Raw genomic sequence first — 144,179 nt, forward strand, 5'->3', positions numbered from 1 at the left:
GTCCTTCTAGGACTCGTCAGTGATGCTACATCGTACTGCTGATTCTACATCATACACCTATTTCGTCCTTCTAGGACTCGTCACTAATGCTACATCATACAGCTGTTTCGTCCTTCTAAGCTATTTCGTCCTTCTAGGACTCGTCAGTGATGCTACGTCATACAGCTATTTCGTCCTTCTAGGACTCGTCAGTGATGCTTCATACAGCTGTTTCGTCCTTCTAGGACTCGTCAGTGATGCTACATCATACAGCTGTTTCGTCCTTCTAGGACTCGTCAGTGATGCAGTGATGCAGTCATACAGCTGTTTGTCCTTCTAGGACTCGTCAGTGATGCTACGTCATACAGCTGTTTCGTCCTTCTAGGACTCGTCAGTGATGCTACGTCATACAGCTGTTTCGTCCTTCTAGGACTCGTCAGTGATGCTACGTCATACAGCTGTTTCATCCTTCTAGGACTCGTCAGTGATGCTACGTCATACAGCTGTTTCGTCCTTCTAGGACTCGTCAGTGATGCTACATCATACAGCTGTTTCGTCCTTGTAGGACTCGTCAGTGATGCTAGGACTCGTCAGTGATGTCATACAGCTGTTTCGTCCTTCTAGGACTCGTCAGTGATGCTACATCATACAGCTGTTTCGTCCTTCTAGGACTCGTCAGTGATGCTACATCATACAGCTGTTCCGTCCTTTTAGGACTCGTCAGTGATGCTACGTCATACAGCTGTTTCGTCCTTCTAAGGCTCGTCAGTGATGCTACGTCATACAGCTGTTTCGTCCTTCTTCAGTGATGCTACGTCATACAGCTGTTTCTTCCTTCTAGGACTCGTCAGTGATGCTACGTCATACAGCTGTTTCGTCTTTTTAGGACTCGTCAGTGATGAGACTGGCATTAATGTTAATCAACAGCTAATAAAAAAGTGAACTTTAGACAGGAAAGTGCACTAGAAACAAAACGTATATTGCTTATATTGATATATTTATTCATTTTTTATTGGGGGTGGGGGGAGAGAGGTTTGTGTGTGTTTTGTTTCTCATTTATTTGTCAGATTGAATTCACCGCAACAAATTTACATATTTCATTGTGAAATTGACATGCTAAATATTAGAAAGACAAATCGGGAACAAAATGAGTACAAAAATATTTTATTGTTATTCTAAAATGTAAAAGAATCGTATTGTTCCATTGATGAATATTTACAGTATACAGAAATAAAGTTTACTCATGGCTTCCAGTCACTGTCACACAAAGCGAGAACACAAACCATACACTAACGAAGTCGATTGTAATTCGTAAGTCCGAGAAACAGGGCCATAACATATATATTATTTAAACCCAGTTGTATGTCAAACGTAATAAAATGAACAATCTACTTCAACTATAGTTCTGCTATAATACAATAAACGTGAATATATCTAGTATTTTGAATAAGAGAATATTGAATAATTTAAAACATGTATTTTCGATATGATATATAGGGCTATTGTCTCCCAAACAGTAACGAGAAACCTTGTTTACTTCCCTGGATTCGCAACAAACGGGTACCATTTCTGACGCCGCCAAACCGGATCTAGTTTTTTGGCGTCACATGTTGTGAGGTTCATTCCGAGTTGACAGCTTCTGTGGTTTAATTAGTATGACCGTTAAATGCATGCTGCATTCTTGTTTACCATATTACATGTATCAATAGAGTTTTAAAAAAAATCCTATAACATAGACGTTTTTCAGAAAGAAAAAATAATGCATTAGAATACCTAATAATTTATTTAGAAAAAAAACCCCAAATAATAATAATAATAAAAAACCACACATAAAAAACCCAACAAATAAAATAAATAAAAAACAAACAAAATAAGTAATGTATAAACTAAATATTTTTTTAAGATAAGAATTAAGATGTAAAACGACATAATACAAGCATGCTGTTGAGATCGCATTCTCATGTTGGCTATTTCGGTATCCTATTGACAGCTGGTATGTCATTTTTAGGGATCTTATATGCTACCAAGACGGTAATTATTCATAGGAATTATCATCCCTTCCAGGTTTGAGAATCCTTTTTATATGAGTGACCTTCCTGGCGTTGAGCTTTGTATGCTGAGTATGTCAACTTCAATTTCACAGAAGATTGATGCAATTGACGAGTATAAGTCTTTACCAATTTACCGACCTTCTCTGCCGCTTCATCAATCTAATATGTAAAGAATGCAGCGTGTAATCCTGTTTAACATAACAAGGGTTTTCAAGTATTCGAGGAAACAGCATGTTGGCTTCAGATGGAATGATATATACATATATACACAGCTTTTCCCGAGCAGTTGATTACAAACATGTCTTTTAGGATTTACATCGTCAGTAACAATACGCAAACAGATGATCAAAAACAGTATTCGTAAGAGTGATATGATTTGCACCGCGATTACATGTTTTCCATTTGTAAAGGATTAATTGACAACAACTGATAATATGTTGACGATAAAACTGGTGTTCAGTTAATCTGATATAAAATGAAGAAAGTATCAAAACAAACATCATGAATTGATTTATTATAAAGAATAAAGTTAAGACTATTTGCAAAATTAATCTCTTGATGCACATGAAAAACATACTTTTTAATTTGGATTTTATAAAGTTTTGTTTATCGATAAAACAAATTTATCATTTATCGATTCCATAAATGAAATATTACGCATTCATCTGCAAAGGACTTCAATTAGTTACATAATTCCGATTTGAGTACATACTCACTGTAGACGTGCTAATTATGTACATATACAATGATATGCTAAATGCCAATTGTCAATGCAGATATCGGAAAATTCCACATTTAAAGCATACTGCAATATATTCCACACAAAGACCATATTTACAACAGGAATTTTTTATAGATCATTACGTACTTGAACCAAATATATTACTAATCACCTTGAATTTATAGATGTTAACGAAAAGGAAAAATATACTGTTTTTAGGGACACTTTCATATGGCGATTCCTGGTGCACCGACCACATATACAAATAAAGGTAGCCAATGGTTTCCGAGGGTAGATATACACACCAGCCTATGTCTAACTCAATACAAACTTTATCATTGGCAACGTATTTCAAATAAAAAATGTTTTCTTCTTAAAGAATACCACAGTCACTCCAACAATCATTGCTCATGTGTACGTAAATAAATCACGTAGTCGGATTTTACAAAACGGTTATTCAACAGATCATTAGGAAAATGTATGTTGTGAAAATGTTATGATACCTTTGTTTTCAGCATTAACAATCGTAATGTTGTCATGTCGAAACGAAAGGATTTTCAGTGTAATAGGCTGTAGAATGGCAATGCTCTGCAGAAACTTATGGCATCGTTCCTACAAAGTGTAACAATTTATTTACTATAATTAAGCTATATCGGATGGATTACAAGCACATGATCCACACTTATCTCGCATATCGTCAGACTGGTCATCTTCGCAAAGTCTTACATACATTTCTATATACTTGTAAACATATACACCTACATACGCACACCCGTCGTTCTCCCCATTCTTAGATCAAATTATACAACAAGTCTTTTCCACCAAAACAATCCTTCCAGAAAAAATAGCATTCAATAACGGTAAGAGAAAGTATGATAAGATACATCATAAGTTAAGTTTAGGTTTTGTGAAATCTTTTGAAAAAGAAATTTAGTAAAAGATACAAACACATTCTCTGATTCAAGATTAACACACATCAAAATATAGGAAGTGTTAAATATCAAATATATTCTCAATTCCTTTACAATAAAAATGGTTACTCTTTCTAAGAACTAATATATCCTATACATTTAACACAATGGTCCCTCCTCAACAGACAGATGATTGGAGTATGTAATGAACCTGCACTTATAATCGAAAGTCAACATCGAATGTAATTGCTAAAGATAGCATGCTTTACCACAAAAACATATTTAACGTAAGGTCTCAAGATGACCAAAATAGATTTGTCTTATTAGAGTGTCGTTGATGTTTCATATATCAAATACTCTCCTGTTTTAATTAAATCGAACTGAAATAAGCACAAAAAATATCCGTTGGATTCCGAATGATTTAGCGTCTGTACATTAAAATAATGCTTCAAAACAGCATGTAAATTCAACTTTCTCTGCGGATTAACTATGATATAATCATTTCAATTCATTTATGTAATACATATCATACATGAAAAGCACATTGAATTCAGCATTTTAGGAAGCAATGTGGAATAAAACATAATAAATATAGCCTTCGGCAAACCGAAAGTCATTGAGCGACTTATGACAAAGAATAATCTATATCTATATATGTATTCCTGGCTGAAGTAATAATGGTACAGTGAGATATTACAAAAATGGAATGCTTGATAACAAAAAATGATTTCCCATAATTTCTTCGTAGGATAATAATCCTTAACCTCATGTACTTCCGCTTTGGTCCAAGAATATGTTTGAGAGCTGTGTAGCTTTTTAAATCAGGAATAACGCAGTTTATGCACGCATGTGTTTATCACTTACATAAGAAACTAAGGGTACCATGTGGAAACAATCCTCTTGTTAAGATCTCTTTATCCTTGTCTTAAACAAAAAGAAGCTGAAAAGACAATTGCCTTCCGTTATCCCAGCTGTTGATCCTACTGTTTTGGGGATGACGAATGTTTGGCACATATGATACCATGCTACTTGCACCGAAAGGATTTCGAAACTTTATGTCTTTGCCAAGTGGTACAACTTCATCAGTATACAAGTCATAAGCATAGTCAATAACTGTCTGCACATTAACGGTATCCCGAATAAGATACAGTACACCACAGACAATGATGCCGTTTCCGTAACTACCAGGAGCGATGTTGATTGTCCATATTCGTATTGCCTCCATTGTGTTGGTATTTAGCTTCACGACAAAGATATTTTTGTCGTCCGAGAGTTTACTATAAATTACCCAAAGACCATTCTCGTCATACTCTATGTCAAAGTAAGTCGTCCCATTTTTGTAGAGGTATCTGCTGGTATTGTGTGAAGCGCCATCTATTTCCGCCGCACTCGATACAATCGCCTCTTTGAGGTCGTATTTCACAACAATATTTCTCCCAGCCCACTGGAAGTAAAAAGACCCATGTCGGATCACGTGGTCGTAACCATGGTAGTGGAAAAAGGAGAGATCATACGTATTGTCTACTCGGTTCTCCTTAAATGTAGTCTCGGATCGGTACTCATACAGTATATTAGCATACTCGTTATTCGACACCCAGCGTTTTGGCGAACTATCCGGGTCAGTCATCCAGGCCCCGGATGCAGGTCCCGCTTGACGCAAGAGTAGGGGAATCCCAATCATTTTTATCCTGCATTCTGGTTGAGGGAAACAAAAGTAATAGACTTATCACTAAACTTATTATTTGAACATATATTAATATTCATTTATATATGCTAAATGATGAAACGTAAAAGTATTATTTTGCATATTCTGCAAGAAGAAAATTGATTCGATATTCACATTTGTACACTTCAAGTATATAAATCGGATCTTAAAGTTGATATCAACCAATTTGTCAATCAATTTGTTTTCATTGCCAAAAATAAACCGTTTCATTATATCATCTACAGATTAAGATAAATTTATCAAACACAAAAAAGAAATAGTACTCAGATTAATATGAAGGCATGCGTGAAGCTGGGTAGCTATTGACATGCATGGCCGTATGCACATGTGTAAAGTCGAACACCTTCAGTATATTTGTCTTTATCATATTTATGAAATGTTATTTTAAAATTTGGAATTGTAGAAGTTAGTAAAGAAAACTCGACTTAACAGGTGAATTTGATGAACTAACGTCACTAATTATAGTTCAAGTTATTTTAGTGTCCTTGAGCTTTTCAGCTCATCATCCTCAAAAATACAACCATTTAAAATTTGCCATAGTTCTACAGTTCTAGTGTTAATTTACACATACTGCTGGTTACGATCAGATGATAGTTTTAAGACTAGAAAAAAAAATAGAAAGACAGTTTTTTTTACGTGATCTTAGCTTTACCAGTTCTAGCTAGGTACAATTCACTTTTTCAAGTTGAGTCACTTAGATTGGGTAATTTGTTTCACTTTTATCTTGTTAGAAATTTTGGATCACTATGCAAGAAATCAGCGATAAACGCAATATTCGATCTTTAATAAAGAAGAATGGTAGCCTGAGATTACGAATTGCTTAGATTTGTGCTATGGATAAAGTTATTGGCTGGCCTTGTCTTGTCCTGACAAGCATACTTACGCTGAATAACGACTCTAAATCCCAGCTCAGGCACTTTTTACTCTTTAGCTTAGTTTTCAACTAATATCATTGCGAATTGATTTTGCATTTGTTTGTAGTTAATTATGCTAAAAGAATTTCATGTTTAAATATCCTTGCATAAATTTCAATTACACTTCCGAAGGGAAATCTTCTCCGTGCATATTGTATTCAGACGAAGGAAAATGGACGCCTGAGGGATAACAAAATGCATTGCAAATACGAAATTAACCAAACAAATCTACATAAATATAACAAAACGAAAAGGGAGAACAAACAGTGTAAAATATCCAGCATTAACATAGTATGTTAATTCAAGTAACGTTTAGTGGAATGTTGTGGCGAGTGACCCAGGTTTTGAACATTAAAACAAAGAGCCATTCTTATATGCCATGTTTGATATAACTGGCCCATCTTCAACAACTATTACTATATATAATGATAAATCAAGTATCATATTTGTCATATTTTGATTACTGGTGTTCACACATGCGGGTCCATGCTTTAATAGACAATAACAAGGCAGTGTCTTAAAGAAAATTCTACATAGCAATCTAACAATATATGTATATTGGTGAGACCGAGTAGGTCATTATGCCTTCTAAGAGTCTATTTGACCTAATCTACACTATCCTCTATATGTTCCAACACATGCTGTTTTGTTTAACGAATTCACTATGGCTATGCATTGTCATTGTTTATAAAATCAATGTCTGTCTCCGTAATTTTCATCTTTGAAGATGTATTATTTATAAACGAGCATTTATACAATGTATTCAAATCTTAAACACAGTCAGGAATTGCAAATCAGTCAATCATCGTATGAGTTTTAAATTATGCCATGAATTATTTCTCTTTTGCGCACTACGCCATATTTTGTTTATCACTTAGATTCGATATTAAATGTTATAAAAATTGAATATAGGTAAAGTTATCTTTAAAAACACTTCCATGAATGAACTTAAAGTTATCAAAATATAGGATAAACATGACCTAACTCAGGAGAGATACGACATTGATTTGTAACGGGACTGGAGGCGACTAACACATAACGCGATATGTACGTTCTAACATGGTGAGGACATGTACAGAAAATCATCATGATAAAGGAAACGTAAGCAAGACTGACAAGCATCAACAAGAAATGTTCCAAACATGCATTACTTGGATCCAAGCCTGTATTTTTTAATGAAATTATTTATTTCTATTTAGTTTGATGCAAACTTTTGTAGCCTGAATAAAAAACGACTATATTGGTAAACGCATTGAAAAATAATGTGAAAAATTAGAAGCAAAGAAGCAATAAAATAAAATAAAAAAAAATGATGGAATCCAGAAATAAGTTTTACTTCAACACAATTTCACAACATTAAACAATTTTATTATAAAATATTTCTAACATACAATGGGCAATCGTCATTAGAAGACTGACGATAAGCATCACCAAAGACAAAAACGTCACTTCCGGTGATGACGTCATGTGGAAGGCAGATGAGTTGGCACCGGTTTGACTCCATGGGGAGCCTGCAGTGGATTAGGAAGAAGAAATAACATTCAATTGTTAACAATTAGTATGTATGATTCCAATATTTGATTATAGGATATGAAACTAGGCGTTACAATGACGTAGCATTTTAAAGCACGCAGTACTATACAAAGATATGGCATATATTTTCCCTCCTGCATGTTGATTAAGCTTGGGTTCTCATCTTAAATAAGATTTTTTCAGTATGTAGTTTGGTCGAATGTTCAGATTGTTTGAAGACTGGTTTAAATGAAACATCAAAACCAACACCTATTTCAAATCATATTTACGTATTTCTCTAAGATTCAGAGTGTGTTATTTTTTAAAATTCGTTTGTCTGTATTTTGCGTGTACAAATGCTACGTTATCATTTCTACATGTGTCATAACAGTTACTTTTCCACATGCATTTGGAGGGCAGTACAATGCTTGTTTATTATACCACCTCGTCGTCTGGGCGCCAGAGTGGGCGGTGCCATTGTTGTCGTGGTGGGGGGCGTGGTTGTTGTGGGTGTAGTCATTGTAGTGGGCGTGGTCGTAGTACTAGTTGTGGACGTCATCATTTCTACCATACGTAACAATGTAACAGTAACGACATCATTATATCATTGTAGTCTGACTTATAATATGACAATGGTACTCCTATGGTACATGTAACCGTTTGACAATGTCTGTTGCTTGCTGACTAAATGTATTGATGAGATATGCCGTTAATCGGATATACGGCAAATTAACTAAATTTATTCTGGAAAGAATGGATGTATACAATGTCCATTTTTCTATCCGTTATCTAGACACAAGATAAAAAAGAGATAACAAAGAAGTAACCGTCGCATGTAAATGCCGAAGAAGAAATCTTAAATTTGATTTCCCTCAAGTCTATTTCTCCTGAAAACATAAATACAATTTTATCAAACGTATGGGATATGTATGTCTCTTTCAAACCATACAAAAGAATGATCACCTAGAAAAAATGGTTTAATATTCAATTAGTAAGGCCACTCTACCGATACCTTGCTGAACGAAACAAGGATTTACTATGACAAGTATAGAACGGAACTAGTTACCGGGCCCATTTAACAATAAAACTGCATGTATTTATCTTTAAATCAAAAGTTATTTAGATGACATTTCTTTTTTTTTTCATAGATAAATCAAAATAATTGATCTACACTTTCTTCGGACTAAAAGTTTAATAGAATATGATATCTTTATAGAATATATGTTGTTTGATATATAATTGTCTAACGCAGAAGAACCTTTAAAAGCAAATTTATGATAACACCATTAGCTAATACTATGTTTTGGGATAAAATTTGTCTTTGCCTGCAACTCTCATTGACAATGACAAATAATTCTGAAGGTTCAAACTGATCACAATCACGCACGCGTTACAAAAACTAATCAATTTTATGAAATTATATAGGAACCATTTAATGGTATCATACATATGACTAATGGAATTGTGAATATTAATTTCTCCCTTACGGTATCCAGTTGTCCAATCTCATTTTCGAAAGAACTTTTTCAAATGATGTAATTGAATATGTTCCGTATGTGATACCATAAATAAATCTATTTTTATTTTCTCTGTCAAAAATAGTTATTAATTTCTAAGTATACAAAACGGAAGTTCGTGTAAGCATGTGGTGAAGCTTGCATGGTTTTCAACATAAAAAACATGGTTACTCTGCATTGCTGAAAGTCACAGTGACCTTATGCCGTAAAAATATACAGGAAGACTGAACGCGAGCAGCCGTGTGATATGACGACAGATGATGCAGTGATAAAACATGAACAACGTGGATCTGTAGGAAGTTCAATGGTACTCGCTTAAGAAGCAGGTTACAAATGATGCGACACATGCACTCTATTCAGTTTCAGAAATAGATTGCTTCTTTCTTTAATTCGCTTTCTGTTATATTTAAGAAGACGTTAATTAGGCAGTATAAAGTGATTACGAGAAGTGGTGTTTTAGGCTGTCTACTCAGAAAGAATGGCAGTAATTCATTATCGCAGTAGATCTGGCGAGTTTGAATACAACAGAATCGTGTTTAAAAAACGAAAGAATGATTAGCTGAAATACTTGCACTTTTCAGGCACTGATTCGTATCACTTACCATACAGTTCAAACATGTACTGCTAAGACAATCCTGTTAGGTCAAACCTATCAAATCATATCTCGAAAGGTACAACAAGGATACAATAGACAGGAATGAAATTTACTAATCATTGCATGCTACCTTCACTCCATTCACGTTTTTCACGTTGATGATTACGATATCATTGGTGTCCATCTATTCGATATATTAGAATACAGAATATATACACCTTTTGTGATCGTTCATCCACTCGCCAAATCCGTCTAAAAGAATTTAGGTGTGTGGATGAATGTAACACTATTCTTAGAGAACGCCGAGACAATATACCCGTTTGATATATTGAACAGATTAATAAAGACTTCATAAAAAGCATAGCCATTGCAATGCAGAACTGGTGTTATGTCACAAGAAGTATACCAATTCTTTAGATTACAATGTATATTTTATTGCCTATTATGTGAGAGACAACTGATCTTGAAGACTTGACATCTATAACACATCTTATTGTTTACAGTATCAATATGTGATACTGTATCTTGAAGGGAGCCTAAAGTAAGAAATTTCAACAGGAGCGTTATTTTTATAAACTAGACATAACATTTTGTCTTTCCGATACAAATATATGACATAGAAATAAATCGGAATACAATTTACTATAATTTCTTGTATGTCCCATGAATTGCTATAAAAAACGACCCTCGAACATGTGATAGGCGTTAACTGATACTGCGATGACTAGAACTAACGATAGACTAAATGCAACATTACCTTTAGTTGAAGATGGGGTTCTCTCTGGAAAGAAAACAACAGCAATGAGTTTTAACTTTCTTAAATTCATATATTTAACAACAATAAAAATAGATTATGAGCAAAGTACTTCCTGTAAAACATATCTCTACTATTCCCTAAAACTACAGTCAATGGTTAAAGCAAGGTTTCCAGGGGTGAAAGGGATGATCAATCTTTTATAAATCAGACCGAAGTGTGCAGAGATCATGTGAATTCATCCCCGAAACCTCTAAGATGTAGTTATTCTACTCTTCTATCAGGATTGCGTTCTGATTAACTTCGAAGGTTACAAAATGAACCTTTTACCACTAAACTTTAACCGCCAAAATATCATCAAAGACTTTAAAAAAGACACAGAAACAGGAGTTTCCCTCAGCATCACTGGCGAGTCCAAAATGGACGAAACAACTGTATGATGTAGCATCACTGGCGAGTCCAAAATGGACGAAACAACTGTATGATGTAGCATCACTGGCGAGTCTAAAAATGACGAAACAACTGTATGATGTAGCATCACTGGCGAGTCCAAAAATGACGAAACAACTGTATGATGTAGCATCACTGGCGAGTCCAATAAGGACAAAACAACCGTATGATGGAATTTAATTCATTAATGTAAAATTGTAATTAAGACAGTATTCACTTGTGTGTCTTTTATGCGCAATATTTCATTATTATATCATTTCAACAGTACACAAGTACGTGTGTATATTTTAAACCGTACCACTATTATGAAATTAAGACGTGGCACGGAGAATAATGCAAATGTAGAGCGAACATGGAATAATGTTGCTATAGTGAAAAAGAAGTGATAAAATGACGGATTTGATAACATGTACATGAAACTTTACATAAGAAATTACGAACTTTCGTTGTTTTCAATTTACTACTAAAAGATGAACAACACATTTCGTGCAATACTCTTTCACCATCAAAGACACTTGACTCTTAAGCTGCCTTACACTTTATTCCAGGAGCGTTTGCGAAAACACCCGACACTAAAGCCGCTTACGCTATACTCCAGCAGCGTTTGGGAAAGACACCTGAAACTTAAGCTGCTTACACTATTCTCCAGCAGCGTTTGAGAAAGTAACCTGACACTAAAGCCGGTTACACTATACTCCAGCAGCGTTTGAGAAAGTAATCTGACACTAAAGCCGGTTACACTATACTCCAGCAGCGTTTGAGAAAGTAACCTGACACTAAAGCCGGTTACACTATACTCCAGCAGCGTTTGAGAAAGTAATCTGACACTAAAGCCGGTTACACTATACTCCAGCAGCGTTTGGGAAAGACGCCAGATTCTAAACCTGCTTACACTATACTCCAGCAGCGTTTGAGAAAGACGCCAGATTCTAAACCTGCTTACACTATACTCCAGCAGCGTTTGGGAAAGACACCTGACTCTAAAGCTGCTTACACTATACTCATGCAGCGTTTGGGAAAGACGTTTCAGCGTTCAATTCCATCAAACTACTCCTTTAACTTTAACTACTGAAATATAGACATGTATTGATGAACAACGTTAAACACTTAACTAATTGTATACATATACAAATCGGAAAGTATAGACATACATTGTACATACATCTTGTACAATTGTTTGCTTAAATAAGTTGCTCACCTCCTCTATAAGTCACAGAGGGCACTGCAGTAGCCATCCGCCAGTTGTCCATGGCTACGGAAGAGAATACTGCAAAAAGTTTGAAATGTGAAAAACTGGTGCTGCTCTTTATAAATATCATATGTTGATAAAACCGTTATACAAATTTATTACAAACACAATGAAAAATAATTAATACCTTTATGAAATCAATCTATAAAAACGTTGGCGATACATCTGTATCGAAATTGTCACACGCCATGCCAATCATTATAAATTATAATACGTCTGTTATGGAGAAGACTACAACAATAATTTTCTAAGTTAACACCCTTCACTGGTTTAAACAATCCGAAAAACTTTCCGAATTTCTACTGCTTACGATTTGTTTGAAACTCACCGTCTCCTTTCTCACCCTTCTCGCCTCTTTCTCCCTTTGGACCCGGAATACCTTGAAAACCGGGAAACCCCCTCTCCCCATAACCTACAAGATGACAAAAGTTCATGAATGTTTTTCTAATTATTGACATATATAAAGTTATTTTCTTGATGAATATCTACAATGCATAAATGTTATGGTACTGTAAATATACCCCATACCATTAAGACGAAAACAATTGTTATATATGGATACATGCATTAATAATTAATTCACAAAAAAATCCTCTGCTATTTTGTTAAATGAGTGAGAGAATGCATTAATTGCATTTTGTAATATTTACCTTTAAATAAATTGAAAACAAATAAAGACTAACTAGATGAAAATGCATCATTCAACCAATATATATTTTCCTTTTTCTTTGACATCAGTTTTAGTAATATTTAATTAATTACCACACTGAAATATCTTAAAAGTGAAAAATGGACGTAGGTTATGTGCACCATGAGTTGTTAAATGTATAAACCTGAATATGATTTATTAACCGATAAAGCAGTTTGAATGTCTCACGGATTGTGATCAGCTTGATACCTTCAGACAAAGAAGTCTACAGAAAGGATATAACACCAATAACTAATGAAAGATAGTCTTTCTAACATCCTTGTTATAGAATCTTCCCAGGACATTTTTAATGTACTCATTTACTATAATCGGTCTATCGAGATCTGAAACTGTTAACTTTGATTTTGGGGTTTTCATGAAGACATGATATCCGAACATTTAACAAATTACGCTTTTTAAACAAGTTAGTCACGAACTCTGTCAGACGTGTTAAAACTATGAGACAGTAGTCTACTCACTCAGTGTTGAATACGCTTTCAGGACATATACAATTTTGTTCAATTTAGCGCTGGTATATTTAGACTAAGAATGTGTTCCGCATACAACTTCCAGATAATGCGGCGCCGTATGTTCATTTCATGTCAGCATAATCATAATCCTAACTCAAATTCAATGAATAATAGATACTAACAAAGGAAAGACTGACACGGAGGCTAATGAACAAGTACAAGAAGAATATGACCACGTGTTCCGGAAGAGAAGTGTCTTCCGTTACATCGACGACATAAGCTATGTCTACATTTATGTAAACGTAAATCTTGGTCAATCCAAGTAAGTAATGTCACATTCTCAAATGAGAACATGTTATACAACAACGCAACCAATAGGCAAACTAACGAGCATCAAACATGCCCAGCTTTAAATATTCAAATCACACAAAGAAGTAGTAGAATATTTGTAAATGCGATCACTCCCCTAGAAAACTCACGTAACATACCATGAAAATTCTGGATGAAAAAACATTGCTGATATAGCCTACCTTTATTTCCCTTGTTCCCGTGGTCGCCTGAAGTAAATAGTAAAAATAACTCATTATATCATTTTACATGTAACAGACAGTGAGACTTTTAAGAATTTAATTTCTAAGGGACTTCCAAATAATGATCAGATTATCAAGGAGTAGGGATTGAATGTTGATATATTGTTTTAAAGTTTCATATTCGACATAAATCAATAAAGTTTAATAGAGTTTCTGTAGTATTAACTTCTGACAAATTAAATCGCGGGTCGATTTCAGAAGCAGGAATGAGAAAATTAGAAGATTTGTAAACAAAAACCTAATGTTGAATTATAGAATATAAAGCAAAATCCTTTACATAACACAATGAAAAATACAATGAAAATCGATATCAAGAAACAAAGAAAACGCATATCACCATTCCTACATAGCCTAATGTAACTTAATTGATCTGCATCGATCTTTGGGAATCTCAATCAGTTTATCATATTATTATGTAATATAAATGAATCCCAAAATAAGATTTTTGATTGAAAATTTTATGATGAAATATTTAATCTAGGCTATTGAAAAGAACCAGCTTACCAGTCGAGATGCACGTAACCAAACTACACACGTTATGTGTTCTATAACAGTATTTGTTATACGTAAAGTTTAAAGAAAGGAAACTTAATGTAACTACATTATATATGTATCTACATAGTTGTAAACACATTTTGCGAGAGTTTGGTTTGTGATATTGTCATCTATCATCTGTCAAAGTAGAAATGATAGAATGACACAATAATTATATATTACCTTTGTCACCCTTGTAACCAGTAAAACCAATTAGGCCCCGCACACCTTTGTCACCTTTGTCACCTTTCGGACCTGCAATATGTATGGGTATTCAACTATGTCAAACAAACTCGGGAAAGATATTTTACAGAGAATGATTTTCTTTCCTGTCATTTATTCAATTTTGTCCATCTGTATATATTTTTTTTTCTATAGAATGTGTTATGCTTTTGTTTTGTTTGAGTACCCTCCGCTGCTGATACGTTTTCTCTTATAAGGCTTTAAAACTTTCTGATGTATGAAAATTACGAAATTATCTAATTAAAGGGATGCTGCGCCTTCCAACTAAAATTTTGACTTTTCTCTTGATAACTTTTATTTTTCTTAGTTGCTTTAAATCTTCTACCCTAAGTTTCACTGACGAGTCATAGAAGGACGAAACATCTGTATGATGCAGTTTAATTCATTGTTTGACTCAACTGTATCTAACTCTAAATTATGAAATGTTGCAATTCACTTGTGTGTCTTTAGTACAACCTTTTTACCGTTCAGATGGTATCCTCGCCAGTGAAGTTCAACGTTATGATACATTTTGACTTGTTTTAAAATTTATGTTAGTATATATTGAAATTGTATATTTATTACAACGTTCCTATTATTTCAATAATTCCTTAAACTAATAATAAATATTGTTGTATCAGTCTGTTTGTTCTACTTCACAAACATAATTAGATATCAAGGAACGTTATTTGGTGACCCAGTTTTAAAAAGCATTAATAAGGAAGAACATTTTCGTATAAATAATTGATTTCGGTGCTTTGATGACGTACATTCTATATAGTATTTTTTTCATTGTAGGTAATTTCCATTTAGTCTTATATACTCATCAACTCAGGAGGTTAATAAAATTGAAAACTGTACTCCAAATAGATAATTGTGAAACACATCATACGAGAAACACAGACTTAAACGATAATATATTTACATGTACATGAAATTAAATGATTATGACAGATGAATAATTAAACTTTATGTTTACATACATGAGCAGTTGCTACCGTTGCCCTGAAAACCTCTATCGCCCCTTTCTCCTTTCTGTCCATTCTTTCCCGGTAACCCGGGACTACCGTGCCGCCCCTGTAGCCCAATCTTGCCAGTCATTCCCCGTGCTCCTTTTCTGCCTCTTCTGCCTTCATCTCCTTTGCTTCCTGGTAATCCTGAGAAATGAGATACAAAGAAATGAATCGTCAATAGCTTAATACCACCAATGAACACACTATAGTAAAACCCAATTATTCTACATATGTTCTGTCATAACATATAGTCTACCTGAATCTGACTCCAGATGTAACACGGCATATAATTGGACAATGAAAATATTTTTCGGCAATACACCTTCCGGTCCTTCTCGTTTTCATAGAACAATAATTGCAATTGCCCGAAATGACCATATGTATGAACCGTCACACCAGTAATGTAATCTATTTCAGATGAAAGGACCATATGAATGAATCGTCACACCACCATTTCATTTCCATACAACAGATTATCTATGTGCTTGAAAGCCTTTCATTATTCTTACAAAGTGTCAAGATTTTTACACAACAAAACAGATATTGGGTAGTCATTTTTGATATAGTTATGAACGCTGTATGTCGCCGCCCTGTACAACTGTAGCTTTGTATTTTACTAGGTAATGATATACATCTTGTTTGAAATATATGGTTGTGAACTATACGGACGAGCATTTCGTGAAAAATAAAACCAAATATAGAAAGATCTATTTAGAAGACGAAAATACAAAAATTGAACACTTGTCCTAGTACTTTTTAACACCGCAAAGATGCAGGTTGGTGATAGTTATAGGTCAGTTTTACAGTTGTCACAATGATTTCATTGAGAATATTTCATTTCTTTGTGTTGGTTCCATTGTTATATGCCTTGTTCTCATTTGGGGATGTGACATATTTGGATCGACCAAGATGTACATGGCAGATGCCGTTGATGATGCAGAAGACGCTTACTCATCCGAAACCTGTGAGTTTATTATTTTTGTACTTTTTCAGGAGTGTCTGTATGAATATCTATTTTTTTCATATTTTTCCTAGTTTTATTGAATTTAAATTTGGATTGTGATTCTGTTTACACTTTGATTTTTGTTTGGTGTTTCTGAGACATATATGAAATTTACATCAATATTTATTGAAATACATTTAAATTCCTTGACAGTTACATGTTTTGAGGAAAAATCTCAGTAAATATTCGGTAACAAACCTTTGTGTCCTGGAGGCCCCATTGGACCTAAATGTCCTTTGGGTCCTAACTCTCCTTTTTCACCCTTAACTCCAGCGTCCCCTGTAAGTTGAAATATAATTTCAAGGGTTAGCTTTCTTAAAAAAGAAAATCATTTCAATCATTTAAAAAGGTATCTGCAGTTTTTAAGTAAAGGATGTAAAAAGGCTTAAAATCCAATTAGCTTCTGTTAATTTTGATTGAAGATCTTGCCTTGATAACAAAATTATCATAATTGTCGAGAAATGAATAAGTCGCCTCGAGATTGTTGAAGCAATTTCGAAGAAATTGATAGTGGTGTTCCGAATTACTTGTTGATTTTTCATTAATCTGTCACGTTGAGAATATTTTATGATTTTCTCTAAGAGCATGCATTGTATGTGACGTTGAAATGAGAACCTGTAATGTGTGACAGTCAGTGGGCGAGAGAAAATTGCAGCGATATCAGGTTTAGGATATTAACTGTTGAAATCTTTGATTATTAATTGCCCTAGGAGAAGAAAAAAAGAAAAAAGAAAGAAAGAAAGAAAGAAAGAAAGAAAGAAGGAAGGAAGGAAGGAAGGAAGGAAGGAAAAAGAAGAACATCAACAATAACAACAATGATAATAACGACAACAACAATAAAAACGGACGATCGGACACATCACTACAATCATAATTCAAAACAATGGACCGAAATAAAAGAGGTTTATGATTTTAAAAGCAAAATATCACTATTGAATTAATAGGTATTCTGCTGTTTATTCACGAGATTTTAACAATCAAGAAACTAAGGGCCGTTTCAAAATATTATAATCAATATCTTTAAATGATTCTAATCACAAGAATTTCATCACACGACTTCAACGGTTGGACATCACAAAAAAACAAGAACAGAAAAATTCGTATAAATAGCAATATCTTTTCGTGGTTTACTGTTTGTAGTCATCATACGATGAACCTTATCTACAAGGATAAAAAATCAATCATCAAAGTAAACAGCTGTTATCAATGTTGTACAGGCAACGTCGATGTCTATATCATTGATATGTACAACATAGACAACAACAAAAGGAAAATAAAATATAAAGTACAACTCGTGCATAAACGCGACTTCAACTAAAATGTTACATCGACTAACTCAACTAACTCAACTAAAATGTTACATCGACTAACTCAACTTAAATGTTACATCGACTAACTCAACTAAAATTTTACATCGACTAACTCAACTAACTCAACTAAAATGTTACATCGACTAACTCAACTTAAATGTTACATCGACTAACTCAACTAAAATGTTTCATCGACTAACCCAACTAAAATGTTACATCGACAAACTCAACTAAAATGTTAATCGACTAACTCAACTAAAATGTTACATCGACTAACTCAACTTAAATGTTACAGCGACTAACTCGACTTAAATGTTACATCGAATAACTCAACTTAAATGTTACATCGGCTAACTCAACTTAAATGTACATCGACTAACTCAACTTAAATGTTACATCGACTAACTCAACTTAAATGTTACATCGACTAACTCAACTAAAATGTACATCGACGAACTCAACTAAAATGTTACATCGACTAACTCAACTTAAATGTTACATCGACTAACTCAACTAAAATGTACATCGACTAACTCAACTAAAATGTTACATCGACTAACTCAACTAAAATGTTACATCGACTAACTCAACTTAAATGTTACATCGACTAACTCAACTAAAATGTTACATCGACTAACTCAACTTAAATGTTACATCGGCTAACTCAACTTAAATGTTACATCGACTAACTCAACTAAAATGTACATCGACTAACTCAACTTAAATGTTACATCGACTAACTCAACTTAAATGTTACATCGACTAACTCAACTAAAATGTTACATCGACTAACTCAACTTAAATGTTACATCGACTAACTCAACTAAAATGTTACATCGACTAACTCAACTTAAATGTTTTATCGGCTGACTAAACATTCATATCAGATAACTCAAATAAACATTCATATAAGATAACACCACACTTCCCTCAGATAACACCACACTTCCCTCAGATAACACCACACTTCCCACAGATAACACCACACTTCCCTCAGATAACACCACACTTCCCACAGATAACACCACACTTCCCACAGATAACACCACACTTCCATCAGATAACACCACACTTCCTCAGATAACACCACACTTCCCTCATATAACACCACACTTCCCACAGATAACACCACACTTCCACACTTCCTCAGATAACACCACATTTCTCTCAGATAACACCACACTTCCCTCAGATAACACCACACTTCCCTCATATAACACCACACTTCCCTCAGATAACACCACACTTCCCTCAGATAACACCACACTTCCTCAGATAACACCACATTTCCCTCAGATAACACCACACTTCCCTCAGATAACACCACACTTCCCTCATATAACACCACACTTCTCTCAAATAACACCACACTTCCTCAGATAACACCACACTTCCCTCAGATAACACCACACTTCCCTCAGATAACACCACACTTTCCCCTCATATAACACCACACTTCCCTCAGATAACACCACACTTCCTCAGATAACACCACATTTCCCTCAGATAACACCACACTTCCCTCAGATAACACCACACTTCCCTCATATAACACCACACTTCTCTCAAATAACACCACACTTCCTCAGATAACACCACACTTCCCTCAGATAACACCACACTTTCCCCTCATATAACACCACACTTCCCTCAGATAACACCACACTTCCCCCAGATAACACCACACTTCCCTCAGATAACACCACACTTCCTCAGTTAACACCACACTTCCCTCAGATAACACCACACTTCCCTCAGATAACACCACACTTCCTCAGATAACACCACAGGATAACACCACACTTCCCTCAGATAACACCACACTATAACACCACACTTCCCTCAGATAACACCACATAATAACACCACACCAGATAACACCACACTTCCCTCAGATAACACCACACTTCCCTCATATAACACCACACTTCTCTCAAATAACACCACACTTCCTCAGATAACACCACACTTCCCTCAGATAACACCACACTTTCCCCTCATATAACACCACACTTCCCTCAGATAACACCACACTTTCCCCTCATATAACACCACACTTCCCTCAGATAACACCACACTTTCCCCTCATATAACACCACACTTCCCTCAGATAACACCACACTTCAGATAACCAAATTACAAACTTAAATCTGCTAACTATACCAAAAAGGAACACTAGCTAACTCAACTTAAACATAATCATATAATCAACCAACAAGTTACATCAGATAACTTAACCAACAAGTTACATCAGATAACTTAACCAACAAGTTACATCAGATAACTTAACCAACAAGTTACATCAGATAACTTAACCAACATGTTACATCAGATAACGTAACCAACAAGTTACATCAAATAACTTAACCAACATGTTACATCAGATAACTTAACCAACAAGTTACATCAGATAACTTAACCACCAAGTTACATCAGATAACTTAACCAACATGTTACATCAGATAACGTAACCAACATGTTACATCAGATAACTTAACCACCAAGTTACATCAGATAACTTAACCAACATGTTACATCAGATAACGTAACCAACAAGTTACATCAAATAACTTAACCAACATGTTACATCAGATAACTTAACCAACAAGTTACATCAGATAACGTAACCAACAAGTTACATCAGATAACTTAACCACCAAGTTACATCAGATAACTTAACCAACATGTTACATCAGATAACGTAACCAACATGTTACATCAGATAACGTAACCAACATGTTACATCAGATAACTTAACCACCAAGTTACATCAGATAATAACTTAACCACCAACATGTTACATCAGATAACTTAACCAACAAGTTACATCAGATAACGTAACCAACAAGTTACATCAGATAACTTAACCACCAAGTTACATCAGATAACTTAACCAACATGTTACATCAGATAACTTAACCAACATGTTACATCAGATAACGTAACCAACATGTTACATCAGATAACTTAACCACCAAGTTACATCAGATAACTTAACCAACATGTTACATCAGATAACGTAACCAACAAGTTACATCAAATAACTTAACCAACATGTTACATCAGTTAACTTAACCAACAAGTTACATCAGATAACGTAACCAACATGTTACATCAGATAACTTAACCACCAAGTTACATCAGATAACTTAACCACCAAGTTACATCAGATAACTTAACCAACAAGTTACATCAGATAACTTAACCAACAAGTTACATCAGATAACTAAACCACCAAGTTACATCAGATAACTTAACTAACATGTTATATCAGATAACTTAACCACCAAGTTACATCAGATAACTTAACCAACAAGTTACATCAGATAACTTAACCAACAAGTTACATCAGATAACTTAACCAACAAGTTACATCAGATAACTTAACCAACAAGTTACATCAGATAACTTAACCACCAAGTTACATCAGATAACTTAACCAACATGTTACATCAGATAACTTAACCAACATGTTACATCAGACTTAACAAGTTACATCAGATAACTTAACCAACAAGTTACATCAGATAACTTAACCAACAAGTTACATCAAATAACTTAACCAACAAGTTACATCAGATAACTTAACCAACAAGTTACATCAGATAACTTAACCAACAAGTTACATCAGATAACTTAACCAACAAGTTACATCAGATAACTTAACCACCAAGTTACATCAGATAACTTAACCAACAAGTTACATCAGATAACTTAACCAACAAGTTACATCAGATAACTTAACCAACAAGTTACATCAGATAACTTAACCAACAAGTTACATCAGATAACTTAACCAACAAGTTACATCAGATAACTTAACCACCAAGTTACATCAGATAACTTAACCACCAAGTTACATCAGATAACTAAACCACCAAGTTACATCAAATAACTTAACCAACACGTTACATCAGATAACTTAACAAACATGTTACATCAGATAACTTAACCACCAAGTTACATCAGATACCTTAACCAACAAGTTACATCAGATAACTAAACCACCAAGTTACATCAAATAACTTAACCAACAAGTTACATCAGATAACTTAACCAACAAGTTACATCAGATAACTTAACCACCAAGTTACATCAGATAACTTAACCAACAAGTTACATCAGATAACTTAACCAACAAGTTACATCAGATAACTTAACCAACAAGTTACATCAGATAACTTAACCACCAAGTTACATCAGATCATTTAACCAACAAGTTACATCAGATAACGTAACAAACAAGTTACATCAGCAAATTCAGATAAAACCAAGGCAACTAAGGAAAGTACAACACTAAACCACGACAGATTTCACCTCTATTGCCCTTGTATCCAGGGAAACCTAAGAGACCCATTGGTCCCTCCGCTCCGTCCTCTCCCTTGTCCCCTCTTGGCCCTGTAGAAATGCAGATGAATGTACATATACAGTTTCATGTCGATCAAACCATAGATTACACTTCACTTATGGCCTTTCCGCAAAGCATCAAGTAATTTAATTCCACCAATGTGTGGAGCTCTGTATATGATAATTAATTGCTTTATTTGCCTAACATTTGAACCTTTATGCATTTTATGACAAGGGTCATCTTCCTATCTTATTGAAACATCTAATTTTTAATATTTCAACCATTCCATTGGCTGTGGTTCAGACGGACTGGTTTCAGTGAGGAGCATAAATCTGGCACAATATACAGTCAAAATATTACATTGTTATAAATGAAATAAAACCATATGGTTTTGTCACTGACAAGTAACATCAGAGGATCTCGTAGCTACAAATAAAAATCACATCTTAAAACTATACATGGGGATGTCACACAGACCCTATATTCTGATTAAAACTATACATGGGGATGTCACACAGACCCTGTATTCTGATTAAAACTATACATGGGGATGTCACACAGATCCTATATTCTGATTAAAACTATACATGGGGATGTCACACAGACCCTATATTCTGATTAAAACTATACATGGAGATGTCGCACAGACCATATATTCTGATTAAAACTATACATGGGGATGTCACACAGATCCTATATTCTGATTAAAACTATACATGGAGATGTCACACAGACCCTATATTCTGATTAAAACTATACATGGGGATGTCACACAGACCCTATATTCTGATTAAAACTATACATGGGGATGTCACACAGACCCTATATTCTGATTAAAACTATACATGGAGATGTCACACAGATCCATACATGGGGATGTCACACAGACCCTATATTCTGATTAAAACTATACATGGAGATGTCACACAGACCCTGTATTCTGATTAAAACTATACATGGAGATGTCACACAGACCCTATATTCTGATTAAAACTATACATGGAGATGTCACACAGACCCTATATTCTGATTAAAACTATACATGGAGATGTCACACAGACCCTGTATTCTGATTAAAACTATACATGGAGATGTCACACAGACCCTATATTCTGATTAAACCAATTCTATATGCAGTATGTACCATCCAGCTTGCTCACTTGACATTTGTCAGTACATTAAATACAGTTAGATAAACGAAGCCACAAAATAGCATTATATTTGTATAAATATATCGTTTGATTTTTCATATTTTTGTAAAGAATGTTACTAAATTGATGTGTTATTTTTTACTCCCGTTCCTCGGATCCTTGGAGTATGAAGTATGGCTGTTGTTGAACCAGCAGGGGGAAGAAATGACGTTATAGTTTATCGTCAATGATAGATAGACAATAATCTATTGTTATAATGTATGAAGTGAACCTTAACCTTTAACCCGATGTGTTCCCTGGCATTTTTATTTCTTCGTTAAGGTGATGTTTTTACGAAGTGGTATTTAATACAGATAAATATGGGAGGATTGCGCAGCGCACCGTGCTGTTATATTCAATTTCGTTAGTATAACTTTATCTCTGGGATAATGTGGACTTAACTGAAATGTGATCTGACGGACGTATATCATAGGTTTTCATCATAATAAATATTCACAAAGTAAACAATCGCCATCGATATTTGTGATTAAATTAAACAATTCACATGGATTAGGATAATTTCTATGGAGAATTAAAGTCTTATAAAAACGTTTCCATGTATAATGTGATCATTTCTAGTTTGATATACTGACTACATGTGAATTCTCCCGACACGAGTAACAGCACAGACATTATTCTCTGAATTATGACGTATGTATGGACGTAGTATTTAAACAAAACGACGAACATTGAGCTATCAGACAGAAAAACAAATCCTTTTTAGAATGATAATAGTAATATCAATAATCACGTGTTCATTTGGTGATATCATCCCGACTACCGCCGACATTTAATACTGGTTCTGAAACACGACAGTTTGGGGTAACCTAGGACAACAGCACGTACTTACCTGGAGTTCCCGCGGGTCCAGTTTTACCAGGGGGTCCTCTGTGGCCTGGAATACCTATTTCCCCTTTAGGTCCCATGGGTCCCATTGGTCCTCGATGTCCCATGTCCCCTTTAAAATAAGCAAAGTAACAATGATCTGACTATTCCATAAGTGTCTGTATCATATATACGCCATACTTATGTGCAATGCTACTTCAACTGTCTCAGCGTTCCAGGTATTATCTGTATATTCTACACACTTTTAAATTACTTAATCTGTTGACGTACACTTAGCCAGTAAAGAGTTGCCTTGATTTTGTGTCAGGAGTGTTATAAATGTCACGTGATCAGCAGAAAAGGCTTTTTTTAAAAAATAAACATCGGCAATGCTTTCGACGTAATTTGGAGAATTCCAAAAATAATCATGACTGTTGCAGTGCAAATAGTTGTTTTCCTCAGAATATGCCGTGAACATATTCCCTTCATCCTTGTGTGAGTTAACGAAGCATTGAACTGTCATGTTATGATGTTATAATGAAAACAGGGAGTTTATCTTCCACCTCAAATGTTTCCTTCTTGTGAGTTATTGTATTTTAGTGAAAACTGAAGGATTTATCTCCCTTGTCAAAATGCTTCCTTCGTCCTGGTGTGAGCTATTGAAGCGCTGAACTGTCGTGATATAGTGTTTATGATCCTTATAAATGACAAACATTTGCAAGGAATAAACCATATTGTGCATATAAATCACATACCAAGACAATTGCATGCTTTAATGAACTTTCTCTATTAAATACTACTAGATAATTTAAAAGTAAACGATTAATTATCGACATTTGAATCTGTCAAATGGAACAGCCATTTTGACGGTGAGCAGTCGTCGTTTCCATGCCTAGAATAATGACGTTGTAAAAGTAACGTGCTGGGTGTAATTTGTCATATCTAAACAACTTCCTGTTCTGTTATCTTCATATTATGGTTCTTCCATGTGAAGGAAAATGAGTATATTTTCATACGCGAAAATCGTAAATATTCTCAGTTAATCACGTGCACAAACGTGCACAAACATAACATCACGTGCAAAACTATGTTAAAATCGTGAAATTTGTATCTTAATAAGGATGGTGTCGATTACTTTTAAATAGCGTATGTAACGAAGAGAGGCAATGACGATCGAGTGTAATGCGCTAAGGCAATCTGTGTGTTCTACGTAATTATTGTCGTACAGGATATCGCCGAGCGCTTTCAGGTATATTATAGTACATGCTACCAACAAACTACACATATGTTGAACGTAAGTGTCTCTAAAACTTAAATTACCCACAATCCACTTAACGCAGCGCGCAATGAAAACTGTCGACTCATTGATTGGATTAAAATATCTTTTAAGCTTTCACGTGGAAACAAAATAACACTTAAAGCCTTGAAAAAACAAACAAACAAACTATCATGCAGGTTAACTGTGTTAATAGTCTGGTCCCCGGTTTACTTGAAATGCGGTTTAAACCTCGGGAACCTTTGTCACTTTCCATAAGCGAAGCGCATCGTCTCTTACACAGAACCTCCAACACCCCCCCCCCCCCCCCACCCCTACCCCTACGATTTTTGTGTGAAACCTGCTTCCACTATGGAATATGTACAAATTGTGTGAAGCAAACACCTGTATGGCAAATTGCTTAAATCTTCAGAAGTTTTGTTTTGTTCTGTTTGAGAAAATTGTTGGTGACATTGTTAAGGATTTAAATACAAACTCAATATTTTGTTCTAACGAATTAATTCACAAATATTAAATAAGTATTCTGAAATGCAGTAGAATAGTCACAGCAGGCAAGAAATGTTTGCAAAATTACATCAGGGAGCATGTTCTTCTGTTTTTGAGTACAGATTCTGCACATGAAACAGAGTCTGTACACAAGTCACGATATGTTTACATTTACAGGCAAATATATATATTACCTACAGTACGTAATGATTACATACAGTATTTCTAAAACAACACTTTTTATAACACCAGTTGCTATATATGTTCATCGTGCACAAGCTGCACATTTTTTCTAATAGCACAGCTACCAGCCTCAACCTTTTTTTACCCCTCCTCTTGGATTTCCCCCCCTTCAAGTTGAGAGGTTTAATATGTAGGGTTTACCATTTAAAATCATATTCCGAATGAAATATCGTTATGAACGGATGGTGGATGAAATATTTATAAACATTGAAAATGTGCGTCTCCTTGATCAAACTGTGCTCGTTTTGATGCAGTGCCTTTTTTTATATGATTCTTTGTAAGGGAGATAAAACGTGTAATTAAGGGAGGTTTTTTGATGTTAGTTAATGGGAATACAGAAATGTAACTAGAATAGTTAAAGTATCAGTGTAGTTAATGGAGATATCAGTGTAATGAAGAGAGATAACCAGTGTAGTTAATGGAGATATCAGTGTAATGAAGGGAGATAACCTGTGTAGTTAACGTAAATATCAGATATTACCGTAATTAAGGGAGATAACCAGTGTAATCAAGGGAGATAACCAGTGTAATTAAGGGAGACATCTAGTGTAATTAAAAGAGTTAATCAGTGCAGTTAATAGAGATATCAGTGTAATGAAGGGAGATAACCAGTGTAATGAAGGGAGATAACTAGTATAATTAAAAGAGATAATCATTGTAGTTAATGGAGATAACCAGTGTAATTAAGGGAGATAACCAGTGTAATTAAGGATGATACTCCGTGTATGTAGTGGAGATATCAGTGTAATGAAGGGAGATAACCAGTGTAATGAAGGGAGATAACTAGTATATTAAAAGAGATAATCATTGTAATTAATGGAAATTACAGTGTAATTAAGGGAGATAACCAGTGTAATTAAGGATGATACTCCGTGTATGTAATGGGGATATCAGTGTAAAGAAGGCAGTTAATCAGTGTAGCTTATCGAGATAATCAGTGTTATTAAGGGAGAAAAGCCGTGTAATTAAGGGTGAACATCGTGTAGTTAACAGAGATATCAGTGTAATTAAGGGAGATAATAAGTGTAGTTAATGGAGATACCAGTGTAATTAATGGAGATACCAGTGTAATTAAGGGAGATAATCAGTGTAGTTTATGGAGATATCAGTGTAATGCAGGGAGATAAACAGTGTAGTTAATGGAGATCTCAGATATGACTATAATTAACGGAGATAACCAGTGAAATTAAGGGAAACAACTAGTGTAATTAAAAGAGATAATCAGTGTAGTTAATGGAGATATCAGTGTAATTACGGGAGATAAACAGTGTAATTAATGGAGATTATCGTGTAGATAACGGATATACCAGTGTAATTAAGGGAGATATCACTGTAATTAAGGGAGATAATTAGTGTTGTTAATGGAGATACAGATATATAGGCAGTGTACGTAAGGGAGTTACCCAGTGTAGAAATTGGAGATAACCATTGAAGCTGGTGATATATTCAATATGTAGTTAAGGGAGATAATCGGTATAGTTATTGTCATAAGCAACCAATGGTTATGGGACCATTCTGTTGACGGAGGCCTCTGTAGATGGCAGTAAACCAACTTCAAAACTTTATTGAATTGCTGACTATATTTATTATTTTATATGTGGTGCTTCAGAGAATTTTAAGTAAGGGTTAAGTCTCCTTTGGAATAAGTCCGTGATTGAAGGAGCAAGGAGGAGACAGAATATCCCGTATTCGTCTGTAACACAACACCTATCAAACCTTGCATAAACAGCGAAATTATAGATTTACATACAGAACGTCATCAATCATGCAAAATTAGCTTTGAATAACCATATTACAAAACCGGAGAGGATGAAGACATTGCGAACAGTCATGACGGATCCGTGTATCGCAACATGAACATGCTTCCGACAGTCTTACAATGGCTTACTCCTCAATACACCTACAATGCACGGCTACCATTTTGTTAAAGAAAACGGAGAGAACTACAAAGAAACCCTAAATTCAAACTATAAAATATTCACATTCAAAAAGAGGGGTAGTACTGATTGAAATAAAAACTGAAAAAAGACTGTAATATCAAAGCAAGATTGCCGGTGCTCTTGTCTTGAATCTTGACATGCTTAGATTGGAGACATATTATTAGTTGATAGATGTTGGTCTACACTGTCACATACAATGATGTCTCCTAACGTATGAATGATAGGCATAAGAACAGGAGCGTCAATTTTCTTCAAATTACTAGAACTACTATCATAATAAAATGAAATCACATCAGTTTATTTGGAAAATGTACAAAAACTTGAAGTTGAAATAAACAGAGAATTTACAATCAATATAAGATGTCTTTTTCAAGAATTTGGCACACGTTAAGACAATCGCACGCGAAGATATTCGAATGTGATGGCTGCCGTCCGTCGAGCGAGACTGCGTTATACAAGATCTCTCCCGCATAGAAACGAAAAGATGTCCTTCCGCCAGACTCTGTCGCGGAAATGTGTTTATATACTTTCTGATCAGTGAACAAAAAATACGTTTCCTATCTAAGGGCCAGATTTGTCATAATGAAGAACACACTATGAAGGAAACAAGACCTGTGAGAGAGGCTATGGTAATCAACTTCGACTTCTGGACAAAAAGTTCCTACACATACATTGTTAAATAAACCTACCACTGTCTGTAGTACGACACCGTTAAAGCTATGGAAACGTTAGTCATCGAACTGCGTCGTCACAATACGTAGTATTAATGATTTACATAAATTGTACTGCTTTGATGGTGAACGTTATATTGTTTATGATTTTATAATTTGATGTTGTTAAGTGTTCTGTATATTTACATGTAATTATTTATTGTCGTTGTGTGTTGTTTAATTATTTATTGTCGTTGTGTGTTGTTTAATTATTTATTGTCGTTGTGTGTTGTTTAATTATTTATTGTCGTTGTGTTGTTTAATTATTTATTGTCGTTGTGTGTTGTTTAATTATTTATTGTCGTTGTGTGTTTAATTATTTATTGTCGTTGTGTGTTTAATTATTTATTGTCGTTGTGTGTTTAATTATTTATTGTCGTTGTGTGTTTAATTATTTATTGTCGTTGTGTGTTTAATTATTTATTGTCGTTGTGTGTTGTTTAATTATTTATTGTCGTTGTGTGTTGTTTAATTATTTATTGTCGTTGTGTGTTTAATTATTGATTGTCGTTGTGTGTTGTTTAATTATTTATTGTCGTTGTGTGTTTAATTATTTATTGTTGTGTGTTTGATTATTTCTTGTCGTTGTGTGTGTTTAATTATTTATTGTCGTTGTGTTGTTTAATTATTTATTGTCGTTGTGTGTTTAATTATTTATTGTTGTGTGTTTGATTATTTCTTGTCGTTTAATTATTTATTGTGTGTTGTTTAATTGTCGTTGTGTGTGTTTAATAATTTATTGTCGTTTTGTGTTGTTTAATTATTTATTGTCGTTGTGTTGTTTAATTATTTATTGTCGTTGTGTGTTTAATTATTTAATGTCGTTGTGTGTTTAATTATTCATTGTCGTTGCGTGTTTAATTATTTATTGTCGTTGTGTGTTTAATCATTTATTGTCGTTGTGTGTTGTTTAATTATTTATTGTCGTTGTGTGTTTAATTATTCATTGTCGTTGCGTGTTTAATTATTTATTGTCGTTGTGTGTTGTTTAATTATTTATTGTCGTTGTGTGTTGTTTAATTATTTATTGTCGTTGTGTGTTGTTTAATTATTTATTGTCGTTGTGTGTTGTTTAATTATTTATTGTTTAATTGTTGTGTGTTTAAATTATTGTTGTGTATTGTTGTGTGTTTAATTATTTATTGTGTGTTGTTTAATTATTTATTGTCGTTGTGTGTTGTTTAATTATTTATTGTCATTGTGTGTTTAATTATTTATTGTCGTTGTGTGTTTAATTATTGATTGTGTTTGTGTGTTGTTTAATTATTGATTGTCGTTGTCTGTTTAATTATTGATTGTCGTTGTGTGTTTAATCATTTATTGTCTTTGTGTGTTTGATTATTTCTTGTCGTTGTGTGTGTTTAATTATTTATTGTCGTTGTGTTGTTTAATTATTTATTGTCGTTGTGTGTTTAATTATTTATTGTCGTTGTGTGTTGTTTAATTATTTATTGAAGTTGTGTGTTTAATTATTTATTGTCGTTGTGTGTTGTTTAATTATTAATTGTCGTTGTGTGTTTAATCATTATGTGTGTCGTTGTGTGTTGTGTGTTTAATTATATATTGTCGTTGTGTGTTTAATAATTTATTGTCGTTGTGTGTTGTTTAATTATTTATTGTCGTTGTGTTGTTTAATTATTTATTGTCGTTGTGTGTTTAATTATTTATTGTCGTTGTGTGTTTAATTATTTATTGTTGTGTGTTTAATTATTTATTGTCGTTGTGTGTGTTTAATTATTTATTGTCGTTGTGTTGTTTAATTATTTATTGTCGTTGTGTGTTGTTTTATTATTTATTGTCGTTGTGTGTTTAATTATTTATTGTCGTTGTGTGTTTAATCATTTATTGTCGTTGTGTGTTTAATTATTTATTGTCGTTGTGTGTGTTTAATTATTTATTGTCGTTGTGTGTTTAATTATCAATTGTCGTTGTGTGTTTAATCATTTATTGTCGTTGTGTGTTTAATTATTTATTGTCGTTGTGTGTTTAATTATTTATTGTCGTTGTGTGTGTTTAATTATTTATTGTCGTTGTGTTGTTTGATTATTTATTGTAGTTGTGTGTTTAATTATTTATTGTCGTTGTGTGTTGTTTAAATTTTTTGTCTTAGTTGTTTAAATTTTTTGTCCTAGTGTGTGATTTAATATTTTGCCAATGTGTATTAATTAACTTGATATGACACATGTACTAGTATTCCCCCATTAACAAGGTAGTGAATAGCGATAACAGATTTAAAAACAGCTAGCAATATTATTGTGTAAAGTATTTCAGATAAATTGTAGGCAATGAGTGCATTATTTTTCTACAAAGTGAAATCCAGTGTTAGTACAGACAACGTTACCATTAACATTGCATGGCTTAACATATGAATCTGCTAACGGTTTATTTACTAAACTGTAAACGTAACGACTCTAAACGAAAATGATGTGAACTTAATTACAAAACGCCAGTTTATATCAATCGATATACTCCTTTTAGCTACATCTGATGTCAATTGGTTTAAATTTTGGATATTAATTGACATGCAACATTCTGAAAGTCCTTAGTTATGGAGTGCAAACATGCTACAAAACAAAAAAAGCATACTGTTAGTGTAATTAGGTGCTGATTTGATTGGATTTAAACTAATCAATTATGCATTACTTCTGAATTTCTTCATTAATATTTATCTAAACTGACACTTGTTCAAGGTAAAATGTATCGTGCTTTCTGGTGGCTGTGCTAATTAAGTCTACACAAAACGTGGAGCATTATATACAACAGAACGAATATAAAATTGTCTGTGTCAGGTGTACTTACAATAAGACAATATGTTACACCTGATATTTCTTTTAACTCGATATAACATGATTTCTTTACACTGCTGAATATATAATATATAAGTAATACCTATATAAAGAACCCCTTTCTTTCTGGTATTTGAAGAATGAAAAAAAAAAATAATAAAAAAAAAAACAGAAAAAATACCACAAACAAAAAAAGATTCGTGCCCCGATCTCTGGTCTCAATAGTTCAAATAAACTGAACAACATACATGATATTGAAGGCAAGTTGCCAAAACCCTGATCACATAACAAATCCTTCTTCGTGCTTAAAACTATAACAGATATACCTAAGAAGATAATTACCCGTCTGTGTCCCCAGTCTACCATTGTAAAACAATGAGGTCCCAGAAGGGGACGTCAGTTTTCTTCAAGTATGGCTTATTCTTGCTTATCATGTCAGCGTTGCTATTGTTCTTGTTCATCATAATTAAATTTGATTCTTAAAATTTAACTGTTATTCTTTACATATTATACCTTCATTGATCTCGTCAAAAGCCAAGAAAATGAACTAAATTTGAAGATAACAAATCCGGATTTTAAACTCGGTCGACTATTTATACAAACTTCCGGGATTTTTTATCAAAACTTCCGTTCAAACCACACGCATTAATTAACCAACTTAGAGACTTAAGGCGCTTGTGTTCAATGAATTTTCACATTGTATATATTAATCTATCTATTTGTGAATTTCTTAAGCATGAATTGTTTAGAGAATTCTTAATAAAATAGACAATTAGCAAAAAAGGTGGAACGCAGTAACGGTTGTTGTAATTTCACACTTGGAACTAACGCTCGTGTGATTATTTGAATTTAATTCTATTTGACTGTTTCCTGACATTTCCTCTAAGCTGTGGGTATATCTCTAGGGTAAAAAGAAGAAGCAAGCAGTTAAGATGATATACAGGCATATGCGTGGCAACAGTTTTTGCATTGATCAATGACGACGTCACAAAAATCGTTAAACTATAAACTTAATCTTACTACAGGGTAACATAAAACTTGATTTATTCTCTTCTTATTCTCATCCCACATCTATCACTTCTAGCCATTGTGATCACACTGAAGATCTGCATCTAACGTCAAATGTGCAAATACTGACGATCAAAATTTGCACCGCTTTCATCGGGATGCCTGTAAGATTTTTGTATGACTTGTAGGAAATGGATATGTGTGATGTAGAGGTCGTCATATTGCGCTTTCTATTAGACAAAGCCTGTTTCATGTAAAATTTGTAAAATAGCACAACAAATTCGCTTCCCGAAATTGTTTGCCTTTGGAATAATGTCCATAAGTCAGGATAAAACCCTAAGCATTTTATATTAGATTGGGAATAGTTTTGTTCGCTGTATTTCAGGAAAAGTAACCAACGACAACTCGACATGATATATCGTAATGTTTTTAGTCATTTAACAAAACTATACGCAATCGATAGGAAACGAAATTTACAGAACCGGAAGTGCTGTATCACTGTATCATTTTTAAAAGACGTGTTCCAAAAGGAATCCCCAATGTCAAGACAAAAAATGACTCTAACTCTCTCTTAATAACGTAATAACATATACGTCATCAAATCACCTAGAAATGCTACTTGATCAAGAAGATTGACTTATCAACGAGTTCTTTTGAGTATGAAATTGTCAATATCGGGTATAGTCACCACGCTTCTGGTACAAATCTTGTGGCCTTTTCGTCTTATATTGACCAGACGCCGAAGCCTGTTTTGAAGAAACTTTCAGCCACTTCAGAATCAATGTAGCCAGTAATTCTCCCATTGTTTGGTTTTTTAGTATATTGCACATTGACTTTTTATCGAAAGATATTACAACACATTCTCAGTAAGGATCATGTCTGATAACAATGCAGGTCATGGGAGTCTCGCTATCATTTCTTGTTGAAGTCTTGCCCTAGACGGGCTTTGTGTGGTTTGGTAGTGTAATCCTATACGATAGGCCGATCTTACAATGGATGGGTGGTAAAGGTCAAAGGGTACGGTCATGGTACTTCAGTTCATCAAGGAAATGCAAGCGAAGCTTAATGTTCAGAGAAAAGCGTCCCAAAACTAAACTAATGGTGTTGTGTCTACAATGTTATTTAGCTGAATGTCATTTTTCTTGGTCTCCAAACAGGGATCCTACCGTCTGCCGGATTAAGTAAAAAGCGTATTCGCCAAGACCAAATGTTCCATGTCCATTGATCACGTGCTTAATGCAGTCTTGTTTTAACGTACCCTCTAATAAACGTATAATTGGCTGTCTATTGGTCAAACGTCTGTTGACGTCACGCTGCCTAACGCGGACATTGGCGTTCCGTTGTCCTCTGAGTCTGTTGGCAGTAGTGAATGGAGCTCGCCTTGCCTATTTATACAGAATTCTATTTTCTTTATTTGCAGTCTCTCTAGGTCTGCTAGACCAGGGATAACCGTCAGCACGCCAGATGTTGATATACAAACGTGCAGCTAATTCCGTATATGTCATGTCATATTAAACCATTCCAGAAAATTGTCTTTCAGCATTTACAAATTTTAACTCAAGCCATTTTTAAATACAGAATGAATGAACATATATGATTTGAAAATGATTCACGGGTAAGCTTTGGACTTTACCCTCTGTAGCTGCATGTAAGTGTATTTACATTTGGCGTATGGATTTATCTTATAAGACCTACTGTGACGTCATGAAATAATAATAAAACTATGTCACATAATCTCAGATAGCAAGACGTCACCATGAGATTTCTGCAATATTTGCAACAATATATAATGAAACGGATATTAAATTAATTTCGTATGTTGCCAAAGAAACGCTGTCACAAAACTTTCATTTACCTCGCAAAACTTTCACATCATAAATCAGATATGAAATGTAATGTGTTTCCGTAGTGTTAACAAGACAATGAGATCGACATTGTTCACACAAATACGCAAACGAAATCCCTGGTGATATAACACACATGAAATAGAATCACTTTTCACGAGAACATGTCTTACTGTATGCTGATGTAATATTGATGCAATATAGAATGTCATGCTATGGGACAAGCAATGTATATTTGTACAACTGAAGACGAAACATTTACAAAACCAACGACTACTCTGGTTTGGAAAAATGCTATATACCGCTAGACACCCACCCACATGTTTGCTCTGAAAATGATGTAGAATTAGTATGTGCCAACAAGCATCGGTATTCAAATAATATACGTAAAAAATAAAAACAAAATACTAAGATGAAATTGAGTAATTCACAAAGAGCGTTTTGATGTTACCTGATAATTTAATTCAAATTTTATTATTCCCAAGATGAACACTAGAATTAAGGTGTGTTGCCTTAGTTCCAACACCTCATGTAGATAGAGAAGAGGTGGACCTATTAAATAAGTTACAACACCTCGTGAAGATTGTTGAGAAAGTGGATATATTAAATGGCTTTCAATCTCTCGTGCAGATTGTTCAGAAAGAGTGCCTTTCAAATCGCTTACAACCTCCCGTGGAGTGTCTAGAAAGTGGGCCTTTCAAATCGCTTACAACCCCTCGTGTAGATTACCTAGATGGTGGACATAGTAAATAGCTTATGTGCTGTAAGATGTGGCGCGACGTGGCGTGCTGTATCATTTATCGCGACATGACGTGATATATGATGTGTCGCGAAATGATGTGCTGTATGATGTGTCGCGACATGACGTGCTGTATGATGTGTTACGACATGATGTGCTGTATGATGTGTCGCGATATGACGTGCTGCATGATGTGTCGCGACATGACGTGCTGAATGATGTGTCGCGATATGACGTGCTGTATGATGTGTCGCGACATGAAGTGCTGTATGATGTGTCGCGACATGACATGCTGTATAATGTGTCGCGAAATGACGTGCTGTAGGATGTGTCGCGACATGACGTGATATATGATGTGTCGCGACATGATGTGCTGTATGATGTGTCGCGACATGACGTGCTGTATGATGTGTTACGACATGATGTGCTGTATGATGTGTCGCGACATGACGTGCTGCATGATGTGTCGCGACATGACGTGATATATGATGTGTCGCGACATGATGTGCTGCATGATGTGTCGCGACATGATGTGTTGTATGATGTGTTGCGACATGACGTGCTGTATGATGTTTTGCGACATGACATGTTGTATGTGTCGCGACATGACGTGCTGTATCATTTATCGCGATATGACGTGATATATGATGTGAGGTTTTGTATGATGTGGCGAGACGTGGCGTGCTGTATGATGTTTCGCGACAAGATGTGCTGTATGATGTGTCGCGACATGAAGTGTTGTTTGATGTGTCGCAACAAAACGTGTTGTATGATGTGTCGCGACAAGAGGCGTTGTATGATGTGTCGCGACATGACGTGCTGTATGACGTGGGGCGACATGACCAGATATATGATGTGTCGCGACCTGATGTGTTGTAAGATGGGTTACGACATGACGTGCTGTGGGATGTGTCGCGACATGACGTGCTGTATGATGTGTTGCGACATGACGTGCTGTATGATGTTTCGCGAAAAGAGGTGTTGCATGATGTGTCGCGACATGACGTGCTGTATGATGTGTCGAGATGCGATATGACCTGATGTATGATGTGTCGCGACATGACGTGCTGTATGATGCGTCGCAACATGACGTGATGTATTATGTGTCGAGATGTATGACTCGCATTATGACAACGCGATATGACGTGCTGTATGATGCGTCGCGACATGAAGTGATGTATGATGTGTCGCGACATGGCGTGCTGTATGATGTGTCGAGATATATGAGTCGCATTATGACAACGCGATATGACGTGCTGTATGATGTGTCGCGACATGACGTACTGAATGATGTGTCGCGACATGACGTGCTGTATAATGTGTCGCGACATGACGTGATGTATCATTTATCGCGATATGACGTAATATATGATGTGAGGTTTTGTATGATGGGGCGAGACGTGGCGTGTTGTATGATGTTTCGCGACAAGAGGTGTTATCTGATTGTCGCGACATGAAGTGTTGTTTAATGTGTCGCAACAAAACGTGTTGTATGATGTGTCGCGACAAGAGGCGTTGTATGATTGTCACGCCATGAAGTGTTGTTTGATGTGTCGCGACAAAACGTGTTGTATGATGTGTCGCGACAAGAGGCGTTGCATGATGTGTCGCGACATGACGTATTGTATGATGTGTTGCGACATGACATGCTTTATGATGTGTCGCGAAATGACCTGCTGTATGATGTGTCGCGACATGATGTGTTGTTTGATGTGTCGCGACAAAAGGTGTCGTATGATGGGTCGCGACATGACGTGCTGTATAATGTTTCGCAACAAGAGGTGTTGTATGATTTGTCGCGATATGACGTGCTGTATGATGTGTCGAGATGCGATATGACGTGCTGTATGATGTGTCGCGACATGACGTGCTGTATGATGTGTCGAGATGTATGACTTACATTATGACAACGCGATATGATGTGCTGTGTTTTACGTCGGAACATTACGAGGTGTGAACAGAAACTCTATTTTTGGATACATTTTTTTGCAAGTGGTTGTTTATGGACAACAAGATATTTCGATTGTCTCCCTTCGCATGATGAAAGGGCAATTTTGTCCCCATACTATCGTACAGCTGGGAATATTGTAGCTGATTGGAATTGTTAAAATGTGATTACGTGTAGCGAATTCACTACAGAGACCTTTAAATTTTTTGTCGTTCACACATACCGTTTGTGTAATTCACATATTCCTGAAAAAATATCTCACATTTTAGTAGTATTTTGCAACCATTTCCTTAGTAAGGGTTTGTTCATCCTTTCCATTGGGATATTGTAGGTATTTAATGCCATTTTTATATAACACAAAATGTGTTGATTTCGTCCTTCTTTCATAACGGGTAGTTTTCCAATATTTTATCATACTCTGATGTCTATTACTCTCGTACTTCTCTGTAGATAATGTTTTGGGGTATGACCAAGCAGCACTCCGCTATTTCAAATTTACTTGGTATTATTTTTATGATAAACTATTTCCACAGCAAAAACCAAGCTTATTCTTGTCAATAGATAGACAAAAGTTGTGCCCCTGATTACACATGGACTTTCATACCTTTTAATCCCGACAGGCCGTTTCTCCCAGGAATCCCGTTAGTACCCGGGCGTCCGTCAGTACCTCTCTCGCCTTTCGAACCCGGCGATCCGAGCATACCTGGAGTACCTGTAATATACAAACCGGATCCGGAAATGAACATCTGATATGCTATTCATGTAATCATTGACAAGTATTTTCAAAATTCTCGTGATAGGCAATACTGTTTCTTTAAACCTTTTACAAAATGTTGTTTGAGTAATTCGAGACACAGACTGTACGTACAAGGAAGTAAGAAGTGCTTTGTCGTGGATTTAGTGCTTTACGGCACGTAGGCACGTCTCGTAGGATTTTAAGCTACGCTAACTGTGTAGATAGATCCTAGTTACAGGTAGTGGTTTCCATACAATAAATACGTTAATCCATGAAAGCGAGAGCAATGGTTTGGAGACATGACGATTTCAATCACTCGGTTTCAACAACTCATTTTCTCGTATCAACAGTCTTTGTTACTCTATACCTTAATACATATACAGCCTTGTTATGCTGTTCCGGAATTATTAAAAAAGTGCAAAAACGAGCATTACTATGATGCGGAAATAGTGTTTCGAGTTTAACAGGAGAGAAAATACTATTCGTCAAAAAAGAGGCTTTTCAAAACCTGACTGAATAATAGACCCCTAATATTAACTATTTGTTTATATATATCTCGACGGGAACATCTTACGTCACCGGAAGTGATACCAAGAGCACTAGTATTGCTCAAAATTTATGAAAGGTAGCACTACACAGTTTCCCGGTATGGTCATGGGTTACATTTTTGTTCATTATATTACCACATAACAAAGGGTTTCATTAAAACCGTAAATATTCACTGTAATCGGTTAATTACAATGGACAATATTGGGATTTCTATTTTTTTCAACATAACAAGTAACAGTTTTGTACTGGGTGTGATATATGTATTTACATAGCCTCGAATCTGTTTTCTACACACCAAAAACAAGCTTTAAAAGAAGTGAAATTTCACTAGTTTTATTACATGTTGTGAAGCTGTTCCAAGGTGGGATTCGCTGTGCAGTATATAATTTTGGATTGAAATAAGATATATTTTAGTATTTGTTGCATTTTTTACATATTATTTATTTCTCTGTTGCTTTTTTGTAATATATCAATATATATATATACAGGTGTATTTTTCAATCTGCTATACCTGTATATTTCAAATTTGTCTTGCAATTATAAGCAAATGCAATGTACCTGTTTCCTGATAGCATATGTGTCAATGACAGGGTGTCGCTAAAGGGGTCACAACATGCAACTCAACTAGTCTCAATCGGTCGGGGTATCAAAGATAGGGCCGAGCCTGTGGTGTATCATCTTTTGATGGCCATCCCACTCATTATTTCGGTTTTCCATTTTCAGGAAATCAAAACAGAGAAGAATAAGTTCACCTATCGCGATTGTAAGAGTGTCGATAGCGGTAACATTCCAGGAAATCATCTAAGGAAATAAATATTGAATTTATCATCATAAGTCACAAAAGTTAAATACGTAGAAATACGTCACAAGTACATCACTGTAGACCGGTATAAGGTAAGATATTGTGTGAACTTCATATCTATGTTGAAAATAAAAAAAAACAAACAATTTAAAAGCCGTACGAAATTGATAAAAAAGTTATACATGTACGAAAGAGTTGGAAAAAGTCTCGCGTCTGGCAATGTCACAGAGATGAGAACATTAATAACAGATAAGAATCTTACCAACAGGCGCAAAAAAAAACCCACATGAATCACTGCAATTCAAAATCTCAGTCACATAGATAAAACCAACAATCATTGGAATCATGCTTTTAATCACAGGGAAAAAAGACACTAAATCACTGACTATAAGAATCTTCGTCGCGGCGGACAAGAACCTTCATCCTCTTGAATTTTAATCCATAGGAAAAAATAACCTTTCACATTTAAGAAGAATATTAATCATGGACACAGAAAGCACCTTAATCACCGGGAAGTATATCTTAATCACGGGGAAAAGAGTCTTAATCACCGGGATGTATATCTTAATCACGGGGAAAAGAGTCTTAATCACCGGGATGTATATCTTAACCACAGGGAAAAGAGTCTTAATCACCGGGAGTCTATCTTAATCACGGGAAAAGAGTCTTAATCACCGGGATGTATATCTTAATCACGGGGAAAAGAGTCTTAATCACCGGTCAGTATATCTTAATCACGGGGAAAAGAGTCTTAATCACCGGGAGTATATCTTAACCACAGGGAAAAGAGTCTTAATCACCGGGAGTCTATCTTAATCACGGGAAAAGAGTCTTAATCACCGGGATGTATATCTTAATCACGTGGAAATAGTCTTTTTCACCGGGAAGTATATCTTTATCACGGGAAAAGAGTCTTAATCACTGCGATGTATATCTTAATCATGTGGAAAAGAATCTTAATCACCGGGAAGTATATCTTAATCATGTAGAAAGGAGTCTTAATTACCGGGATGTATATCTTAATCACGGGAATTGGGATCTTAATCATAGGGAATAAGAATAGCAGTCGCATGAATAGAAATAATTTTAAAAATCGAGAAACAGAATGGTAGACTAGAAAAAAAAATCATTATTTTATAAGATATTAGAATTTTAGTCATAGTGAAATTAACCTTAATCACCGGAAACTTGAATCTTGGTGGCAGCAAAGTAGAATCTTTTGTCTTCAAAGCGATCCAGAACTTTTGCAATTTGGTACTAAAACCTTAGTCATCGAGAATTTGAACATTAATTTTAGTCAGCGGGAATAAAAGCAAAACTCACTTGCAATCAATTTTTGTGAAAGTACTCCACAGAAATCGAAAAAGAAGAAAACTTTCGTGAATGCAAACAATTGAAATGAGCACGAGTATTTCTATCCTTTATGAGGATGCGGGTATAAAAAGCAGATCTCGTTGCTCGAAGAGGAAATAAAAGTGTAGTTGAGATGCTACTCGAACGTTGTGATAGTACCCAAGAGATCGCCTTGCAGTTAATACTGCCTGTCTGGGAGATATTGCCACATAAAAACATACTGAAAAGTCGGTGAGAGAAATACAAGTCATGCTATGAGCATTTTAACACATGAATGATACTGTGGAAAGCACTTTTTAGTTTTTATTATTTTTCGGACTTAGATGTGTCTGTTAACTGCCTCTATATCGCAATGAATTAAGCGGACTTTGCTCAATTCGACATTATGTTGTTGAATATATTTGTTCCAAATCTGGGCTTTCATCGGTAGATTGGTTTTGTATATATCTGTAGGGGAGATGAAAAAATACGGCGTTAACGACGTCGGGCCCAGGAAGGTATCCTTGTAAGATTACAATGCTCAATTCAAAATAATAATTCACTTGATTTGCTGTTTGCCAGATTTATCGCCCCGTAAACAGTCGGATCATTTTGTTGCGAGGTCTACTTATAGTAGGTGTCGGCTACCTCACAGAAAAACCTACGGAAGGTTCATCGCATGCCGTCCACAGCAATTAAGGGAAATTGTATTGTCCAAGACATTACAACATCAGGCTGCTCCATTTCTGTTCTCAACTTCGCGAGAAACAAAAAAATACCACAATAAAGAACAGAACTTAGAAACATAGACACGACGCTGTAGTGAAATGGGCTCTACCTATATTTTTTGCATATCAAATATATAAGATTGATCCCATTTGTCACCAACTCACAAAAATTACAGTTTTTTAGAAAGGTAAAATATATGTATTTGATTAATTTTTTATCTTAATGAAAAATTTCTTTTTTATGAATTTCAATTCTTCAACATTTGCCATACTTTCTATGAGGGTTGGTGTATTACAAGCTTTTTTCCCTCATCACTCGATGTTTTTTTCTATTATAACCGGCTGCCTCTTCATTATTTTTATGAGAACTGGTCTACTCCAAGGTTGTGTGCCTGGTTCTTCATTATTTTTATCAGAACTGGTCTACTCCAAGGTTGTGTGCCCGGTTCTTCGTTATTTTTATCAGAACTGTTCCACTTCAAGGTTGTGTGCCTGGTTCTTCATTATTTTTATCAGAACTTGTCAACTTCAAGGTTGTGTGCCTGGTTCCTTTATTATGTTTCATCAGAACTAGTGTGACCCACGGTAGTGTACATGATTATTCACTACTTCAGTTCTCCCAGTTTAAATGTTGAAATAATCAATTGAAATCTTAAATCAATTAACATTCTTCATGTCACGACAGAGTGACAGCTCGATCGGCGGTTTCGAAGTATTCGCCCATGCTAAAATGAGGCTTGCAAGATGACTTGACATTAACCGCTGCACCCGGGGAAAAAACCCACGTCTGGACATGAAATCGAATCCCGGTCGTCATTGCATAATGAATAACGGGTAATCACTGTGTCACATGACCCATTAATGTTCCTTTCGTAGTAGTAGACAATGAACGTAGCAGTATTAGTAATACAATATCTGAGGGCGATGAAGTTATGTTATATAAGGAACTTGACCACTTGTACAAAAGGACAGGAAAAAAATTGATCATTAACGCTCGAAGGACGCACTCGAAATCAATTTGCAACTTATAGGATGAGTTGATTATTGAATTATCGTTTAAATCAAAATCAATATTTAAAAAGACCAAAGATATTCAGGTAGCAATACACAGTTTCTCGGTGTGGCCATGGGTGATTTTTGTTCATTAGATTTCCCAATTATAAAGGCTTTAATTAAAATTTAAAAAAAAAATCTTGCTAAAATTGGTCTTGTCATCTTAAAGTGGACAATATGTGGTTTCGGGTTTTTCGGAATAATATTTAAAGAGCCAGACCCACTCCTCGACCGATATTATTTTATACAAAAAACAAAAAAAAAAAAAAAAATCATGATTTTCTATTTTTCTCGAGTAGCAAAAGTTCTGACTAATCCTGTAATACCACAATTTTAAAGGAAATCGCTACCAATCTAACGTAATAAATAGTTTAAAAAAATAATTCCAAACGACTCAGTGCTGATTCATTATTATGCGGGAAGTACTGCCCTCTGACGTATGCGCAAAGAACTTTAAATAAATCTGCCGTCTTCCAACATGGCAGAAAGCGTGCGTGGGAAGCAGGGAAGAAAACGTGTTTTGACGGACTCTGAGGCGAAAAGAAGGAAGATGGCTCTCTGTTAGGCTCTCTCGTGTAGTATCACTCTAAAATCATATTCATAAATACTCTTATCATCGACTATTCGCTTTAGACAGATCCATTTCGCGATATTCTATATGTTCGTTACCGTATCGTAGCCCCCATTTGAGGGCCTCTTTGCAATTAATCGTAGATTTTCTCGTAATCTGCACGTTTTTGTGTCATATCTAAGCATTGAAAGATGTGATCAATACATATGTTAGATGATTTCCATACAGGATATATTGAGTATTGATTGTATTTATCGGTAAAATCTTTTTACAAGCGATGTCACATGGACGTACTATTCACCTCTTCCTCCATTTTTGTTTTGGTTCTGAACGTATCACGGGACTTCTCATCAGTATTCATATCCTAGTGTTAATTAACGAGACTAATTCCGGCACCGATATCTCTGGTACCCTTTCAATTTCAAGTTCGAAACTTTTTATCATATATTATAACCAATCTGATATACCTGTATATCTCAAACATGACCAATAATTTCAGGAAAAATGCAAATTATCTGTTCCTGCTTCCTTAGTGTGGCAGTTTACTACGTAACATTTTTTTTAGTGATAATCAATGAATACATCACACAAAAATATTCACTTCAAGGTTTGAAATTTTCACCAAGATGAACAAACAAAAAAAAAGAGGATAATTATATCAATATCTGTAGTTATAAAAAACGAAGAATGAGATGACGATTCGGAAGGTTTTAAGGTATTACGATAAAGACTAGGTGAGAGAAAATGTCATTACTCCGCCATAAACGGGACCATACGACTTATTTGACGTAGTCAGATATTCACACGGACGCTGAAATAGGCAAATAAACATCGATTTGCTTTACTGCGATATTTCTAACTGAAACAGAGAAACACTTTGTAAATGTTCATGGTTAATTATTCATAAATCAAGCATACATCGTGTTGAGTTAAGCGTAAATATTCGGCAGTTCGCAATGCTCCTGTGGTTACTTTGTCACAAGGGCTATGTTGTGTGACATGGTGTACATATGGGTTAGGACATCGATAAACCACTTACCATTTTACCCTGGTATAATGAGGCCAATTATTTATAATTCTAACATTTTAACATTTCGCTATTAGCAAAACTAAGGAAGGAAGCCCATTCTCATGAAAATTAAACATCTGCCTGATTTCCTCCTATGTTGCCATATGACATATTTATTTGGTCTAAATGGAAGATGTTTTATAGAGTTGTTATCGTTCAATTGTTATCTATGGAAAACTCTGTAAAGTTGTAAGCAATGTCACTGAAATAGCATACTGATATATTCTATTTTACAGAACCAGATCAACACTTCTTAATGTATTTTATTTTTAATTTAGATATGTTTTTATACAATGAGTATAAAAGATTCTACATGAGACTTATCTGTCTGTAAAGTTCGTTGTTTGACTATGATGATATCTATTTCGTACGATATGTATAAATACCGACACTATTTTCAGGATAAGCAGTGTGCATTCAGAAAAAAAAAAAAAAAAAAAAAAAAAAAAAAACAAACCTATTACATTACATAAGTATATTTATAGTAAAAGTACAGTGTATTCAGAAACAGAAATCACATTATCTTCATAGTAATTTAAAGAATTAGATTAAAAAAAACGTGTTCCCTGAATTTGGTTACCTATTGCAAGTGAATAGTTATGGAATGTTCTCATCAGACAACAATAATACCACAGTTTACAGTAGGACCCCACTAAGATGCAGCACTGAACACAACAGCTCGGAGGTTACAAATGGCTTTATTTTTAGACGTAAAATAGGTAAGAGTGAGGAACATACCCTGACCTCTGATGTGACCTTTCGCTTGCTCTCTAGCTGGACATGCTACTAATGATGACCAAAGAGAAATGTCCACTAGTCGGGAAAAGTAAGTGGATCTGTTTTCTCAAATAACAACCACGACACAAGCTTTTTAACGTCAAGGAAAAATCTCACCCTTCTATCTCCTATCCAAGTAGTGTGCATTGACACCAACACTGCCCTTATGACCTAGTGACCTTTCGCCCTTATTTATAAACGGGAAGAGGTGCATTGTACTTTCCGCAACATAAACTACCCACACATATTTGAAAAGAACAATGCAAACAGTATAGATGATAAAAACATGACTAGAAATAGTGTTAATGAAAATTATGAGGTGCCTCTAATTAAGAGTAGTTATACTCTACAGCTGTATAGCGTAATTTTCTGGAAACGTATACTAAACGGACTAACACATGACATAAATCAGGTATCTGGGAATTGTTTCTGGAATTAGTTAGACTTAATTAGTAATAAAAGTCCCAATCACCATTCACAAAAGATAATGTTACAGGTTTGTACGTGGTGTATGTTTCCATTGAGATATATGACATAGTAAGACCCTACAGTAAGGTAGCATAAACTGTAGTGTTAAAACTGATCAGCCGACAAATCAGCCTCGTTCTGAATATTATTCGGTACTTACCTCTATTTCCCTTCTCTCCTGGTGGGCCTGGCTCCCCTGTCGAAGTAGAGGTAAAAATTCATCATTATGATACACAGGGTTGAAAGCAAAGTCAATGTAAATCACATATAACAACATACCACTACATAGTCAAAAAATTGTAAAACCGTTTTTTTATTCGCTCGTGTGAGAAACATTGAAACTGTCACACCATATTACGGTTGTATTATGTGTATATCGCTATGTCAAGCACGTGTTTAGCGTGGAGAGAAGGCAAATGTCTTTTGTCCCGATGATACTGTGAAGGGGAGGGGAAGGACGACGTAGTAAGTAATGGCTGTATAGAGGGACGACTTGGTTAGCAGTGAATGGATAGTGCGACGACTTTGTAAGTAGTGGATGTAAAGAGGGACGACTTGGTAAGTAGTGACTGTAAAAAGGAACGACTTGGTAAGCAGTGGATTATAGAGGGACGACTTGGTAAATAGGGACTGTATAGAGGGAAGACTTGGTTGTTAGTAATGAATGGATAGTGGGATGACTTTGTAAGTGATGACAAGATAGTGGGGCAACTTAATAAGTTTGAGTGGATAAAGGTCGACTTGGTAAGTGTAACTGGATATTTTTTGATGTCTTAGTAAGTGGTCAGACGTTGTAATATATCAAAATATAAAAAGATAGAGAATCAAACGATTAGTGTTGGCTAAATTGGGGAATCTTGTTGTGTACAGAATCTGACGGATTAGTGGTGGCTAAGTACAGAATCTGACAGGTACAGAATCTAACGGATTAGTGGAGGCTTGGTACAGAATCTGACGGATTAGTGGTGGCTAAGTACAGAATCTGACAGGTACAGAATCTAACGGATTAGTGGAGGCTTGGTACAGAATCTGACGGATTAGTGGTGGCTAGGTACAAAATCTAACGGATTAGTGGAGGCTAGGTACAGTATCTGACGGATTAGTGGTGGCTAGGTACAGAATCTGACGGATTAGTGGTGGCCAGGTACAGAATCTGACGGATTAGTGGTTGCTAGGTACATAATCTGATGGATTAGTGATGGCTAGGTACAGAATCTGACGGATTACTGGTGCCTAGGTACAGAATCTAACGGACTAATGGTGGTTAGGTACAGAATCTGACGGACTAATGGTGGTTAGGTACAGAATCTGACGGACTAATGGTGGTTAGGTACAGAATCTGACGGATTACTGGTGGTTAGGTACAGAATCTGACGGACTAATGGTGGTTAGGTACAGAATCTGACGGATTACTGGTGGATAGGTACAGAATCTGACGGATTACTGGTGGATAGGTAGATTACAGATTAGATTAGTGGTGTTAGATAGAAAATCGGTCAGTTTCTCATTTCAATGTGCAACAACCTTAATCCTATGTAAGCCACCGCCCTTAAAAAACCAAACGGATGAGTATTAGTAATAGTTAATGGATAAGACCTGAATGTTCGTTAGATAAATGATGTATATAGCCGAAAATAATGCGCCATTATTCCGATTAATTACGACGATCACAGTAGTCATATTGAGGTTATAACTGCCTAACTGCCCTTTATTGTACAAATTAAATGCCAAATGAATCTCAAGGCGCTTGCTTAACTAAACTTCACGTAATCCGGAACAAAATTAAAACAAATATTTAATTAATGATTAAATTCTTAATTAACATTTCCAAATAAAAAGATGTTTTGTGGAAGGCAGATTGAATGTTACGTAGAAAATTGGAGTTAGAAATAACAAAAGGATCAGCTGTAATGTATCAATATTAAGGTGAGAAATCATGCTTCATTTAAATGTTGAAAAATATTTATTGACATATTTTAAACTATGCTGTATTTGCCTGTTATTTTTGTTCTAAAAATAACCTAAACATTGATGTTAAATATTTACAATTTTCAAAAGCAACACACCTACTAACAGGTAATCGGTAGATGTGGTAAGAAGCATCTTAAGTTAAGAGTATAATACAATGCTATACCTGTAAAATACAATGTTCATCACGCTCTTGTCATCAATTATATGTTAAAGTTTTGTACTCACCCTAGACAATGTTTGATACTCACTCTATACAATGTTCGATACTCACCCTATACAATGTTTGATAGACACGCTATACAATGTTTGATACTCACCCTATACAATGTTTGATACCCACCCTATACAATGTTTGATACCCACCCTATACAATGTTTGATACTCACTCTATACAATGTTTGATACCCACCCTATACAATGTTTGATACTCATCCCGTACAATGTTTGATACTCACCCTATACAATGTTTGATAGACACTCTATACACTGTTTGATACCCACCCTATACAATGTTTGATACACACTCTATACAATGTTTGATACTCACCCTATACAATGTTTGATAGACACTCTATACACTGTTTGATACCCACCCTATACAATGTTTGATACACACTCTATACAATGTTTGATACCCACTCTATACAATGTTTGATACCCACTCTATACAATGTTTGATACTCATCCCGTACAATGTTTGATATCCACCCTATACAATGTTTGATACTCACCCTATACATTGTTTGATACTCACCCTTGTTTTTGACGTTACAATGATCATATAGTGCCGTACAATACTCCACGAACTCCGCACTCTACAAAACAAAAAGAGATCATTGCATGAATAATTTACTATAAAACCTCAAGTCAATATAAATTCTTCAGAAAATTGTCTCTCTGCTTGAAGACCAATAATGGCCACACTAAAATTTCAACGATAATAAGTTCTTTGTCATTAACCTATACATGAAACACTTAACAATCTTCCAAAAAATAAAATCATAAGAGTATTCGCACTCGTCTATGGTGTCTTGAGATCCAAAAAAAGATGGACAAAATTACAACATAGAAAATATTGAAATGTCAACCTAAACTTAGTTCAATCTCAGTTTAAATAAACCAGGACAAGCTGTGAATAAAAGACATAGTTCTACGGAAATCCCTGCAAGAATACAAAAGTGCAAGATCATGTGCCCCGGAAGGGTAGATCGACGACACCCGACATATAAATCTTTATTAGTGAAAAGTAAGTAATCCCGCATTTTCAGGTGAGAACAAGGTTATAAGCAATGGAGTTACCAGACGTACAAATAGATTCAATGGCGTCCAAATTCCCTTCGCGCAATGAAATAGATTATTCCTAACTGAAATAAATATGACGGGTACAAACCGTCCCAATAAACTACATCACCGAGCATTTCTCTTGTAATTCTATGCTGTGAGATTGTTTGCCAGTCGTAGATAATTGCACGAAAAATCGTATCACTTGAACAAATCCCTGTGTATTTCGCATTAACACCAACACGTAAAACCTAGGTTTGGGAAGCGAGATGTAACTATCTAGAAATATGAAGTTAGCAACAGGACAAAAATAACGCTTATCATACATACAACTTGGTAGAAAGAGTCCCTGCTAATTTCGTAACAGATCATAATTATGATAAGTGAATAAAGAGATAATTTAGGACGAAGATGGGGGAATAGAAGTACCAAAAAGCAATGCCAATTTCTGTAATATCTAAAGGAAATCGATTTAAATCCCGATATTACATTGCTCGCCTTTATGATCACGAAAAAAGCTTATAATACAATTTCCTTTCCCACGTTCTACATTGACTGTAAATAATAGATTTTGTTCTACTATAAAGTCTTCGTTATTGCTACGAAGAGCATCCTTTGCAGACGCCATTGTTGCTGTTGTTGTACTTTTGCTAAGGTCAGATGTAGAATTAAAGAAATGCAATCAAAATTTGTTGCCAGTCATGGCATTTAGTAGAATAAAGGAACGGTTTAACAGCGACCAGGATAATGATGATTACAGGTTTCGTGAACCTTACTGGAAGTTATCGTTTTTTATGATAGATATCTTGTACTGTCATGGCAATGCCATAGACCTGTTGATACCACAAGCTGTAAACTGTTACGTCATCCTGTTGTAGAGTTCCCGAATACCTAGAATGTGATGTCTGGAGATAACGTAAGAGGCTATAGGTTCAACACCACTTGTGTTCAACAAGTCTTTTAATGTATGGTAAGGATTGTACAAAAGACACAAGTGAATTCCAACTTTCAAAGTAGAGCCAAACAATACATTAAACTGAATCACACAACTGTTTATTACTTTAGGACTTGCTAGACACACAAGTGAATTGCACCTTTCAAAGAAGAGCCAAATAAAATTTTGAAATGCATCACACCGCTGTTTGTTCTTCTAAGACTCGTCAGACACACAACTTTCAATACAATCTCAGGATTAGATATACTACCGCCATACACAATGTAATGAATTAAACTACATCACACAGCTGCTTCTTTCTTCCGGAACTCGTCACTTATTCCTTTCGGACGAAGTGAACTTTGCTTTAGTTTTTTTTAAATATTGTAAAACATCGTAGGATTCCTGATTATCAAGAGTTCATTTAAATACCTAAATCATGTCTTATTACTCTTGGGCTACCCAAGACCAAGATTGGTGAAGTCATGAGAAAAAAAACTTAAATCAGCATTGATATATATATATATACCTTGTCGTTAAAACAATCCATATATAACCATTCTATATATAGCTATATATTTACTTTTACACTAAACAGTGGTATCTACATGAATGCTTTTAATGAAGCGAGATTTTCTTGTCATTCTGTGGAACGTGATGGGAATTCTCCTATCAGTACAATGGCATGACGTCACAACAACAATTCAACAACGCCAAGCATTAAAATAAAAAAAAAAGAACGAATATATAAGCCCAAAGAGATACAGTTACTCCCTTCAGGGCGAGATGGAGTGATCTCAACTCTAGTGGAAAAATATTATGTTGGGAAACCTCATCTTTAATAATCTTTCCCCTCGGATTGAGACCACCTTATCTTACCCCAGCGGTGAACGATCCTATACATCGCTCTATGGCTACCAATACCCACATGTACCCAAGTGATATATAGATTGTAGTCCAGGCTTCTGTCTCTATAATATCTCGGGACTACACATGGATAACGTTGTTAAATGAATTATATTCATTCTATCGCCCTGGTAATTTTCATTCTACACAATTTACGCCATGTTTTCAAAAAAATCTGAAGTGATGAATCACGTGTCTCATTATTGCTGGAGATATTTTTATGAACAGAAATGTCCACGTGACGTCTTGTACCTGAGAGATTCAAGTTTTAAACCTAGTGTTGAGAAGACCAGAACTTTAACAAATACATAGAGACAATTCACAGATTAGTTATCTGACCTAGAATGTTCAACTATCATGCACTTTGCATGGTGAGATAATCTTTAACACATATATATTTGTATAACTTGGTGAAAAAAGGAAGTAATATAAGACTCAAGTGTTTCCTTGTATCAATAGTTTTTGTTTTATGATATTCATAAAAAACATTTAAACTTAAAATTGTCAACGCTTTAAACTCTGATATACAAGCTAATTCATTACAAAACTGCATTAAAACACATTGGCCTTGGTGAAACAGTTGCTATCGTTGAAATAGCAAAGTGTGTGTATGAAAAAAAAAAAAAAAAGTTAAAACTCTTGGTGTATAGAGTAATAAGATTATCTTTAGGTTTGTTAAAGAAAAAGAAACGATGAGTGAAATATTATTTTTATGAATAATTGTATCATATAAACGATAATTCATGCTTCCATTCATAAATACCTTACAATTCTCTCTGTTGAAATCACCAAAGCATTAACAGCACGGAAGTCTTTAACTAAACAAAACATATGACGAAGTGAAGTATTTTTTGTTGCCGTTTTATCTATGCGTATCATCTCCAGGATTAATGTCGGTGTTGAAGGTGAATGAGTACACACGAATCTGTAAACTTGATTCACCGAGTAAGGACACGTCAGCACCGAGTATTGTATTGCGTATCTCTGACAACACGCAATAATGCTTAATTCTGGCTATCATTTAATGAAACGTTACATGTCATGTGATCAAACCGCGGGGCTGTAATCCATTCAGTCTGGCGGAAGTGATAGACATATCAACATCCGTCGCATGAAGGTCTGAATTTGTCGCCAAAGATTTGCTAGACTACCCAGATGCCAAGGCCAAGCTATCTAGATGTATAGGTGATTAGTTTGTATATCTGTGGGTAAATAAACATATTGAAGGCCACAAGGTAAATGAGACAAGTTACTATAAACTAAATGAAATTATTACATGAATTTAGAAATTTCAAGAGCCACTGAAGCGTAATAGTGCTTCACAATCACATCCACTCATCGCATACTGTTTATAGGTGCATGAAGAACCACCACGATAACAATACAGATAAAAAACACGTGTTTTCTTCTGTAGCGCACTATTGTCGATTTTAAGTGTGACTATTTTTTTAACAGACTAAACCTTATCATTTCTAGCTGCTTTTACAGAATATTACATCGCAAAAACTGCTCTCAATCATTTCCTCTATCACGAGTCATATTGAAATCTTGGCTTCAGAAGCTGTTCCCACGGTAACCGATCCCGGACAATTACTGTCTTGTATGGCTTTAAGTGAAGATAATTAAAGGAATTCATCCACTTGGCAACGTCATTAAACACCATGTTACAAATATACTGGCAAATATGGCTATAAATAACACAGAACTGTGTTATCTCCAGATCATCTTAATTCTGTGTAACGTTTCATTACAAAATGCATTATAAAAATCTCCAACGGCATCAACAGAACGTTGACGGAATCCAAGACTTGTTTCAGAAATGATTTTTCTTTCTTGGAATAAACAAAATAAATGTGAATAGAAACACCAGTCAACGTGGAGTATCCTTCACGTTGTTTATGTTAGATAAGAACAATGGCCAAAGCCACAAGCCGTCGATTTCACCCAAAGAAAAAATCTCAATTTGTTCTCAAGTATAAAATAAGTGAGATTTCAAATCCTTTCCATCAGAACACTCATCAGCAAAGTACAACGTTATCGATGTTTTTATTCAGTTCGTATGTAGGGACAAGTCTCTTTCGATAATGTCGCGTCACTGTTTGTTTTCACATGTAGCTGGATTCAATGAATGTTTATCCCAGAAATGTTAGTTTTAGGCGTTTCCAAAATAAAACACGTTGCACTTAGATCTTCAGCAACAATGTCAAAACATTAATTATATCCCTTTTATGGGATTAATGTATCTCCTCATTTATATTTTTATAATTCTCTCCATCAATTTTAATTTAACAATCGCCTCCTGGGTTTCAAAATTTAAGCCTTAGTATCATTGACGAGTCCTAGAATAACGAAACAGCTGTAGGATGCAGTTTTATTTGCTATTTGTTTCTGCTGTATTTTATCAAAAATTTGTATAGAAAAGAAAAGTGCTAATAACTTGTGTGTCTTTTTTCATGTTCAATTGCCAAACCATTTATGATAAACACAGCGTGGACAATAGTGTCGATAACCAGGAGACAACGTGTACAGTTTGAAGGCGAATGAAATTTGTCTGTGCTTTGTTAAATTTTTAAAATTTATATTTTCTATAGATATCAAAAGTCCTGGTTTGGTTATGATGTACATTGTGTGTTAATATATCAGGGTTCGTCCATTGATCGCGTAGATAATGCAAAAATATTAAAACAATACAAATTGTTTTACATTAATAATCTGTGTCAGTCGGTTTATCTTAGACAGTTATCAACACTAAGGGGCGATTCGGTCTTGTTTATGGCGTTTATAGTGAACTTGCTTGCGAATCTTTGTCCTTGCCATCTTTTTAGGTGCGATAACAAAACAGTTCAGTGCTTGTATAGATATACAATAAGTGTACATGTGACTAAATAAATTATGCATTACCGGCATTTCGTCAACTTGGTAATGCAACACACACACAACCAGTCCGACAATGCATTGTTGTCGTTACTATGACAACGATACTAATGTCATAATGGTCACGCATGGTTTTATTTAAGGAACGTCTACTTCCTTCGGTTTGTATTACATTTTTATGCAACTAACTGCTGTTGTAAAGGTGTACAAATATATGAACCACTCATTGACTTTTTCAATAAAGAAATGGCTTCCCAATGAAGGAGTACTTGTCAATGCTCGTAAGGCTGTGTGTCCATTCTCCTGCACATAATTTGCTGATAATAAGATTTTTCGTTTAACATCATAAGTATAGTATTTCAGGGAATTTGTTGTCAATATTACATAACTTCACGTTTAACTAGTTTCTTTCCGAAATATTTCTCTTTTATCTGCTGGTGGAAAATGATCCTGAACAGCGGCACGTGATTAAGCGATGTACCGATGTTCTTACCAATAATCACGGAAAATGAATTTTGGATAAGAAATTGACCAGTGACCACTTGGATCGATCGGCTATTCCTTGGAGACAAGTATACACAGATACCTTTATTGTTAGCAACTCATGTATAACTGATCTCTACAGTAGTAGGGTAATGGACTAACTCCTCTACAAGATCATTTCCCAAGTGCGAGTTCGAGGTCACTAAACATCAGTGGTTATAGCCGTAAAACGGCGGACCGAGGTCGCACGTCAAACAGCGCCCTCTGGGAACGAGAAGTAGAAGGAGAAATGCCGATGTCCAGTAGCGTTAAAACGCGATTTCGTTGATGTCTACAGCTCAATATCACGGATATATCGATAACCAGCGAGGCTTTCTTTTTGTGACCACTGTTAAAAAGGACAATGAATTATTATAACGTCGTCATGACAACCGCAAGTATGAACCATGAATGTCGCAAACGTTTAATAAACTCCGAGTCGGTCGTGAGATTTATTTAGTTATTGGGCAAGGTTCCAGGAGACAAGATGATAGGTGTCTCCCTTGATAGCTGAGATAGGGTTTCAATGGAGTGTGGGTTCAGTTTTCCATTGAAATAAATGAATGTCCCCCCACTTCTACATATAGAAAAATCTTGAGGGAATTCATCATTTATGAGTTATATTACATAGAGTTAAAATGCGAGTGAGAATGAAACGTTCAGTTGTTGCTATAATTCAAGACCAAAAAAGAAGACAATATCTAGAAGCAAAGGTGGACTGGAAAAATCCATAATTTGGTTTATCGCTTTTTATCGTTGAAATATAGGCGCACATCTAGGGTCAAACTATGAGACTGGAATATAGAAATGTCAGATGCCGGTATCTTATTATGTTTTCTCAACAGTAACGGTACGAATATGTCAGATTTATACAATATTGAACGATATGAATTATGTAAAATACTGCATTGTATCTTAACCCAGAGTAAAGATAATCAGATATAACTCCTTATAAACACAAGTTAATACCTCTATAACACTGTGGTCGAGAGTACTGGGAAATCTTTACTGTATACCTCTATAACACTGTGATCGGTAGTACTGGGAAATCTTTACGTTATACCTCTATAACACTGTGGTCGGGAGTACTGGGAAATCTTTACTGCATACCTCTATAACACTGTGATCGGGAGTACTGGGAAATCTGTACTGTATACCTCTATAACACTGTGATCGGGAGTACTGGGAAATCTTTACTGTATACCTCTATAACACTGTGGTCGGAGTACTGGGAAATCTGTACTGTATACCTCTATAACACTGTGATCGGGAGTACTGGGAAATCTGTACTGTATACCTCTATAACACTGTGATCGGGAGTACTGGGAAATCTTTACTGTATACCTCTATAACACTGTGGTCGGAGTACTGGGAAATCTTTACTGTATACCTCTATAACACTGTGATCGGGAGTACTGGGAAATCTGTACTGTATACCTCTATAACACTGTGATCGGGAGTACTGGGAAATCTGTACTGTATACCTCTATAACACTGTGATCGGTAGTACTGGGAAATCTGTACTGTATACCTCTATAACACTGTGATCGGTAGTACTGGGAAATCTTTACTGTATACCTCTATAACACTGTGATCGGTAGTACTGGGAAATCTTTACTTTATACCTCTATAACACTGTGGTCGGAGTACTGGGGAATCTTTACTGTATACCTCTATAACACTGTGATCGGTAGTACTGGGAAATCTTTACTTTATACCTCTATAACACTGTGATCGGTAGTACTGGGAAATCTTTACTGTATACCTCTATAACACTGTGATCGGTAGTACTGGGAAATCTGTACTGTATACCTCTATAACACTGTGATCGGGAGTACTGGAAAATCTTTACTGTATACCTCTATAACACTGTGATCGGTAGTACTGGGAAATCTTTACTGTATACCTCTATAACACTGTGGTCGGGAGTACTGGGAAATCTGTACTGTATACCTCTATAACACTGTGATCGGGAGTACTGGGAAATCTGTACTGTATACCTCTATAACACTGTGGTCGGAGTACTGGGAAATCTTTACTGTATACCTCTATAACACTGTGATCGGTAGTACTGGGAAATCTTTACTGTATACCTCTATAACACTGTGATCGGGAGTACTGGAAAATCTTTACTGTATACCTCTATAACACTGTGGTCGGTAGTACTGGGAAATCTTTACTGTATACCTCTATAACACTGTGGTCGGAGTACTGGGAAATCTTTACTGTATACCTCTATAACACTGTGGTCGGAGTACTGGGAAATCTTTACTGTATACCTCTATAACACTGTGGTCGGAGTACTGGGAAATCTTTACTGTATACCTCTATAACACTGTGGTCGGTAGTACTGGGAAATCTGTACTGTATACCTCTATAACACTGTGATCGGTAGTACTGGGAAATCTTATGTTAGCAACTATTTGGCTGTTTTCCCGAGTTTCGTTTGAAATTAATTCAATGTGTTAGTGAGAAAATGATAATATCCTCTTTTTATCCGGAATGAGCCCGATAAAGTACATTGTATACTACTCTTTAGCAGAACTTTACAACGCCAGTATTTAAATGACGCTCTTCATTGGTCCGTGAAAATGTCTCGACGATTTCCATAGGTAGAAAATAACATGCAACGACGTTTTTTATTGGTTATCATTTAGTTATAATTTGACTAATGACAATGTATACAGACAACGATATAACTGTGTACAGTTATATATTGAGATTGAAAGCCTATTAATTCCTTGTTGGACATGAAAAAAAATCTTTTGTGATTTCTCGTGGAAAAGAAGCACAACGGAACAACATAAGCACATCTAGGCCGACGAGCACTTTGCGCACAATACAATCAATGAAGTATGAATCGGGATAATTTAGAGATGTTTGACCTTGGATTTTATTACAGAAATTATCATCTCCATTTTTTATAATTTACTGATCTGATGCTATATGAATCAACACTGTTTGTTTTAAATGTTAGATAGCTCATCCAAGCGAGTAGGATATCTTGTTGTGAAACAATTTGTAAATGAGAGAGACACGACAATTTTGAAAACAATGATTTTTATCATATAAACGGTGGTGTAACCATCACATTGTTCAAGTTATTGATATGACATGCGATTTTATAAAAAGAGTAAAAACAGGATGGAAAAAAATCATATTCTGATTTTGATGATTGTCATAGTGTTAGAGAGGGTCACATAACACTACAGTGCACGCTGTCTAGGGAGTAATACTGTACACGAATGGCTTGTCTTCTATATAGTTCGGGTCATGCTGTTTAAAACGGAATGTTATACCGTCAATGTGTTTTCTTTGTTATACTTGTCTGAATTAAATGAAACATCTATTTAAAACAATTATGTAAAATCTGTATATTTTCACAAATATCGACATGAACTATATTTCAGTTTTAATATCAATTTAACAGAAACACATTTGCATATATTAGAGTAAACAGTACATATATCAGTACAAAAACAAACAAACATACATGTGAATATACCTCCCCATATCTCAAAATATCACACACATAAAACTATCTTATACAATTTAGCAGCTTTGCCCACGTTTAATGTGAACAGGTTTTATGTTTTGAACAAGGCATCTACAAAATCTTCGATAACAATCCTTTGTATGATCGGGGTTTGTCTGCTGATGTCTATCTCAGTGAAATATATGCATGTACCTATGGAAACGTGACGCACAGTGAATAGTATGTCACGTGGTGTCTGCAGATGTTTTTCAAATTGATCACCATCCTTTCCTAGATTTTATTTTTGTTGACCTATAGTAAAAAAGTTAACATCTGAATACATCTTTTTATTACTTAGAACCTTGTTAAACTAGAATACCTAATGTTAGATATGTTTATTACGTTTCCCTAGAAAGTCAACAGTAACTTTAGCATTAACAGTGAATATACAGTTACCGATATAACTTTGCTTCGTTTCTACATGTTCCAAAACCAATAGAATTTGATAGAGATACGAATAAAAAATAACCTTCTGAATTATTTCCATGTCTGATCGAGGATAGGGACTAAACAGTATCCTAGCATTATCCTCCAATCGAACAAATTTCTTTTCAAAAATGTCTTTTTTTGCACTTTGAACCATTAAATCACCCCTTCAGGAGTAAGAACGTTAAATTATCCCTTCTGGAATACGAACACCAAAACAGTCGTCAGGAATCGGAACATCAAATGATTCCTCTAGGTGTACGAACATCAAATTAGTAGTCGGGAATCAGAACATCAATTCACCATGTATATAGGCATGTCAACTCCCCAAAATACTAAGTAAATGATATTCACAATGAAATTCCAATTGCTTGAATCGCAAGAGCGTTCATGAGAGAATACCAATGTGTCCACAAAATCATATCCCAAACTCGAATCAAATAAAAATAGGGCAAGCTTCGAAGAAAGTGAACAAAAGAAAGATTTACACGGGGATTCTAGCAAAGTATAAGGAGAATAAGAGTAAGCGTCATCTACTTCACAGACGGCACTCGTCAGGTAAATCTCGGCCAATCCTAGTAAGTAAAGCAATGTATAGACTTCCAAATGACAACATGATAAAAACAGCCACTGAACCAAAAGATATAGTAATGAGCATCATAAACGTCTATCTTTATATCGCATAAAGAAGTAGAATATTTCCCCATGGTATCATTTTTACTACAGTAAACCTTGTCATTTCCATCACCGACATCTCTGTCTGTTGCCGACATCTTGCATGACACGCGTGATATTGAAATGAAAACAAATCCCTTTAAACGAATCAACTGCGACATGTTAACACCACAGGTTGGGGATGCGGGGATGTTGCTCTCAAGAAATATCAAATTTATCACAGGGAAACGGAAATCATCACTCGTATTATACAGCTGGGTAAAAAATTATACCCCTGTTGATTTTGTTATTGGAAATGATCGAGGAAAGCGGTTGATGTAAAAGAAGAGTTTGTCGTGTCCTTCATGTCCAATTTAAGTGTTATGTATGATGGAAAGAGTCAATATTTGTTTTTGTTCTTTAAAGATATCTGAAAGTATAATTGAAGAACTTCGCAATTTTGATAACATCTTCGATGAATTCAGCGTCGCATGAAAACAAAACCATGTCAGCCAAGGGAGGGACGGTTTGTTACGATATGTATTCAAAAAGTCAGCCAGGAATTTCTTTGTCTGTATATTTCTTATTAAAATGTACGCTTCAGTATATTCACAACCACATACCTGTGCTGCCGTTCATATTTCTTTGACCGTGTATATGATGTATAACGGGAAACCATTAAATTTTCGTTTTATTACATTTTAAACACAAAAATAGGAAAAAGCCGTTTAGATAGTGTGACGTCACAGTTGACAATATGATGATGTAATTTTTGAACGGTCTGTTTTACGTTGTATTCTACCTTTTAATCTGAGATTCGTTTACAAAACTGTTATAGATGTACACACGAATCATACGATTGAATTTAAACTTATTCAATCTTCGCTTCATTTGCGTCCAAACAAATTTACGGAAGTTATATCATCACTGGAGAAGTGTTCGACCATCGCTGCAGTTTTTTTTATCCAATTGATAAATTTCCATATTTCACTGGTAAAATGTTATGACATCTAGTCACAGTATATCTACATCGTTTCTATTGATCAGATTTGAAAAAAAAATGTCTGACACTGGTTGCATAGACAATATATGATATGTCAGTTTACAAAAGGTCAGAATTAACTCGCTCCGTTGGATATATGAATGTATGGCTAGTAGCCAAGTAGAATCGCCTCAATTCAATATGAAATATGACTCTATCAGACATTCTTCAATTGTATCTGTCAGTGACGCGACAGGTGTAAAATGTCAAGTTTACCCCAGGAGGGCAGAAAAGGGTAAAACGTTAAGGAAGAAAATTGGTGACATGATATACAATCTCACAAAGATTTATTACTTCTGATAATGGTAAACATTTCACAGTGACTGTTGTTGTCTCAGACTGTGTAGACATTGGGAATGCGATACGTGACTAAGAGTAATTACAGAAGAGCACCAAAGACATATTTATATTCCGGACCTTGAAACTAATATTTGTAGCAGGGATAAAAAAACTGCTCTAGGCCAAATCTCTCAATAAGGTACACTCTTCAAATTCGGGTCCAATATAAGTTTTTAGGAATCTGGAAATGAAAATATCAAAATTTGTTCGGAACAATACTTAAAGAGTCATAATGTAATGATAAAAGTCACAGACAATATTCTACCTGTTTATAAAGCAGAACATTTAAAGAAAATGCTGTCTTGCTTTTATTCTCTAGGGAACAGACAGGGTGGAGTGTAGACAGGGTGAGAAGGTGAGGAGGAGTATGGATAGAGATGGGTCTGACAGAAGTACCACAGTCTGCGACTAACTCTATTACTTGACGAACAAAATGCGTTAAACAGCTTTGTTGGAGAGAGACAAAAGGATATCCGAAAACGACGTTATTGTCCTTGGGCAATAGTCGGTCTGGTAAACTTCGACCGTCGGAGATAAGATGGCAGAACTGGTACAGGTACCATCATATTCTGTCCTTCTATCTTCACCCTTATAATGATAACTTGGTTTGGCTCATTTACAATTAACTCGTCCCTGTCATTATCTCATATATAGCCGCTCAGCATGACTTTTCATCGCCCCTTGTGAACGATTTATACTCGGTGTTGTTGAGAGCTCGACCTTGAGTTTATCGTGAGAACGATCTACAGATATGCTTTACTATGTCTCGCACAAGTAAATACTTTCAACGCAATGTGTACGTCCTTGGATAGGGTGATTATATGTAACCGACAATCAAATCAGCTATGGAGAGATATTGACGGTTCAATACCATATCAAGGCGAAGACACTGATCTATGGTTTCTAACAAAAATTCTCCAAGTTGTCATTCTGTAGGTAGGACCCCGCTTTCTCAAACATTGAAATGCCGATGTAAACCCGTCAGTGTTTTCAATTTTATTCGACATTTCGGTATTACATGATTCCGGTGTCGATTCATGTCATGTCGGTAAAGATATATTGCTGAATGTCTATCTGATGGTCCACACCAGTTGTCATACCATCCACCTCAAGACCTATATAACTTAACATTTATTTTACCTTTATTGTACCTGGTCGATTTTAACTGGCTGAGCTGGAATTGAATTCTGACATTATTTCTTCCCTCAATCTGCTATAGTCAGTTTCGATTCTGTTTATTGTATGTTGCACGTCACATGTTGTTACCTGGACGTAAATTAAAACGAATCTAAAGGTGTACATGTTATGATACAAATGTACATCTTCCTGCATCGACAAGTACATATTAACACTAATTACTGCCCTGAGATATCACAGTCTAAACCGGAAATGAAACATCGTTAATCGTACCTGAAACCGGAAGTTTAGTGCAATTATCACTGCCAATGAACTGAATTGCTGTCTTTCTCCCTTTATTTCTATTAAACAGTTGTTGTATAAGTACGAAAACATGATTTTCAGGAGAGAAGCAGGAAATTGAAAATGAGCATTTTGAAAAATAACGGTGAAATATAATAAGTCTGACCATACTATCTCGTTTTCGAACTTCAATGAGTTTTCAAGTTAGGATTCAAAGTAGGATGCATTTTGTATTTGAATTGTTTCAGGCTAAGTGTCATTTACCTTGTTTTTGTGTACATTAGAAATTATCCTTCAAGGTTATGAAAATTTGAAAAAAAGTATGAATATTGATTTTGCACTATGAACATCGATTTTAACTTCACGGCAGCTTATATAATACATTTTATATAAGTGTACATATATGAATATCTAGCTTTGTAAAACTAATGCCGTTTGATCAGGCCAGGCACCATTCCCTGCTCCTGGATAACATGAAGCAGTAATTAGGTCTGGTGCCATGATGCCGTTTGAGTTTGTCGAGATATGGAGTCAGGATAAGTATCCTTCCCGCTCGGTGAAGCTATCGAGTCGAGATAAATGTTTCATTTCGATGCAATCTAATTAGCACGTGATCTAACAACTGTATTCCTGTTTGCACCAAAGCCATCCCAAGGGCATTCAATGATAACGATAAATCTTTAATCTCCATGTCAGATTCAAAAAGTCAAACCATCAGATGGTTTCCGTCAATTTGCACGTAATAAACATGATGGAGAGTACCCAATATAAGACATTAACCCGTAATGTCATAAAAACCACGAGATCAAATTCAATGCACATTAAAGTAAAAGTAATTTTTACGTTACTCATGATGAACATTCCATTTTTTACAAATCGTTTGCAGTGACTCTGATGAAATCAACATGTCTTGTCCATCTACCACTGATGAAAAAAAAAGAAATGTTGTGAATGGAAATAGCTGCCCTCAAACGAACGAAATACAGTACATTCGTATGCATTTTTGATCGCGTGGTTGTCGCTTAATTCAGTGACTTTACTTCTGAAATATTTATGGACATAAACAATATACATGTACAATGTAATATAGGTATTGTGACGTCAGGACTAAATAACGAAATGACGTCATGCATTCGGAGATCAATAAAGTAGACCAATATCTGCCAGAGTTGTCGTTCTTTAACAGTCACTAACACCTCCGTGGACGTCGTGCAAAACTATGACGGCTTCGCTGACAACAACAGCGAAGGACACAGCTGTATACTGTTTTAAATGCTATTGGTCAGTGTAAAAAAGGAGGTTATTTGCCAATATCGTAGTCAAATAAATTTATCACTAATATCATAAAGCTTATGAACAAGTCTCGCGAGAGTAAGTACAAAATGTAAATAAGACGGTTGGTGACTGTTTACTTAAAATAATCTTCCACGATACAATCCGCAAAGTTTATAACCATATAAACGAATGTAATCATTTTCCAGATAATCAAACATCTATTTTCAAAATAATGATATAAATAATAATTCAGATAAATAATGAAATGCTATATTTTTGACACAAATAAGCTTTACAAAAATCTTGAAATTGCGAGAGACGTTTACAGAGGAATTAGTGGGGTATGGCAATGCACTTTATGAGAAACTGAGAGTTGAGAGGGCTTAAAATTAAACATTAACAAGTATGTGATTGATAATATTAGAAAAAAATCTAATATTCATTTGCATGTCACGGGATTTGTAAAACTTCATTTTATAAAGCCAAAGATTCGCTCTAATGAAAATAGAAATGATAAAATCGTTTTTTTAATTGCATATGAAATAGAAATCCCTACACTGAGCATTTTATGTTGGTAGATGTATATTTACATATTTAGATGTCATTGAAACAGACACAAAGACACGGAAAACGTGTTTCTATCATCCAACCTGTGAATTTTTGTTTTGTATCCTCGGGAGAATTTTAGACATACAGGGTCAGAAAGACAAACTACATGTATTAATTATCCTGCCGTATGACAGCGAACATTTCCCGGCTACATATATTACATTGCGTTTCCATGTTATCGCGTGTCGGATTCGGCCCCTAGAGACAATTTGTATTACTGTCCATGTGCAGGTTCAGCCCAAACAAATGATCCTAATAACACAACAGCCCGGTATTTCCTTCCCTTTTCAGCGTTTTCGCTTATTAAATCGATTTGATTGCCACCTTGGAGATATGGATATATCTGTCCAGACCATGCAAAATGAAAGCAAGTTGCACGAGCTCCACCGGAAACGGAAGGGTGGCACAGTTGTTTATCAATACAGACAAGTTAATGTGCTTGTGAAAAAATTCGTAATAAGAGAAAAATAATACACTCTTGGCATGTAATTGTCTACTTAGTTATAGAATTTCATCAATTATATCCCACGCATCTTTATTTGGATTACAATTATACATATAAAAATATATGTTTCCCTTTGAAACTTCAATTTTAGGTTATGAAAAGTTGGGGAAAGTCGATAAGACATAGAAAACGGATACGTTATATCAATACCAGGTACATAATTTCATATGTAGTCCCTAGTTACTACATAATGTAAAGAAAATGAGATCTTATTTATGTAATTCAACAGTAATACAAGTCTTCAAGTTAACACAGCAACTCAAACCTGTCATAGATGAATTCGTTGAGTAGTACACAGATTTAGATATACAGCTTCCTTAAGCACATTACACAGCCCATAATTACTGTGGTGTAGACATAATAGCAGAAAAATACAGCATACACAATCTCTACATCATATCGTCTGATTGCGGCCGACTAATAAAGTATATCTGTTCGGCCGACTAATAAATTATGTCCGTTCGGCCGACTAATAAAGCATGTCTGTTCGGCCGACTTATAACGTATGTCTGTTCGACCGACTAATAAAGTATGCCTGTCCGGCCGACTAATAAAGTATGTCTGTTCGGCCGACTAATAAAGTATGTCTGTTCGGCCGACTAATAAAGTATGCCTGTCCGGCCGACTAATAAGTATGTCTGTTCGGCCGACTAATAACGTACATCAGCGTTTTCACACACCATAAGACAATTAACAGCATTTCTATTCATGGTCAAATCGCGTGAAACAGTTCAACATAACATGTATTCATAGCTAAGACGCCAGGAAACATAACAGGTGTTTAAACTAAGACGCCTAGAAATATGACATGTGTTTACAGCTAAGAAGCCTGGAAACATGACAGATGTTTATAACTAGGACGCAAGGAAACATGACAGGTGTTTATAACTAAGACGCCTAGAAATATTACAGGTGTTTATAGCTAAAACGACAGGAAACATGACAGGTGTGTATAGCTAAGACACCAGGAAACATGACAGGTGTTTTTAACTAAAACGCCTAGAAACATGACATATGTTTATAACTAAGATGCCAGGAAATATAACAGATGTTTATAGCTAAGACGCCTAGAAATATTACAGGTGTTTATAGCTAAAACGACAGGAAACATGACAGGTGTGTGTAGCTAAGACACCAGGAAACATGACAGGTGTTTTTAACTAAGACGCCTAGAAACATGACATATGTTTATAACTAAGAAGTCAGGAAATATGACAGATGTTTATAGCTAAGACGCCTAGAAATATTACAGGTCTTAATAGCTAAGACGCCAAGAAACATGACAGGTGATTATAGCTAAGACTCCAGGAAACATGACAGGTGTTTTTAACTAAGACGCCTAGATATACTACAGGTGTTTATAGCTAAAACGACAGGAAACATAACAGGTGTTCATAGCTAAGACGCCAGGAAACATGACAAGTGTTTATAGCTAAGACGCCAGGAAACATGACAAGTGTTTATAGCTAAGACGCCTAGATATATGACAGGTGTTTATAGCTAAGACGCCAGGAAACATGACAGGTCTTAATAGCTAAGACGCGAAGGAAACATGACATATGTTTATAGCGAAGACGCCTAGATATATGACAGGTCTTAATAGCTAAGACGCGAAGGAAACATGACAAGTGTTTATAGCTAAGACGCCTAGATATATGACAGGTCTTAATAGCTAAGACGCGAAGGAAACATTACAGGTAATTATAGCTAAAACGCTAGGATAAACGACAGGTTTTTATAGCTACGACTTGAATCTCCAGTTTGTTAATGGACTGTCCCTTTTACATCCTCTCCATCAATGAGTAGATAATGAATAAAAAAAGTACAAGAAAACAAAACAACGTCAGTGAACTCTTATAGAAAATCTCATTACTTTTTTTAATATTTGAACAAATCATCAATTTTTATATTGGATAGTAAACAATTCGCTCCTTAGGCTCCGTAGTTGGCGTTCCCTCTCATACGTAGACCATCCATCTATTAACAATCTTCTCTAACATATAAATATGTAATCATATTCGGGAAGAAATTGATTGGTGACCACGTCATGTTCCTTGTACCAGCTGGTCTTGACTTACCTATATTGAATTAACCAATCCATCGGTAGCCGCTAGCACTTGTGAACCATTACAAACACTGAAAAGATGAAGACTAATGTCAAATTTATGACATTAGTTTCGTCTTATTAAATTGGTTCAGTTAGTTTAGGTATACACAGTTTCATGTTTCCAAGAAACACGTAACACGTAACACGTTTCGTTGAGGTTATGGTCAAAAGTTTCCTATCGCGATTGACACAGCTTATCAACAACCTAAGGAAATATTGTGACGAAACATGTATCTAAGTCCGTGGTTTCACCATAAAAATCTCAAAGCTTGGAACTTGTGACTTATAAACGATACTTGTATCGTTTTACATACACCATTTAGTTTTAAAGGCATCTAACATTTTGCACGTGATGAGTGTGTAAACTTGATGGTATATGATTGAAAGGGTTGCCTGTCGTTTCTCCTAAATTCCATCAGGCTTTGGTCTAAAAATCCTGGAAATATGATATATCCAAGATGGCAATATGGTGGACAGAAATTATATAAATGCAGGTAACACGCTACATAGACTGGACAGGACGAATCCATCAACTGGCAAGCGTACAGTCGTGATCACCTACAATCTGTCTGTGTATTTATCTATTGGAAGAGACGTACATGATGAAAACGTCGTGACGGAATTGTCTGCAACACGAAAAAGACTGGATATCATCAACCTGTAGAGAGGTGAGGTACAGACTTTAAATACCGCAGTGGGGAGGAAGGAGGGAGGGGGTGGGGAAGGTGGATTTGAGCCTAGTGGGACCTACGGATCATAGAATGACCAGAAACACACCTAAAATCAAAATGCCAAACTGCCGGGCGCATGGAAATCAACTTCAACCATGAAAATCAAACTGCCGGGCGCATGGAAATCAACTTCAACCATGAAAATCAAATCGCCGGGCGCATGGAAGTCAACTATATATATAAAAGTCACACCGCTACGCACTATGTTTTCTCGGTGATATGTTTGTAAACATAACCAACCTGTGTATTTAGCTGATTTCTATAATATAATTAATACCGTGTATCTTACAAAGTGTATATAATATTTCCCGGATGCGTTACACTTTTTGTATGTTGTGATAATATCCATGTATATCATACGAAAAAACCTCGCAAGGAATACCTATAGTATTCCGTATCGGAAATCTATTAGTAATTACCGAAACGGGGCATGGTATAGTGTATAATTATCTTATGGCCAAAACTTGTAATGAAACGTTGATTAGTTCCAAGGTATACATGGAATGAACATGTACCAGTGCGTTTGAATTGCCAAAACATTTAAACCATGACCAACAGGAATCGTTACCTTATATACTATATCTTCGTTCTATTTAGCATGAACCGTCAATTCATCATATATTCATCACCAACGGTACAGTGTAGTATATTCTTGTACCTGAATAAAAGTGTAGTCTTATATCACAGAGAGAGGTCGCAACATATCATTTTATTTATTAATTACATAAACATGGACTTAAGGTCACACCATTACAAAGTTTGTTTATTCAAGGGAGATAACTCTCATTGCAACACCTCATTGCCTCCCGTTGGCGCAGTTACACTAATTCTTGATTTCCGTTTCATTTTTTATGAATTTAAAATGTTATTAAACATTATAAACATTTAATAGTTATGTAGCATTAATAGGTTATACGTTTTGTTCCTCGACTTGAGAATAATGTAAGATGACAAATATTTAAAGGGAAGTAATTCTGTTCTTTGCTCGTCTTAGTTCACACTACTTACAATCAAATAACTTCATTCAAGCAATGCAATGGTCTGAAGCTAAAATATGAATTATGCCAATTAGCAAAGTACAATGTGATGGGGTTTACATGGGTTTGTTTATGTTTTGATGTATACGGGGTTGTGTTCACGTTGCAACATCTTGTGTAGCATTTGCATTGTCTGTGCATCGTCGGAGCGATGAGGGCAGACATGTTATACTGTATCGACCGAGTCCCATCTGACAACACTTCTCTACAAGCTGACTGTCTGAACCGAATGGACAGAGGCGGAAATCGATAATAACACGCCAAACACACGCCAGGCCTGACTGTCTCCTTCACAGTTACCTCCCCTTCATTTGGTCAGATCATATATCTTAAACATGTCACTACAATTTGAGCGGTGTGTTTTAATCTTGATTTTAATTTTTTTTAAATGTGTCGGTCAACTTGTCCGGATTTAAGTCAAAACTAAAACCAGCAAATATCCGGAATGGGCATTAATATATATGATATGTAAATACGTTTCAGTAACCAGGAAACAGATAAGTATAATAGTTGTGTTTACAAGGTAAAATATAATACTATGTAATATACTTTAACAATAAACAAACCTTTGAAAAGTGCATTTGTATTAAGTAATGAGTTAAAGACATATTTAAGTGAAGTTCATTGACCTGATCCGAAATATACTTGTACCACCGGATGCGAATGTACTTATATTATATAAAACACAGCAGTTGTATTGATACACCTGGTAGCCAAAACTGCCTGCAGAACTATCTCATATTGCAAGTAGATAGTTATGTTTCATTCTGTTGGCATATTTAGGTTGCGTGTTCCTGAAAAAATACACGAAAAACCTATCGCTTATATTTGAAAACAACCAAAATTGTCCGAATGAAAGTGATTTAAGTAGGAGTTATGTCCCCCTGGGCAGTGTGTAATAATCAATATCAACTAGAAAGCAAAGAAATAATTGCCGTGCATTCGATTAAGATGTACTTGTACATCTGTATAGGAAGTCAGTGTGAAGACTACTGCAGAGCAATTTGTGTGTTCGTAGCACATAAGTACTTGCTGGCAATGTACAATTTACAGCAGTTATGTAACCGAAAGCCATGAGGTTACACGCGATTTTAACAAATTGCTTTAATATTATTTATTCATTTATTCATTTTTAAAATCCTTCCCTACAAATGCACGCTACTGATGTCAAATAATTTTAACCTCATATGGTTAAAATACATTGTATTGTAGCAGATTTACATAGTACTATACTACATGTCTTTAACTGTTTGCACTTTTAACCGTCTATTATCACATATTTCCGTAACATTGAGAGGAAGCGGTTTCAAAGCTGTATAACATGTGTCTTTTATCCTTTTAGGTTATGATAAAACATGTTTAAAGTCAGTTTTTAAAAGACTGAATGTGATCTATGTATCTATTAAGTCTGATACCTGTTATCAATGTGATTCATTGTAACGTATATAGCGCCTAAACCAGACATATATTAATCAACAACAACTTCATGGCGTCATGATGTGCATTGCGACATATTCAAAGAAAGATATAGCGTCAGTTTTTTTTCATAAACAACACTTTCAAAGATATTGACAGTATCAGTTATATGAGGAAACAATATGACATTTCTAGGTAACTAGTCACGAATTCTTGCTTTTGGCTCAGTTCATAATTCTTCCATAGAGGAAACACATCTACCATACATCATACCCCAAAATATCTAGAGAAATATATAAGTGTCCAGATTTGATATCTTATCTTCCCGACAAAAATCCTGTTCCGCGTTGAGATCGACCGTCAAATTGAGTTGATCGAGGCCGAAAATACACCATAGAATCCGAAAGATCGAGGTCAAAACTGCATATGCGCTCGATATATTCGTACAAGTCATGTAAGAATTTTGTTTTTCAACTGATTTAGTGGTTTGTCCAGTTGTTGCATTTCAATATGTCGGCCCTGTAAATGGCCGCTTGCGTGCTCTGTCTGCTCGTCACGTGTTCTTATTCTTTCGAGACGTGCGCGCGCTAATCAGTAACAACACGCGCGACGTGCTGATAAATACCTCCCTCCACTTATTTCCTAACGAAACAATAAACAAGAGATGTAAACACATGATAAACCAGTATTACAACTCACAAACACTGTTTTACTCCAGAGGGCGTGCCATGTTTCACAAAACCACGACACTTGCCGTTTAATATATGAGCGCCATCTCTCGGGCATAATAACACGGAACAGTATTATACAACGTCATTACCGAGTTCATCTGATAACAATTTATGTAGTGTTGATTGACAAGGGGGGTACACCTCTTTACTATTGCACAGGGACTTGGTATACAACCAGTTTCATCACCATTAATTTTTGTAAGCATTGTTTTTAGACTACAACTCGTTGATTAAAATTAAAGACTACGGAGATTTATTTTTGTCATAATATTAATTACAAAATGTAAATCAATTTATTTTGTCGACAAACTCCACAAGTTCAATTAGACTCAGCACGTACAATTGATTTGTTTAAAGTTCTGATCATTAATTTCCGGGTTCATATTTCAAACTAAATTGGTCCCCTGTCCATCCTTATCGGAACAGCACGTCTAGCTGTTCCGGAAAGTGGACAAAAAGTGGGGCCAGAATCACAAGGATAACATAATAACATCAATATCGGCTTAAGAACACTCCATAAATTACAGCAAAAATATTTTCAAACATGGTGAATAATTATGTTTAGAAATAAAACAAAAATCGTTTCCTGATTATACAGATTCTCATGGATGGTATAGTATATGTACATTATCTTAATTAAAAATGGTAACTATAAAGTATTGGACTGCTTCAAGTTGGCTTTCATTGGCTATGAATGCCAACTGAATGCATTTGAATGCTTAAATAAACGGTATAAATAACGCGATAAAAGTAATAAATCTGCTGTTGTCGAGATCGTCATCTCGTCATCAGTGTGACAGCAACATTTGCGACAATAAATGCAAGTGTTAAAATCGCTCAAGTGACAGCAATTCTCAGATAAATTGGTCTGAATATTGATAACGTTTGATATTTATGAATGATAAGATCATCACTGATCTATATCATTTCAATTCAAATTGGAGTTGGGGGAGGGGGATGCTGGACTACTTTCTGATGTGCTATGAACAACTCCATGCTGAAAGTGTAACATTGGATATACAAATGCACGAATGCCAAAGGCGAACTTCCTTGTAAGCTGGTATTATTATCCCTTATTTTGAAGCGGGGTATCAGTGAAGTTGATGTCTATCTCACTGAACAAAATACGAGAGGTTTGTCGCATGCTATCCAGAACAATAAGGGTAAAATGGCTTACTCAAAGAAAAAGCTATGTCAGCACACACTGGTACGTTCTTTCAGTTTCCTGAGAAACACACGCTGTCCCGGATAATCAAAAGTAAATGTATATATGGCTACATGATGGATATATTATGTGTGTTTCTGTTTGTCGCTCGATTTTACTTTCATCGAATTGAATTTTTCAATTTTGTTTGCAAGTGGCTCATAAAATGGTAGAAAACTTATAACAGATCCTGTTCTGTAACAATACTAGAAAAAAAACTTAAATTACACGGCGGTACAAGTTTAATAGGAACCCATGAAAGAAGAACCAACAACGTTTTATACATACATTGTACAGGACAGCTCATGTATTTCCAAGTTAGACAATGTCACTGGTTTTGTAGGGCAGTTGATAAGTGGATCTGTTTTCCTATCATGTTAAAAAGACAAGTAACAAACCTAAATAATATTATTGTGACTAGTTGTCACATATTGTTCTAATTATAGATCACTCTCAGCGATATAGTGTGACTGAAGCGACCGACGGGACGTGCAGATGACTTCACCTATATGTCGAAATCGATTCTGAGTGAATTCTTTAGAACGAAGATGGTCATTAACGATCCGTGGATTATGAAAGGTTCTTGTATATACCAATTGACTGTAGAAAGGTCAGTAAATACCAGATAATTTAAGCAGTGCACCTACATCGCTATCAAGGTAATTGAAAATCCGATATGCTTTTAGCTTAGCATGTGACAACCTAGTCGACGGCTAATCTCGTCAGCACCTCTCAATTATGTTTCTGCATTTATCAGGATATTACATATGGCTGTCGTTTGTGGACAGTGTTTTCTTTCTTCCCTTGGGACCCCACTATTCACACGTGCTTTAAGTGAGCTCGTCCACATCAGTTTCACGCCATCGGACAGATCCGTATCATAGCAATGCCAATGTAGATAAAATTCAATTACAGTACTGTTTCACGATCACCTGGCGTGCTCGCCTTTAAGCGTTTGAGGTGGTTAGGAGTAATATGAATAAAAAGGTCAAATGTCCGCAGCCGTAAGTAGGCCGAACTAAATAATATATCTCCTACGCGATGTAGCCTATTCTTACAAGGAAATCGGTTTTTTCCTGCCGATGTGATATAATGCGACAGAGTACGAACAATCGGGATGCCTTTCGATCGCGGGGGATGAGGGAACCATCAGTCCGATCGCCCAGGTCATTGACATAGACTCCAGAATTAGAAGTCTTCTTTGTCGTTTGTTAAGTGGGCATTGATGTAAAAGGCAAGAGTTGGTCGGGGGAATAGGCGACATAGTAGACCTGTTGTATTACACCATCAACTCTTGAAGGAATTCTTTTTTATATATATTTTATCATTATTATTTAACGGGTTTTACATCTACTTTTACGCCCTTTCAGCGAACGAGGTTTGCCGAAGCGACAGATGTGGAGCCCGAAATCGGGGGTGTTCTTTGCCGTTTGTGTAGATGACATTGAAGTCAGAGACCAGATTTGGTCTACTGCACCAATACGTGACTTGGTATCTTTATTTCTTTGTCGGATATTTTTCAACTTTTGCTGTTTCCACGGGAATTTGTCGAATTCATACCATAAAGAGTGTTACTGGTAAGTCGGATTTTTCACTGTTTCCGCAAATGCAATAAAAATCGTAAAAAATAAGATAACTTGAAAATAAATTTGATAAAAAGAATATAGTAATCGTGATACCTTCCTTGAAATAAACACAGTTCTTATTATAATTTTCTTGAGGTAAATATATCATTTTGTTAACTTCTGGATAAAAATGCCAAAGGTCTTGTCAAACTTCGTTAAAAGAATGAGAGAGCGAGCGAGAGAGAGACTAGGAGAGAGAGAGAGACTAGGAGAGAGAGAGAGAGAGAGAGAGAGAGAGAGAGAGAGAGAGATGGAGAGAGAGAGACTAGGAGAGAGAGAGAGAGAGAGAGAGAGAGAGAGAGAGAGAGAGACTAGGAGAGAGAGAGAGAGAGGGAGAGTAAGATGGAGAGAGAGAGACTAGGAGAGAGAGAGAGAGAGAGAGAGAGAGAGAGAGAGAGAGAGAGAGAGAGAGAGAGAGAGAGAGAGAGAGAGAGAGAGAGAGAGAGAGAGACTAGGAGAGAGAGAGAGAGAATCCTTGTCATGTAAGTAAAATTATATAGTCCTTGTCAAAACATCCGTGAGGAAATAGAGTCCTTTCCCTACCTTCCGTGAAAGAAAACCCATAGCCCTTTTCACAACATCCCTGAAATAACACAGTCCTTGCCATAACTTCTGTTCTGTAGCTATACTCCTGTCATGACTACCGTGAAATAGAATAAATTCAGTGATTCAGATTCAGTGATAGGTGGACAATATTTTATTTTATGTTGTGTAGTGTTTCTCCTATTAGATCTAACAAGTCATACTTGTACTATAAGTGTATAACTGGGGAAATGTACATGTAATCGACAAAAACATTTTTTGGTTTGATCATCTGTGAACAAGTATTCGAAATTGTTCAATAATCAAGTTAAGTTTTTCTTATCTCCTTCATTCAAAGTAAGTTTTGATATGAAGTTTCATAAATCAACAAATTCACAACTTGGGTCATACTAAAAGTACAATGTAGTGGATAACTTGGTATTGAAAGATATTCACCTATTTGTACAACAACTGTAATAGCCGGTCCGACCATGCAAAGGAAGGTGACCTTGGGCGAAGTGTAAATTGGCCATAAATAGGATTGGTGTCGTAAAGTCACTAGGTCTGTACGACATTCTACACAGATATTGATGATGTGATTAACACACCACCAAGCCATCCAATAGTTCTGCTTCGTCAGTTGTGAAGTATCCTGCTTACAGGAAATACCGGATTGGACTGCAACCGGAAGTTCAGTAGGGCTGTTCGGAAATGTCCTGGACTATTCTACACAAGCTCTCAACAAGATGAAATTGACCAATTTCATAGATTAAGTCTGGAACTCTCTACAGGATTTCAGGACAGAAATTGGCCAATTATGGGCACACTAAATTGGCGATTTTTCATTCTTAATGAGAATAAGCAGTGCAGCATCGGAAGATAAAATCATAACAAACGAACAATTGGCCTACTTTCTGTAAAGTGATGGGGTTGACACAGAGGTGTAGTCAGTCTTAAGTAAGATGGACTCTAGAAAAGTTCGTTTGTTAAATGATTTCGTCGGGATACAGTTCTCCGAAACACCGTCTACAGATGAAGAGGTCATTCGTGCCCAGAGCTACTGAAGTGCCGGAACATAAAACTAGATGTGATCCCTACCACGTCCCATCATCAATAGTATGTCAGGATTTGAACATTTCCAGATAGAAATAAACAATGGTGAACTCTCCACGACCACCTACCATGACAATGATGTTGGATTTCTGTGAACGATAAATCATTGCGTCCAAATTCCGAAACATGAAAGATTTGAATAAAAAATGATCCTAGATAAAAAAAAACAAGAAAAAACAATCACATGATAAAGGATTTTGAAAAAAACAACATCAAATATCAAGGAAATAAATATCACGTGACCAAGAATCCGGATACAAAAAGTTAATGGAAGTATGTTTAGAATAGTTTTACATGGGAAGTTAAACCCCATATCCCGCTCACTATACATTTGTAAGTGATCCGGACAAATCCAATTAAAAGCAAAAAGAAGCTGGAAAGTTGGAGGAAAGTGATGTTTAGAATATGTATTTGAGGAATAGTCTCATTGAGAAACTGGTGAATACATGAAACCAAGCAGCAAAGAAAACCAATCCTTTACGTGTTTACTTGCATACCAGACTAGTATAGTCCATAAAGCTGCTCATAAAACTGCACGTGGATTTACCAATCATTGGGAATGCAAGCAGTCAACATTTTACTTTTTCTATTGTAATTTAGTAAACTTGACAGCAGAAATGATGATATATGGAACAATCTCGTCCTAGTTTATTGTCTTTCGGCGACATTAAAGAGCTCTTATTCAAAATGTCAGCTGGTATCATCAGATGACATAAGGCAGTATACCACCTCGAATATTCTGTCCTCTGAGACTGTTTTAATCGCTTACAAAGTTAATTATTTTACTCATAAATCATACCAATTATCGGAATAATCGAAGGCAGAAGATGCATAAGACACAATGCTACCGTTTTTAAATGTACAATTGATCCCATATATTGTTGGTTAGAGCGATACGAGAGCGCCTTACAGGGAAATGTAACCAGATTATCACGAGTAGTTGACGGGATGGGATCAGTGTTTTCATCTTTATATACTCATTCACCGTTTCTAATACGAAATTATGACTGTGATTTGTCATCTGACATACGTGTCATCCCTAGATTTAAACGATTTATTGACTCTAATGTTGTTTTCTTTGAAGCAACATCGTGACAAAATGTACAGAAATAAAAAAATAATCCAACTAATAACACTGCCATGATTGATTAAATAATTCTAACCAAGTTGGTAGAGGATCATGGGAATTCTATCTACTAAAGTAAATAAAGTACACATCGTGTTTGATACTGGTGGAGTTGACTAACCTCTAGATCAAGTTATTTTAGAAATGGGAAGTCGGTAAAGGTAACATACATTTATATCAAAGATGTGTGCTGAACGGACAAGTCAACGGCAAAGGTTGCTTATCGAAGGTGTCCATTGGACGGTCCAATCAACGGCAAAGGTTGCTTATCGAAGGTGTACACATAATGGACCAATCAGCGACAAGGTTGCATATCAAAGGTGTTCACAAAATTGACCAATCAATGGCAAGGTCACATATCAAAGGTGTCCACAGAATGGACCAATCAGCGACAAAGAACTCACGTTGACTGTTCAATGAATCGACACTGAAGAGAAGACTTCACATGTCGACGCTGTCTGCCTTCGGCACCATATTAGTGTAATTCTAACAGAACCAACAGAAGAGAAACAGTACTTATAAACATGAATCGGCAATCATTACTTGTAATCAGGTACGTGTATCACTGCTGGGTACATCAAGTCAATGTGTTGGGTGTGAAGCGAATAGATGTACGCAGGTTACCTTATATAGTTACGACCGTTAAAGGTTTACTGTACTTTTCTATGTCTATATAACCAAGAACAACGTTAAAGTTTTATCTAAACATGGATTTTCTTTCAACATAAAAAATGTGTTATGCGTGCCCGACATGATGAACGCCTATTTAGCTGTACTTAGTGAGATAGGCGACGAAGGCACTGAATTACTGATTCAATGCATCACGCGAATGTACAACAATCGGGCAGGTGTTTATCTCGTTTAGTATAGGTCTGTCTAGGATCATCCATACCAACAATAGCTTTATTATAAAATTAAGACAGAGCAGTTCTAAATCATCCGATATACACCGTAAAATATAATTAAATATCATAAATAAAATTAGGTGAAGTGCAGGACAAAGTTCATTCTATTTTCCCCTACGTTGCAGTTTTAATAAGCATGTTTGTACTATAGGAGTTAAAAAGTTCACAAACGGGTTTATGTGTTTTTATTATTTCTATGCTGCTTTGTGACGTGGAACTTTCAAAATGACATTCATAAACATTACTACATGACACCGATATATACCGTATCAGATCACAGAAAAAGATACAACGACTCTTCCAGCATATTTTTTTCTCACAACGTTTCTCCGGTTCATTGTGTTTGCAGTTCCGTTCATGTTCCTTAGTCACGTGACCACACTGTAGGTTGCATCCTGAGGGTAGATGGTAAAGGCGCACCCTGACCTAGTTTTACAAGCGTTTCTCTGACTTACATAGACTTCAAAATGATCAGGATTGACTTTTCGACTGCGTTGCTTTGTTTTCATCAATAACTTTTCGTTTCGATTCTATCGATTACATATTGTAACACAAGTTGGAATTTTTGACAACACTTCTGGTATGGTGTGCGCGAATGCGGGAAAAGAGTGTCCATGTGCGGGACATATCAGTTATGAACATGTGACTGGTTCGGTGGTGCGAGACCAGAATTGCGTGCTGCTCTCTCGTACATTGACGTCACTAGTCTCGTGGGAACTTCAATGCCGATCCACGATAGTGGTCAGATTTTAGCGCCCAGACGACATAACAATATAGTCTAGAGGAAGTGTTTGTTTTGTCACATAATATAAATCCGAAAGATTTGCGAACCTAGTAGTTAGCTAAACTGGTTGTCGTGTTAAACGTCAACTAAACAATCGACTTTCAGACTGTATGATGTACAGCTAGGCAAAGACTGGGTAAATCAAGGACGCCTCTTTATTGGTTAGCGAATTGGTTAGTGGACGGACGGACCGACAGACGGATGGATGGATACAGTATATATATTGATACAATAGGGGAGCGAGGGGGACATGCGAGTTAATTTGTTAGGCTTGATATCTGGTACAGGTTAACAGATTGGCACAGGTATAACCTGACAGTAACTGACAAGGTTATCAGACCGGTACATGTTTATCCCAACAGTAACTGACAAGGTTATCAGACTGGTACAGTTATCCCAACAGTAACTGACAATGTTATCAGACCGGTACAGGTTTACTCCAACAGTAACTGACAATGTTATCAGACCGGTACAGGTTTATCTCAACAGTAACTGACAAGGTTATCAGACCGGTACAGGTTTATCTCAACAGTAACAGACAATGTTATCAGACCAGTACAGGTTTATCTCAACAGTAACAGACAATGTTATCAGACCGGTACAGGTATAACCTGACAGTAACAGACAAGGTTATCAGACCGGTACAGGTTTATCTCAACAGTAACTGACAATGTTATCAAACCGGTACAGGTTTAACCTGACAGTAACAGACAATGTTATCAGACCGGTACAGGTTTATCCCAATAGCAACTGACAAGGTTATCAGACCGGTACAGGTTTATCCCAACAGTAACTGACAATGTTATCAAACCGGTACAGGTTTAACCTGACAGTAACTGACAATGTTATCAGACCGGTACAGGTTTATCCCAATAGCAACTGACAAGGTTTTCAGACCGGTACAGGTTTATCCCAACAGTAACTGACAATGTTATCAGACCGGTACAAGTTTAACCTGACAGTAACAGACAATGTTATCAGAACGGTACAGGTTTACTCCAACAGTAACTGACAAGGTTATCAGACCGGTACAGGTTTAACCTGACAGTAACTGACAATGTTATCAGACCGGTACAGGTTTACTCCAACAGTAACTGACAAGGTTATCAGACCGGTACAGGTTTAACCTGACAGTAACTGACAATGTTATCAGACCGGTACAGGTTTAACCTGACAGTAACTGACAATGTTATCAGACCGGTACAGGTTTACTCCAACAGTAACTGACAAGGTTATCAGACCGGTACAGGTATAACCTGACAGTAACTGACAATGTTATCAGACCGGTACAGGTATAACCTGACAGTAACAGACAATGTTATCAGAACGGTACATGTTTATTCCAACAGTAACTGACAAGGTTATCAGACCGGTACAGGTTTAACCTGACAGTAACTGACAATGTTATCAGAACGGTACAGGTTTAACCTGACAGTAACTGACAATGTTATCAGACCGGTACAGGTTTAACCTGACAGTAACTGACAATGTTATCAGACCGGTACAGGTTTACTCCAACAGTAACTGACAAGGTTATCAGACCGGTACAGGTTTAACCTGACAGTAACTGACAATGTTATCAGAACGGTACAGATTTAACCTGACAGTAACTGACAATGTTATCAGACCGGTACAGGTATAACCTGACAGTAACAGACAATGTTATCAGAACGGTACAGGTTTACTCCAACAGTAACTGACAAGGTTATCAGACCGGTACAGGTTTACTCCAACAGTAACTGACAATGTTATCAGACCGGTACAGGTATAACCTGACAGTAACAGACAAGGTTATCAGACCGGTACAGGTTTAACCTGACAGTAACAGACAAGGTTATCAGACCGGTACAGGTTTATCCCAACAGTAACTGACAATGTTATCAGACCGGTACAGGTTTATCCTGACAGTAACAGACAATGTTATCAGACCGGTACAGGTATAACCTGACAGTAACTGACAAGGTTATCAGACCGGTACAGGTTTATCCCAACAGTAACTGACAATGTTATCAGACCGGTACAGGTTTATCTCAACAGTAACTGACAATGTTATCAAACCGGTACAGGTATAACCTGACAGTAACAGACAAGGTTATCAGACCGGTACAGGTTTACTCCAACAGTAACTGACAAGGTTATCAGACCGGTACAGGTTTATCTCAACAGTAACAGACAATGTTATCAGACCGGTACAGGTTTAACCTGACAGTAACAGACAATGTTATCAGACCGGTACAGGTTTACTCCAACAGTAACTGACAAGGTTATCAGACCGGTACAGGTTTATCTCAACAGTAACTGACAAGGTTATCAGACCGGTACAGGTTTATCCTGACAGTAACTGACAATGTTATCAGACCAGTACAGGTTTACTCCAACAGTAACTGACAAGGTTATCAGACCGGTACAGGTTTATCCCAATAGCAACTGACAAGGTTATCAGACCGGTACAGGTTTATCCCAATAGCAACTGACAAGGTTATCAGACCGGTACAGGTTTATCCTGACAGTAACAGACAAGGTTATCAGACCGGTACAGGTTTACTCCAACAGTAACTGACAATGTTATCAAACCGGTACAGGTATAACCTGACAGTAACAGACAAGGTTATCAGACCGGTACAGGTTTACTCCAACAGTAACTGACAAGGTTATCAGACCGGTACAGGTTTATCTCAACAGTAACAGACAATGTTATCAGACCGGTAAAGGTTTAACCTGACAGTAACAGACAATGTTATCAGACCGGTACAGGTTTACTCCAACAGTAACTGACAAGGTTATCAGACCGGTACAGGTTTATCCCAACAGTAACTGACAAGGTTATCAGACCGGTACAGGTTTATCCTGACAGTAACTGACAATGTTATCAGACCAGTACAGGTTTACTCCAACAGTAACTGACAAGGTTATCAGACCGGTACAGGTTTATCCCAATAGCAACTGACAAGGTTATCAGACCGGTACAGGTTTATCCCAATAGCAACTGACAAGGTTATCAGACCGGTACAGGTTTATCCTGACAGTAACAGACAAGGTTATCAGACCGGTACAGGTTTACTCCAACAGTAACTGACAATGTTATCAGACCGGTACAGGTTTATCTCAACAGTAACTGACAATGTTATCAGACCGGTACAGGTTTACTCCAACAGTAACAGACAATGTTATCAGACCGGTACAGGTTTACTCCAACAGTAACTGACAAGGTTATCAGACCGGTACAGGTTTATCTCAACAGTAACTGACAAGGTTATCAGACCGGTACAGGTTTATCCTGACAGTAACTGACAATGTTATCAGACCAGTACAGGTTTACTCCAACAGTAACTGACAAGGTTATCAGACCGGTACAGGTTTATCCCAATAGCAACTGACAAGGTTATCAGACCGGTACAGGTTTATCCCAATAGCAACTGACAAGGTTATCAGACCGGTACAGGTTTACTCCAACAGTAACTGACAATGTTATCAGACCGGTACAGGTTTAACCTGACAGTAACAGACAAGGTTATCAGACCGGTACAGGTTTACTCCAACAGTAACTGACAAGGTTATCAGACCGGTACAGGTTTAACCTGACAGTAACTGACAATGTTATCAGAACGGTACAGGTTTAACCTGACATTAGCAGACAATGTTATCAGACCGGTACAGGTATAACCTGACAGTAACAGACAATGTTATCAGACCGGTACAGGTTTATCTCAACAGTAACTGACAAGGTTATCAGACCGGTACAGGTTTATCTCAACAGTAACAGACAATGTTATCAGACCGGTACAGGTATAACCTGACAGTAACAGACAATGTTATCAGACCGGTACAGGTTTATCTCAACAGTAACTGACAAGGTTATCAGACCGGTACAGGTTTATCTCAACAGTAACAGACAATGTTATCAGACCAGTACAGGTATAACCTGACAGTAACTGACAATGTTATCAGAACGGTACAGGTTTATCCCAATAGCAACTGACAAGGTTATCAGACCGGAACAGGTATAACCTGACAGTAACAGACAAGGTTATCAGACCGGTACAGGTTTACTCCAACAGTAACAGACAATGTTATCAGACCGGTACAGGTATAACCTGACATTAACTGACAATGTTATCAGACCGGTACAGGTTTACTCCAACAGTAACTGACAAGGTTATCAGACCGGTACAGGTTTATCTCAACAGTAACTGACAATGTTATCAGACCGGTACAGGTTTAACCTGACAGTAACAGACAATGTTATCAGACCGGTACAGGTTTACTCCAACAGTAACTGACAAGGTTATCAGACCGGTACAGGTTTAACCTGACAGTAACTGACAATGTTATCAGAACGGTACAGGTTTAACCTGACAGTAACAGACAATGTTATCAGACCGGTACAGGTATAACCTGACAGTAACAGACAATGTTATCAGACCGGTACAGGTTTATCTCAACAGTAACTGACAAGGTTATCAGACCGGTACAGGTTTATCTCAACAGTAACAGACAATGTTATCAGACCAGTACAGGTTTACTCCAACAGTAACAGACAATGTTATCAGACCAGTACAGGTTTATCCCAACAGTAACAGACAAGGTTATCAGACCGGTACAGGTTTACTCCAACAGTAACTGACAATGTTATCAGACCGGTACAGGTATAACCTGACAGTAACAGACAAGGTTATCAGACCGGTACAGGTTTATCTCAACAGTAACTGACAATGTTATCAAACCGGTACAGGTTAAACCTGACAGTAACAGACAATGTTCTCAGAACGGTACAGGTTTACTCCAACAGTAACAGACAATGTTATCAGAACGGTACAGGTTTATCCCAACAGTAACTGACAATGTTATCAAACCGGTACAGGTTTAACCTGACAGTAACAGACAATGTTCTCAGAACGGTACAGGTTTATCCCAACAGTAACTGACAATGTTATCAGACCAGTACAAGTTTAACCTGACATTAACTGACAAGGTTATCAGACCGGTACAGGTATAACCTGACATTAACTGACAATGTTATCAGACCGGTACAGGTATAACCTGACAGTAACAGACAAGGTTATCAGACCGGTACAGGTTTATCCCAACAGTAACAGACAATGTTATCAGACCAGTACAAGTTTAACCTGACAGTAACAGACAAGGTTATCAGACCGGTACAGGTTTACTCCAACAGTAACTGACAATGTTATCAGACCGGTACAGGTTTATCCTGACAGTAACTGACAATGTTATCAGAACGGTACAGGTTTAACCTGACAGTAACTGACAATGTTATCAGAACGGTACAGGTTGATCCCAATAGCAACTGACAAGGTTATCAGACCGGTACAGGTTTACTCCAACAGTAACTGACAATGTTATCAGACCGGTACAGGTTTATCCCAACAGTAACTGACAATGTTATCAAACCTGTACAGGTTTATCCCAACAGTAACTGACAATGTTATCAGACCGGTACAGGTATAACCTGACAGTAACAGACAAGGTTATCAGACCGGTACAGGTTTATCTCAACAGTAACTGACAATGTTATCAAACCGGTACAGGTTTAACCTGACAGTAACAGACAATGTTCTCAGAACGGTACAGGTTTACTCCAACAGTAACAGACAATGTTATCAGACCGGTACAGGTTTATCCCAACAGTAACTGACAATGTTATCAAACCTGTACAAGTTTATCCCAACAGTAACTGACAATGTTATCAGACCGGTACAGGTTTATCTCAACAGTAACTGACAATGTTATCAAACCGGTACAGGTTTAACCTGACAGTAACAGACAATGTTCTCAGAACGGTACAGGTTTACTCCAACAGTAACTGACAAGGTTATCAGACCGGTACAGGTTTACTCCAACAGTAACAGACAATGTTATCAGACCGGTACAGGTTTAACCTGACAGTAACAGACAATGTTATCAAACCGGTACAGGTTTATCCTGACAGTAACAGACAATGTTATCAGACCGGTACAGGTTTACTCCAACAGTAACTGACAAGGTTATCAGACCGGTACAGGTTTATCCCAATAGCAACTGACAAGGTTATCAGACCGGTACAGGTTTATCCCAACAGTAACTGACAAGGTTATCAGACCGGTACAGGTTTATCCCAACAGTAACTGACAATGTTATCAGAACGGTACAGGTTTATCCCAATAGTAACTGACAATGTTATCAGATCGGTAAAGGTTTAACTTGACAGTTACGGGCAGTTTCCCCGACATAATCAGGCATTTGCTTCATGTACACAACCGATGAATATCTGCGCTTACATGAATTTCCATTACATTTACACCAGCATTATCATTCTTCTACACGACACAGAACTTAGATATCCAGTGTGCATGTACATATTTATTATTGAAGTACACAAAAAACCAATTAGGACGAAATCTGATGGAACATATAGAATTTAATGACCAAATGAAATACATCATCAGGTTTTTAATAAATCAAAGCACATACAGACCAAAGTGTTGCCAGCTATGGGAATGAAATGATAATTACTCATTTCTGTGGAAAAAATCATGATATATCTGGTGGATTACATAAAGCCGATCTTCCCGCCGAACGGATTTTCTCTAGCTCTAATGTGAACTTGTAGTTCTTGTAATCTGTCTCGTACACATTGCCAAATTATTAATAAATCTTGTCCATAAAGATATGAAGGAAACATTTCTTTACTTATTACCTAACTAACGAACATCATGTTTGCCTCTAAGATATTGTGTTACTTCGTGTCGATACACAATTTTACTCAAGCCTGGACGGATTTCTTACCAACTCAGTTCTACGCAGGAATGATTTAAAAAAAAAAAAAAAAAAAACAATTGTCTTTGTACAATACCTGTAGCAATTTTGAGAGTATGCGTCTTTCTTCCGGTGTCCTGCCATCAGGTGCTTCACGGAGTCTCCTTCTTAAAGGAATACCGTTTCCGCTTTCATTCAAATCTTGCAACATTTTAAAGTCTTTGTGAAAATCTGCCTCTACACCATCCCAGTACGACTGAATCGCGGCTCTCACTATTTCTGTGTTGGATTCGCGATGGATCAGGAACATTCCGACAGACACCGATATCGTTAACGCACATAACAAACTATATAGAACCTTAATGTGATAATATAACTTCTCTGTCCCATCCGTTGGAGGTGCCATGTTTTGTTCCAATCTACTTTCGAGAGAAAGAAAGAAGACCAACGTACAAGAACAACATCTGGGGTCTGTAGATATTTACTATACACTCTCGCGAAATTAGCTGACCCCATGAGTTGTTGATTAAAAATAGATAGCCGGGGACACAGGTTCAGGATAAAACCGCATCTTAAAGTCAAAAACTCGAAACACGGTTTTATTCTCTAAGAATGGAAACCATTTTTATCGAGTAACTATGATATTAAACAAGCAATAATTCTTATTTCATACCAACACATTAATATCAAATGCTTCCGAACTTACTGACATTGCGGCAATTTATGTTATCGATATTTTGTTAAGATAACAATGCTTTGAGAAGTTCTCTGTACATTACGCTGCTTCAGTTTATCTCATTATATTGGCTGTTATAAACACCCTAATTATCCATTATCATCTCAAATATGATAAGCAACGAAAATTACCTCCCTTCATTAAAACGTGATATTTGCCTAGCGAGCACACATCTTCTGATATACATATTAGTTAAAACACTGGTGACAGATTTCGGCACATCCTATAACAAATTGAAAGCTTAGTAGTTGGTTCATTAATGTAGTCGTAGACTCAACATGGTTGTTACTTTTTTCTGATGTATAGTTTAAAAAGAAAGCTGTAAATCTATTGACTGCTATTTTAATTTATAGTTAAATTAAGCCGTGTTAACCGTTAAATCTAGACAAAATATCGGTTAATGTCTGCGTCATAAAGCAGCATTTTTGGCAAATTTCTTAAAAGTACACGATTCAACAAACATTTGACTTAAAGGCTAGTCTTCTCAATAGTACAGAATCCCGGACTATTAGAAACGATTCCATTTTATTTCATAGATCAAGATGGCCTCGCTTCCAACGACAAACGAATAACCATGACAATATCAATTTTTAAAAAAAGTCTTGATTGTTCTTCTACGCATTTCTTATGATATCGCCTGTAATAATAACGAAGAATTCCAGACCGTTATATTCTTGCTGACAATCAACTTGAAATCAATTACCGTCACGGTATTGTGGCTCTTAAGATCAAAGTGCTTCATCTGAGTTTTGAAGATAAATAAATGCAGATATTTAAATTTACATGATCAGCGCCTTTGTTGCAAATCATTCCTTCACATGTACAACGAACGTTTATTTCTGAAGAAACTTGGATACTGTTGTCCATTTTAAAAAGTGATAAAAATCCTATTTAATGCAAGTCAGATTTTCTACGACTGAAATACATGATAACTCAATCATTAGTTATAGAAACAGAAGTAACAGAACGACATACAACTTCCACGTATTACAGTAAAACCTACAGTCCGTATCATATATGTTTAATTCAATACGTGTCTATGGTTTTACTACCTTTGAAATATCAACCATAGTAAGACAGTGTCCGAACTGTCACCTAGTCAATTGGCTGAGTGGTATGGCACCGACAGATATCTAGAATAATATATCAAAGAGGCAGAAATGAGGCCTTAGGGCAAAAAAGATGTAAGTTTAATGTCTTGTGAAGCATTCAAGGCCGGTGACTACTTTAACAAGACCAATTAAAGGGATAACGCCTGCCGTCTTTCCTCGTGAATCCCGTGCTATGCTGATTAATTAAGGAGCCTATTACTGTTAATGACGTTTAAAGTCCCAGCCTCGGGACAGAGCACTTAGTCATTCTAACAAATTCAAACAGTATACTCCAAAGTCAAAACTGAGGTATATTATTAGTATAAGTCGAAGGAGACATAAATATGTCACCTCTTTCACAGTGTAGTAAGAACGTCAGGTAGAGGAAAACATATCGCTCCTTCACATCCTCACTGACATGATTCCGAAAGTATGTAGAACATAAAAAACACATCATAGACAAGACAAATCGCCAGAACTACCAATATCTCGAGAAAAAGGTCGACTAAACCAGACACAGAACTACCAATATCTCGAGAAACAGGTCGACTGAACCAGAACTATCAATGTATCAATATATAACTTCGATAGACAAGACACATTTCCAAATACAGAACTGACAATCTATAGAGAAATAGGTCCACTAGACTAGACACAGTGCTATCAATGTATGGAGTAATAGATTCACTTGACAAGACACATCGAGAAAGGGGTCCATTGTACAAGACACATTACAAGACATAGAGCTGTCTAGAAATAACTCCAACATACTGTAAGGCATTGACAATTCCATCAGTCTAGCCATCGGAAAAAACGCAGCCATTTTATCAGAATTATTTTCCTTTTAGAATGGTACAATATCAGCAAAGCCCTGCATCGCAAATGGCCTTCAAATTCTCCAATACGGCTAACAAGTGGATCAAAAAAGTTAATCCATTTTATGGTGCTAAGTGTTATGATAGCCTTGTATAAACATCACAATCGCTAAAAGGGACGAGTTGGGTGAGCTCGCAATGACGAAATTTAATTTTTTTAGTCACCTTGACCTACTTTTTGAGGAACTGTTCGATTCACACTGATCTGGTCTTAGTGTCAATTCAAACAGAAGATATTCAAGGGGATACAGAAACGCTGAGGTTTGATAACATGGTGATGAATAGATTACACAGTCAAATTTGTGAGTCGATTTGATGATGAATACGGGTGCTTAATTTAAATTCTCGGAATTATTTTCTGTACTTGATAAATGACACAATATCAATGAAGAAGAAAGCTTCATGAAATTCTCAAATTCTAGTTTTTCTATTTGAATTTCTGTGTATTTGATTCTGACTAGGTCTGTCAAGGCGAATAGGCGGTTTTCGTTTAACGAATCCTTAATATCACAATGAAATTCAATTTAAAATTGATTATCAGTGCCTATATAACGAGTAGGTAGATGCATTAATACCACACATAAGACAATGAAAATACAATCTGAACCCGAATAATAAAAAAATAAAAACGCTTAGCGCAAGTCCATATCTAATGTGATATTTTCTGATAGTTTTTATTGAATTCTACGAGACGTATTGGTGACATTTAGATTACTTTATGTGCAAGACTTTTCTCTGATATCGAAGACTTAGACACATGTATTGAAGTACCCGTCAATACCTAAACACACGTCAACTTACAGAGGCGTGGTGTTGAGAATTAACGATTGGGATGTTAATCTCGTAAAGATGAATTTCAATGTTTTAATATTTGTCCTCTCAACCTACATTTGTTAAAACCAAAAACTCTACTCATTCTGGCACTTTATATTTCATTTGACATTAAGCGAATTCATATAAAACAGAGGGTAATGAGTGCCTACTTCTCCATTAAGTAATCACAGAGCTCCAGAAGATGGAACTGCTTTCATTTGTACAATGTCAATTTTTTCAGTATTTTTTCTGTCGGTACTTGTAATTAAAGATAGGCAAAGTTGTTTATAAATTGAATATTTCTTCAAATGAAGCTTTAGACAAGTAAATCAGTAATTAAAATTTAGACAGAAACCACGTTTATCTCAATTCCGACGTCCCCCGTGTCGGGCGTGCTTCTACAGGTGACATCAGAAAGAAACATAACGGTGTAATTCGTCATCAGCAACGAAATGATCGTGTGCTGACGTCTACCGCTGCTTCCTGTTAGAGAGAAAGCCCTCTGTTTCAATAGCTATATGTCAAGGGGGAACTTTTTACATGTGGCATGTCAATATTTTAATGTGGTGCCACAAGCAAGGTCGACTAGTGCATTTGCAATCATTTACCTGTGACATTCAATAATTTACTTTGGAAATGCGGGCATAAAAGAAAGAAAAATGCAGTCCATATATGTCAATCCATAATTCCTTTGAATGCGATGATTTTATTGAAAATAAAAATATTTATAACAAAACCTAATTGTTAGGACTTTATATAGCTATCTACAGACTTAATGATATTCATCAATATCCATTTAAATCACCTCCCATTTGATAACTAAGCAGTATTTGTGTTTTTACCAAATACGAAACTCGCGAACACTTACTAATTGATGCATTCATACACGTTCATTTCCGTTCATTGTTTGTTAACGATTGGTCACATCAGCCGAGAAAGAGTTCCTCATGGGGTTATCAGTGGTTATGGGAAATTGATACCATATGATACAATCGTGCATGTTAACAGTGGTATAAGACTTTGACACTAATCCCTGATTATTCCATTTAGAATGATATGATCTGCTTTACGTCCCGGAAATCACGTTAAAATCACGAACATGTAGCTGGCGAGTATTTTCGATGGCGAATCTTGCAATCAGATGACATTGGAGAATGTTTTAAAGAAGCTATCTTGGATCGGCAGACTTTCTACAGCAATTGTAGCTCGGGCATTCGGTGCAGTCAATTGATCTAAGCATATGATACCTTGGGGGTATTTCTCGGGATAATAAGGTACTGTAAGTTGTGCCACGCACCAAAACTGAAAAAAACATCATTTCAACACTTATATTCATCATTTTCAATTTCCCTCTTTTCCCCTTTTTTCTATTAATTTTTTTTTCTTGGGGGGGGGGGGGGGGGGGGGGGGGGGGGGGGGGGGGGGAGTAGGGGAGGGGGAAGTGATACGGGCGTGGGGAGGAGGAGGCAAACAATTGTAAACAATACTTGCAATTTTCATAAGCCATTAGCTTGCAATGTATTACGGTACAATGATACTCTCCATTGTAGCATCACAATCCTGCTAAAAGATGCCACATTTTGAAATCTGAAATTTCACACACATTATTGATACCAGAGTCCTTTAATTGGCTGATATTTATCTCATCTTGATTGAATTCTCTGTGAAAATTTCCAGGTTGTTATTGAGGATGGTACTGCCTGCATAAAGTTGTGTGTTGGACCATGTAACACGTGGTTTCAATATCTCAGGTCAAATACCTGTTGTAATACGTATAAATAAACAATGCCATTTGATCTAATAGCAATGGAAGAAAACGAAATTATATAACACTCAATGTTTCATCAACTCTATATCAGATAAAGCTACATAGGGATATCATATTCTGACTTCCTCCTTGAAATCTTACTGCACTCAATACGATAGCAAAATTTGCGATCATTTAACCTTTAAGCGACCCAGCGATCCATTATATAATATGTCCTCCTCGGGGAATTCCAAACTGAAATTTACAACCTAATACAATATTCACAAGCCACACAGTAAACGGAATCACGCAACGGGCAAATTCTTCACGAGGATTTTCTCAGAATACTGCAACGTTTTAAGGTCATTAAATGTTTTCTTCATTTAGAGATACGTTACCATGGACAAGAGCACGAGGAACGATGATTGTAACGTTCAGAGGTAGCGCTCCCTTTCTGAAATACAACTATATGTCTGAAATATGAAAAACAAGCAAAACAATGAAATTAGATAGAATTAAAATTCTCTTCCTATCTCGTTGCCATCGCCGTGGTGTTGATTGTGAAATCATGTCTTACTAGAGCCTGATGTTACATCTACGTTTCCAGTAAGGCCACAAAAAGAGTTCATAAATCCGAAATGTTATTTTGATTTTGGTATAGCAATATTGAAAACAAAAGTTAACTCGAGATATTTCAAGGCATGGTGATATACCATGTGACATCAACTATCTACTGGATATCTGATAGTACGAAACGAGAATCGCTTACATCCACTGTACTCACGTGGGGAAATTAAATTTGACAATGACCTTGTGGCATTCTCAGCATCATGAATGCCATTTTCATCTATTAGTTTCCAAACATGTATACAAACATAAATTTTAATACTCACTAAGAAACAATTCATATATCTATATTTACATTGGCGGGGCAATAACACTATATAAATCAACCAGAAATTCGATTCATTATGCTGTAAATGCCATTCAATACGTAACCATTATGACGTCAATATTGTGGACACAAAAGAAGGAACGATGACGGTTTGCCTTTAAATGGTTGTTTAACTTGGTGCAATACAGTGTCATAAAGTAGCATAACAGGAAAAAATTAGATGCTTTAAAATTTGTCGGCATGGTAACGTTATGAACAACAATATGGCGGCCAAATCATTATATTACGCTTCAAGATAACATACACTAAAAGACCTCATTGTTCTTTGAAATCATACCATAATTATGATCTGGTATTCTTACTAGTGTGCTATACGGTAGTAGTCTATATCGATGGACTTTTTCTTTCAAGGATAAAGTAAACGAAAGTGGTTCAACATTTCATTTTTTACATCTTACGTTTCCATGGAAATAATAATAAAAAAATAAGATATATTATATGGTTTCTCTGCTTAAATCAGTTTAGACTGAATTACCAGATTTATAAAAAAAAAAGTTCCAGCTTCGCTCCGCACTTGCGGGACCGTCTATATTGGCGTCAGTAACACACCCAGTAACAAATATTGTGACGTCATCACATAACAATAAAAAGACATCGCAATTCCAATATAGTATGACGTCATACAATTTAAAAGAGGACTAACTGCGATTCTTGATAACGTCATAAACATCATATATATATAGATATATATTAATTTTAGATCCTTTTAAAAAGAAATTTCCCTTCACCCTTAACATACCTCTTTTCAAAATTGCACGTGAAATATAAAATGCCCTTTTCAATATTTTACGATGTATTTCTGTACAGCAGCAGTGCAGTTTGACTAACAGATATTAATGATGTTTACCACAGCTTTATCCCCCAATACATTTAAGCTTTGCATAAGCTGAATCAATCCGCCAAATTAAACTGATTAGAAACGACCATTTTCCCCCGGAGATTGATCTCGTGCGAAAATAGACAAGCTATTGGTGATCTATAGTACAATGTTTATACGCGTTTCTGACGTTTGTTGACTCCTTCTTGACATAGTCACGTGCAATGTGGCCATTTTGGTTACAATTGTAATGCAAATAACTCACGCCTCACACCATCATCGTGTCAACCAGAAATCTGATCGAACCAGGTCGTAAACAAACTGTCAGCTTCAGTAGAACTTAGGAGAAATGGTTTAGTACTGTTCGACAGTCATAAAGAGGAACTCACGAGTAGGAAATCATTGGAATTCCAGCAGGTTTATATTGATAAATGATGTCTTGTGTAATTTGACGACAAGCATTGTAAATACAGGACACTGCTGAAGTTAGAACAGCCCTCTCTTTGTATTTATCCTACTCTAAGTTCACAGCAGTCATGTGGAAATTGCCATATTGTTATATAAAATACTTTTAGCTACCCTTAGCGATATTTATTTCAAACAAAGGTACATTATATCGTGGTCGTCCGCTGAATGTCCGAAAGGTCATAGCGACACCTAGCGTGGTTTGTATCAGACACTACACTAACGACCCCTAATCTGATAAACAGTGATTAGAAATAAATAGGCTATTATTGTAAACATAAAACCAAACCTGCTTATCTTTCTATCTCAATTAGAATCCTACACAGTGCCCCTCAGCGTTCATACAGTTGTGTGATCGCACAACGATGTGCGCACGATGTCTGCGCGATGTTCGCACAATGTTCTATCGTGGTTGATATAAATCTAGAAATGACCTATAGATAAATGTGGGATAGCATTTGTTTATTTTCTAAATATACAAGAGTTCCACTGAGTATATTTCCTAATTAAGCCATAAATTTTTAAGTTGGACACATGCAGATCTACCAGATACGGACTGAAGTTATATGCACTTGCGATTTAAAGCGTTTATTTACAAAATGACGCACCTGGCCAGCCTTAGTGTACTGAAACTCATTATAGATATATTATATATGTAAACATTAAATGAACATCTCTTTATGTCACAGCGATGAATCATTTAAAATCGCATACCGTCAGTAAGCAAATTCTATTTCCATTACTCTCATTTTTAAACAGCGTGTAAACAGAAATCATATACTCAGGTTAATCTTAAGTATTATGTTTGTTACACGTGTGACCTAGCCGCTACGGGTTCGAATCTATCACGTTTTATATATTAATGTAATTTTTGTTGTCCGATCTGATACCTCAAGGCACTGTCTTAAGTGTGTCTGAGGTCCGGTGTTATTTTTAAAAAACTGTCGAATTAAAAATGACTTTATAATAATCGATCATATGATCACTTTTTAGACAAAACATACGATTTTTCCGTATAATTTTCAGTCCGTAATATCAGCCAACCATTTTTTATGAAATCTCATAAAATGTGCGATCCTATTGCGAAATTGTGCGATAGATACTGTATAGAGCGTGTGTGTGGACGACGTGTGCATGGAGCTTTTGGTGCGTTGTGCGTTGACGTAACTGTAAAATGTAGCAACATCTTTCAAACATTTTGTTTGTAAAAGGAAAGACATCTTGTGGACTGTATATATATTATATTTGGCAAGCCGCATGTAAATCTATTTACATGCAAGATCCCAAAAGCGGTGACCCTCACGCGTTATTTGGCGATATATCCAAGTAGGTACATACATCACGTGCCATGGCATATATCCAAACTTGGCGTTATTGACCATAAATCAGTTAGTGTATTGATCGAGAGAAGATCTACATGGATATGTCAGTAAGATCATTTACATAACGTAACACGGTAGGTCACACTATAAAACTTAGCAGGTGCTGAAACTTATGAAGCATGGACTACCCTTGCCGATTTACGGGTGCCTGACACGTCATCGGCTTTACTGCACCAATCAGGTAATAGATAACAAACCAATGGCCATTACAGTCGGGAAAGCATGTCAAACAGTCACCAGGGAGCCGTCAATTACAATCTTAGGTATAGTATCACAAAAAGAAAAAAAAAAGTTTAATGCAGCGTCCGATCGATCATTGAAGAATATAACGGGTGTGTCTACATTATATGAGGGCTGACTGATAAGTTGTGAGCTTCATATTTAAGGGATTGACTTTTGGCGGACATATTACATTATTTTTCAACACAATTCCCTTCGATATCTGTACACTGTTGGCAGTGATGTTTGAGAGCCTCAATGCCACTTTTAAAGAAATCCTTTTCTTGACTGTTCAGAAAGTCCTCCACTGCATGTATGACGTCATCATCGGACCGAGTCCGACAGTGGGTACCGAAAATGGTCTTTTTCAATTTTGAAAATAGATGAGAGTCTGATGGAGCGAGATCAGACGAATAAGGCGGATGCTCAATAAATTCAAAGCCACAATCGTTAATAGCAGCCATAACAACGACAGATATGGTACATGTAACAGGGACATTTCCCTGGTGATGCAACACACATTTACTGAGTTATATATTTTCTCTCAACTGCCTTAGAAGAGATGCATTACAATTGCTATGGATTGTTTGTCACTTTTGTACATAATTTACCCTCAGAAGAACATCAGCATCACAAAAACCTTTGCAGTTGATGGAACAGTCTTTCCCTTCTTTGGCGGGGGTGAACTATGGTATACGTTTCAACCATAGTCACAAACTTCTACAGAAAGTTAGCGGGGCCTGCCTCTAAATGGTTCAGATTAGAACGCGACATAACCGCCTGATGAGTTTCTGATCAACTGTTATAAGTATTAGTACCCAATAGGCTAAGAGCTTTCTCATTGAAAGATTTACCGTGTGAATGGCATGTACATTTTCCTGTGAAATCCCAGCTGTATTAGCTAAATATTTCACTGTAACTCGCATGTCAACCGTAACAATATCATGAACTTTAGTGACTATTTCTGGGGTTAAAACTGTGACAGGTCTCCCAGGACGGGCGTCATCCTCAAGGCTCTGCCTGCCACGCTTAAATTCGGCAATTCACCTTTTCACTGTAGTATATGAAGGGGTACAATTTCCTAGTGTTGCTATCATTTCAGTATGGCTATCCTTATATGCTGGACGTTTCTTATGCAAATATTGAAACACTGCTCTTTCAGCGAGTTTGGCCATTTTGCAAAAGCCACTTGCCTTGTTCACTGTAGAGTGTTACCACTTAGACCAAATGACATCAGTCTTCGGGTACATAGCCTTTAATAGTCATGGAATAGTAGAGCTGAAAAAGACATTCATGCTGAACTTCTTCAGTACAAGGCTCATAACTTTTCAGTCAGCCTTCATACTTGTAATGGAAAAGGAATGGATACAAACAGACCATAACGTATTAACCTAAAGTCTTGAACATGAAGTCTTGTATATGTATGTATATATCGACTTTACGTCCTTCATTTTCATAATGAAGCATTGGTTGAACGTGATACTCGGAAGTTATTTTTATCAATTTTGTCCTGATAGCAAATGCACAAGGTCCAATGTAGGTCATGTTTCTGACGGTTTACAGTAGTAGTCAGTAATTCTAGATGTGACACAAACAGGAAAGAACTGCGATATAATATCTACAAGAAAATTAGTGGTTTTAACCCAAGGAAGGGAAATTGTTTCCTCCTCTGATTCCAGAACAAATGCCTCTCGGATTAATTGACGTGGACACGCCCACAACCCATCAGCCATCTCTGTGGCGTTAGAGCGATTCTTGTGATGTACGGCGGTGCGTATAGAACATCGTGTAGGAGGATTTATCGATAAGCTTTGCTACAGATAATAGAACTTACAAATTTTAATGATGTAGTTTGCTAAGGATTCATTTCGTTTTTGTTATCGTGAGATAACTGCTATTCAAATACCGGTTATGTAAAATTTACATGAATTGATTATATTTATCCCCGATAGCCCTATAGCAAAATATAAACGTAATCCTATATTCTAACAATTTGTCCACGTTATTACCATGCAGCTTTGCTTTATTTCATTTAGCATTTAAAGACACAAAATTAACACAAACATTTAGTTTGTTGGCCTAAAAACTATCATCTAGGGACAAACTTTTGTTTCAATATGTCCTATATCAACATAATAAAAAGAACAGCGCATATTTCACATATTTAAATATTCTCGACTGAATACTCTGTTCAAACGGTTTTTGTTTTGCGATCTCGATGAAATCTTATTGAACTTTTCAAACGGGTTTGATTTTGCACGAGCAGATGCTCTAGTGGGGCTATATTAAACACGCAAAATTGAAACCCAGTATACATTACAAAAAGTGATGAGGAGGTCCTCGGTTCATACTTGCCAGTGTTTGGCATTGTTACTATGCAACCTTACCAATATTGGTTGTATGTTACTAGGTCATGAGCCAACGGCTATGTAATGACGGAATTAATATAACCATATTCTCTTAAAAAAAGATGAAAAAAGAAATTGATAAATATGAGCATTGCACTGCTTTTATTTGGCATTCACAGGCAATATGGATGTCAGCTAGATTAAGACAAAGTCAAGATAAAGAACTTCATTTACCCTTATTCTGTTGTCATTCATATGACCATGAATACGAAATGAAGTATCACAATGCGCAGGCAAGAACAACATAGCTTCATTAGGGAACCCCTGTTTCACATATAGTCTGGTGTACTTTGAGTTGTGATTTTCTTGTAGGTAAGAAATTTGTGAGCATTTTGATACCAAAGATGTAAAACTTGAACAATAGTTGGCCGAAAAGTGGCGACTTTTCTGAGTGTGGAAAATTTCTCTCATGTATTTCATTGACCCCTTAAATAGTTACAGTGTACCCCACAAGTCATCATACCCCAGAGACATTGTTAAAGGCCCCTGTGCCCCAGATTGTTCATTTGAATAACGTTGCGTTACGGAGTAATGATAGTTATTTTTTTCCTGTAAACATCCCCCAATGACTTGGCTATCCGTCGAGTTCGTACCGATAAAATTGTCTCAATATTGATAACGTTTGATAGACAAAATCCATCTGAAAACCATTTTACAGTCGATCTCATGAATGTACCTGAGTTCAATCAAATTGATACAGGTGTTTAAACTTGATGTCCGCCGTTAGATAAGCGTGCGAACGTCTAACATGTATTTTGAGTATTTATCCTACAGCTTACTGGCATCAGCATTTCAAGGTAACCGTCTTCAGTGTTATCCGGATTGTGGAAACACGACTTAATGAAGTTGTTCAGTGCTGAAGTGTTACTTGACATCCTCGAGCAACATACCACTTAGAAATTTGAATTGAAACGTACTTTACTTCTCTAGATACATCACTGTACTGTATAATCTAACACTCTCGACTTATTCCGTAAATTCTGAGACCCTTTTATGGACTTTACCAGAGTAGTACGGCCTCAGGAGACCTGCTCAATACCCCTGTTACACATTCAATCTAGATTTGTCACCCGAAACCATAGAAATGTCACGACCATATCGCTGATTTACTGTACTCCCTGTAGTCATCTGTGGTGTTGTTTTGAACTGTTGGGAACGAACTTATTTAGTTACATCTTCATATCATTATAGTTAGTCACAGCTTCACATTTTTATAGTTAGTTACATCTCCACATTTGTATAGTTAGTCACAGCTTCACATTTTTATAGTTAGCTACATCTCCACATTTTTATAGTTAGTTACACCTTCAATTTTTTATATTTTAATGGCTTTTGCAACATGTTTTGATGCATGTCATTTCGGTCTAAGATGTGTTGATATATAAAGATAACAGAATCTGCGATATGTTAATATTAACAGATAGCAGAATCTACGATATGTTGATATTAACAGATAACAGAACCTACGATATGTTGATATCAACAGGTAGCATAATTTTCGAAATCTTTTGATACCAACAGATAGTAGAATCTACGATATGTCGATTGACAGGTAGCAGTATACGAATGACCTTAGGAGTCATTCCCGCCAGTACCAGTGTTCAGTGAACACAATTTCTACGTCGCCTAACAGGTAATTAGCCCTTCGTGATTGTTGACACTAATGCAATTGCTTAGTTAGAAAACCCCCCACAGCGCCCTCCCTTATTTCATTACGAAGACTGGACGTTCATAAAAACGTGAAGTCGAAGCGACAGGATCGTGCGCAAAATTGTTCTCCAGAGAACCCTTCACGACCCAGTAAAGCTGTTGCTGGGCTCCAAAACCGCGGGACCAGCCTCTGCAGCAGTGACACTTGGCTGTAATGTGGATCAGAGATGTCGACAACAACATCCGCCATATTTTCTAAAGTCATGTCTTAAAATCAATGTGAAAATGACTTTCGGTAAACCAATATTCATTCCATCTATAGGAGAAACAAAAACACCACAATTTTGATGATGTCATTTCTTTTCTTATCTCATCTATCTACAAGTAGTTTAGAGCTATGGAGGGCCATGTTTAAAAATATGGCCCAAACCAACGAAGGTAATAACCTGTTTACGGCTTGATTGTAAATCATTATAGTTTGACAATACCCTTAGTTCGTCAACATAACTGCAAGTAGTATACTAGTGTATAGGTAGTACTTGATGAAGTGAGGAGGTGACTTATGATCGGAGAGGTTGCGAGGGGGAGGATAGGCGGAGGAGGTGGAGGAGGCGGGAAATTGGTTAGGTGGAGGTGGAGGAGGAGTAATTTTATGGTAAATTCATGTTTGATAGTCTGACAGAATCAGATCACGAACACAACCAAAGTAAAAAAAACACATGAAACTAATCACTGTATAAGTGACGATATTTTTATTTATCTTTCACACTATTACAACTTATTTTTCGTTCAATAAATACTTGATTTTTTTAAATTTAAAACTTTAAAACCATTGGGTAATACTATACAGCAGAAAATGTATATAGCGGAACCGTAAAACTAACGTTTACGGGTAAATAGTTATTGCTTTCAATTGTCCTTTCACTATCCGTGTAGATCTGTTTTGGAAAAGAATCCAATTTGACTTTCAAAGATTTGCTTGTTGTGTTTCAATAATCCAAAGATGCAGCATATATATGTTACGTACAGCGTATATAACATTAAAACCTTCATAATGTTAAAATAGATATCAATACCTAGTAATGAAACTGCTACTTCACATGTTACGGTAATCAGACGTTAATCGATAAACTTGCTGCTGCCGCTCGATCCGTGACGTTCTAAAACTGAAAAACAAACAAACAAACAAACAAACAAAAACTAATTTATAAAAGTAAGGATCACAATTTTCACAATCGCGACAACAGGTACATATCGACGTGAGGATACTGCCTGATATATAATACCTGTATCTTGTTCGATGTCGATGAGTGATAATCACTTTGTTGGTCTTTAAAATCACCTGAATGACACGTACACACATGTCGTTATTGATCTCGTGCGGGCATACAGTCTATAATAACATTTGCTATTGTAAATGCAAAGCTGTATAGTATTAATAAAATCTAGTACGGGTATCTGAAGATACTCGAACCATGTCATAAAAGTTTAACCTTACAATATGGGCCTCACGACTAAGTGGTAAACCCCAGTGTTTTATTATTATCTAGGGAAGGAAATAAATTCTGAACTGTACTTATGCAATGTACTACATAGAACCCATTGTGACGTCATGTGTACTCTTACGTACTGTCTATGAAGGACCGCGCGCACTATTCATATTTCAGGTTCAGTAGAATTGTTGGTGTAATGTGGTCAAGAATGTGTGTAAACAAAAAACACTGTAAACAATACTTGATAAGAAATATCATATCTCTGACATAGCGTTTTCAGGGATGAAGGCTATTTGTTATATGCTGAAGGTGACCAACACATATACCCTCGCCTTTCATTTGGCGTATTTACCAGCTCAACCGTGCTTTATTCCTCTTCTCGGGGACCTTCTATCTCCGCTAATAACAGTTATGAAAATAAATGCTGATAAAACATTGCACTTTTAGCTTAACACTTTTCAACCATTTCAAATGATGAGCTATGACAACAATTGGTATCATGAGAGCTGATTGTCATTATACAGCAAATGTTGCCACTATGTCGCTGTGAAACTGGTTCCGTACTGCGCACATACGCACGTGATATTATCAGTGTTAGACAACCTAATGGTTATAAGGCTGATTATCAAAGAACATAGTCTGAAATCACAAAAGTAAGACTGCAGTTGTTACACAAACAAATTTGCATATGCTTACTGTAAAAGAAAATAAGCTACTTCTCATTTCCGAGTTGTTTAGAGTACTCAAGCCTATGTGTAATGGCAGATTCGCCAGTAAGAAATGTGTCAATCCTAATTTAGAAGTGGTAGCCATTCTTTAATTGGATTCCTTTGTTCTGAGGTTCCGACAAACGAGAAAGTGCTGAAACAGTAGCGATTATCAGAAACTGTATAACTGCACTCATACGGTAACCCCTAGCACACTTGCTACATCACATACCGTGTCCAAGCCCCAACAGTCACAGCATATGTAAACTTAACTGTTCGAAATTGAATGTTCTCAGCGTAAAATCAGTCCGTCTTATTTCTAACTTTACACATTTAAAGCTTTTAGCCATGTGTTAGTAAATTGATTATGACGCTGGATTTAACATGGCAGTGGATTTAGCGCGTAGTAATGTTTTCTGTCATTTTCACACTATAGCACATTTGTTTACCATTTAAACACGGCGCTGAGTGCTTGATTCAGATATGAAAATCCTCGGCGGAATTACTGTCATCGCCATATTTGGAATGTACTCTCAGGTTATGCAGATCTTTTAAGTTTCTTTCAAGATTGTATTGTGTTTAAAGTCAAGACAAATTAGCCATACGTAAGCCTGTACCAAAATAATTAGACTCGGAAAACAAAACCATCAAGTGGCGTCAGCTTCAGATTACGTTTTCGTTATTTAGAAAAAGGAGTCATGCATTGGTAATTGAAATGAAATAGAAAAAGAATGATTTTTTTAGCGTTTGTCTCTTGTTATTCCTTACCGAACTCTTTAGTGCTATTACGACACCTTGTGGTAGGGACTACAACCCATTTACAGGGTGTTTACCGGAGCAGAGACTACCATTTTGTTAACAAGTACAATTGATATATCTTAGAAAGGAGAACCTTGGGACCCAATACTGACTCCTACAAGCTTGAGGTGATTTTTACATGCTAAAATGACCCCTTGTTTGATATCTTTTTTCATTGAGACGACTTGTGATGAACTAGGAACGTCATAAAACAGTATTATCATGAGCAGATACATTTCTATTGATTCAGGGTTTAGATAATATGTACCCATACGGTGGGACAAGAGTGAGTGTCGGAGCCTGCCTCCTCAGGGCAAGTCATGACAGTTATTGAAGCAGCACAAGGCGATTGAGTGTCCAGCGACTCTCGGCATCGTTGCAAGATTAAACCTTAGGCGACGCGACAGGGACGACGTGATGTCCATATATACTTACTCTGTAACTGTACAGATAGGAGTGCAACTTCTCGCCTTAAGTACAGACCAACCCTATTGGCTTGCATGTGATGAATTGTTTTTAAACAGATGAACATCAGAGAATTGTATGGTGGCTAAGAAGGGTCATATGTTTTTTTTCTGCTTTCCCTTATTGTATACGCAATATTTCTAAAACACTGCTATATGTTTTAAATAAGCTGTATACAGTTTGTTGGGGAATAACGCAAAAACACACAAGGACTATTAATGATGTTGGTCACAAGGGTAAAAAACAGTTGTACATATGTTATTCCATAGTGGCAAAACTATGAAATTATTTTTTGTGGTTATCAGGAAGAGAAAACGTCGTCGAGGGTTTTATTTCCAATGTCGGCTTGATACATGGTTAGTTTCCAGTGATTATTGCTTCATTAAAACAATTACGTATTCCTTTTAGAAGTGATTGTTAACGAATTGGTGCTTTCCCAGTGTTTGACAGTAAATTATAAAAAATGTCAAAATGTGATACTTCAATAGTCTTTTGTGAAAGGAATATAAGTGGCTAAATTGTCGCCGAGCTTTCCGCACAAGTTCTCATCCATTTCGTTTAAACATCAGAAACAAACGTTTGTTTAACCTACTACAATGGCTTTTATAATCTATAAAACGTTTGGAATGAAAATGAGTTTCAGTTTAATCTAATTCTACAAAAATTTCAGTGAACAAATAGAAATTAATGTAATGTTTGATTTAAATACAGCTATTCAGGATGACTAGGGATTTGTTCTTAAAATGTTGGTACATAATGTAGATAATCTATGAGTTGAATATTGTTATGATATAAGCATTTCAAATTTGAAATAATTAATTTATATACTGAACGTACGGAGAATGAGAACAGTACAAAATATGGTGCCTGTGAGGTTTTCTTTAATATAACAAGCAGTTATCGTTAATAGAGGAGCGAAACAAAACTAATTTCACGCATTTTCTGTACATTTAATAACTATTGTGTTAGAAATCAGGGTCAAATGTGGGAGAAACACGCAATGATTCTTCTATCCATAGCATAAAGCTTTATCAGTACAAGCCGACTTTGGCTAATGCAATATCTTAACTGTATTAAGTTTCATATTGAATAAAAAGACGCACAAATGACAGGTACGTGTAACACTATACTGAAATTGATATTATATGAATTCGAACATGGCATGGACGTAAAATCACAAAATATGTTATCAACTCATTATTATTTTGGGAAGATAATATGAATTTACGACAGGTCAATCCTGACTTGGAATCCCAATTTTCACAGAAACGTACAACGTTGATATTCCTGCAATATCGTTAGATCTGTAATTCGTCCTAGTGATGTTAATAATAGTTCAGACCTTTATGATTCTTCTGCTTCCAGCCAGCGATGTCTACTCACCGGGATACAAAATCTATTTAAAAATTCACAAATAAGGGAATTGATGAAGTCATAAAAAACTAAATTAATCTAAAACAGATTCGGATTTAAAGATGAATCCAGATCGATTGGACCTCGAATGCAATTTAAGTGTCAACATGGTATCGACATGGATGGTATTAGTTTTAGCGGGTCTCGGCCGTCAACTCGTCACGAGAGGATGACGAGACACTGCCTGGCTGGTTGCTGTCGTCCGCCTTGCTCGGGGTCACTTTCACCACCACTGGATCTGATACACTAAACAATATTGAAGGGAATTTCCCTTGCGGAATCGTATTTCTCCAGAGGTGTTTTTCGGGACCATTATTTGGTCGGTAATTAATGTGGTGCCAGGATTGGCAGAAGTGCGGTTTGGTCTCCAAACGGACTTTGTCACCTTCGATTTATTAGGTCATATCACAGTTATTATGCTTTATTAAGAATATCTAAATCCAGAGCTTCTCATTGCTATTGATCTAAACCAAGAAAGCAATTTGTCATCGACACTCATGTTTTGTTCTCAAATTGCCTACACAATGAAATAAAACAACCACGCGTGTTTTACGACACTACAAGAGTTAACACAGACACACATTGTATATAACACAATCTCACACATCACTCTATCATTTAGTCCTCACTTGAATGTTCATATACAGGACAAATTTTTATAGGATTCAAATGCAAAATAGATGTTGAATTAACAATAACATCTCAGTTAAATCAAAATTAAGATAGAAAATTTAAAATTAAGATCATGTCAGTTCGGAATACAACATCTTGGAGAATATAACAACACTTTACAAAAAAATCCTTAACCGGAAGTTCAAGCATTTCCCAGACCGAAACAAGTCATTATAGGTGACGTTATAGGTAGACTTTAGATAAGAAATGGTGAGTGAAACCGGCGGCATTTTACAGCGGACGATATTTGATAAAATCTGTTTTTATTTAAATTTTCCAATGAAGGTGTCTGCCTAGAATGTCTGAAATCGTCCACAGTATGAAATTGATTTTGGAAACATTCAAGAGCAGAGATAGAAGTGAGAGTTTAATGTCAAAAGCTTTCTTACAATGTAGTTATAGACAAATGACAAAACTTTTAACTTGTCATGTTTTGGAAGACTTATAGAAATGCTTCTTCCGTCCTGAAGGAGGTCAATGTTCTGACTAACATACTGTCGAGGCCATCACTGTGGTACTAGAATCTGGAAGTTATCGATGTTCCCATTAAACAGAGCCAGAAATAGTCCAATTAGTGACAATTATTGAATTTCTCTACAAGAGTATAGCTTAAATGAACTTTGAATTATCGCTTGTTTTCAATGGATAGCTGCCATGTTATAGCAAGTACCGAGCAAACCTAATTGTTCAGTCCAGTACATCATGTCCGTCAACGTTTACACAAAAATATGAGAATGGAAGTTGACAGGTCTTGACCGTCAGTATTCCCAGCACATTTCTCATAGACGCTTATTCGCTTCGTTCTTCAGAAAATTACCTCGTAACAGAATTAACATGTTCGCAATCTCCAGAGGAGTACGACAGAACAGCAGTCTCGGTTGGAAAGCTTACACACCCATATTCAAAGCGTTGAATCGACCTTGTTTCGGTGTTGGTGTTATTATGAGTTACAAAGTGGAATGAAAGAAGGCCGCTACGATCCCTTCATCAATCGCCATAACGTTTCCTCATAACGGGCTCGTTGATAGTAATGCTATTATAGATTAAAGTGGTTGATATAACGAAAACCTTTCAACGGGTCAACTATGGTCTCCGTTGTTGCACCAAGTGGTAAGTTCGGCGGTTACAATGCTAAAACTGTACAATTATCGAGAGTGGAAAAAAGACTGCCAGATATTGGCACGATATGGCTACAAACGAGGCAAAAGAACGACGCATTTGATAATTTATTATCTGTCGTCAATTTAATAACAAGATGGCATTTCCATTATCAGTCTCAAATACAAGGTTGCTAGGTGACAGAAATTGTTCTTGTGTTTCCCTTCAATCTTTCTAAAAATGGGCAATTACCGACTCATTGACATGCAGAGAATTGACATTTGTAATAAAACAATAGTGTTCTGGATTTCCTATTGGTTTCCTATTATAAACATTTTCCCAAAGCGTATAATAAAATGTTCAAAGCGTGACATTTTTATTATTTCCGAACAAATTAAGGACGAGAAAAACCATGAACATTAGATAAAAATTCCAAATAACAATATTGTTTACAATGACATCGGCTCTCAACGAGAGATAGAAATACGTCTTATCTTTTAAGTGACATAATTCTTACCTCAGTTACACAAAGACTGAAAAAATCCGTTGTTTTGGTGTCAGTATCTTTTTTTATGCATACCAAGGTTGGCCTGAACACGAACATGAACACATGAGGATGCACGTGTCACTCAACATGACATACACTTGTTATTTCGATTGCTGCCACGCTTGACCAGTGCACCGATACTCATTATAAGTAAACATTAGATGGACGTATATTTTTGTCTCGGCAAGGATTCATCTAAAATCACATACCGTCGGAAAGGAGATTCTATTTATATTACTTCTATATTACAGTGAACTTTGTTTGATAAGCAAAAGTGTATACTCAGGTAAATGTTAACTGTCATGTTTGTGACACGGGAGACCGGGACGTATCCACACCTGTCACGTATGCAGTCCGCGGCAAACCACTTGTCTCTCTCTGATGTGTGACGCTATACGCTAGATGTTATTTCGAAAATTGCCGAATTGAATAAGTCCTTGAAAACCGATCGATATTTAATACACCTTTGGTCGCTATTTAATCAAAACAACTCGAGTGTTCCGTTTAATTTTCCATTCGTAGTATTAGTCTGTCATTTTTACCAAACCACACAAGATGTGTGACCCTATCGCACAGTTGTCCGCTAGATATTATATTGGTCGTGCGGCCGTACGAGGTGCGGGTAATGCATGCACGGTGTTTGCTCGAAGGTTTTGGTGCGTTGTGCGTAACCACAACTGTAGCTTGTCGCTCTGTCTTGTCACATGATACTACTTAAGAACACACGGTACTTCTAATTAGTCGCTCCATCTGGTCACATGATAACACTCAACATGACACGATACACACAATAAGTCGCTCCATCTGGTCACATGATAACACTCCACATGACACGGTACACACAATAAGTCGCTCCATCTGGTCACATGATAACACTCCACATGACACGGTACATACAGTTTGTCGCTCCATCTGGTCACATGATAACACTCAGCATGACACGGTACACACAATAAGTCGCTCCATCTGGTTACATGATAACACTCAACATGACACGGTAAATACAGTTTGTCGCTCCATCTGGTCACATGACAACACTCAACATGACACGGTAAATACAGTTTGTCGCTCCATCTGGTCACATGATAACACTCAACATGACACGGTACACACAATAAGTCGCTCCATCTGGTCACATGACAACACTCAACATGACACGGTACATACAGTTTGCCGCTTCATCTGGTCACATGATAACACTCAACATGACACGGTAAATACAGTTTGTCGCTCCATCTGGTCACATGATAACACTCAACATGACACGGTTCATACAGTTTGCCGCTCCATCTGGTCACTTGATAACACTCAACATGAACCGGTTCATACAGTTTGCCGCTCCATCTGGTCACTTGATAACACTCAACATGAACCGGTTCATACAGTTTGCCGCTCCATCTGGTCACTTGATAACACTCAACATGAACCGGTTCATACAGTTTGTTCGCTTGAAAATGTCGTCGATTAAGCACAATCCTCTTACTCTTCCAGAACAAGAAGTTTTGTTCTCCTTGTACTTTTTCAGAAGTCGGGTAAATCTTTTGTTTGTTTATATTTCTCTTGTTGTATTTCATTTGACTTTTTGTGTATGATTCTCTTTACATGCTGGTAGTTTCATGCTGTTCTTTGATTATTCGGTCGACATACAAAAGGAATAGGCCGAAAGCTCTTTAAGCCAGGAAGCCGATTGGAAGCCAGAAAAAGTGGTCTGAATCTGTACATAATTATTTGAAAACTAGGAAGTTTAACAAAGATATAGTTGTGGCAATTTCTGGTATTTTATATTCTGAACACATATTGTGACTTTGACTATTTTTCAAATAATTAAGGTACAAGATACCAGACATGAAGGTAAAAGGTATCACATCCCTTTCGTACATTTTGCGACGTTACACTACTGCCATAGGTATATAACTCACTACAGTGCAACAGAGAGGCGTGCTCTGAAAACAATCTTGTCTACATCATCAATTTGCAGACAAAGAGCGAGACTTTTCATTTTCTCATAGTTATGAGCTAAGGTATTCCAGACGTGGCGATTATTTTTAACAACAAGGCAGACTCTTGTGGTATTTAGAACGTCGTCTCTAACGGAAGTATCAAAGGATGGACAATGGACAGGACTATCTTTAGGACAAATAATACTGCCTAAAAATCAACCCAGGTATTGTTCTACTCTCATGTCCAGACAAAGCAGGTATTGATATTAACCGGACAAACAAATTCAACTCCTGCCTCTAGCCCACCTCTGACAATCTAGAGGAACAAAATGCATTAAATCTGATTAGCTTTCTATTCAAAATTTGACAACACTAGCACTATCATCGGAAGTCTACTGTATATCTTATACTGATATTACAGTGTATTTATTGTGTTATGAATATTAACACTATCATATTCATGGTGTTAACCAAACTAAATTTAGTCATCAAATATCTGGTGTACAGTAAAGTTAAAACTGACCTTCACATACCAGGTGTACACGAAGCTAAATCTGGGGTTCACATATCTGGTGTACAGTAAAGCTAAATCTGGCCTTCACATATCTGGTGTACACTGAAGCTGAATCTGGCCTTCACATACCTGGTGTACACGAAGCTAAATCTGGGCTTCACATATCTGGTGTACAGTAAAGTTGAATCTGGCCTTCACATATCTGGTGTACACTGAAGCTGAATCTGGCCTTCACATACCTGGTGTACACGAAGCTAAATCTGGGGTTCACATGTCTGGTGTACAGTAAAGCTAAATCTGGCCTTCACATACCTGGTGTACACGAAGCTAAATCTGGGGTTCACATATCTGGTGTACAGTAAAGCTAAATCTTGCCTTCACTATTCTGATGTACACTAAACTGAATCTGGCCTTCACATACCTGGTGTACACGAAGCTAAATCTGGGGTTCACATATCTGGTGTACAGTAAAGCTAATTCTTGCCTTCACTATTCTGATGTACACTAAACTGAATCTGGCCTTCATATATCTGGTGTACAGTAAAGCTAAATCTGGCTTTAACATATCTGGTGTACAGTAAAGCTAAATCTGGCTTTAACATATCTGGTGTACTGTAAAGCTAAATCTGGCTTTACATATCTGGTGTACAGTAAAGCTAAATCTGGCTTTAACATATCTGGTGTACTGTAAAGCTAAATCTGGCTTTACATATCTGGTGTACACGAAGCTAAATCTGGCTTTAACATATCTGGTGTACAATGGTATTCCATATAAAGTGAAAACTAAAATCCGGACTTCACTCTTCTATCTGTATCTTAACATGTATCTGTGAAGCTGTGATGAACGACAAATCGTAAACAATGTTCCACTACAACATCGGTAATTAGGATTAATTAATGAAAGCTAACCTTTTCTATGCCGGTGTTTAATTAAGTAAACCAAGGAAACGTGTTGTTGACCCGAGGCCTGGCCTTGTCTTAGTCACGATAGAGGTCTTTTTGTTTACCAAAATCAGTGTACACTGTACACAGAGATAACAGGGCGATTGCTATAGTTTATTGGTTAATTAATTTCTCACAAAAAGCGTTATGTGATTTCTCTGGATGTTGACCATTCTACAAATTAATTGTATACAGAGCTACGTTATGTTTAGACATCTGATTAAGGTATGTTTTCTTTATCTTCATAGCCAATCAGCCAATCAGTAGCACATCTATCGCCGAGATCAAGATTTCTGTTTCTGGCACAGTGATTCATTGATTTGACACGCTAAATCACTAGCATTAGGAGGTATTTACAATGCCACTGTATCCGTAAAGAACTGCATGGTAACAAACGAACGATTAACCTGTAGCTTTAGATATCATAGAAACTGTGTTTATTTTCTGATACAAAGAAACACTCAAAATCAATTAAGATTTAAAATTCAAGGATAGAAAGCAAAGTATGTATAAATTTCCCCTCTCAATTCACACGTCCCAGAGAAGTATGTGTATGCACTTTCAATGGAAAGTACACATCCGATACAAAGTAATTGGATTGTACATTCCCGATGCAAAGGTACTCTTACAACATCAACCACTCTTAATTGTAAAGCTATCAGCAGTGATTTACTTTTAACAGATAAAGAGTTGTGAAACTTATAGAGTTGCTGTATAAATAAGGTATCCAATAAAGTGTTTTCAAGGAACATGTTTTCTTACTCATATTGCTGTAATATCTCTTTGTAATAAATAAGGCGTAACCTCAATTTTGATGTTTCAGCAAAAAAAGCATTATCCGTCATTAAGGGCTATGCTTTCTTTAAAAAAAATCCCAAGCCACAATTAGCTCTTATAAGCAAATTTATGTTAGCAACACTGTTATAACATCAATAAAAACACCAACTAAATGATACTCCAAACCCAGATTCAATAAAACAAGGATAAAGTATTTACATAAGAAAGATTTACACGAAGACTCATGAAAAAGGACAAACATTTCAAGGTGTTTCGAAATTAGTGATATCACGATCCCAAAATGACAATATATATAACAACAAAACTCACAAACAAACTAACGAGCATCAAACACGCGAAACTTGATATGAAAATCAATAAAATGTTTCCTAATGAGATCATAAGAAAGCTATGTTTAGGATACCATGTGTTCCTGATGGTGCTCCTTTAATACTATAAAAAAAATACAATGCATGCTTCTATTGAAGCAACATTGTTTATATACTGCCATCACGGTCACAACTGGACCAAATCCGCTGTTACTCTGAGCTCGAAAACATTTCACCCGAATACAACTGTATGTAAACCACATAATTCAGGAATAACGTAACTGTCACCAAAGAGGACATCTCTAAAGCATTTCTGGAACGTCCGTTTTTTTTTTTATCTCAACTTAAAAGCTTGCATTGCCATTTTTAGGTAAGGATCTGCAGTGTATTTATATGTACTTTCGTTTACTTTAACTCAAGGGAGTTAATAACGATTTGGTTTCTTCCTCTGTTTACGCTTCCTTACCAATGATTCTTATGCTCATCGGTAGTTGCAGACAGTTGCCACGCCTTTCATTATGTAGTTGAATCACGTAATACAAAGTGCATGTTAAAACATTATATCAGTATTTTCATTTAGTTGGTTTTTCAGACGTTACACTTCTGTACGTATTTCAATAAAAAAACCTGTATTCACAATTCTCATCCGTCTGACAATAATCACTTCTCCACTCAGAACAAAGTCACTTCTATAGGACATAACAATACAACTGCATTCACAAAGAGCCATTTCACAGGATATAAATTCCTCGTCTCCTACCGCTGTAATGGCCGCGTCCACAAGAATTACGACGTCATAATATTATATGGCCTCCTCTTCTGATCAATGTTAGCAATTTTTCTCATCGAGGAACATGTACTCGGGGTGAAGTAGGTTAGACATGGCGCTAATGCCCACTAATTCCTGGATTGTTCTACAGAGAATACAGCAGGGCCGTCTAAGCTCTTCATCAGACATGTTGAATAGCGACCGTACTAGTCTAATCGCATTACAACGCTATTCCCTGTGTACACCGTCGCTACCATACGTCATCTTCGCTACGGCGAGTAGATGTTATTGTTCGGGATTTTCTACACCAGGCTTAAATTTCTGTAGGTTAAGGTAACACGGGATTGTTCTATGTGTCTGTCATATCAGTATTTATAAGTTGAGAAAGAGAAAAAATATATTCTTTGTTACTATGTACACTGCACAAGGTGCCACGAAAGAGAGAATATAGCGATGTTGCCGAAATAAACTACATCATATGTAGGACTTGACTTTTGAATGAAAATATTAATTCCGCTTTTTTTTTTGTCTAAGTTACTCTATTTGTATCATTTAATATGCCCTCCATAATGTTTAGTTCATCTGGTCTCATTCTCCGAGTACTATTTCAGAAATCTCCATGTAAATCTTCTTGTATTTTGCCTTATTTTCGATGCGATCCGAACAGGTAGATGTTTCAGATGTGGTTACAAAAGGTTTAGCATTGCTAATCGCAATATCGGCATTCATGCACGGACTTGTCAGGTCCTTTTCCAAGAGTAGGTGCTGCCCGATAACTCTCGAGCGTCGTTACAAACAATTATTTAACGTTTAGACAAACCGATAGCGTAATTTGAACAAAAAGAAAAAAAAAAAAAAAAAGAAAAACACATAACCGACTACAGCTCACATTATTGTGATAAACTATGTACAGTTTTTCAGTGGATAGTCAATTAGGAAATTCGTTAAATTGCTTAATTGCATCTTGATAACGAAATAATCGCAGTATTTAACATAAACCAACGTCATGGTTAACATCATGCTTTCTCGGTTTTACAAAAACCTTAAAGCAAAAAGATATTTCATATCATAAACGTTTGCTTTTACCTAATGATTTTTTTTCAGTCCTTTAATGCCCTTGAAAGTAAGTTTATCGGTTTTTATCAGACATCAATTACATATATGAAGTAATTTAAGAATTACCTACTATCTACTAGTATACTAACGAAAGTCATTTTATCAACATTAATACAATATCTGTGGAATGAAAATAGATGTCGTTCTTTTGTAACGTCTTATACATTGCATTAATCTACTTTTTATTGTAGGAATACAACACCAATTTGTGTAGTGTCGTCAAACCCTATTCATCAAGTTCATTGATTTCGTATTTCAGTCGTTACTACGCAAAAGAAATATAATATTGAGGACTCATGTGAGCATTTATAATGTTATTGATTTTTAGGGTATCTAACGGAGTAGAATAACGTAAACTTTGTAAAGGAAGAACATAATGTTTAAAAAATGACGCCCAATACGTCTGTTTACATTCAATGAGTGCACTAGGATGGTGTTTCCTTGTGTTTGTCTTGTGAACGGTTCGAGGCTGGAGCAGAAGCACTGGGTTTCACAAAACGGAACAGATTTTATATTAGAAGTCAGCACATCCAACTTCCTGTCTCATTCAATCAGACTGTCGAACTATTTTTTTCCAATTTCAAATCCAAACTGTTTGTAATATATTACACCAGCGCGTTCTCAAGGTCTTCTCGATAAGAAATATTGCCTAATCCAGCCATAATTCAGAAACTTGTTAAAGAAAGTTTCTTGAAGTTTGCTTGGTTTGCTTTAGCAGCATTAGTCATTAACAAGCTAAGTCAGTGCTGACCCTCTAACATGTCTGAAGCTTGATAACCATAGCTGGTTAAAAACAAATAAACGCTTCACCCCTGAAAAGTGTTTGATCAAACAGAAGTCATGGGTTTTTGTTCCCGAGCATGAGGTCTATCTATATCAAATACCTCTCCCACCGAAAAGAAATAATATCATTCCAAGCTGAACCCTCGGGTTATTTAATGTATCCGAAACCTTGGACAGCGAGGAAACAGTGGGTTTCGTTTCGCGGCCTGGCGAAAAGTAATTCAAATGTTCAGATTGAAAAGAAAACTTATCTAATCACATGAATACGCAGCATCCGACGGACAGCTATGACCAAGCCAGGTAAATAAATACATAAAAAAACAACAAAAAAAATCTAAAAAAAAAACCCCAGAAAAACAAAAAAAAAAAAAAAAAAACATTAGCCCCTTCAAGACAAAAATATAACGTGTGTTCCTTGTACAGTCTTATTTGAAACCGAAACATGGATATAGTATCTTCATATACATAGACAAAGTTTACTATATTTCCTTTTGTATACAATAAAAAAAACGATAAATGATTTGGTATTGTTGTAAATGTTTGTCAGAGAGAAAAAAAATGTACATAGCATTATAGATTCAATCGTGTCAATTGAGAGAATAATGAATCTAAATTAGAGTAATTTTTATCTATAAATGACATCCCTGATACTATATGGTTTATCGCCTTTAAAAAACAACTTAAAGCATAACTATAAGAATATACTAATACACATAGAAATGTTTTATATGATTATCTACATGTCCTCATGACACTTTTCAAACATACCTGATTTTTAAAACATTTCAGAAATACATTCATACTTTACAGACATTTCATATGGAAATGAGTATAATGGAATATTCGTCAAAAATTATAGTACCAAATGTTTTGTTTAAAATACATATATCTATAATAAGATCATACAACATGCACTTTTTCGACTTTTTACTTGGCAGCACCCATCCTGATTGAGTGTTCCCTGGTCGTGGGATATGCAATGTATTGCAATGTAAGCTATGACCGGACAAATCGTTTTGGGTGTTCCCTGGTCGGGGTATAGGAATCAATTAAGAGTGAAATACTTTAGAGCCAAACTATGAATTAAACTGTATCACACAGCTGTTTCATCCTTCTAGGACTTCTCATTTATGTGGTAAGGGTATATATTGAAACTGAGGGAAGGCGACAGTGAACAAGAGAAGAGAAAGATTCTAGACAGAACAGTGCACCAGCCTCGTAATTCACCTAATTTCCTTATTTTTACAGATCAGCGTCAATTACATGTGTATATTATGAACATGTATTTTGTAGTGTGTTCTCTGACCGGAACCTTCGTTTTAACTGTTCCCTGGTCACGGTATATGGGACTCATCTTGGTAGTGTGTTCTCTGTCCGGAACCTTCGTTTTAACTGTTCCCTGGTCACGGTATATGGGACTCATCTTGGTAGTGTGTTCTCTGTCCGGACGAATGACGAAGAGATATCGTTTTGAGAGCTCGCTCGGGGTATATGACGGAGGACCACTTCTTCCTTAATTTGTTATTTCCTTTCCGGAGCATATGGAAACGTATTCGATAAAACCAGTCTCGTTCCACGTCTTAGTAATAAAAAACCGTGGGGAAAAGTCAACATCTTTTCTACATAACAGATAGAACATCCGAGACAAACATGTGTGTGAGAGTTTCTTTTAGCACAGCTTTAATGCGTGTTTGAAATGTGATAAACCTGACGAAAACGATTGGAAGACATGCTTCAAAAATAGTCCACAATGAATCTTCATCTATCATCAGAAATTCCATTCGATCAAACAAACCCCGAATATCTCGAAATAGAAGGTTAGGTATTAAGTGTTAAGTATTCCACTGTAGTTCCACTTTAAACCGGCAGGGGCGCTATCAGCAGATACTGTAAACGACGCCGACATGGCACAGAGACAGACTTTTTTTCTCGATTTGCCGCTGATTTAAAGTGATATAATGAAATAAAACCATTATTGCCTGATAATCAGTTTAATTGATTGATTTGTGACTTCCGTTGGATTTAGTAACTAATCGATATCACCATGTAGCAGAGGAAATTGTTCTGTGTGAATATTACTGCATTGGTGTTATCTCCTCGTCTAGACCCTCATATCATTACACAATCAACCAATTTGGAACATATTGTTTTTTTCAATCAAATTAGGAAATTCACATTTGAATACGTTTTGGAACTAAGAGCAGGTCAGTCCTCCGCCTTCTTGTGATTTCGTGGAAATATGTAAACTCAGTCGATATGTTGGTTTATTTATCATATACGTTCGAACTATTGATTTGTTATCAGATAAGCAGCCAACAGAAATATATCGAATTTTCTCTCACTGAGTAAGTCGCTGACAAGAATTACTACGCAACAATACAACACAATGCTCCATTTGAAAGAGAAAAAACAATCGCAATCTACATTTTAAACTTTTACATATTTCAGGTAATTTAATGACGACGAAAGAAGTATTTGAGATCATAAGCTTTTGTTCCGTGTTTTAATCATTTAGAAACCATGTGTAAATATTCTGTTTTGAATGTATACCGCCTCACCACGCTTCAATAGAATTGCTTTCCTGTAAATGTGCTTCTGACACCATGTCACATAAATTGAAACTGTTTTGTTTATCATAGACAGCAGATTGTGTTAGAGTTCTGTAAATGAGTTGAAATTGACAAACAGTTCATTTGACTATTACACACAAATCGACAAAGTATTTATTTCAATGGCTTTGAGAACCCTTCAACTGCAATTGTCAGTAAGTATATGGTCATATCGATTCAGCAGCATTCGTGTAACGAAATAATAACATCATACTTGTATTTCCTATTTGAAATTGCTATTCAAATTTTACTTTTCTAAATTAAAAATTTCAATTACGAATTTGATAGTTTGATACTTGAAGCAATTTTCATACAATCGTTTTCATCTGAAGACTTTCCGTTTATTTGAAATTGTTTAAAACAAAACGATCACTTTGGAAAATTGATGATTTTATTTGGAGATAGTTATCTGTAGGGAACATTAAATTCTTGTCTTCATCAATGGATAAATTACATATTTTTCCTGACAGATATTGTCGGCCATGTTGATTCAGTTGTGCTAGATATTCGTCCTCTGAAGATACTGTATCATTACAAAAATGTATTGCCACTAGCAAAATGCATCAGCCTTTTTTTTATATTCATCAATTTAATTAGTGCTGCAATCAGCGGCAACTTTCAGTTAAGATTTATGTCATGAACAATGCGTTTCATGTGATCACGTGACCAGAAGACACGACCCAGTATGGTGTGTATGCGAATGTTATCGCCAGACAAACACGATTTCGTCATCACCCATTATATTAGATATGACATACTGACCATCAGCCAAGGTCTGTCCTGTCGTTCCTAAGGAGCAAAAAGGCAATAGTCCATATGGTTATTATATCTACTTACAAAGTAAATTTCAGGACCTCTGTATGTCTTTTCTCGATTTTGCATTGCATTGAGACAGCCGTGTTACTCCATCTATCACAGCGGGGAAAATGGCTATTTCCTTTCCGTACTAAACTCCGAAAACCTACTAATTTCCGTCCAATATACTCAACTAAGAATGAAGACACGAACACTTGGGTATCTCGTTACCATGACGTCCCATGGTTATATTCCCAATGTGACAAACGCCTATAAACATCGACGTTGGAAAACGACGTGCCATATTGTATCGTGGAAAATTAATTTGTTTGGTTATGAATGAATTTTTTGCATACTTGTTCAGAAGTTGCCTAATCAAGTCACGGAGTTTCATTGTGAGTCTCGAAGATCAATGGACATTCATCACCGTGACGTAAAACTTGTAAGGCAGCATTTTGTCCCAGTGATGTCAACAGTACGGTCATATGGAGATCTAATTATCATTTGACAAAGTCATATGATAAAATTATTTCAGGATTATATAAAATGTTGATTATGTAGTGTTGTTATGACCCTGAAACAGGACAGTTATGTAATGGGCGTTGTAACAATAATAACGTGATAGATATGATCGATTTCAAAATTCTAGCATGTCTTGGTCAGTGAACCGTACACAGAACACCCCGCACTGAGTGAACCTCAAATAAAGGCAAAGAGTAAGGGAATGTCAGTGGAGTCATTAGGAAGAAAAATAGTTGTTTAGAAAGAAAGGAAAAGGTCAGATCCCAAATTCACTCGGCACTAACATACCATGTGGGTAGCAGTTACAATCTTTACGTCCCATCTGTACTATTATGAGACATGTTATGGTAAAAGTAAAAAAAGAAAGCAAAAAAGAAACCCAACATAACAACATTAAACAAAAATCTCCCAAAAAAGCAAAGAAGTTACGTCATGGGTGTCATGACACTTGTGTATCACTGGCAACAGGACAGTGATGTGATGATGATAAACGGTGTAATAGGGACGGACAAGAGACAACAGTAAGATACAACTACAGCTGTGGTATCTATATTATACAGTCTTTGCCTATCCTTTTTTTATATTTATTTAAACCAGATCCAGATCTCTGAGAATAAATAGGTCACCCTTCTTCGTCTCCGTGCTATTTCATCTCGCTTTTTTAATATCAACAGTAAACAAAAATCACATGAATCCTTACGTCATTTACCACTGTCAATCTTTTGATATGATGATGTATTTTGCACAAGTAACCAACATCGACCTATCCTGTCTGGCCGGAGCACGCGGGGGCACAGCCTTTGGCAATGCGCGTTCGAGAATCACGTGTACCAACAACCTTCATTCGAAATTAATTTTGTATGGCCGGTCGATAAAACAAATCAATTTGACCAGAGGAAATGGAAGAAGGTAGTATGTATAAACATGAATACATGTTTGCAGAAATGGGACCAGGAAACAGTTCGTAGATCATGGATCCGGATGTCTAAATGGTTTCAATCTTTTAACAGACATAATACGTAATGCTTGCAGATCACAAGGGTAGGTGTCCAGTAGTTCTTTTTGGTTGGAGTTCAGACTGACAGCGCAGTAGTCTGATGTGATGGTGGATGTAGCATTACGGTATGTCACTTTCTTCTGGTTGATCAGATCTGATGTGTAGTGTGTGGGATCATAAATCTATCTTCTAGAGTTCCGAGAGTTCGTAGGCTTGGACTTCCGGCATCAGGGTTACAGAGCATCATTCATAGGATTGCCGCACGGAAATTAGTTTGGGGATAGGGGAAGTTTGTTGTAGTTTATATGGAGATACGAAAAAAACATTACATCAATTTTGTATAGAGATCGACTTGACTTTCAGATGTTATGAAAAATATCAACAACTGAAATGCTTCTAAATGAGTTATTTAGATAATTACATGATTCCTTTATATTGCCTGATGCTATGAAGTGGAAGTTCCAGTTTCAGATACTGAAGCTGCAGAAATGCCATAAAATCAGGACTCTATTTCGTGACGCTGCATTTCAACCGATATCGGTACCTGTGCATGCTTCCACAGAAACTTGACTAGAAAACATGTTCTTGTAAGGCTACGCTAACGAAATCCCTCGCGAATGATGGTGTTCCCTATTTTTGCTGATGTTTGCTGTGAGATCTTTAATCAATGTGAGGCTGTGTAGCACGCTGCCGGCCCTATCAAACATGCATGCTGTTATAACCTTTGATAATGCCTATTTTACATTAGATATGTAACGTCTTATTTTGTATTCATTTTTATCTCAATTCTAACAAGAATCTAATCCCTATAGGAAATAGCATTGTACATGAAAACACGACCGACGAGTTAGCTCCCTTGATACCCAGAGACAATGATTGCTCAAGTGTAAGTGACATTCAGCACACAAAAGCACTGAAATATGTGTAAATTTTATATGTAAACGAGACTGACTGACGTTATCGAAAACTGACATTTTAGCTATAAATCATTTTTTCCCCATTCGTTTTCTCTCTTTTCACTTCTTTGTTGGGTATTTCAATGTGTGAGAGTACAAATGGTTTACATTCAGAAAACTTAACACCAATTAGATTGTATGAATACAGAGCACGAGAATTGGGATTCTGTGAGGTATAGCCTCAAGCAAAATACATTGTTGGTAGGCTGCCTGTTAATGTAATGATCGAACACATAAATGGGTATGATCGATTCCGATGTAAATAATGCTTCCATGTTAAAGGTTGATATTGTACAAATTACGTCGCCAATTTCTACGGCATGCAAGTTAATTATTTTATAAAAAGTCTTTAACCACTCCTAAATGTGTTCCTTGTTTTACTCATCAACAGTAAAGCGAGACGAGTCTCAATTCGCGAGTGCATATTGCATCGTGGTCTAATGTTAGTGGTAAGAAGGTGAAATCTACATCTTTCTGTTTGGCGCTACAAGCCGGTTTTATTGGCAGGCAAATTGACGATATACGATCTTTACGATGAAAAACGGAAATGGGAACCTCGTTATTTTGAGGAGTGTCAGAACATAAACTCTTACACTTATAAAGAGAGACCGGGAAACATAAGCATGGTTTTTAAACCGGCACCTTCCAATAGCTAGTGTACTCCCGACATTCAAACGACCTGTCATTCCCTATAATCACCAACAATAAAGCTAATACAAAATAATCATTCATGGTTCTTCACAAATCTTACATTCATGATGAAGAATTCTAGCATATGTATGTTTCTTGTGACACTACGTTGTTACTGAAATACCTTAATCACAACCACTAGCTGAGCTGTCAGGTGAAAAGGTAAACATAGTGACGCGCCATTGTTTGATAAATATCAGACGATGAGGTATGCAGAATGAATCATTGTTAGTGGTTATGGTAAGGTGACAGAAAGAAGTAAATATCAATATCACCTCGCTAGATAATCAGTTGAATCAGGAAAATCAATTTCCATTTGTTTAGTTTTCTAGAAGTGTACACGCGTTCCCTTGCTGGTAGTAAATAGTGTGTCCTGTCACCTAACATAGATTTCTTGAGTTGCATCTGCAAGTGTACAAGTCAATTGCATGCAAATTCAATATCCTGCTGTATTCAGAATCTAATTATAGTGGATACAATTGAAATGTTTATTACACTTCACAATAATCATTTAGCATTTGGGAATTCCTTTATCTCAGTTATCAAATTCTCAATAGGTTTGTAATGTTTATGGGAAAGAGTCATTTTTACTAAACTATGATTATAAAATGTTGCTAAAATCCGTTTGAAAGCTTAAAGACAAAGCATTATGAACGTCCACATATCATAATTATATTGATACCAATTTGTATATAAGAGAACATCACTTGAACACTCACCCTAAATCTCAGACAAGTATTATATACTCACTGTGTGATACAACAGCAATTTAGAATATTTATTAGTTGGCTGTAACAAAAACAACTCCGATGCAGAACGATATAGGGGAAACACACTGTACCCCAATAAAAAAACAAAAACAAAAAACAAAAAATCATAGAAGGCAATGGATTGGGGCACATCTGCTGGATGAGTCTGGATTCAATCACAAGGGTTAGCAATGAAATAGAATGAATACATCAGGATGGACGAGAAAATAAGTACAAAGAGGACGAAGTAAGTAAGTAAGTAAGTAAGTAATAAGTAACAGAAAATGCTAATAACTTAACTTTCCAATTTATTTGCAACGGTCGTTTCTTTGTTCTTTCTAGTGGTGTCCTTGTAAACCTACGTGTTTATTAGGACAAATCTAGAGGTTTTCCGTAGTGTCGGAAATTGCAAATAAGGTGGAAAGCGAAGTTGTTTGGAAAATAAGTGGAACTACTTTGTTCACAATATTGAATTGCTTTAACACATATGCTACTCGTAGTTAGTAGAAGATCATCAATTTTTCATTCGATAAGTGATACATCATTATAGTACTGTCGTAAATTACATAACATATAGTCTGGGTACCGACTCAAATACAGGTCGCCAAAATTTGGCTATAGGGAGGAATTCTGACTATTGACCGCAACCAAGACAAAATCGGACTAACCAAATATATCTATATGTCGATATGGACTTTTTTTTTTATCTCACCTCCTAGAATTCCATACATAAGTCACCTAGCACCATACTTCGAGTCCTAGGAGAAAGATATAGCTGTATGGTGCAGTGATTTTCATAATCAGACTTATACTATATCTGTTTCCTAATTCGTACACCAAGGTGTAATTACAGCGTGTATCTCGTGTGTCTTGCATTATATTTTAACATAAAATAAAAGATGATTACCTTATACTCTACTTGAGATTAATAAATGAGTTTTGCCTTAGTCTATTATCGTTAATTTTACCCAGTTTGATACGGCATCCTTCTTACATGTGTTAAGTATTTAAATAATACCATTCAAGGTACTGTCATGTAGGTTGGGCGTAATAGTTAAAACAACTTTTCACGTTGACTGATCATAGGAAAAATAAGAAAATTATGGATTATACCCCCTGACCCAGGCAAACCAGAAATATATGGGTTATGTGCCCTGACCCAGTGAAAACAAAGTTCGGGATACTTTAAAGTAGTTTCACATTATTGTATGGACTTGTAGGAAACATTAGGTACTGTACCCGAGATATCTCAATGTTGTATCACTATATTACTTTTAGTAAACATTCGGTACTGTACTCGAGATATCTCAATGTTGTATCACTGTAGTACTTGTAGGAAACATTAGCTACCTACCCGAGATATCTCAATGTTGTATCACTATAGTACTTGTAGTAAACATTCGGTACTGTACCCGAGATATCTCAATGTTGTATCACTGTAGTACTTGTAAAACATTCGGTACTGTACCCGAGATATCTCAATGTTGTATCACTGTAGTACTTGTAAAACATTCGGTACTGTACCCGAGATATCTCAATGTTGTGTCACTATATTACTTGTAAAACATTAGGTACTGTACCCGAGATATCTCAATGTTGTATCACTATATTACTTGTAGGAAACATTAGGTACCTACCCGAGATATATCAATGTTGTATCACTATATTACTTGTAAAACATTAGGTACTGTACCCGAGATATCTCAATGTTGTATCACTATGTTACTTGTAAAACATTAGGTACTGTACCCGAGATATCTCAATGCTGTATCACTATAGTACTTGTAGGAAACATTAGGTACTGTACCCGAGATATCTCAATGTTGTATCACTATATTACTTGTAAAACATTAGGTACTGTACCCGAGATATCTCAATGTTGTGTCACTATGTTACTTGTAAAACATTAGGTACTGTACCCGAGATATCTCAATGTTGTATCACTATAGTACTTGAAGGAAACATTAGCTACCTACCCGAGATATCTCAATGTTGTATCACTGTAGTACTTGTAAAACATTCGGTACTGTACCCGAGATATCTCAATGTTGTATCACTGTAGTACTTGTAAAACATTCGGTACTGTACCCGAGATATCTCAATGTTGTATCACTGTAGTACTTGTAAAACATTCGGTACTGTACCCGAGATATCTCAATGTTGTATCACTGTACCCGAGATATCTCAATGTTGTGTCACTATGTTACTTGTAAAACATTAGGTACTGTACCCGAGATATCTCAATGCTGTATCACTGTAGTACTTGTAGGAAACATTAGGTACTGTACCCGAGATATCTCAATGTTGTATCACTGTAGTAAGAAACATTCGGTACTGTACCCGAGATATCTCAATGTTGTATCACTTTAGTACTTGTAAAACATTAGGTACTGTACCCGAGATATCTCAATGTTGTATCACTGTAGTACTTGTAAAACATTCAATGTTGTACTGTACGAGATATCTCAATGTTGTATCACTGTAGAGATATCTCAATGTTGTATCACTGTAGTACTTGTAGGAAACATTAGGTACTGTACCCGAGATATATCAATGTTGTATCACTATGTTTCTTGTAAAACATTAGGTACTGTACCCGAGATATCTCAATGTTGTATCACTATAGTACTTGTAGGAAACATTAGGTACTGTAATGTTGTAACATGTAAAACGGTACTGTACCCGAATATCTCAATGTTGTATCACTGTAGTACTTGTAGAAACATTCGATATATCTCAATGTTGTATCACTGTAGTACTTGTAAGAAACATTCGGTACTGTACCCGATATATCTCAATGTTGTATCACTGTAGTACTTGTAAGAAACATTCGGTACTGTACCCGTGATATCTCAATGTTGTGTCACTATGTTACTTGTAAAACATTAGGTACTGTACCCGAGATATCTCAATGTTGTATCACTGTAGTACTTGTAGGAAACATTAGGTACTGTACCCGATATATCTCAATGTTGTATCACTATATTACTTGTAAAACATTAGGTACAGTACCCGAGATATCTCAATGTTGTATCACTATAGTACTTGTAGGAAACATTAGGTACCTACCCGAGATATCTCAATGTTGTATCACTATATTACTTGTAAAACATTAGGTACTGTACCCGAGATATCTCAATGTTGTATCACTGTAGTACTTGTAAAACATTCGGTACTGTACCCGAGATATCTCAATGTTGTATCACTGTAGTACTTGTAGGAAACATTAGGTACTGTACCCGAGATATCTCAATGTTGTATCACTGTAGTACTTGTACCCGAGATATCTCAAAACATGTAGGTATCAATGTTGTATCACTATATTACTTGTAAAACATTCGGATATCTCAATGTTGTATCACTATAGTACTTGTAAAACATTAGGTACTGTACCCGATATCTCAAGATATCTCAATGTTGTATCACTGTAGTACTTGTAGATATCTCAAACATTGTACTGTACCCGAGATATCTCAATGTTGTGTCACTATGTTACTTGTAAAACATTAGGTACTGTACCCGAGATATCTCAATGCTGTATCACTATAGTACTTGTAGGAAACATTAGGTACTGTACCCGAGATATCTCAATGTTGTATCACTGTAGTACTTGTAAAACATTCGGTACTGTACCCGAGATATCTCAATGTTGTATCACTGTAGTACTTGTAAAACATTCGGTACTGTACCCGAGATATCTCAATGTTGTATCACTGTAGTACTTGTAAGAAACATTCGGTACTGTACCCGAGATATCTCAATGTTGTATCACTGTAGTACTTGTAAAACATTCGGTACTGTACCCGAGATATCTCAATGTTGTATCACTGTAGTACTTGTACGAAACATTAGCTACCTACCCGAGATATCTCAATGTTGTATCACTGTAGTACTTGTAAGAAACATTCGGTACTGTACCCGAGATATCTCAATGTTGTATCACTGTAGTACTTGTAAAACATTCGGTACTGTACCCGAGATATCTCAATGTTGTATCACTGTAGTACTTGTAGGAAACATTAGCTACCTACCCGAGATATCTCAATGTTGTATCACTGTAGTACTTGTAAGAAACATTAGGTACTGTACCCGAGATATCTCAATGTTGTATCACTGTAGTACTTGTAAGAAACATTCGGTACTGTACCCGATATATCTCAATGTTGTATCACTGTAGTACTTGTAAAACATTAGCTACCTACCCGAGATATCTCAATGTTGTGTCTGTATATCATTTTCAGTAAACGCTAAGCTACCATACCCAAGATATTTCAATGTTATGTCACAAGCCTTCAGGCTCGTTACAAATCAAATTAAAGAACTCGTTAAAAAATCATATTACATCAACACTCATGTAAGATTCTTTAAAAGACATTTTCACGAATTTTATTTCAATTAGATTAAAATACACAATCCCTCAGGATCCCGTCATGATACTTTTTATGACATGGCTTGTATTATAAAATACAAATTTTTTACTTATCTTGTTAGAAAAGACATGTCCTTGTCTTTCGGTATAATCGATAGGGAGGTAAATGCTACAATACTCTACCAATGGAATGTTTGTTCTCAGACAATACTCGGAGAACGACCTTGGTGACACAAAGCATTCCTGCTACACACTTTAGCTTGTTTGCTCTCACTGAATGTCTTACGCCTTATATTTAATCTGTCTGTTTCTTCAGAATCATCATTTTTAGAAATCAATATAAATCTTCATTTGACGTCATTTATTGACACAAACCTGTATGTTCGTGAAATCATTACACCCTATAACACCTGCCACCTATTCCGAATAAAGCCGTTGCTGATTTACATCTCTTCATTTCACAACTTATCAGTTTTGAATATCAATTTTATTTAGAATGAGTCGTTATTGTTTGATATCTAATTAGTATCACCGTCAATAAACATTTCATGGATGTGTATTTTCAGCGTCGATAGGTCCACTTAGTATAACATAACAGATCCTTCCGGCCGTGTCTACCGCATTGGTCACTAGGGAATCACACACATTACACTGAATACCGAATCGTGACGATACTGATAAATGTTACATGTAAATATCATAGAGAATGATTTTCTTTAACCTTTCTTTCTAAGACGGATCATATGTGAAGACGATTTTGGAAATTGATGTTATTTGACTATGAAATTTGAATCATACTTCCCTCAAGTAAATCCGCAATCAGTTTATACTTCCAGTTTGTTTTAAACATCAAACGATATCGACTGCTCACGGCCAATGATTTCCCGAATTAACACTGGACTTGAGATTTCGTTGGATAAATAGGTTCATTAATACGACGAGGTATTCAAGCGTGCCGTACAATTGATATTTCACAATTTGGTTGCTCATATCTATTAAAAGGGATTTCGATTTAGAGATTGTGTTATGCGAGTCATGCTTGATATAAAAGACACGCATGATTTGGCAATCATTTTAAATCTCACGGATACCGAGTTCACCAGTAGAAAATCAACGTAACAGCAAGAGCGCAGAGTTTTCGTTATTTCATTCATGTTTTATAAATGAAAATATTTCCTTGGAAAATTGATCATTGACGGTCAAAGAAAAATAGCAGATTACACAATGAAAAGTCGTAACTTCAATAACCTGTTCTTTAAACGACCTCCTCAATACACATTCCGATTATACATATTGGCAGATAAGAAATCATTTGAAATTGACACATGTAGAACATAATGACAAATCGACACAAAGCGATAAAAAACAGACGACAGACCAGTTTGTGGAATAGAAGGAAATATGGTGACAGCTTTATTACCTGTTTGTAATTAACTTATGTATACAGTCACGTTCAAAATCAGATTTCCTTTGCATGTAGTCACATTTGTGGATTTCTAGTTTTTGTGTATTGGTGTGTAGTATAAATGTATATTATAAATATTTTTTTTCATTTCTAAATCCGATGGTGCAGGCGGGTAGATTTACTGGTTCTCTAAGCTCTCTTTCTATAAGTCATCCGATAAGAACATTTCTATACTAATATTAGTCATCAAATGTAGATGATGTTTTGTCGTTACCGTATGATGAGATCACTCTACAGTACTGAATATGAATATGTTTTTTTTAGATTTGTTTTGAATAATTGATGTGGTATTCACTCGGGAAACATAAAGATGAAGGTGCAATGTACGAATGAGCTGTCATATCTATGTTATAAATAATTTATGATATCCAAAGTCCAGTGTTTTCATCGTGAACATTGTTTTATATGCATAGCTGTATCAAACAATTTCAAAAATGGGTGTTACATCATCTAAGTTGAGATAACTGCTTTGATTTTAAACATTGGAACGGCATTTACGTGTTATATTTAATACAAATATGAAACCAAATGTCTTTGTCCAACGAAAAACAACATACAAATGCCAACATATCATCATACTCAAAACTCAAATTCAACAAATCTAGGGCAAGCACTGAAAAAGTACAAGGAGAATTAGATCATGTGTTCCGGAAGAGTAAGCATCTTCGGTTTCATCGACGACACCAGCCATGTTTGGTCGATCCGAGGAAGTAATGTAACTTTCTGAAATGACTGAATCAACAGGCAAACAAACGAGCATCAAATACTTCCAGCTTTATACCGTGCACAGAAATAGAATATTTCTCAATGATATCACTATGACGACCGTAAATAGTCCACATAATTTTCATCAACCTGCATCTTTATGAAATGCACTGTATGCTAATGTTAGATGTAAGAAGGGATGAAGCGTTACAATAGAAAGTTAAACGTTAGCATGAGGATGGAGATTGTTTGATTATCTCTGTTCACCATCAAAACACCACTTTTACACTTTTTAAAAAAATAATAATGATAAAAAGAGAGTGGTACATGTAGATAGATATCCGATATGTTTTCCAAACGCTTTAAGGAGCTGTCAAATTACACAATACTACGATTGTTTCAACGAAAGTGAAAAGTAACAGTTTCAAAATAACAATGATACATATGATAAATACATATTAGTAAGTAACGTCTCCATGTCTCGGAACATCATCATATATATAAATAATACAACATCCATACGCATTAATACATAATTCAGACTGATGACAACGGAACAGGTTTCACAGTGTCAGAGATGTTAGTAAATCAGTAGAGATGTTTTACATGCTGTATACCATGACGAGAGCTGGAGAGCACCGTTAATGGTACAACATCACTCCGACCTGTGTGTGGCGGAAACCACTAGTAATTTGGGCCCGGAACCTTAACGAACGCCAAACTAAGCGTGTGATCTCTGGATCCCGATAACGGCCACCTTACGATAATCACATTCCGTCATTTACCAAAAGATCAATAAACTGCCACATTTCAATAACCCGTGTATGATAACTTCAATTATGTGCTCCGACATCGGCCAAACGTCTGTAGCTGAATAGCGACTAATCATTAAGGTTACAGAAAACGTACAAAGGTTCACGTGTTTTATAGTAAAACGAAAACACTAGCCTTTCCTGAGAACACAGTGATTATTTTGTGGTTTAGATGATCATGACTGCAAGACTTGAAGAATGAAAAAATAAAAACTTCGTTTAAAATCCGTTTACGATGTCATTGATTTTACGTTAAACGGTGATATTTGAAACTTCGATGAAAAGAAATGTTGATAGCGCCCGCCGAAAACCGGAGACATTTCTTTAGTGTTGACATCAATTGTTTCAAGCTAAGAATCCCAGAAGACGATAAATGGCAAATAAAAACTGTACAATCATGTTAAAGTAGTCCCAATGTGGAGACAAGAAATAAAGTTTCAAATGTGGGCATGCGCATATTACGTAAAGTAAGAAGCGCGCATATCGATTGGATTTATTTAATCGTCACATCCGGTGATCGATTTTTTTTTAAGTGTGGGTCACTAAGTACCACAGAAAGAAAATGCGGGCTGATCAAGCAAAATGTGATTTAAAACTATATTAGATATTGCCAATGATTATAATCAGACTATATAATACTTGGCGGAAAAGGTATAAAAACATACAACATGAAACATTGTTAGCTGTGCTGACTTAAACAATAAACGAAAATTATACTGCTAATCAAAATCAATTCAATTTTTATTTAAAAAAACTCGCGGTCTTGTTAAAAAGGATGAACGTTTGAATGGTAAAAAGTATTTTGTGCAATGTGTTGTAAGTAGGTCAATGCACGAGTCTTACACTTTGTCCATTGGAGACGAAACAAAGTTAGTGTAAGGTATACAGGTGCAAATATATACTGAGAATATATACGAACAAATCTCGTGTGAAGAAAACCCTATCGTTCTTTGAAAGCGAAGAACGTGTAAGATATACTGACATTCTTTTCAAACGCAAATCTCATGAGATAGTCACTGTCTTTCTATGCAAAGGAAAACCACATAGATAGCCATTTCCTTGTGGCGTAACCGAAGGTCATGCATGATATCTCAAGTGGTATGGTGTAACCGGTGTCTGTCACTTCCATCCAGGGCTTGCCCTAATGTTAACTATACCACTCCCGAGACTTCTCAATAATTCAGCATGACCAAGGTTCTCACGAAAATAAAACCGAAAATAAACCCTGCGTATCACTGCCGTTCGGAACCAATATTCCCTCTGCACTCAGTAACAGGAATCATCAATTATACAATATTCTTGTCTATTCTTTATTTTTCTATGCAATAAGGATGCTGTATCTCCTAATTTAAGATAATGATTGCTGCGGCAGATAAGACCTTTTTACGACTCGCAATTCAAAACAAGACTTGATTACGTTCTCGTTAAGAGCCAAGCACATCCAATGCTCTATTGTTCACAAATTTAGTTGGCGTTCGTGCTGAGAGACAATTCTATAGACGCGCTAAGACCTCGGCATCACGAGGTGTAGGGCGAGAACATTTATAATGAATTGATCAAGGAAATCGACATCGTTTTAGTGAAACGTACTTCATTAAACATATATATCTATATATCATCAATGTACACGGGAGCTGTCCTGTTGTCATTGTAAGTCCATGCAGTTATGTCTGATGTTAACCAAATGTGTACCTAGGAAGGCCTCATTCTCTATCATTTGCTGGAAAACCAAACGTCATTTCAATATAACAACAAAACAATGACATCATGATAACATTACCTCGGTGTCAGGTTAAAAAAAAATGAAAAAAATATTACATTACATCGGTGTCAGGTTCAACAAAACAATGAAAAAATGATTACATTACATCGGTGTCAGGTTCAACAAAACAATGAAAAAATGATTACATTACATCGGTGTCAGGTTCAACAAAACAATGAAAAAAATATTACATTACATCGGTGTCAGGTTCAACAAAACAATGAAAAAATGATTACATTACATCGGTGTCAGGTTCAACAAAACAATGAAAAAATGATTACATTACATCGGTGTCAGGTTCAACAAAACAATGAAAAAATGATTACATTACATCGGTGTCAGGTTCAACAAAACAATGAAAAAATGATTACATTACATCGGTGTCAGGTTCAACAAAACAATGACGTCATGATAACATTACATCAGTGTCAGGTTCAACAAAACAATGACGTCATGACAACATTTGCAATGTGTTAGTGTGTATTATACATTTATCTAAAAGGGTTACTTATTACGTATTCTTTATAAAATGGTTACTTTGTACTGTGTTAACATGTGTTATATATAAAATGGTTACTTTATATTGTGTTAACATGTGTTATATATAAAATGGTTATTTTGTACTGTGTTAACATGTTTTATATAGAAAATAACATTTAAATCACATGTTAATTATAAGAATTATAAATATGCTATGAACATGTTTATTTCATTGTTATTTAGTAGACTCTAAACATAAATAAATGTAAGTAAGAATGTTCTTGAAAAGTATATATTCTTGTCTTAATCTATCGTATTCTTAAAACGTAAACATCTGATTAATTTGGTTTAATGTTTCGTGTTTTTATTGATGCTCTGTAAATGTTTAGTCAGCAATGTTGTTTCAGTATTACTAAGCTGATGTACAGAAACTGTGTCGGTATTGTTTTGTTTCTGTGTGTTAATGTTTTCAAGAGCACCTCCATGTCTGTGGACGGACATTTACATCAGTAAAGACAACGTTGCTAGTTTCTGTGACCCGTCTTATACACAAAACAAGCTAATCAGCTTCCTATTAGATGTTCTTCTAAATTCTTATATTAAGTGGAATCACATGTCCATTTCTTGGTGTCTTATATTAGGTAGTATCAGGGTGACTACCAACAAGTGAAGACAAGTATTTACGGGTCTAAAATATCGAGGTACGTGTTTTTACTTTCAGAGATATAAGATGTGAAAATTAAAGGTTTTTGATATTCAGAAATATTATTATAACGATTAGATTGTTTTAAAGATAATGTAATAACGCTGTTTAAGCGACGATCCTTCCATCCTTCCTTCCTTCCCTCTTTCCTGCCTTCCTTCTTTTGATGCAACACAGTACATTAATATAGAAATTTTATTTCAATTTCGTTTTGTCTGGCTGGAAGAATTCAATATAGAACACGTAACAATATTTGCGAGAACATGATCTTAGACTTGGCTGTATAACTGTTAGTCTTGACCGGTATCAAATGGCGAGGCTTTGACAGTTTATTCAATTTAAATCTGCCATCCTACAACATGCGTGTTGGTTGGTATGTACATGTATCGATTTAATTCAAGACCGTCCGCTTCTACGTTCGATCCACACAGACCTGTCACTAATACAAATGAAATACGGTCAAGGATCTAGGCATTTCAGCGATCTTGTGTGACAGAGTCCTAGGATCAAGGAAATGGTTTTAGGGAATGAAAGATTACATTACATGCACATTTTTGTTGTTGAACGGAAATCTTAGTAACATATACATTACAGTTAAGAGATTTTTTGTCTTTCTAAAGCTTTTTTTTAAAAATGAGATTTGCCAGTTATCGACCAAGTCATGTTCTAACGGAAATATAGGTAGAAATGGCTAGGTAAACATTTCCCTGTCCGATTGAAACACGCTCTCGTCTCTATTGAGTACCTCAATAACTTTGCTGAAATTGCAAAATATATTCTTGTGGCGGTATAAAGTACCCGTGACCGAGTCCATACATAACGTCCATTTGATTTTGTTATGTGTCGTACGTTGTAGACCTCTCCTAAGACACAAGCTAACCATCTGCTAAGATACCAGGTAACTATCGATTAAGATACCAGGTGAATATTCACTAAGATACCAGGTAACGACCCACTAAGATACCAAGTAAATATCTACTAAGATACCAGGTAAATATCCACCAAGATACCAGGTAAATATCCACTAAGATACCAGGTAAATATCCACTAAGATACCAGGTGACTATCCACTCAGATACCAGGTAAACATCCACTAAGATACCAGGTAAATATCTACTAAGATACCAGATAAATACCTACTAAGATACCAGGTAACGATCCACTAAGATACCAGGTAAATATCTACTAATATTCCAGATAAATATCCACTAAGATACCAGGTAAATATCCACTAAGATACCAGGTAAACATCCACTAAGATACTTGGTAAATATCTACTAATATGCCAGGTTAATATCTACTAAGACACCAGGTAAATATCCACTCAGATATCAGGTAAATACCCACTAATATACCAGGTAACTATCCAGTAAGATACCAGGTAAATACCCACTAAGATACCAGGTAACTATCCAGTAAGATACCAGGTAACGACCCACCAAGATAGGGTAAGGAGCGGTGTAAGATTGTTCACAGCCTCACCTCCTTGTGGAAATATTCGCGAGCGGTTTAATTTTTAACACGAGCTATATCAACAATATACAGCTTAAAATTAAATTCAAAGATAGATTATGGTTACCCGCATAGAGACATGACATACAAGGTATGAATCAATTGACATTTTCTTGGCGATATCAATTCAGACTCAAACAGGTCAATATTCTTACGGCAAATTCTGTTGCGAAGGTTTCGGAAAGCCCAAGAAGCTGGTCGTGCATGTACCAGCATCACGGGACTCTCTCGTGGTAATATGGTTTTCTACTTATATGTAGAAAATGTAATACAAAGTTGACGTTAAGATATAGACCCGACAGTAATCAGGGCAGTTGGAGAAAAGGACACAGACAACTGTCAAATGAAGCCCTCGGAATTTTTGTGGACCAGTTCTTTTGTGGAAATTGAAATAATCCTTAACGATAATACTAAAAATACGTTGTTTAATGTAATACTGATCTTGGTGACCTTTGACACCTAGCTTTGAAACTTTATAAATACTTGATGATATGGCATGTTTTTTAACCTGACCGGTTGGATGGCTGGTATTCTCCAGTAACTCGGCAACTGATGAAAGTTGAGTTTACAATCAGCAATATTTTACATCAGATATCTGTCAAAGCTAACATCAAATAACGCGTCCAACAGAGAAATTCCCCTGCCATTCCAATACCAATCCGTTTAACTGTTCAGTCACAAACAAAAGATGCACCAACTTAATGTAGATGACTTAAGAACTACAATTAGATGTGTTCTTGTTCTACGTTTCCTCTTACGTGCTGTTCAACTGGTAACATAGTAAAAAGCGATTTAATTATCATGTTAGCTGAAACATTTTACTTACAGACCTTTTAATGAAAGGCCCCGAATAATGCGAAAACTCCATAAGTAGAGTATGAATGTGTAGATACTTATAAATTCCGTAGAAAATTAAGTCAGATAATGGATGGATTTACTTACAGATTGAATAAAATCTGCTGGTTTATGCTTTCTAAATGAATTAGCAGCTCGAAATTTTAAAATCGAACAAAAGTCCATTTTCTTTGATCCTAATGTTAAATCAACACTTTACAATTTACAAAATTGCATACCATTAGAACCAGGCCTACACGTTATTCAATCTTTCCGGCAATACTGCATACTCACAATTCAGTAATAAAATTATTCAAATTGCCTATTATTAATCAACGATAATGATACGGGCCTCTCTCGTTTATATTGGATTAATAAACTTCACAAGAATCCAAATAAACAGCGTTTTAGTTCTGGTTCGTCTATTTGATCATACAGACTTTTCATCAAATCTTCATACCGCCATTCTTAATACAGACAGATCAGGGTTACAGTCTTCTTAATGGTAGATGTATATGTGTATTTGATAACAAAAGACTTTGGATATATTGAATACGTCTTGTCTTTTAATAATGATTTATTAATTTACATTATTAGGGCTTTTCACTAAGTGGTGAAAAGACCTATTGTTTTTGTTCGGTTTCTTATTATTCTTCTTATTATTATTCTTATTCTTCTTCCAATTTCGTGGGTTTGTAATCTTTTAAATTGAAATATATATATATACATTCTATTCACCTATATGTAGATACGTATATAAACTTGTCGATGCCGATTTTTTAAGTAGGTCAAAAATCCAATATGGCCGCCATGACATCATGAGTTAAAAACTTAAAAACGACGATATCTCCAAAACCGTTGATTATACAGAGTTTGTGCGATTATATTATTTTTAGAGAATTTCCTTATCTAAATTTTTGTCATGACATGTTATCAGAGAATATGTCGAATAAAAAAGCTCGTTGTTGGGTTAAGTTTTCAAAATTTAACAAATTTTTAATTTTTTTTTTCAATTTTGAAGTTTCTTGAAATTTTCTTCTTCAGATCGATGCAGAACGTCCTTCCGATGAATTTAATGTTTTGTTTTTCGGTAGATTGTCGCCAAAGAAGTGAAAAGCCCGCAAAATTGTTAGCAACAATTTCTAGTTTCTTTGTTATTTATTCAATTATATACATAATTTATTGTTGTATATACCCTCCAAAAATAGAAATCAAAGACACGACAGACTCTTCCACATCAGCCCCTCTTATCTCGAGGACCCCAACAATGACAGTTTTCCTCTAAAGACTATGATAGGATTAATTTGAGGATACCAATTTATTTGCATTCCCAACCAATGCTGTTATTCACAGGTATATTCCCAATGTTTTTGTAAGATGTCGGCAACTGACAGACAAACTCACAATGGAGGGTTCTGAGAAGTTTATGAAGATCATGGTGAGATATGTGGTATAATGATATCACAAGGAAATATGTTTACTCTGTACAATACGGTGATGCATGAGGAGTCAGCGTGTTTATCTTTCTTTAATTCATAGTTTGCAATAGTTTGTGTGTATTTTGTTTGGAATAAGATTCGGCTGAGATGTCCTTATTTTCCTCTGTGCTTTTATCGTAAGACTGTCAGGATATGAAAACGTTAAAATGAACAATTAAAACAAAAACTAGGAAAGAAAGTTTGATGACAGTTTGACAATTTTCTGTAACAAGGAAATGTGTACTTTAAAAAAGTCATAGATGTGTCACCTCGTCAGTCCACAGAGATTGCCAAATGCGAAGCCTGACATGTGAATTCCCTATAGGTCATATGGGGTTAAAAAAGGGAGAATATAGTAATCTGATATCAGTACAGATCACCCGTGTTATTAGAGAGGGTAGAACTTCAGTATTCTTACTGGTCACAGGGGTCATAAAAGGGGAAAGGGACATAGATATCCGATATTCCTACAGGTCAGAGGACAGACATTGGGAATCCCTACAGATCAGTGGAGTTAACTAATCGAATAGAGTATAGATAGAGGAAAATGAAAACCATCGTCTTCTCATGTTATGGTCTATGGGCAAAAATAAGGACGGAATGAAATTTTCCGAAAAAATGAATTGTGTTTTGAAGAAAATGCAAGATATCACGCCATGCTTTTCCTATGATGTATAACGTCTTTAAGCGCCTTGTCTAGTATGTGCAGCTTTAACACATAATCCTTCTGGAGCATTATCTAGGGATATATATATAAATATATATTATCCTTGACGGGTAAAGAATACTTCGGCCGATATTGTTGACACGACCAACAGACTATAGAATTCTACATTATATTTGGTAAGGTGTTTGAAGTAAGAGTGTGCAGTCTTAGAGTCTCCTTGCCTGCATTTACTGCCACCGTGATGACGTGCATTACTCTGCTTGATGATAGTCGAAGATCTGCAACTTGTCCAGTGTAGTGTTATTTTGACGCCATAGTATATTTCATAAAACACATTAGCTACAGGATGCTGATACATGTACATGTAGCTGCCTTAAATAGTACTAAAGATATACAAGTGAATACACAATGGAAGCACCTTTTAATGAAAATTTTAGAATTAGACACAGTAGAGTCAAACACTTTATTAGAGTGCATCATACAGCTGTTTCGTCATTCTAGGACTCGTCTGTGATGCTAAGGTCCTAAAAATGAAGCCTTGCAGACGATCGAGGAAAATCCAAAATGACTGGAACAAAATGAAAAATTCTGTACCATAGTTCGATGAAATTGTGATGTTCCTTACATCTAATTATTTTAGAACATGGGTAGATTCTGTCACGTGCCACAATTCAAATGAACTAAACTGGAAATAACACTACAGTAAAACCACAATATCATTATATTCGTTTGAACTGATATACATATATTAGCTCTTTACTAATAAAAAAAAAAAAAAAAACAATTCCTTCAGCTCATGGTTCAAAATATTACACATTCTAGAAGTTCCTTTAAATTATTCAATATTCTAAATTATGAACCATTACTGAATTATTGTGGGTTTTTGTAATAACTTCTTATCTTAGCATCATTAACGAGTGCAAGAAGAACCGAGAAGTTAAATGATGCAGTTTTATTCATTATTTAGCTGAATGTTTTCTAAATATTTAAAATGCTCGTCTTTTATATAATCTGTTGCCATCTCGTCCTTTCAACAACTCGATTGGAGAAGCAAAACAACAAACAACCAATCATTAGGACTCACCAGAACCATGATTCTTGTAGAATTACAGGTGTCGACAAAATAAAGTGTAATAAATGTAAAATTATTGTCGGTCAAATCGCAATAAAAAAAAAAAAAAAAAAAAAAAAAAAAAAAAACATGTCTTAACTTAAGCTCATATTGTATCAAAACATCAAGAAAATTTCAACATGACAACAAAGTCATACGTCAAACAAAAATTACATACGTGTCCAGGAAGAGTAAGCGTCTTCTGCTTCATCGACGATACATGAGCAAAATAATATTATTAATAATGATAATAGTAAAAAGATTTACATGTAGGTCCATAAAACAGTCCAAGTAGAATAAGACTTAGTTTACATAGATGTCTTAACTTAAGCTCATATTGTATCAAAACATCAAGAAAATTTCAACATGACAACAAAGTCATACGTCAAACAAAAATTACATACGTGTCCAGGAAGAGTAAGCGTCTTCTGCTTCATCGACGATACATGAGCAAAATAATATTATTAATAATGATAATAGTAAAAAGATTTACATGTAGGTCCATAAAACAGTCCAAGTAGAATAAGACTTAGTTTACATAGATGGTAAGTGACTTCTGTTTTATCGACGATACCCGCCATGTAAACCTCGGTCGAGCTAAGTAAGTAATGTCACGTTCTCAAAAGAGAACAATGGCAAAAATAACGGAACTTCCACAAGACAAATTTACCAGCTTCTAACACGTCAAAATTCAACACGACCAATATGATTACATTATTATATTCCAAACTTCATTATCGCTTTAGAGAATTCAATTTTTCAAATTCGATAATTATGATCCTGATAAAAATTCCGCATGATTTTTAACATCTGCCTTTTTCAAACACCTGTGTTGTGAGTTAGTCTGTCAGCTGTCCAACTTTGACACAAAAATCGTGATACTGAAAACATTCCTTAGTAGCTTAAGCTATTATCCTTTTCATATCGCAAAACGAGTCGTATAGTTGAATTTACTATTTCTCTTAATCGGCATATTTATTTTACTGTTAAACAATAGTAGCACAATACCAATTTCTAATGAAAAATATATAGTCCTAGAACGATTGTTCTCGATGAATGTTTTCGCTGGTAATTAAATGAGATACTGCAGTTTCCTCTCTTGGGAAAAGTATGTAATGACTTTTTTTACAGCTGGAAAATGTTTGAATAGCAATGGCGTCATGGTTAAGACCAGAGCACAAATAGCATTGCGGCTTTATTAGAAATAAAGGTGGCATACAATGTAGAACACACGTGCGTTGCATCAGATTCAAATTGATTGTCGCAATGCAGGAAGTAGTCAAATTGAGCAAGTGCTCGTGTTTTGCGTGACAGCTTAAGCCAGTGACGTTAATCGCCTGTGTGTGTGGGTAATTCCGTCAACAGGCAGGTCCCCGTACCAAGGGACCACTTACAACCCCTAGTCTTTGATCTCATCGCCAATCCTTGACGACATAAGAATGGTACTGCTTGGCTTCAGTAGTGTAATAAAAAAAAACTTGCACGCCCTTTTCGATAGCGCTATGGGTAATTTCTTCAGAATTCACTTCTCAAAGTAAAAAAAAAGAATCAATCTATTTTGTCATTCAGTTGGATCAAACAAACATTAAATGATTTTGTATGCTTGAAAGCAGGCGCGCTAATAGAACTCTGAAATATACTTAAATCAGTTTTTAATTATTCATTACCTGGAATATTTGAAAATTCATTATCTATGTATTGAAGTCATTTGGTATTTCTGTTGCTAAATGTACACACGTGCAAAGGCAATCAGATGTTTATTTGATGTTTTAAATAACGCCTTCCAGACATTAATAGGTACATTGCCGTATTTAATGGCACTGTGCTCAGAGAGCAGTGTTCCTTCAAACAGACAGAAATTTATGCGCTTTTAGATTGGGTTAATTTAATTGGGCATATACATTTATCACAATAGATCTCAATGTAGTAAACATTCTACGTATTTTTGAAGGATTTGAAAATATAAATGCCGTTGACAAATTCATTGCAAGCTATTGATGTGTGCAAACTGAGCTGTTTTCCATGCTAGTCTTAATTTGCAGTTACTATACATATGATCAATGCCAATTACGTTATCCTATGGTAGTTTTTGTTCAGATAATCCATCAATCATGTATCCTATTCTTCAAAACAAAGATTTACAAAATTTAAAAAAAAAAAAAAAAAAAAATGAAAAAAGAAGAAATTCATTTATGACTTATTATTTACTTATCTCCTTTTGACAACTTTATCATGTTACATTATATAATTATCAAGTTTTATTAATCTGCTTTTATTTATGTTATCACATTACAGTTTCCTATCGTATTTTGACTTTCAATTTTTATCTATCTTCTTTTAACTTCCTTTACTGGTTACGGGTTCTCTTTAATTTTTACAAGATTAAGGTCTTAAAATTAAGTCGTTTCTCTAGTTTTATAAAAAAAATTCAGGTTTCTGTTGATATGCTTACATGTATATGCGATGGGATCATATTAATGATTCCGATGAGGAAATTATACACATGAAGTAATTTCCGCGAATAATGGACCTTAACACATCTGTATTTCTCAAATATTATCATTGCTAACATTAATATTTTACGCGAATGTCAGTTTTCATTACGTTTTAGTTCTTGGTAGATTTGTTACACTATAAACATTCAGTTTTTCAGCTTGGTGTTAATCTAGTTATGTCATCAATATAACAAACGTATGCTTACTTTCCTACATCACAATATATTTCCTGTCAGTAAAAGAAAGCGAATAACGACAATACTTAAATATATAATAACGTGAAATGTGAAAAATATTGAAATTTGACATTTAATATAATTACATGATAGGTATAAGGAACGAACCACATTTATATAGAGATAATTGTTGGAACGATATTCAGTTTATGTACCTTGTTTTGTCTTAATTTTCACAATGAAACGATTCTACCTGTAACATACTAGTAACGTTTCAAATTTTCTGTTTTGTTGTATATATGCTTTGTGGTGGTGTACCTGGATAATCTTAATGATTAAGTTGTCATACTGTGCAGTCTAGATAAAATCACTGTAATAGGTATCCTTCCCTTGTATTAATTACCAATGATGAAACACCGTATGTAGGTAGATGAAAACCCTAGCATGATTGTCTTCAGTCCATTCCTTCATCATCATTCATGCCCATGGTTTGAGAAATTTCAGCAGTTGCGTATGTTTGTCTCGTGTGTTCCTTTTCAGCTTCATGTTTTCTACAACACTGTTATGCGATATTCTTCATTCTAGGACAGATATTCGGGTTACCCTTTTATGTTGTCAAGGTGCTATTCTCAATGTTTTGTCAAATACCTAACAGATCATCAGTACACGTTACAGACTTAAACCAGATATTGCAAGCTCAATTAGGGCGTAGGCTTTCAAATCTTTGGGGGTCTTTTCTCCATCTTCACGTGTCAGTTTGTTTGTGATAATAACAAGGTCGAGGACGTGATGAATTGTCAACTGTTATTAAAAACGGCACCAAATTGGACGAGCTTTCTGTTTAAGAGTAATCGTTCGGTTGTTATGTTTCGCATTTTCACATAAAGCAGATAAAGTTTAACCCATCATTTTCTTCCGTTTGGAGACGTGATATTTTTTAAAGATAATACCTCCAGGAAAACGTGATTTTCTATAAAAAAAAAAAAAATAAAATAAAAGTACATCTACATAAACAAGTAGAGCAGAGTGTCGTAAAATGTTAAAAGTTAAAAATTACAGGCAAAATGTAAAATAACACAGAAAAAAAAACCGCCATGTCTACACCACTACAAACTCGAATGCAAAGTAACTTGGCCAAAATATGAACAGATTTACACCGAGACTCCTGAAAACAAAATAAGACCAGGTATTTTGGAAGAAAAGAAAACACCTATTGCTTCCATCGACTACGACCGGCATGTAAATATTTGTCAGTGTAAGGAAGCAAAGTAGAACACGAACCGCCAGGGTTCAGTCGAGAAAATGTAAGCCAACGCTTTAACCGAGTGAGATATGCGGTCCCTGTATTGCTATTTAAAGTCAAGACATTATCTATACATCTAAAAGTGAAATTCAATATAGCAATTGTCGTGCATTACAAAAAGACAATTGATTTACATTGTACCTTGAACCCATAAATAATTGCATAATAAATTTCATAAATATCTTCTCAAAGAATTACGAACCATTAATTTAATTTTCTGACTAATGTACGAAATAAAGAGTGTTATGATATTCAGTAATGCAGTAGTATTAGAGTAAAAATAAATGTACCTTTGCATTGTATATGAACGTCAACATTTTGGTCACAGACCTACGACAGTGTCTTGCGTTACGTTTGTATTGAGTTATGTTTTTTTTTTGTTTTTTGTTTTTGTAACGTAATCGACAATTCTTCTGAAAATATCATTTAGGCTTTATCTGTGAAGTAACCTTGAAATTGCTTTAATCTTAAGATTTGTTTAGGGTAAGTTCTAAGTTACATATCCATAGACAGCCGTGTCTGGTATGGAGAAAATAGTGACAGTGTACATCAAAAATGATTCGTCTACATGTAGTTATGTCTCTTTTATGGAAGAAGGAAACCATATTATTGTGGTACTTGTTCATCTCATAACGGTTTTTATTGTTGGTTATATTGCCGTTTGTCTTATCCAATATGTCTTTTGAACCATTAAGATACATTCATGAAAAAAGAAACACATTGGCAGCTTCCAAAAGGATTAGGTCAGTGTGACCTTCATCTCAAGTTCAAATTATGTTAAATGAGAAAATCACAATGCATTTTGGTTGGGTCATACCTTTTGAATACTTCAAAAATCTTAGTTAATATCAAAATATGTGTGAAAGATTAAGGTCATTACGATATTCATCGTCAAATTCAAATAAATGTTTCACTAATGTGTAGGATACATTGCACCACGGTTATGCCACTTTTACTGTTCCTCCGATTTCAAAAGTCACATAAATTTAGATTTCTGTAATTCTTTGTCAGAACCATAGCTTAAAACTAGAATATCTTAACATCAAACTCTGCTAATCTATCTATTGGGTCGTAAGATCTCGTTATGGTTTGTTCATTCATGTCTTGTTGATAGGTATACCTACAATAACCAGAAAAACTAAACCATAAACAAAAGAAAGATTTACACTGAGACGCCAGAAAATGTACAAATGGAATAAGACTAGGTGTTCCGGAAGAGTAAGCGTACACACTTTTAAATAGACCATTAATTAAGACAATTATACAAAACATAGTTATAGATAGACCCTATTTCGAAATGTAAATCATGCATATTTTCCCCTCTAGGACAGTGTTGTGATACAGAAAAAAAGCTAAAATAAAAATTGGCAAGTCATATGCAAAAATTAGAATAGGACCGATGTCTTTTAGAAGGACCAGATTAGATATAAATGATACCAAAAATGTGTACAAATCACGTACGGGAGAAGACAATGTTGGGGCACATTCCCGTCTTCTTTAGGTTGTTGTAAATGCCAGCAATCCTTGTCATTCATTAACTGGGTAGGCAGCATTGATTGTAAGGACTATAGATAGAATTAATGTCACCCATATTGCTATTTCAGACATTCTCACGATTACTTAGAAATTTTCTAAACAAATCAATGCACCAGATATAATTGTATTTCCAATCGCTAGTTTAAAAAGCATATCTCTAGAGATGTTGAAACATTAAATAATGGCACATACCTCTCCATGTATCATCCTACGTAAACTTAACAGAAAAAGGTCACTTTCGATGCTGCGTATGACAGCTTTTATAAAGATCAGAACAAACTTTCTATTATGTTCATATAGCGTGACACATAATCACCCACTGCCAACATCACCACTCATTCCTTGGTTATGCAATAGCAGGGATCTCACCATCAGCGATACAAACCTTAAATTTCTCTCGACATATGATGCTGCACCATTATCCCATTTCTGTAGAAATTCTCATATCATCTTTCAAATTCATTTGAAAAATGATGGAAGAATCCGTTGTCATAGTAATTATAGAAAATTCCAAACAAATATTTAATTACAAACAAACTTTGAGCAAATATCTTCTCTGTCTTGGCAGAGTTTTCCTGTATCGATCAGTCATAATTTTGTTAGAACAGCACCGGGTTTTATTTTGAATGCATGTATAAGCTCTTATGAGAGTACCGGAGATAATTTGTCCACCGTTATATCACACAATGTGTATTAACTATGAGTGATTGATAGTAACCTGTAATCACGGTGATCACATTAATGAGTATTCAATAATATATTGACGTACATATTCGTCACACCTGGTATCAGATAACCTTATGTCTGTATCACATCGTGTGTATCAGATAACCTTATGTCTGTATAACATCGTGTGTATCAGATAACCTAATGTCTTTATAACATCGTGCGTCAGATAACCTAATGTCTTTATAACATCGTGCGTCAGATAACCTTATGTCTGTATAACATCGTGTGTATCAGATAACCTTATGTCTTTATAACATCGTGCGTCATGTCTTATGTCTGTATAACATCGTGTGTATCAGATAACCTTATGTCTGTATAACATCGTGTGTATCAGATAACCTTATGTCTTTATAACATCGTGCGTCAGATAACCTTATGTCTGTATCACATCGTGTGTATCAGATAACCTAATGTCTTTATAACATCGTGCGTCAGATAACCTTATGTCTGTATAACATCGTGTGTATCAGATAACCTTATGTCTGTATCACATCGTGTGTATCAGATAACCTTATGTCTGTATAACATCGTGTGTATCAGATAACCTTATGTCTGTATAACATCGTGTGTATCAGATAACCTTATGTCTGTATCACATCGTGTGTATAACCTAATGTCTTTATAACACCAGATAACCTTGTCTGTATAACATCGTGTGTATCAGATAACCATATAGTGTGTATCAGATAACCTAATGTCTTTATAACATCGTGCGTCAGATAACCTTATGTCTGTATAACATCGTGTGTATCAGATAACCTTATGTCTGTATAACATCGTGTGTATCAGATAACCTTATGTCTGTATCACATCGTGTGTATCAGATAACCTAATGTCTTTATAACATCGTGCGTCAGATAACCTTGTCTGTATAACATCGTGTGTATCAGATAACCTTATGTCTGTATCACATAGTGTGTATCAGATAACCTAATGTCTTTATAACATCGTGCGTCAGATAACCTTATGTCTGTATAACATCGTGTGTATCAGATAACTTAATGTCTGTATAACATTGTGTGAAATGGTGTTAAAAGCATGTTCCACTATGTGATACTGTTAAACAACTGATGACGTAATCACCATGCTGAGAATACCTGATGACGTAATCACCATGCTGAGAATACCTGATGACGTAATAACCACGAGGAAAACAACTGATATCGGAAACAACCTCTAGGAAGAGTTAATAACGTAAATATATGGCGTAAATGCGAATTGACAATACCGTGGATGACGTAAGCATTCCTTAGCAAAGACTCCTGACAACGCCTTGTATCTAGGCGGGCGGTTAATGATGCAAGATCCCGTAGTAAAGTCTGCTGACGTAAAAATCTGCCGTAAGGCAATTAAACGGCATTAAAGACAAATGACGGCGCACAGATCCTGTACCCCGATAGTTTATGACGAAACATCTTTGTAAAGACAGTTCATGACTTAATCAAACCATATAAAGACGGTTAATGACATAACGTCCCCGTGGAAAGAAAACTGTCGACGTAAATGTCTTATATAAAGACGGTTATTGACGTAAAATCCTTGTGAAAGTACAAATGTTGACGTAAAGCTATAAGTTAAGACGACGGGTGCCATAGTGTTATTGGAAAAGTCCTTTCTAGTAACTATTGATAAGCACTGGAGCGCGCTCATCCTTCATTGACTGACTCAACGCCAAACACAGTATGTCAGTATATACAGTAATTGTATCTAGGGTCTTTATGTTCTAGTTAGTTAGGCCAGAAGTGTGAGAAGTCGTCATATACAGTTCCCAGACAGAAAAATTGACTGTCACCTTCAAGTGGATAATTATACACAGTTTTCACGGAAAGTCAGTCTTCATTTGTTGTATCTGGCACCTGATAGTCAAGCCAGCAGACAAGAGGAAATTTTATAACTAGTACTTATTTTGACTTATATGACAGTTCTTTAATGTAGAAATATGTACATGTAAGTGATTAACGAAGATTGATTTAAATGTTAAATCTTCAGAGCATCAAAACGATTTAAAATTAAAAAAAAAAAAAAAACTGTACATTTCTCTTAATTAAGTACATCAAAGATGAATCGCATAATAATACACGAAGCTGGTTGTTTTACAGGAACAGCAACACGACATCCTCTTTGATGATGGATCTGTGCAATTTAAGATCAGCAGTCATACAAAAAATGGACAAGTTTTTTTTGTCACAACCATATAAAATTTGAGCCAGATAAAAACATCTATCTTCATGTTCCTTTGACACTTTATTTTGCATATTCCAATACTTTGTCGGCTTTATATATTTATTCAAGCGTGAATCAAGCATACTCGACTTTGAAAATACTTACAGATAATGAGTGCTTTCGTCTTGCAGACAAAAGGTCTGCTTAAGCGTAATAATCCACATTAATATGTCCTTCACGTGTACCAATAATTAAGGCATTAAATAGATGTTTAGTAGAAAACCAAGCTGTAACGAATTATTTCTACCATTTAAAGAAATAAACTTGCTTCCTATCTGCATGCAGTTTGTACAAAAACATGCTTTAACCAATGCGGGTCTCCCAGAAATAGTCGACGTAAATTGTGATTTTATTACATTACTTCCCAATTTTTCAACATACGCGCACTATTTTCATTCTATTCTGAGACAGTAGTTGATATAGATGACACGACGTTATAATGTCAGGATTTCAATCGAATCTTCTCACTTCTCTACATAACAACACTCCAATCAATGTTCATAAATCTACAGTTATAATCGTTTTTATATTTTTTTTTATTTTATTTGTTGTTGCCGGAAGACAATTCTAGCAATGTTACGTACATGTACTTGTACTTGTTAGACCAGAAATATACTCCGTATTTTATGTTCTATCTAATTGGGAAATTGTCTTACAATACAGATGTCCATCCCGTTCAGTAAATAAAAAATACGACATTGCAATGGAACAAAATAAGCTGTGTCAATCAGGTGGCACTAATGCTAGATACAATGAAAAAGGACAATTCAATAGAGGAAACACCTTTCACAAGCATATAACGCTACTGCTAGGTAAGATAAAAACATTTTAATATAATAAAACCCCTGTCAATCAGATGCCCTAATCCAAGGTGAAATCAAAATCGTCATTTCAGTGGAATATAAACCTGCTTAATCAGATGACCTCTGAAATAACAACACGACATTTCAAAGCAATAGAAATCTTTTCAATCACGTCGCATTCACATCATACT

At 35.8% G+C, this 144,179-nt stretch overlaps 2 protein-coding genes across 2 annotated transcripts; both read right to left on the reverse strand.

The window, feature by feature from the left end:
• Positions 1-2,588: 2,588 nt before the first annotated feature.
• LOC132559491 (gliomedin-like) lies at positions 2,589-24,616 on the reverse strand. Its single transcript, XM_060224118.1, has 10 exons — positions 24,598-24,616; positions 17,098-17,178; positions 15,867-16,040; positions 14,845-14,916; positions 14,068-14,094; positions 12,708-12,791; positions 12,329-12,382; positions 10,684-10,707; positions 8,259-8,378; positions 2,589-5,357 (listed from the first exon to the last, which is right to left on the reverse strand). The coding sequence occupies exons 2-10, from the start codon at positions 17,117-17,119 to the stop codon at positions 4,588-4,590; spliced, it is 1,347 nt and encodes a 448-aa protein (XP_060080101.1). The 5' UTR covers positions 17,120-17,178; positions 24,598-24,616; the 3' UTR covers positions 2,589-4,587.
• A 20,428-nt stretch (positions 24,617-45,044) lies between these two features.
• LOC132559488 (uncharacterized) lies at positions 45,045-84,310 on the reverse strand. Its single transcript, XM_060224114.1, has 4 exons — positions 84,084-84,310; positions 48,363-48,423; positions 45,798-45,833; positions 45,045-45,205 (listed from the first exon to the last, which is right to left on the reverse strand). The coding sequence occupies exons 1-4, from the start codon at positions 84,294-84,296 to the stop codon at positions 45,045-45,047; spliced, it is 471 nt and encodes a 156-aa protein (XP_060080097.1). The 5' UTR covers positions 84,297-84,310.
• Positions 84,311-144,179: the final 59,869 nt, after the last annotated feature.

Source organism: Ylistrum balloti, unplaced genomic scaffold (assembly GCF_031769215.1).
Source record: "Ylistrum balloti isolate Yb309-2 unplaced genomic scaffold, AGI_CSIRO_Ybal_v1 Utg370924, whole genome shotgun sequence".
In the NCBI taxonomy this organism is placed as follows: Eukaryota; Metazoa; Mollusca; class Bivalvia; order Pectinida; family Pectinidae; genus Ylistrum; species Ylistrum balloti.

Excerpts from the sequence above, each read along its gene's own strand:
- LOC132559491 (XM_060224118.1), bottom strand. The coding sequence starts at position 17,119 with ATGGGGCCTCCAGGACACAAAG. Across the intron at positions 16,041-17,097 it reads GGGGCCTCCAGGACACAAAG|GATTACCAGGAAGCAAAGGA; the intron begins GTTTGTTACCGA and ends CTCATTTCTCAG. Across the intron at positions 10,708-12,328 it reads CTCTGTGACTTATAGAGGAG|AGAGAACCCCATCTTCAACT; the intron begins GTGAGCAACTTA and ends TTTTCTTTCCAG.
- LOC132559488 (XM_060224114.1), bottom strand. The coding sequence starts at position 84,296 with ATGTTCCTGATCCATCGCGAATCCAACACAGAAATAGTGAGAGCCGCG. Across the intron at positions 45,834-48,362 it reads TTGTAACGTCAAAAACAAGG|GGGAGCCAGGCCCACCAGGA; the intron begins GTGAGTATCAAA and ends CTACTTCGACAG. Across the intron at positions 45,206-45,797 it reads AGGAGAGAAGGGAAATAGAG|TGGACATTTCTCTTTGGTCA; the intron begins GTAAGTACCGAA and ends TTTCCCGACTAG.